This window comes from Scyliorhinus canicula, chromosome 7 (assembly GCF_902713615.1).
Source record: "Scyliorhinus canicula chromosome 7, sScyCan1.1, whole genome shotgun sequence".
Classification (NCBI taxonomy): domain Eukaryota; kingdom Metazoa; phylum Chordata; class Chondrichthyes; order Carcharhiniformes; family Scyliorhinidae; genus Scyliorhinus; species Scyliorhinus canicula.
Window position 1 is genome coordinate 48,057,250 of NC_052152.1, and position 144,179 is coordinate 48,201,428.

At 45.2% G+C, this 144,179-nt stretch overlaps 3 protein-coding genes across 5 annotated transcripts in view; 1 reads left to right on the top strand and 2 right to left on the bottom strand.

Annotated features, from left to right (window-relative positions):
* Positions 1-562: 562 nt before the first annotated feature.
* Positions 563-29,970, bottom strand: mix23 (mitochondrial matrix import factor 23). The gene is made up of 5 exons (XM_038801953.1): positions 29,882-29,970; positions 17,199-17,324; positions 13,287-13,433; positions 5,523-5,582; positions 563-2,512 (listed from the first exon to the last, which is right to left on the bottom strand). Exons 1-5 carry the CDS (start codon positions 29,930-29,932, stop codon positions 2,462-2,464), a joined length of 435 nt encoding a protein of 144 aa, XP_038657881.1. The 5' UTR covers positions 29,933-29,970; the 3' UTR covers positions 563-2,461.
* A 214-nt stretch (positions 29,971-30,184) lies between these two features.
* LOC119968939 (protein FAM162B-like) lies at positions 30,185-58,436 on the top strand. Its single transcript, XM_038801952.1, has 4 exons — positions 30,185-30,374; positions 35,147-35,255; positions 44,073-44,181; positions 57,750-58,436. The coding sequence occupies exons 1-4, from the start codon at positions 30,218-30,220 to the stop codon at positions 57,849-57,851; spliced, it is 477 nt and encodes a 158-aa protein (XP_038657880.1). The 5' UTR covers positions 30,185-30,217; the 3' UTR covers positions 57,852-58,436.
* Positions 58,437-84,208: 25,772 nt separating this feature from the next.
* The window catches only part of LOC119968942 (importin subunit alpha-5), a 68,666-nt gene continuing 8,695 nt past the window's right edge, over positions 84,209-144,179 (bottom strand). Inside the window, exons 2-14 of one of the 3 annotated variants that reach the window (XM_038801956.1) lie at positions 136,371-136,512; positions 129,740-129,793; positions 127,654-127,753; positions 117,864-117,958; positions 111,863-111,994; positions 110,670-110,758; positions 109,276-109,375; positions 106,822-106,985; positions 102,841-102,919; positions 101,968-102,093; positions 98,585-98,712; positions 89,516-89,694; positions 84,209-87,405 (exon numbers count right to left, since the gene is read on the bottom strand). In XM_038801956.1, coding sequence (XP_038657884.1) covers positions 87,215-87,405; positions 89,516-89,694; positions 98,585-98,712; positions 101,968-102,093; positions 102,841-102,919; positions 106,822-106,985; positions 109,276-109,375; positions 110,670-110,758; positions 111,863-111,994; positions 117,864-117,958; positions 127,654-127,753; positions 129,740-129,793; positions 136,371-136,512 — 1,579 coding nt within the window. In that variant the 3' untranslated portion in view covers positions 84,209-87,214. Of the gene's footprint in view, positions 87,406-89,515; positions 89,695-98,584; positions 98,713-101,967; positions 102,094-102,840; positions 102,920-106,821; positions 106,986-109,275; positions 109,376-110,669; positions 110,759-111,862; positions 111,995-117,863; positions 117,959-127,653; positions 127,754-129,685; positions 129,794-136,370; positions 136,514-144,179 lie in introns of those variants that run through there. The other 2 variants (XM_038801955.1, XM_038801957.1) reach the window with 2 other exon arrangements.

The following is a 144,179-nucleotide window of genomic DNA, read 5'->3' on the forward strand; positions in this document are numbered from 1 at the left end:
TCACATGTAGGCCAGACCAGTAAGGACGGCAGATTTTTCCTTCCCTAAAGGACATTAGTGAATCAGATATATTTTTACAACAATTGACAATGGCTTCATGGTCATCATTAGACTTTTAATTTCAGATTTTTATTGAATTCCAACTTCACCATCTGCAGTGGTGGGATTTGAACCCGGGTCCCCAGAGCATAACCCTGTGTTTCTGATTTACTAGTCCAGTGACAATACCACCATGTCACCACCTCCCCAGTGGCAAGGGAACCATGGAATAGATCGGAAGTGGTTAGAACTGAAAAGTATTTGGCATAGCTTTTCAAGGTTGTCTGAATCCATCAGCCATAACTGACATTATTCCTTAACACAGCCATTCACCCATTCATATGCCAAAATGGAACCCATGGAACTTTGTGCTGCTAGATCATGCATTTGCCCCAGTTCAAGTTTTCTCAGCAGCAATTTAAGAGCAACCTTTTCCAAAACCTCCGAGTGACAGCATTTCCATTGGGTGTGAATGAGGGAAAGGGCTCTTTGGAAAATAGATACTTAACACATTGTCTACAACTGGATTAAAAGCACCAGTGGATTTTTATTATGAATGGGACATACTCTCCAACAAGAAAACAAAGCTTTGTTTCAATGTGGTTTCTTCGGAAGTTAAAACTCCAGATTGCACTGAACATGCCCACTATTTAAATACATATGAATAGACAGGAACAGAACAACATTTTCTCTAGATTTAAAAAGTCTGTTGATTCTTGAGTTCTATAAAAATATGGAATTGTTCACACTTGGGTTCCAGTTGAATCCCTGGTTCAGATTAATGCAGTGATACAAGACAGCATCAATATTCCTTTACCCAAAGCGATACAATTCATGATATTGTTTAAAGTATCACCGTTTTGCAGGAAGAATGACACAGAGGGCAGATTTTACTGGAAAGAGCTTCTGAGTGACTTTGGCATAACAAGTGAGAGCAAAAAAAATTAAAACATTACTTCATTAGGCCTTGTTTCCCTTCAATGGAGGAAAAACCTCAACATAACTTAACAATGCTACACGACCCAAAACCAAGCAGACCATAATCGCCCATGTTATGAACTAGAAGTTAAGGTAGTTGGCAGGAATGATTGAAAGAAACCTTTCGATTTTGAACCGGTCATAATACTTTTTTGCATGAAAGAATAATTACTTTAATATGTGCCCGGTCAGGGTCAGAGGGAACGCTTTATGCTACCTGGGAATTTGGTACCAGGTAAGAAAAAAAATTCTGACCCCACCCCCCACAATGCAAACACACCTCCCACTGATCGGTAAAAAAACGAAATTGGTAGTAGATACAGACAATCACATGTGAAGACTAATGCCCCCCCCCCCCTCTTTCCACCCACTACTGCACAGAATAGATGCAATTTATGTGAAGATTAATATATTTTTTTAAATTAACTAGACCAAATTTTGTAACAAGTGGATAATGGAGATGTTTACAGAACATGCATAACCCTTTAACCTGCCCCTATATATCATTTAAAATGTTTTGAAATGACAGCTAGTGAAAGATTTGTAAAAGATTCTAATTCAACATTACTTAGTTGTTAAAATGCCATTTTCAATTAAATTATTGTAAATGTTTAATTGCTTAATTCCTAGTCTGAATGTGTTTCAGGTTCAAATTCCAGAAAGAATGGTCAGTCAAACTGTAATGTGAGAATTAGGAGTTTCTTACGATCTCAGGCTGTTATAAATTGGCAACTTAACCATCGTGATTTATGCTGCACACCACCCGGTTATCAGATTTTAAACTGGCAGATGAGTATTTCCCTTCACTTCAACTCGTCTAAACAGTTCTGAACAACAGTGTAGCAATTCCATTGGGGTTATGAGTGGAGGAGTCAGGCTCAGAAGGGCAGCAGTAATTTTTAAAAATTGAAACCTATAATTGAACAAAAAATGTCTTTTTATTGCAAATTAAAGTTCAGACTGGGCAATTTAAGTGGGATCAAACTTTTAAAAAGAATTGCTGTAATAGCACCAAAATTGTCTAGTAATCCCACATGTGACAAAAGGGAAAAGCTTTCAAATAAATGAAAACACAGAGACCCTTCCAGCTACATTCCTTACTAATAACTACATGATCTGTTCCAATCTGCAATTTAAAAAAAAGTTTAAACCATGCATGAAACTGTTATCTAAGATATTCAACATGGATAATTATGTTTTGAAAAGCTCACAGCAAACGTACATCATAGTTAGATCCATTTTTATGGGCTGTTTTAGGTGATTACTGGAACTGCTAATTTCTCCCATAATAAAAGGTCCATCAAATCAAAAACCCTCACTTTTTATACGTATAAACGGTCCCTATAATGGTCCACTGCACTTTATTCTGAACAGATATCATTCGATTCATTCTTCTTGAGCCATGGGTAGGCAGGGGTTGTCCTGTTGGCACAGTGCCTCAGCATCACTGGCTGTTTGAAGGCTTGTAATGAATTCTGCAGCGATCCTTGAAGACCTTTATATAAAAAAATGTTTACAAAAATTACTTCAAATCTCCACCCATTCTTCTTTACTACTTTCACAAATTATGAGACTGGTGAACGAGTAATGAATTTATGTTTCACTTAGGAAATGCCTTGCTCCATTTTAAGGGGCAGCACGGTAGCATAGTGATTAGCATTGTGGCTTCATAGCGCCAGGGTCCCAGGTTCGATTCCCTGCTGGGTCACTGCCTGTGCAGAGTCTGCTGGTTTTCCCAGTGTGTGCGTGGGTTTCCTCCGGGTGCTCCGGTTTCCACAGTCCAAAGACATGCAGGTTAGGTGGATTGGCCATGTTAAATTGCCCTTAGTATCCAAAAAGGTTTAGGAGGGTTTATTGGGGTAAGGGGATGGGATTGAGGTGAGGGCTTAAGTGGGTCGGTGCAGACTGGATGAGCTGAATGGCCTGCTTCTGCACTGTATGTTCTATACAGAACTGAGTTCTACAGATCATGAAGCTTTGAGGTTCAATTCTTGGCCTGTTATGTGACATGTAATAAAATAAATAAGGTGGTGATAGTGGTGCGGTAAATTGACACCAATGGCGCTGAGTTTAATAGGGTGACATTGGTGGGAGTGTGGATGTTGATCAAGAACAGGAATGGACTGAGCGACAACATCCTCCATGGTCAAACAGCATGCAAACACTGTTCAGATCCATGCAAGAAGTCATAGAATGGGAAATTGGACATGGTAGAGTAGGTTCAGTGTTCCTGCATGAATGGCTGGCTTCATGAAAAAGAGAGAAAAAAGTTAGGGGGGAAAATATACATGCAAGGACTGACTGTCGGAGGAGAGGTGAAAGAGGCCACCCTGAATTTCCAGTCAGCACCCTATACTCCCAAGATCAACTGAAAATTCCCCAGTGACTGTAGCTGTTCATGATACACAGTTAAGCTTGTCAAAAACCAACCACGGCAGCTACAGGATACTGTTACAGGAATTCCTCAAGACTGGAGCCTTGACCAACAATCTTTATCAGAACTGGAGCTGTTCCCTGATGACTCTACTGCATTTGGCTGCATTCACAACTCTTTAGATAATGTAGCAGTCCACGGCAGGAGGCAGACATTTGTGCCACATAAAGGCTAGGCAGTGATCATTTCCAACAAGGAAAGACTTAACTGCCTTCCCATGTCTTGAATTGCACCTTCTCAGAGTTCCTCAAGATCACTGACCTAAAGCAGAATTGGACTAGCCATAGTAACACTGCCTGGACCAAGCATCGCAGAGGCATGGCATTCTGCAATGAGTGGCTCACCTTCTAATCACAAAACACTACTTCATTAGGTTCAAGTCAGGAGGTTGATAGCACACTTACACTCAGCAGGGTAGCTGTAACAGTGTCAAAGCTCACCACCATCTAGGGTAAAGATATATTTGATTGGCACCCTTGCCACTAAACTCAAAACTCAGTCTTGCACTGGAGCACTATAGATGTGTGTACACTGACTACAATGCACTGCAACAAGGTTACTTCAACAGCACCTCTTGTCCTTTTTGTTCGTTACGAGACCAAGAGTAGTAATGTCATCGGAACACTATCACCTACAGGTTCCTCTGTGGCCAAAAGTCAACCTAATTCAGATGTCTACTGCCATTCTTTTATTTTTCCTGGCTCAAAATCCTTCAATTCCGCACATAACCCCATTGTGAAATACCACCACCTAAAGGACTGTAGGAGGACAGGCAAAAATTCCACCATCATCTTCTGAAGACGAGGAATGGGAAATAAAAATCTTAGCAGCATTGCCCGTATTCAGAGAACATGTTTTTTTTTTTCAAACATCCTGTTCAATGTATAACCTAATCTTAAGTAGATACCCTGTCTACTTTGCTACCTCATGAGAAGGTCTAGCTGAGGTGATGAGAGATGAGGACTTACTGAGTACTCAACAGTGCCAAAGCATACTTTCAGAAAATGCGAGGTCTTGTTCAGAACTGCATTATTTGTAAAAGTTAATTATATTATTTATTCTGAGAATTTTATTAGAATTGTTTCTCCAATGAGGGCATCTTGATTTTCTATTCACGCAATGTGAGGAATTCAATTAAATTACGAGTTTGAATTTGTGCTGGAGACAATATGGACTGCAAACACACAGTATGTAATCCAGCCCATTTGCTGCAAAGGCATGGGTCAGATGTGTGCCTGCTGACAGTGTTCCAATGGCAGAAAGATTGCTCACCAGGCAGCGTGCCAGTGTAGACAGGACGGTGAACAACAGAGAGAGAGGCCTCAGAAAAACCCTGAAACACTCAGTAACTGTGCAGCGAGTGGTTAGGCAGTGGAGGGTCAAACCTGAAACTGCACATATTCCCAACAGCACCCATCGAACCTAATCCCATTCCAGGAAGAGCAGAGAAGTTATGAGGCAAAGTATTCAACAGGCACATCGCTGAAGCTATGCAGTTACCTTTCAGCTCCAAAGGAAGATCAGACTTTCTGCATCAGCTGTCGCATTAATCTCCACCATATCAGACCGCATTGAAAATTTCACGCAAGATCTTTAACCTCAGACCTCAGGGCTGGTTTAGCTCAGTGGGCTAGACAGCTGGTTTGTAATGCAAAATAATGCCAGCAGCACGGGTTCAATTCCCATACCAGCTGTGTACCCGAACAGGTGCCGGAATGTTGGTGACTAGGGGCTTTTCACAGTAACTTCATTGCAATCTTAATGTAAGCCTACTTGTGACAATAAAATATTATTATTAACAGGACACTGATGAGCTTTACATTCAGAAATGTAAATGTTGCGAGAAGTATATAGTGCAATTTAGAAGGGGTGGTGGGGAGGATGAAGTTTATGTATTCATCTGGAAAGGGGCTATCAACCAAAATGATTTCAGAACAACTGATCTAGGCAACAAAGAACCTCTTTTAATCAGCCTGCATAATCATTTGGATGATGAGTTTGTTACCATACAATTCCACACCGTTTTTCAATATATAAATACTATAAAGAGAAATACAAGAATAGTCCATACCTTCCAACTTCTGTCATTGACAACTTCTTCAACATTTAATTCGGACTGCATCAATTTAAACTGAAACATAGACAGAGAATATTTATAATGGAAATATAGAATATTCTGTAACACACACAGTGACTTAATATTAAGATAGATACGCTACAGATCTTGTCGAATGCATAACTTATTGGAGTCTTCCAAAAAATGCTGGAGTTGCTGAAGTAATATAATCCTTTTTTTAAAGACTGTGTGGAAAAAGTAGCATTATACACCAGGATGCCCCTCCAGAAACTATTGTGCAAGGGCAAAGTTGAGTAACATGAGTGCAAGCAATACCCTAACTGTCATTCACAAATGTGCAATTTTATAAACATCAACCTAATTAGCTTCTAAATACAAGTTGGTTAAAGAAATATCAGAGGTTTTCAGGTCTGTTTTTATAGAAACAGACATCAACATTTCTGTACACTCAAACATTCTGATCACTGATATTTTAATGTGTTTCATAGCACTGTGGATAGCACAATTGCTTCACAGCTCCAGGGTCCCAGGTTCGATTTCGGCTTGGGTCACTGTCTGTGCGGAGTCTGCATATCCTCCCCGTGTGTGCGTGGGTTTCCTCCGGGTGCTCCGGTTTCCTCTCACAGTCCAAAGATGTGCAGGTTAGGTGGATTGGCCATGATAAATTGCCCTTAGTGTCCAAAATGGCCCTGAGTGTTGGGTGGGGTTACTGGATTATGGGGATAGGGTGGAGGTGTTAATCTTGGGTAGGGTGCTCTTTCCAAGAGCCGGTGCAGACTCGATGGGCCGAATGGCCTCCTTCTGCACTGTAAATTCTATGATAATCTATGATACAGAAACTCCATTATCCTTTCTCCTCCTGCATTACAACAATAAATACACTGCAAAGGTACTTCACTTAATTGAGGACATGCTGAAGTCTTAAAAGGCAAGTAAATACCAGTCTTTCTTTACTCAATGTCCACTCTTAATCAGCCAGCTTGTGAAAAACTTCTTTGCACATTTCTCTCTCCCCCCCCCCTCTCTCTCTCTCTCCCCCCCCCCCTCTCTCTCTCCCACCCCCCACCCTCCCTCTCTCCCACCCCCCACCCTCCCTCTCTCTCTCCCCCCCACCCCCGCAACCCCCACTTCCTTTCAAACTCACAGTGCTAACAGTTGAGCCCTGTTTACAATGTGGAATTCAGATCAGGGTGTGACTGATCACAGGAAGCAGAATGTGCTCGGTTTCCACTAACAAGTCAGGAGAAATACAGATCAACCAGAGTCAATGATAGTCTTCTCATATTAACAATTCAAATGGACACAAAGATGTTCCCATCCAAGCTTTTTTCTCTACACCTGCCCAAAGCAGAAAACTTAAAAAAGAGGAAGGATTTCTTTTGGAGTTCAATGATTAGCACCAGGGTAGTGTTGAAGCTAAGATTAGCACCTAGAGTTGGGGCGGTTAGGGAAATCAGCCAGAGCTTCTTTTTAAATTTAAAGTACCCAATTATTTTTTTCCAATTAAGGGGCAATTTAGTGAGGCCAATCTACCTACCCTGCACATCTTTGGGTTGTAGGGGTGAGACCTACGCAAACATGGGGAGAATGTGCAAACTCCACACAGACAGTGACTCAGGGCCTTGATCGAACCCGGGTCCTCGGCGCTGTGAGGCAGCAGTGCTAACCAATGGGCCACCTACCACCCTAGCCAGAGCTTCTCATCTAATTACTATCCAGTAACCTTTGGTAGAAAGTGCCTGAATATTAGGTAAGGATTGAATTACAGTGAGATGTGATATACACCACAGTCCGATAGCCTGTGAACCCAGACTGTTAACATTAAAATACGGTAAATAAGTACTTGGAAAAAGTCCCAAGGTCACTCAGAATTGATTCAAAGAATTTACAGTACAGGAGGAGGCCATTCGGCCCATCGAGTCTGAACCGGCCTTGGAAAGAGCACCCGACTTAAGCCCTATCCCCGTAACCTGACCTAACCTTTTGGACACTAAGGGGCAATTTAGCGTGGCCAATCCACCTAACCTGCACATCTTTGGACTGAGGGAGAAAACCAGGAAACCCACGCTGACATGGGGAGAAAGCTCAAACACCACACAGTCACCAGAGGCCGGAATTGAACCTGGGACCCTAGAGCTGTGCGTCAGCAGTGCTAACCACTGTGCCACCGAATTGGTGGAACATTATGCCAGCACAAATCAATGCCTTCAGAATGGGTGAAAACTGGAGATAGGGGAAATATATTAATTTCCTTTTTTTGTATTTAATTATAATTGCGATTCATTCTTTCAAAACTGAGCTTAGTCTTCACAAAATTTCAGTGCTCCAACCAGTGCACTGCTAGAGTTGAAATCTCCAGGGCCTGTGGTGACCATGATGGTCCAGGTTCATTCACGGAATTTCAGAGATACCAGATGAAGGTCAGATATTTTGAACTTGGATTTAATCATAAATTGAAACCTCTTTTTTTTTGCAAAGATTTAAAGTATTTAAATGAACATAGAACATACAGTGCAGAAGGAGGCCATTCGGCCCATCGAGTCTACACTGACCCATTTAAGCCCTCACTTCCACCCTATCCCCGTAACCCAATAACCCCTCCTAACCTTTTTGGTCACTAAGGGCAATTTATCATGGCCAATCCACCTAACCTGCACGTCTTTGGACTGTGGGAGGAAACCGGAGCAAACCCACGCAGACACGGGGAGAATGTGCAGACTCCGCACAGACAGTGACCCAGCGGGGAATGAAGGTGGGTAAGGAAATTGGGAAAAAAGATGGTCAACTATTTTGATCAATTCTTGTAAAACATTCAGCAAGTAATATCGTTGAATGTCAAGGGGCAATGATTAGATTCTCTCTTGTTGCAGATGGTCATCGTCTAGCACTTATATGACACAAATATTACTCTTCAGCCCAAGCCTGGATACTGTCCAGGTCTTGTTGCATTTGGACATGGACTGCTTCAGGATCTGAGGAGTCACGAATGGTGCTGAGCATTCCCCCTTCTAACCTTACTATGGAAGGAAGGTCATTGTTGAAGCTGTTAAAAATGTTCGAGTGTAGGACACAACACTGAGGAACTCCTGCACTGATATCCTGGATCTGAGATGATTGACCTCCAACAACCACAACCAACTTCCTTTGTGCCAGGTATGATTCCATACCAGTGGACAGATTTCCTTCTGATTCCAGTTTTATGAGGGCTCCTTGAAGCCACATCTGGTCAAATGCTGCCTTGATGTCAAGAGCAGTCACCCTCACCTCACCTCTGGAGTTCAGTTCTTTTGTCTATTTTTGAACCAAGGTTGTAATGAGGTCAGGAGCTGAGTGGCCCTGGCGGAACCCAAACTGAGCATCAATAAGCAGGTTATTGCTACTGAAGTAGCACTTGGTAGCACCTTTGATGACTCCCTTCCATCACTTTACTAAAGGTCAAGAGTAGACTGATGGGGCAGTAATTGCCCAGATTGGATTTTCTTTCCTATTTTTTGTATACAGGACATAGCAGGACAATTTTCAACATTGGTGTGTAAATGCCAGTGTTGTAGCTGTACTGGAACAGCTTGGCTATGGTGCAGCAGATTCTGGAGCACAGGTTTTCAGTACTATTGTTGGAATATTGTCTGGGCCCCAAACCTCTACACCATCCAGTACCTTATAGTGAATCAAATTGGCTGAAGACCAATATCTTTGATGCTGGGGACCACTGGAGGAGGCCAAGATGGAGCATCTTATGGCTGAAAATTGTTGCTAATGCTTCAGCCTTATCTTTTGTAGTGATGTGCTAGACTCTCTTATCACTTAGGATGGGAAAATTTGTGGAGCCTCCTCCTCCAGTGAATTGTTTAATTGTCCCATCACCATTCACAACTGGGTGTGGCAGAACTGCAGAGCTTAGATCTGATCTGTTCGTTGTGAAATCACTTTGCTCTATCTATCACTTGCTGCTTATGCTGTTTGGCACATAATTAGTCCCGTGTTATAGCATCACGAGGTGCCACCTCATTTTAGGTATGCCTGGTGCTGCTCCTGGCATACTCTCCTACATTTGTCAGTGAACTAAGGTTGATCCCCTGGCTTGGTGGTAATAGTAGAGTGGGGATAAGCTGGATCAAAGTGTTAGAGATTGTAGTTGAGTACAATTCTGTTGCTGTTGATGGCCCACATGCCTCATGGTCGACCAGTCTCGAGTTAAAATCTATCCCGTTTAGCATGGTGGTAGCGCCACACAACATGATGGAGGGTTTTCTCAATGTGAAGTTGGGACTTCGTCTCCACAAGGACCGTGCGGTGATCATAGAAAGGTAGAGAATACTCGAGGAGTTGGCCATACGGCCCTTCAATCCTGTTCCGCCATTCAATACGATCATGGTTGATCATCACACTCAGTAACCTGTTCTCGCTTTCCCCCCATAACTTTTGAACCTTTTTGCTCCAAGAGCTATATCTAACTCCTTCTTGAAAACCTACAACGTTTTGACTTCAACCACATCCTGTGGTAGCAATTTCCACAGGTTCACCACTCTCTGGATGAAGAACTTTCTCCTCATCTCAGTCCTAAAAGGTTTACATGGTCCCTGGTTCTAGATACCCCCACCATCGGAACATCCCTGTCTAAATTTTAAAGGTTTCTAGGAGATTTCCCCGTCATTCTTCTGAACTCCAGCTATTATAATCCTAATCGACTCAATCTCTCCTCATACGTCAGTTCCGCCATCCCAGGAATCAGTCTGATAAACCTTCTCTGCACTTCCTCTAGACCAAGAACAGCCTTCCTCAGATAAGGAGACCAAAACTGCACACAATATTCCAGGTGTGGCTTCACCAAGGCCTGCATAATTGCAGTAAGACATCCCTATTCCTGTACTCTCGCTATGAAGGCCAACATACCATTTGCCTTATTTACAACATGCTGTACCCTCACGCTTACCTTCAGCGACTGGTGTACAAGGACACCCAGGTCTAGTTGCACATTTCACTCTCTTAATTTATAGCTATTCAACCTACCAATACTGTAATTGTTGGTGAGGATGAGGTCAAGTAGATTTTTCCTAGCACTGTGGCCTCACGGCGCTGAGGTCCCAGGTTCGATCCCGGCTCTGGGTCACTGTCCGTGTGGAGTTTATACATTCTTACCGTGTTTGCGTGGGTTTCGCCCCCACAACCCAAAAAGATGTGCAAGCTAGGTGGATTGGCCACACTAAAGTTCCCCATAATTGTAAAAAAAAATGAATTGGGAACTCTAAATTTAAAAAAAAAGTAGATTTTTTTTTCTTCTTGTTGGTCCCCTCACCACCTGCCGCAGACCCTGTCCAGCAGCTACATCCTTTAGGACCCAGTCAGCTTGGTTTGTACTGGTGCTACCAAGTCAGTTTGGTGATGGACATAGAAATCCCTGACCCAGAGTACATTCTGTGCCCTTGCCATCTTCAATGCTTCCTCCAAGTGATGTTCAACATGGAGGAGTACTGATTCATTAGCTAAGAGGGGGGGGCAGTACATGGCAATCAGCAGGATTGACCGGATGCCATGAGACTTCATGGGATCTGGAGCCGATGTTGAGGGTTCCCAGGGCAACTCCCTCCCGACTGCAAACCACCGTGCCGCCATCTCTGACAGGACATACCCAGGGGATGGTGATGTCTGGGACATTATCTATAAGGTATAATTCAATAAGTATGACTATGTTAGGCTGCAGCTTGACTAGTCTGTGAGACAGCTCTCCCAGTTTTTGGCACAAGCCCCCAGAATTTAGTACGGAGGACATTGCAAGGTCGACAGGGTTGTATTTGCCATTGTCGTTTCCGATGCCTAGGTTGATGCCGGGTGGCCCATCCAGTTCATTCCTAACTGAATGGCTTGCTAGGCCATTTCAGAGCCAAACACATTGCAGAGTCATATGTGCAGATTTCCTTCCCTAAAAAGCATTGGTGAACTAGATGGGTTTTTCCGACAAACAACAATAAGTTTAATTCCACATTTTTAACGAATTCAAATTCCCCCATCTGCTGTGGTGGCATTTAAACCCCGGTCTCCAGAGCATTAATAATAAATAAAAACAGAAAATGCCGGATAAACTCAGCAGGTCTGGCTGCATCTGTGGAGAGAGAAATACAGTTAATGCTTTGAGTCCATTTAACGGTGCTGCAGAACTGAAAAGGAATAGAAATGTAATGAATTGTTAACTTAGATAGGGAAGGGTGGGTGGAAATTATTTTAGATTTTCAGAATCTGCAATATTTCACTTTTATCCCCAGAGTACTCGCCTGGATCTCTAGGTTGCTAGTCCAGTGACAATACCACTACCCACACGTCCCCCTGTAGCTGCGTAATATGAAGACTGCTTCCTTCATTAACAACACTGTCATTTCCCAGTGTGATCTTACTATTCAGGAGTTTAACAAAATGCATGCAATTTGTCACTAATCAAAAACATTAAAATAATGCTGGTCAACTTTGATAAAACTAAAAAGAGCACTGAGAGAACTATTTTCTGCAGTATGTTGGTGCGTGACTGAGCGCCCATGGTGACACTTTGAACTGGAACACTTTGTTGAGCACAAGATGCCACCATAGTCAAGGAAATGAAATATACTCCAACAATGGGTTTCAGGATTATTAGGGGCTAATTGTCATTTAAAATGCCTCCTTACACTCATTAAGGGAGTTCACATCATTTTGATGGCTATCATTTGTCTTAAAGCTCTCTTCTGTTTGGGAGTAAGCACAGTTGATGCAGATTTCAAGCCATGCTGAGAGGGATACTTGCCATTTCATGTTCACTTTCTGTCAGAGCAGTGAAGACAACCTCAAACACATTGAGAGACATTTTTGTCACACTTTGCCAAGACTTCACCAGACCTCTATCATCACGTATTCTGCAAATTCTCTTAGAATAAATGTTATGCTAATCCACCATATTGGACTCCTTGTACCAAACCAGGAGAAAGGAAGTGAGAAAGATCACGGTCCCCCTTGGTGTGGGTGAGGAATGGGAGGAGGACATGAGACCAGACAGAGTAGCCCAAGAGAGCTGCAGGAAAGTGGGAGAGGAGAGCAAAGGGATATCCTTCTCCACTACCAGTACAAGCCATTCCCCCCTTCTCTCGACCTCTTGCAGCAGGACCTCTAGTTCCAAGTCTGAGAACCTGTGCATTCTTTCCCTCAGTTTCTGACTCATCCTGCAACATATCACTGTGTGCCAGCCAGAGAACTGGACATATTAGGTAGAAGTGGGTATGAGGGGCAGCATAGTGGCACAGTGGATAGCACTGCTGCCTCATGACGCCGAGGTCCCAGGTTCGATCCCGGTTAAGGGTCACTGTCCGTGTGAAGTTTGAACATTCTCCCCATGTTTGCGTGGGTTTCGCCCCCACAACCCAAAGATGGATAGGCTAGGCGGATTGGCCACGCTAAATTGCCCCTTAATTGGAACAAATGAATTGGGTACTTTAAATTTAAAAAAAGAGAAATGGGTGTGAGGAAACAAAATATACTGCATCTAATCGGCACTCAAACTGCCAAACTTGCAATTTATTCCTGGTAACTAGGTAATGCTGATGGTATAAAAAAGATCAGTAGCATCCCGATGCCAAAATAAAGCTTCAAGTGCGCAATTCTATTTTAAGCTTCTTCCATTAATTATGAAAGAAAACATTTAAGTTTGCCACATCCGTACAGAAAGTATCTTTGTAAACATAGTTTCAAAGGAAGAAAGCTCTGGGAGTGGGTGATATGATTCTATGCATGCCTTACGTTGGTTTGTTCTTTTCGTAGTTGTTTTAGTAGTGTTAAATTGTCCATGTCTTTATTTCTCTCTTCTCGTAGTTTGTTCACCCTACTGGACGATTGGTTTATGCAGCTCTTTATGGCTTTTTCCCTACTAGCGTGTGCCTGCTTTAGCTAAAATGAAAGAAAAGGAAGATAGGTACACAAACTTCACCAGCCTTAAAATTCTTAAAATCCTTCCATTTGGTTTTGCCCAATTAAAAAAATTACCTCGACATGGTCGACATAGATGCCAGAAAATGGACTGAGATATGAGTAAATTTTACCACCCAAAAGTAAACTATAGAGAAACAAGTAGCCAGGAATTCTTATCGAAAAATACAATAAGCAATTTATAGGTTTTCAAAATTGGAAACACGATTGGAAATGGGGTCATTCTTCATATCCTTTGGTGTGACTTTAAAAAAATTATTGGGATTAATTTTTAGCTGAATCTTATAATAATTGTGGTAATGTCTCAGTCAGGTATTGGAACGATTTTGCTTTTCCACACCAGATGCAACAAGCACTCCCAATTTTTTTCTAACTAGTCTGCTGCCAGACAAACTGCACTCGTTTTCGGAGATTTTGTCTGAGTTTGCCAAAAACAGACATTCTAATCTGCATTTGTTCTGTGAAAGAATGTTCCCGAGATAGAAAGATTTATTGGTGAGTTGAAGTGGTACATTATTGATTACAACCATGGAGTGTAAATGAATGACCAGGTATGGCCTGGATCATGACTTCAATCATTTATAAGTTGATTGCAAGGCTGGAATGATTTGCTGCCAGAGTATAGTCCAGGCAGAGTTAGCTTCTTCATGGTGTCCCAACAAAATTCATGACTGCAGGAGAGAATATCCTCTGGCATAGATATTGCATTTCCATTTTGAATGCAGTAAATCCTTTTGCCTCCGAGTAACTCTGTCAGATTGTGATCGGTGTAGATGTTGTGCCAGGAAATGATTTTAAACCACCCAAAATCATTTTGGCTAGGTCTATTTAGCCAAATAAGCTTTTGTTTCATCAGGATTTAACTAAATGTAGGGCAGCACAGTGGTTAGCATTGCTGCCTCAAGGCACCGAAGACCCGGGTTCAATCCCAGCCCTGGGTCACTGTCGGTGTAGAGTTTTGCACATTCTCCCCATGTCTGCATGGGTCTCACCTCTACAACTCAAAAGATGTGCAGGGTAGGTGGATTGGTCATGCTAAATTGCCCACACTGAATTCAATGAGCTATCCTGGAGTGTCATTTGAAAGTGGAAAATGTAAGAGCTTTGATAATAATAATAATAATAATAGCTTATTGTCACTCGTAGGCTTCAATGAAGTCACTGTGAAAAACCATAGACGCCACATTCCGGTGCTTGTTCAGGGAGGATGGTATGGGAATTGAACCTGCGCTGCTGGCCTTATTCTGCATTACAAGCCAGCTGTTTAGCCCACTGTGCTAAACCAGCCCCTATAGACACATAGTTTATAAGGTTGCCATATTTTGGGGCTGTCTCTTTAAAATGAAATGTGATGTGAGCTGCTCTGAATTCTGCCCAACAAAAAGCCTGCATTCTTTTTGCTAAGGGGACAAGTTGAGGCAAGTCAAGAGACTTTCTGAGGAGGTACAAGATGTTCACACCTGCAGACAACGGACAGAGCATGTGTGCTAACTGTTAGTCCCCAAGCCTCAGAGGGAGGTGTTAGGAAATGTCAGGTTTTATAAAAAAATAAAACTTTGAAATGTATATTTAATTCCAAACTTGAGTGGAGCAGAGGGACCAGATGACAGTTAATTAGCTGGATACAAGGCCCATGAAATTTGTATTGCCATGGAGATGGGCTTTGGGATTGGAAGAGTCCATAGCAAGCCATTGTAGTATCATGTTACAGGGTTTCCTAAGACATCACTGAACCTGACAGACCAATGTCAGTCATCTGAGTGGCAGAGAACAGGGGATAGAGTCAGCGAGTCTTGTACTTGAAGCAGAGAAAATGCTAATCCTATTGTTCACCACGCAGTATGCAGGTGCTCAAAAGCTGAGTAAACACAATTCCTGAGCACTTCATGAAGATTAGAAGGTTCACCTCAAATGGCTAGAAGGAAGGAATCTCCAGTATAACCCTTACAGTGAAAGTCAGTTTTGGGATGAGAATTTATCCAGCTGGGAAAGAACAAAGGAAGCAGACTATTGGGAGTAAAGGATAGCTCTGTACTGGCTCTGGGAGAATAGAACATTCACTTAATGACAGTGTAAAGCATAACCATGGCAGGGGATTTTTGATTGTTTTAAAAGTTAAATGTGGAAAACTCTGTGCAGTTTTGAGTAAAAGTTTACCTGCAACAAAATAGTGTTTAGTCACTGTTGCTCAGTTTGTTTATTACAGCAACAGTCTTAAAACTTGACATCTTGTGTGATTGTTTCAGCCGGTCATTGGAATTCAATTTTTTTTTAAGGTATTGATCTCTGAGGAGATCACAAGAGCTGCATTTCATAAGTTTTAATTGAGATCTCAAGAGTGCTCCAAACTCTTCTCCCTCCTCAGCTCACACACCTCTCCAATTGGTTGGCTATTGCTCGTACCAATTGATTAAATAATTAAATGTAGGTAATGCAGTCTATTGGCTGTTCAAGCAATATATGTTCATGGCCTCACGGTAGCATGGTGGTTAGCATCAATGCTTCACAGCTCCAGGGTCCCAGGTTCGAATCCCGGCTGGGTCACTGTCTGTGTGGAGTCTGCACGTCCTCCCCGTGTGTGCGTGGGTTTCCTCCGGGTGCTCCGGTTTCCTCCCACAGTCCAAAGATGTGCGGGTTAGGTGGATTGGCCATACTAAATTGCCCGTAGTGTAAAGTTAATGGGGGGATTGTTGGGTTACGGGTATACGGGTTACGTGGGTTTAAGTAGGGTGATCATTGCTCGGCACAACATCGAGGGCCGAAGGGCCTGTTCTGTGCTGTACTGTTCTATGTCTATGTTCTATAATCAGAACTTGGATTTCTCATCTGGAGAGGAGATGAAATTGAGAGAGTGAATGGGACTTCCTAGGGTGTAATGTGAGTTCCCAGATTGCAGAAGTTCACAAGATTTGCAGATTCCTGTAATTGATAACTAACTGACATTTTATTGTTGTATACTAATAATAATACAAATAAAAAGCATTTCTGAAATAGGAGTACCGTTTTCTTCTTAGCTGCTGACATTCTTTTGCACAAGTTGGAATGAGATCCAGTGGAGTATGATAATAATAATCTTTATTAGTGTCATAAGTAGGCTTACATTAACACTGCAATGAAGTTACTGAGAAAATCCCCTAGTCGCCACATTCCGGCGCCTGTTCGGGTACACTAAGGGAGAATTCAGAATGTCCAATTCACCTAAGAAACATGTCTTTTGGGACGTGGGAGGAAACCGGAGCAGCCGGAGTAAACCCAAGCAGAGATGGGGAGAACTTGCAGACTCCGCACAGACAGTGACCCAAGCCAGGAATCAACCCCAGTCCCTGATGCTGTGAAGCATGTCAATACTTGCAGGCAGTCCAAACTCGTAAAAGTTCAAAAATACTACCTGATACCACTCTTGTGCACTTCTTACCAACTGGTTAGAAAGAGATCAAAAACTATAAATAGATAATTGTATGGCGGGCTGGTAGCTTGGTCTGTTTCATGAGTTATTAGCCATGTCTCGGGAGAAGGGTACGAATATACATTCACTATTCTGGTTTACACAGCTTTGAAGTGATTCTGTACAGAGAAGAAATTTGTCACATTATCAGTCAAAACAAACCTGGGACAGCACAATGCAAGTTAGGCTTTACAATCGGATTTCATCACTACTTCCTGTTTCTAAAATAGCACTGGTTATAAAGTTAAAAATATGTTTTGGAAAAGCAGGACTTTACTTACAGATTCATAAAGCTGTTTGCACGTTTGATTTGCATCAATCTTCCCAGCGAAGGATGCTGTCGGGATAACGGTATTTAATTCATGGACTATCCTATCATCAATCTGCCGCATCACCCGCAGTACATCCTATTGATAAGCACAAATAAGTGGGTCTGGCATTAATAATACTGGTTAAATTGAGCTTGGTGCACTTGTTGTACAGGGTGTTGGTGAGACCCCTTTTTAAAAATGAATTCAGTCGCGTCGCTGCCTAGGCCAACATTTATTGCCAATCCCGAATTGCCCTCGAGTTGATGATGAGCTGCCTTCTTGAACCATTGCACTCCATGAGATGTAGATACACCAGAGTTCCCGGGATTTAACCCCATGTGGAACAAGGTGTACAGTTTTGGTCTCCTTGCTGAAGGATATAATTGCATTAGCAGTTCAGAAAAGATTCCCTCAACTGATTCAGGAGATGAAGGAGTTATCTTACGAGGAAAGGTTGGAACAGGTACTATTGGAGTTTAGAAGAATGAGAGGTGACCTTATTGAAATGTGTAAGATCTTGAGGGGACTTGACAAGGTGGATGTTAGATGATGTTTCCCCTTATGAGAGAGACTGGAATTAGGGGACACTGTTTAAAAACGGAGATAAGGAGAACTTGTTTTCCCTCAGTAGATCATTAGTCTGTGGAATTTTCTTCCCCACAGGGCAGTGCAGGCAGGTTCATTGATTACCAAGTGATTAAAAGGGTATGGGGTAGTGTAGCCACCTAAGATGGACACTGGGCTACAAAATGGAGAACTGCTAAGGCTGCAGGGAGAAAACAGTCTTAGCAAGGACAAGCAGTTTGCAGAAGGATAATTAGCATTCTGCACGTACAGAAACCAGTTTGTGGCCAGGTGCAGAATCGCAGCCAAAGGTGTAAATGGCAACAACGATTTACATAGTAATGAGGTGATCCAGATCCAGGCCCACACAATAGAAACATTTAGGTACGAATGGATACTTTTGAGTAGACGCCCAGACGAAACGGCACCATAAGTATCCATCACAAAGCACCATAGAGACCGCCCCACCCATCGAGAAGCGACCCTCAGATTGGGGGGGTTTGGAAAATATCGATTGGGAGAAGGCCCAATCGATATACAGCAGGTAGAGACCGCCCCGAAGAGGCACGGACTTTGGGGGACCTATAAAAGTAGACACCGCACATGGTCCGGTCTGTTGTTTTTGGCTCCGGCTCTCTGCTGTTTTCATCGCTTTGCTGATACATCGCATCCTGACTCCAGTTTCATCACCAGCCGTTGAGCCACCAGCCATCGAACTGTAAGTGTCACCACAACGATCGCTACGTGATCCAGACTTTACTAGACCCTGACGATTATAAGACCCTGAGAGTTGCAGACCAAGAACGGGACGAAGGCCTCGCTCCCTGACCTTGCCTGTTCCTGTCTAGATAAGTATTTTAGTCGTTTAGTTTAGAAGTAACTTAGTCTCTTTAGCGTATGCATGTGTATTTATTATATTGGTTATAATAAACACAATCGTTTGAACTTACTAATCGGTGTACAGATTTATTACTTTGAACCTGACCTTGATGTACTTGTGAGGTGTCTAAATACGGCACCTGGCGACTCCTGAGCAGAATTACACACACAGAGCCGTAGTAGTGTTAAGCACACGGCCTTTAAACGGAGGCGTGTTAATACACTCCAATAAAACACGTAACACTCAAGTAAAACGTGCAACATTTAGTGGCGACTCTGGTGGGACGCGGTTACAAGTGGCACCCCCACTCCGTCGAGGACCCAGAAATTTGAATTAGAGATCTGAGTAAAGAAAAAGAAAAAAGAATCACAAGTAATCAAGGTGTTCAAACGAGGGGGCTTCCGGTTGCGGCTATGACCAGCTAAGTCGCACGTTTGGCTGCTCCTGCTACAAAGGTGTTTTCGGGCCGATTGGAGGGCCCCAACGGCGCTGTAAGGACAAATCCCGGTGGGGGAAGGCTCCCTGAAGAGAACCAGACCAACTTTATGGTCGGTACCCGGAGTGGGGTGGTAAAGAAAGCAACAGCAGCTCCCAAAAAAAAGCGGGGGAAGAAGACCAAAATGGCGGCCGGTGGCGCACCCGAGGAATGGAGGAAATGGGCGGAGGAGCAGCAGGCCGCTCTCCTGCGCTTCTTTACGGAGCTGAAAATGGAGCTCTTGGAGTCAATGAATGCGACGACCACCAGGCTGATGGGAGCCCAGGCGACCCAAGAGGCGTCGATTCGGGAGCTGCAACAGGAGATGACTGTGAGGGAGGAGGAGGCCACGGTCCTCGTGGGAAAGGTAGAGGTGCACGAGGCACTCCACCTGAAATGGCAGAGCCGTTTTGAGGAGCTGGATACCCGAATGAGGCGGAAGAACCTGAGGATCTTGGGCCTGGCAGAAGGCCTGGAGGGGTCAGACCTCCCAGGATATGTAGCAGAAATGCTGAGCTCCCTGATGGGGGCAGGGGCCGTCCCTTCGCCCCTGGAGCTGGAAGAGGCCTACAGGGTCATGGCTAGGAGGCCAAGAGCAAATGAGCCCCCGAGGGCGGTGCTGGTGCGGTTCCAGCGACTCAGCGATCGTGAGAGAGTGCTGGAGTGGGCCAAGAGGGAAAGGAGCAGCAAGTGGGAGAATTCGACGGTGAGGGTCTACCAGGACTGGAGTGCGGAGGTGGCAAAGCGGCGGGCCCGGTACAACCGGACGAAGGCGGTGCTACATGCAAAACGGATCAGGTTCGGAATGCTGCAGCCAGCGCGCTTGTGGGTCACCTACAGGAACCAACACCACTATTTTGAGTCCCCAGAGGAGGCGTGGGCCTTTGTACAGGAAGAGAAACTGGACTCAAATTAGACCCAGGGGATACTTGGCGGCCGTAGCCGCTCGGGTACTTTCAGCTGAATTCTTTGTTTGGATTTTGAACTCTTGCTGTGGTTTTTCTTCTGATGTTTTTTTCCCCCTTTGCCAACTTCCCTTAGTTATTGTTATTGTGGTTATTCATGGTTATTTATGGTTATTTATGCTGTTTGGTAGAGGGCGACTGTTAAGTACATTGTTATTTGTTATTTATCTGTTATTTATAATGTTAAGTTGGGGAGGTGGGACGGGGGGGAGAGCAGATCGGGGATATGGGCTCCTAGGGGGGGTTCTTTTACAGGCATGGACGGGGACGGGGGTGGAACTGAAGATGGTGGGGTGGGGTGTGGCAGGGCGAAAGCGCGGGCTTTCCTCTGTTTCCCCGCGCGCGGGGCAGAGGAGGGGGGAGGGAAGGAGTGCGGGGCATGGCTAGCAATGGCGACCTTTCCCGCGCTGGAGCGGGGCCAGGGAGGAGTGGCAAGGGGGGGGGAGGCCCCCCCCCCCCCCCCCCCGAGCCGGGGGGAGTCGGAGTGTGGCAGGAGCAGCCGGGTCAGCGTGAACCAGCTGACTTACGGGAGTACGATGGAGGGTACATCGCGGCTAGGAGGGGTCCTAGCCTGGGGGGGGGGGGAGGGGGGTTAGGGAGGGACACCGGGTTGCTGCTGAAAAGACCAGAAACGGGAAGTGGAGGACTGGAGAGGTGGGGGGAGGGGGACATCGTCATGGGGAGCGGGTCAGAAGGGGAGGGTCGACCCGGGGCGAGCAGGGAACAGGACATGGCTAATCGGCAGGGGAGGGGGGCGGGTCGTCCCGCGACCCGGCTGATCACTTGGAACGTGAGGGGGTTGAATGGGCCGGTCAAGAGATCAAGGGTATTCTCACACCTGAAGGGACTGAAGGCTGATGTAGCAATGTTACAGGAGACCCATTTGAAGGTAGTGGACCAGGTTCGCCTGAGAAGGGGGTGGGTGGGACAGGTGTTCCACTCTGGATTGGACGCAAAGAACCGGGGGGTGGCGATTCTGGTGGGAAAGAGGGTGTCGTTTGTGGCGGAGGAGGTGGTGGCGGATAAGGAGGGTAGGTATGTGATGGTGAAGGGTAAGCTGCAGGGGGAGAAAGTGGTGATGGTCAACGTATATGCCCCGAACTGGGATGACGCGGGTTTTATGAGGCGCCTATTGGGCCTCATTCCGGGACTGGAGGCAGGGGGCTTGATCATGGGGGGGGACTTTAACACAGTGCTGGACCCCGGGCTAGACAGATCGAGCTCAAGGACCAATAGGAGGCCGGCAGCGGCAGAAGTGCTGAGGGAGTACATGGAGCAGATGGGAGGAGTAGACCCATGGAGGTTTGGTAGGCCGAGGGCGAGGGAGTATTCCTTTTTCTCCCACGTCCATAGAGTGTACTCCAGAATCGATTTCTTCGTGTTGAGCAGGGGGCTGATCCCGAGGGTGCGGGAAGCTGAGTACTCGGCCATTGCGATCTCTGATCATGCACCACATTGGGTGGATGTGGAAATGGGGGAGGCGCGGGACCAGCGCCCGCTGTGGCGGCTGGATGTGGGGCTGTTAGCGGACGACGAGGTGTGTAAAAGGGTCCGGAAGAGCATTGAGAGCTATCTGGACTTGAATGACACGGGTGAGGTGCAGGTGGGGATGGTCTGGGAGGCCCTGAAGGCAGTGATCAGGGGAGAGCTGATCTCCATAAGGGCGCACAGAGAAAGAAAGGAGAGGCAGGAGAGGGAGAGGCTGGTGGGGGAGCTATTGGAAGTGGATAGGAGATATGCGGAGGCACCAGAGGAGGGGCTGCTGGGAGAACGGCGCAGCCTGCAGGTCAAGTTCGACCTGCTGACCACCAGGAAGGCAGAGACGCAGTGGAGAAGGGCACAGGGCGCGGTCTATGAGTATGGGGAAAAGGCGAGCAGGATGCTGGCACACCAGCTTCGCAAACGAGATGCGGCTAGGGAGATTGGGGGAGTGAAGGAGAGGGGCGGGAAGGTAGTGCAGAAGGGGCAAGAAGTGAACGGGGTCTTCAGGGATTTTTACAAGGAGTTGTATCGGTCTGAGCCGCCGACGAGGAGAGGGGGAATGGAGGACTTCCTAAACAAATTGAGGTTCCCAAGGGTCCAGGAGGGGCTGGTAGAAGGGCTGGGGGCGCCAATAGGGCTAGAGGAGCTAGTCAAGGGAATAGGTCAGATGCAAGCGGGGAAGGCGCCGGGGCCAGATGGGTTCCCGGTGGAATTCTATAAGAAAAATGTGGACTTGGTGGGACCGGTACTGGTACGAGCCTTTAATGAGGCGCGAGAGGGGGGGGTTCTGCCCCCGACAATGTCGCAGGCTCTGATCTCCCTGATATTGAAGCGGGATAAAGACCCCGTGCAGTGCGGGTCCTACAGGCCTATCTCGCTTCTGAACGTGGATGCCAAGTTGCTGGCAAAGATCCTGGCAGCTAGAATAGAGGATTGTGTGCCAGGGGTAATCCATGAGGACCAGACGGGGTTCGTGAAGGGGCGGCAGCTCAACACGAACGTGCGGAGATTGCTGAATGTAATTATGATGCCGGCAGTGGAGGGGGAGGCTGAGATAGTGGTAGCGCTGGACGCGGAGAAGGCATTCGATAGGGTGGAGTGGGAGTACCTGTGGGAGACGTTGGAACGGTTTGGGTTTGGGGAAGGGTTTATTAAGTGGGTGAAGTTGCTCTACTCGGCCCCGACGGCGAGTGTAGTGACAAACGGGAGGAGGTCGGAGTATTTCGGGCTCCACCGAGGGACCAGGCAGGGATGTCCCCTATCCCCCCTACTTTTCGCACTGGCGATTGAACCGTTGGCGATGGCACTGAGGGGTTCAGGGGGGTGGAGAGGACTGACTAGGGGAGGGGAGGAACATCGAGTATCGCTGTATGCGGATGATCTACTGCTGTACGTGGCAGACCCAGAAGGGGGAATGCCGGAGATAATGGAACTATTAGCAGAGTTTGGGGACTTTTCGGGGTACAAACTAAATTTGGGCAAAAGCGAGGTTTTTGTGATACACCCGGGGGACCAGGGAGAGGGTATTGGGAGACTCCCCTTCAAGCGAGCAGGAAAGAGCTTTAGGTACTTAGGGGTGCAGGTGGCAAGGAACTGGGGGACCCTCCACAAGTTGAATTTTTCCAGGCTGGTGGAACAGATGGAGGAGGAATTTAAGAGGTGGGACATGGTACCGTTGTCGCTGGCGGGGAGGGTGCAGTCAATCAAAATGACGGTCCTCCCAAGGTTCTTGTTTTTATTTCAGTGCTTGCCCATCTTCCTCCCTAGGGCCTTCTTCAAAAAGGTGACGAGTAGCATCATGAGCTACGTGTGGGCGCATGGCACCCCAAGGGTGAGGAGGGTCTTTTTGGAGCGGAGTAGGGATAGTGGAGGGCTGGCACTGCCCAATCTCTCGGGGTACTACTGGGCGGCAAATGTGTCAATGGTGCGCAAGTGGATGATGGAAGGGGAGGGGGCAGCTTGGAAACGAATGGAGAGGGCGTCCTGTGGTAACACAAGCCTGGGGGCCCTAGTAACGGCACCATGGCCGCTCCCCCCCACGAGGTACACCACGAGCCCGGTGGTGGCGGCCACCCTCAAGATATGGGGGCAGTGGAGGCGACATAGGGGGGAAATGGGAGGTCTGTTGGCGGCGCCAATAAGAGGGAACCATAGATTCATCCCGGGGAACATCGACGGGGGATTTCAGAGCTGGTACAGGGTGGGCATACGGCAGCTGAAGGACCTGTTTATAGAGGGGAGGTTTGCGAGCCTGGGAGGGCTGGAGGAGAAGTTTGAGCTCCCCCCGGGAAACATGTTCAGATATTTACAAGTGAAGGCATTTGCTAGGCGGCAGGTGGAGGGGTTTCCCCTGCTCCCCAGTAAGGGGGCGAGTGATAGGGTGCTCTCGGGGGTCTGGGTCGGAGGGGGGAAGATATCAGACATCTACAAGATAATGCAGGAGGCGGAAGCAACATCAGGGGAGGAGCTGAAAGCCAAGTGGGAAGGGGAGCTGGGAGAGCAGATAGAAGACGGGACGTGGGCGGATGCACTGGAGAAGGTCAACTCTTCCTCCTCGTGTGCGAGACTGAGCCTCATTCAATTTAAGGTGCTGCATAGAGCTCACATGACGGGGACAAGGATGAGCCGGTTCTTTGGGGGTGAGGACAGGTGTGTCAGATGTCTGGGAAGCCCAGCGAACCATGTGCATATGTTCTGGGCATGTCCGGTGCTGGAAGGGTTCTGGAAGGGGGTGGCAAGGACGGTGTCGAAGGTGGTGGGGTCCAGGGTCAAACCAGGATGGGGGCTTGCGATCTTTGGGGTCGGGGTAGAACCGGGGGTACAGGAGGCTAGGGAGGCCGGAATACTGGCCTTTGCGTCCCTAGTGGCTCGGCGAAGGATATTAATTCAATGGAAGGACGCGAGGCCTCCAAGTGTTGACACTTGGATTAACGATATGGCTAGCTATATTCAGCTAGAAAGGATCAAATTTGCCCTGAGAGGGTCGGTACAGGGATTCGCCAGGCGGTGGCAACCTTTCCTTGACTTTTTAGATCAGAGATAGACGTTCGGGGTCGTGGCAGCAGCAACCCGGGGGGGGGGGGGGGGGGGGGGGGGGGGGGGGGGGGGGGAGGAGGGAGGGGGGGGAGGGAGGGAGGGGGGGGGGGAGGGGAGGGGGGGGCAGCAAGGGTCGTGGGGGGACATGCACGACTGTAACGCGGGCAAGTCTGCTCGCTGCTCATGTCTGAAACTGTAGGCTGCCTTGTTTGTTAAGGTTGCCTGGGGGGGGGGGGGGGGGGGGGGGGGGGGGGGGGGGGGGGGGGGGGGGGGGGAGAGGACTGGTGCGCGCGAGAGGGCGGGCGAGGGAGGGACATTTGCCTAGAGGGATTGTGTTGTAAATAATTTAAAAATTAGTAGGGGTAAATGTTTGTATGGAAAACTCTTTCAATAAAAATTATTTAAAAAAAAAAAAAGGTGTTCAAACGAATAAACGTAATTCGGAAGTGTGTTTTGTGCATGCGTACTAACAGGGTTGTAAGGAAAACCTGAAAGCATTTTTGTTGCGACAAACTTTCGGGAGTTTTGTGAACGGAACATAGCGTAAGCCTTACCCGTTTCGTGAAACATAACCTCAACACCCCCTGTTCCAAATTAAAGTGAGTCAGAGAAAATGGCCATGCAGGCAATGGAACGCCTCATGAATCCAGAACAGTTTGTGGTCGCAGCGACCAGCAGTAGCCGAGTAGGTCAGTGTCCCGTGTGGGAGCTGGAACTCCGCAAGTATCTGCAAGGAAAGGGATGGCCCCTTTGGAAAGAGTTCTGTATGAATGAGGAGACAGGTCCCGGAAGTATAGGACATACTTGGTGGGAGAACCTCTCTCAAATTCATAAGAAAAACCTTAGTAAATCACGCAAGCCGATGGCAATTGTGTCCTGCTTGGCACAATTGCGAGGCACAGAGGAGGTCGTTCAGACGCTCCGGGCAGAATTAGAAGAGAGAAATCGGATGAGCAAAGTGGATGTCAGGGACATCGAGAAAGAGAATATGGAACTTAGAGGGAAGTTGGCAGAGAAAGGTAGAGAGGTGGATGATGCCAAGAGGGCACATCAGTCTTGTCTAGCCCATCTCAGCAGTTCCCAGACCCAGTACGAAAAGGCCCATCAGGACGTGCAACGTACCGTCCTGATAAGAGAGGAATTAGAGAAGCAGGTAGAGGCTTTGCAGAGGCAATGCTCTGACCTAAAGGCAGCTTTAAGAGCACTCCATGCTGCCACCACAGAACAAAGACAGAGTACAGTGGATCATGCGAAGTGTAGAAAGCAGATTGCGGAACTGCAATCTCTGCTTTCAGTGCAGAATGGGTTTCAAAGTACTTTTGGAACAAAGCTAGATGAGGAGAATGCCCCAGACTGGCAGGAATTAAGTGAGACAGCGCAGCGTTATGTTCAAGGAACATGTGCGCCAGCAGCGCAGCAGAAAAGACAAGCAACCCAACCCCCCACAGATCAGATAGTTACCGCACCAATGAATCCAGTCACCACTCAAAGGAAAGCGACCACAGAAGGCGCACCCAATATTACTTACACCACCCCCTTAACTGTAACCCAACTCAGGGACGCGTGTGAGAAGATCACTCCGTTTCTCCCCACCGCAGACCCCCACCAATTTTTCACGAAAGTGAAACAGCAGGCAACCATGTACGGCCTGGACGAGAGAGAGCAGGTTAAGCTCACGGTTCTGAGCTTAGACCAATCGGTAGTAGCAGCCCTCCCCGACCCACAGAACGTTGGCGGAGGCACCCTAGAGGAAATGCACACCTCCATTTTAGATGCCATAGGGTATAACCGAGGTGACCCAGTCGAAGGACTTAACAAGTGCCGACAAAAGAAAACAGAGCACCCCACAGCATTTGCAGGAAGGCTGTGGATCCATTTTAACGCAGTTTTCGGCGATTTAAATAGAGCCTATTTGAACCGTGAAAATATGGTTAAATGGACGCGCACCATAATTTCCCTTGCAACAGATGCAGGGGAAAATGAGGGGAGTCACAGGGTGTGACTTGGCCAGTCATTTTAATGGGTCAATTGGAATGAGAGGACAGATACACTAACAAGTACAGATATTAAACTGTGTATTGACAGATACTGTGCTTGATCCCATAGCTTTCGAAGGACGAAAGAGGGTTCACAGCAAGGATCGGCCATACAGGAGGAAGAGAAAGAGAACGAAAAGAAGACCATGATGGAAGCCTACCTATTACTGTTAAATGTTGTATTTGCATATGTGGAAGCAAGTCACGTTTCCCCCACAACCCCCGCCGTCAATGTTTCCCTCACACCAACTTCCCCGTGCTCAGCTCTGATCAGCGAAGTTCAGACCTGGTGCACAAAATTTATGACATGGTACTCAATGTCATACGTGATTGAATCACTGCTAGTGATTGCAATCCTCTGCATAATTGTACAGACCCTCAGGTTGAGGAAATGGAGAAGGAGAGCCTCCCGTTCCTGCCCCTCAACCATCTACGGAGTTCGATCCCCTATTTTCGGTTTCCACCAATCCCCCCAGCCCCTCAATGAATAAAGCACTATGTTAATAAAGGATACCCATGTATTATATTGTTCTGAACTCGACTGCCGAGTCAGAAAGTGATATGTAATGTGGTGTGAATGGTTTTTAGACTGTAATAAAATGTTTAAAGTAAGATAAGGACAGTAGTTGTGATAGGTAGAGGTTCCCGGTTTTGGTAATGCATGTCCCCTTTGACATAGCGCCAAGTAGAAATGTCAGATAAAAAATTTTTCTTCCCATAGTTAAAGACAGAGTAGACGCCCAGGAACTTGCTGAGGTCAGGGAACACAAAGAGGGCACCCAGAAGCACTCGAAGCAACGTGCATAGGTGATCCTACACAATTTTATTGTGAGGATCACAAGGAGGGAATGTAGCCACCTAAGATGGACACTGGGCTACAAAATGGAGAACTGCTAAGGCTGCAGGGAGAAAACAGTCTTAGCAAGGACAAGCAGTTTGCAGAAGGATAATTAGCATTCTGCACGTACAGAAACCAGTTTGTACAATTAACCAGTAGACATGAAAATAGAGTTGAGGTCACAATCTGATCAGCCACAATCTTATCAAATGGTTGAGCAGGCTCAATGGCATTCTTATACAATTTCATATATATGTTTATAACATACTTTTTAAGAGATATTTAATCATCCTTGGGATGTGGATGTTGATGGTATGGCCAACATTTATAGCCTAAGAGATGGTGGTGTAGCCCTGCCTTCTTAAACTGCTGCAGTATGTATGGTTGTTATTCCCAAGGTGTCGTAAGGTAGGAGCATGTAGGATACCGACCCAGTAACAATGAAGGGACAGTGTTGTGTTTTTAGGTCCAGGTGGTGTGTGATTTGAAGGTGGTGGTGTTTCTATGCAGCTGCCACCCTTGTCCTCTAGCTGGCAGAGGTCACAAGTTTAGGAGTTGCTACAATGCATGTTGCACATGGTACACATGGTGTGCAGGTAGGGGAGGGAATGAACATTTAAACTAGTGGTTGTGGCATCGATCAAGTACATTGCTTCTCTCCAAGTGATGTTCACTCTTAAGTGTTACTGGAGCTGCACTCATCCATTGAAGTGGAGAGCATTCAATTAAACTCCTGACTTATTCTTTGTAGCTGTTTGGAATGGCTTTGTAGAGTCAAGAGATGAGTCAATTTCTACAAAGTACTCAAACTATGACCTGCTCTTAGTTATAGAATTTGCAGTGCCGAACAGTGTCTTATAGCACAGTATTTATATAAATGGCGCAGTTAAGTTTCTGATTAATGGTGATTCCCCCAGGAAGTCACCAGAATGGTCTTTGCCTGATACAACTGTGGCATGAATTTTACTGGTCACTTATCAATCCAAGCTTGAATGTTGTCCAGGTCTTGCTGCATGTAGGCACAGATTGCTCATTTTCTAAGGATTGGAAACAGGAATGAACACTGCAATTATCTGAAAACAGGACAGGTAGATAAGGTGGTTAAGAAGGCCTAAGGGATTCTTGCCTTTATTAACCAACAGGTTTATTTGGTATCATGAGTTTTCGGAGCGCAGCTCCTTCATTAGGTGAGTCCATCAGTTGGACTTTAACCTAGTGTTGTAAGACTTCTTACTGCGCTAAACCCAGTCCAATGCCAGCATCTCCACATCATCTTTATTCACCGAGGCATTGAATACAAGAGCTTGCTCTTATAACCTTTATTCACCAAGGTTATACTAGAGCTTTATAAAACACCAGCTGGAGTACTGTGTACAGTTCTGGTGACTACACTATAGAAAGGAAGTGATTACACTGGAGAGGGCGCAGAGGAGATTCACTGGGATGTTGCCTGGGTTGGCTCGGGTTGTTTGGGGTTAGGCTGGATAGGCTGGGGTTGTTTTCCCTGGGGTATAGTAGGCAGAGGGGGGACCTATTTGAAATGTACAAAATTCTTAGTGGAGGGGTCAATAACCAGGGGGCATAGATTTAAGTTAATGGGCAGGAGATGTGAAGAAAAACGTTTTCACCCAGAGGGTGGTGGGAATCTGGAACTCATTGCCTGAAAGGGTGGTAGAGGCAGGATCCCTGACAACTTAATAAGTATTTTAGATGAACACTTGCAATGGGACCAAGTGCTGGAAAAGGAGTTTAGAATAGTTTTTGTTTGATGATCCCGCACGTACGCGATATACTGAAGGGCCTCTCTCCGCGCTGTAAAACTCTCTGACCACCTTAAACAGGGAACTTTGGATTTGGATTTTGTTTATTGACACGTATACCAAGGAACAGTGAAAAGTATTCATGCTGGTTTGAGGTTTGCATCAGGCATTCTGAAGGTCTGCTGGACACTTGGAAACTTTCAAACTTAGCACCGAGTAATTATTTTGCATGATGACCCTATGTAAGATTTATGTCAAAAAGTAAACTGTGGCGTTGAGCAATGCAGTCTCGGCCATTCACCCAGCTCGCCCAGAGGGGTAAAGTCCAAAGTACTCCGCTGGAATCTCGATCAGACGGCGGGCCTTGAAAATAGGAGCGGCCACTGAATCTCCCTCCTCACCCGGCTCATCGCCGGTCAGTGCCTCGGCTCTGCTGTGCTCGCCCCAACCCGGGGCTCCTGAAGGACGAACCCCCTCCCCCCGCCCGGGGTCCCCACACATGGCGCGCGTCCAACCGCCGTCAGGTGAGACGGGAACCCGCCAGCGCGCGATCAGCCGGTGTCGGTCCGCGGCTCGGGGCTCGCGACCCGCTCCCTCCTCCCTTCATCCCCGCGCACCTGGAACTCGGAGAAATCCTGACAATTCAGCTCCTCGCTGGGCGCCGCCATCTTGCCGCCGCCTCTCAGGACCCCGGGCCTGTCTCCGCGAAACGCCTGCACCGCCCGACAGAGGCGAAAATATAAAACAGAAGCTGGCGTTTTACTGTGGAGGAACTTTCCGGCCAAGTGACAATCACTGGCTTAAACCCTGTCGCATGTCCTTCCCCCACCCACACAATTGGCGACCGGCGTCGTCTGCGACTCCAAAGGACCGATTGTAATCGCCTCGATTTAAGTGTTAGGCCCCCCCTCCCCCACGGGGACTCGGCTGACCAGCCAGTGGGCAGAGCAGTGATGTGGAGACACTGGGGAGTGGCGGCAGTTGGAGGCCTCCGCCTGGCGCTCAGGGCAAACCGGGGGCGGCCGCGCCGGTGGTTTGGCAGCAAACCCGAGGAGGGCAAGTGTCCGGCGGGAAGCGGCTCGGCGACGCCGGCCAAAGCTGGGGCCGGAGGTAAGCACGAAGCTTCAGCTGGGGAAGTACTGGCTTGGTCCTTAACATGAGCAACCTCACCCCAACCCAGAGCCCTCACATTGCGCCAGGGCCACCCCGCTCCTGACCTTCCCACAACCTTGACTCAAAAGGGGCACAATTAGGTGAGGTGAGAGTGATCGCCCCTGACATCAAAACAGCAGTTGACCCAGTGTGACATCAAGGAGTCCGACCACAATTGAAGTTAATGGGAATGGGGGGACTCTCAACAAACTGGAGTCATACATAACATACAGGAAGGTGGTTGGTAGGCGTCAATCATCTCCCTGTTAGGTCATCACTACAGGAGTTCCTCACAGTAGTGCCCCAGGTTCAACCACCTTCAGCTACTTCATCCCTTTCCTCCTTGATAAATTCAGAAAAGTAGATGTTCACTGATTATTGTCCAGAGCCATTTGTGACTCCTCAGATACTGGAGCAGTCCATGTCTCTATGCTGAAAGACCAGACCTGGATGACATTCAGGCTCGGGTTGGCGAGTAACAGTTGTGCTATGCAAGTGCTGGTAAATGAACATCTCTGACAAGATATAATCAAGCCTTTCCATTCACCTGAAGAAGGAGCCGTGCTCCGAAAGCTCGTGTTTGAAACAAACCTGTTGGACTTTAACCTGGTGTTGTAAGACTTCTTACTGTGCTCACCCCAGTCCAACGCCGGCATCTCCACATCAAAGATATAATCTAATCACTCTTGTTAACATTCAGTGACATTACCATCACTGAATCTTTCATAATTAACATCATGAGGGAGGGGTTACCATTGACCACAAACTGAACTGGGCCAGCCATATAAGTACTGTGACTGCGAGTGAAGGTTGGGAAATTTGCAATGAAGAACTCCCCTCCTGACTTCCAAAAGCCTGTTTACCAGTACAATTCACAAGTCAGGAGTGTGAAGGAATACACTCGAGCTCAACATCCAGGTCAAAACAGCCTGCATGATCAGCACCCCTTCTACCACCTCTTGCATTTCTGGCTGTTTAATCTCTAATTTTGTGAGTCTTCACTCACTTGATTAATTTGTCCCTTTGAGACTTTTACTATTCCAGCAATAACAGTCCAGTGACATAATTCAGAAGACATTTATTAAGTACAAAAGGTAATACTTGAAGTTGAATAATGACTTTACTGGCTTCATGCAGGTCTTGCCTGCTGGTTCAGGTATTCATACAGTCTCTTCTCAGCAATACCTTTCATTTTTCATCTTCCTTCTCAATGTGCCTGGATGTTGGTGCTTATTAATCTTTTCAAATCAAATTCTGATTAGTTTGGGTGGGGCAAGTTCAGTCTCTGGTTTTTAATGTGATCATCATCTACAGATGTCACTTCGTGTTATCTCCTGACTGGTTCCCTAAAGTGGAAGTTACCTGTGGAACAGTTCTGTTCCTTCATTAAATTTCATAACTTTCTACTAAGGTAATTGTTGTTCCATGGTGGTTCCCCAAGGTGGCAGCAATCTGTGGAACAGTTCTGTTCCTTCATTTAATTTTACAGCTTTCTACTAAGATGATTGTAGTTCTATGATTTGCTTATTTGAGATAAGAGAGTGTGTAATGTCAAGTGCTGATTTAGGCTCACATTCCTAAATGCGTAATCAATGTATGTGTATCAATATTGCACATCCTATAGAATTCTTATGAAGACTGGCACCTCTGGGTTTTGGTTGAGAGATCTGCTTCGCTGGTGTGTATTTCTATAGTAACAATTGGTGGTTGCCACAAATTAATTAAAAATAGGAAAAAAATATGAAGTGGCTCACAGCCTTAAAACTAATAGAAATTACCAAGTTGCTTCATACATAAAACCAACACAAAGCATGGAGAGAATCAGTGTTTAAAGATAATCTGTGTGCTAAAGCTGGTAACAAGATACATTTAGGATACATTCAATTGATACATGTTCAGAAGTAATAAGTGCAAAAGAAGAACATAGCTACAAGAATGTAATTTTTTAATTTACCGAGCCAAAGCAATATATTGGCTTAAATAATTTAAAATCAGCTGCCTGCTTTTAAGGCATTACAATTTAAAATATTACATTTAGGACATGGGCTGAAGGTTTGAAACCTCACAGCAGTTCTTATCACACAATAGCTTGTTTTATCTCCTCCCGAGTCTTGGATAATGAGCACAAACTGATGTGTTCATTGCTAGGGAGTGGAATGGTTTTAGCATTGGATCCATTCTTCACACCAATAGCTTGCAGCTAAATTACACAAATGTAGCTTTGCACAGACCAAGGGCTGAGTGATATATTTAATTTGTCAAGTAAGGATGCAGTTGCTCTTTCACAGAAAGAGGATAGTCAAATGGAATCGGTGATATTGGTTACAATTAAGTAGGATATAATTAGGTTAATTCATTAATATGCTTCAATTACTTCAGTACATATAACAAAACTGTTAAACAGGAACTTTCCTACACGCTGACAGTGTGTAATGTAACCAAGGCTCCTTCTGACATACCTATGACACATACCAGTAGATGCATAGGAACGGCAGCACCTGCAAGTTCCCCTCCAAGCCAGATGGACTGCAGCAGTTCAAGAAGGTGGGCAATTAGGGATGGTTAACAAATACTGATCTTGTCAGCAATGTTCACATCCCATGAAAATAATTTGGGGAAAAATCCTCCTCCTCCTTCACACTCTCTTCACTGATCACCCCCCCCCCCCCCCCCCCCCCCCCCCCCCTCGCATTCCCTCCTCCACCCCTCTTCCTTGGTAGGAATAACTCTAGGCTTTCTGCACACAGCTACAACATAAGATTGAAACACATGTTCAAGGTCAGTTATTAAAGTTTTATGAGTGCGACAGAAAAGTGAAGGACGATTTGGAACAGGCCCAGATTGAGCTGTTCTGATAAGGATAATGAACAAGTGTTACTTGAACAATAACCTGGACAACATGTGCACTTCAGACCACCAGACCTGTTGTTTTCAGTAACATCTCCCTGTCTGCTCTTCCTCAGAGCCATACTGGCCCTATTCCCTAGTTCTCCCTCAATGCTTTCACCTTCTGACATATTGCTCCGGTACCCACCCCCCGCCATACTAGTTTAAACCCTCCCATGTGACACTAGCAAACCTCGCGGCCAGAATATTTATGCCTCTCCAGTTTAAATGCAACCCGTCCTCCTTCTTATACAGGTCACACCTGCTCCGGAAGAGCACCCAGTGGTCCAGATAACGGAAACCCTCCCTCCTACACCAGCTGTTTAGCCACGTGTTTAGCTGCTCTATCTTCCTATTTCTAGCCTCACTGGCACATAGCACAGGGAGTAATCCTGAGATTACAACCCTAGAGGTCCTGTCTTTTAACTTTCTGCCTCGCTCCCTGAACTCCTTCTGCAGGACCTCATGCCCCTTCCTGCCTATGTCATTAGTATCAATATGTACAGCAACCTCTGCCTGTTTGCCCTCCCCCTCAGGATGCCCACTACCCGAAGCGCCTATCTGTGCCCCTGACTATAAGAGTCCCTTATGACTATTGCTCTTCTGCGCTTTGACCCTCCCTGCTGAACATCGCTGCGGTGCCACTGCTCTGGCTGCTGCTGTTTTCCCTGATAGGCTATTTCCCCCCCCCCCCCCCGACAGTATCCAAAGGGGTATACCTGTTCAAGAGGGGGACAACCACAGGGGATTCCTGCACTGACTGCCTGCCCCTTCTGGTGGTCACCACAATTTATACTGTGCCTTTCATTTAAAAAAAATTAGAGTACCTACCCAATTCATTTTTCCCAATTACAGGGCAATTTAGCATGGTCAATCCACCTATCCTGCACATCTTTTTGGGTTTGGGAGGCACGGTAGCATTGTGGATAGCAAAATTGCTTCACAGCTCCAGGGTCCCAGGTTCGATTCCGGCTTGGGTAACTGTCTGTGCAGAGTCTGCACGTCCTCCCCGTGTGTGCGTGGGTTTCCTCCGGGTGCTCTGGTTTCCTCCCACAGTCCAAAGATGTGCAGGTTAGGTGGATTGGCCATGATAAATTGCCCTTAGTGTCCAAAATTGCCCTTAGTGTTGGGTGGGGTTACTGGGTTATCGGGATAGGGTGGAGGTGTTGACCTTGGATAGGGTGCTCTTTCAAAGAGCCGGTGCAGACTCGATGGGCCGAATGGCCTCCTTCTGCACTGTAAATTCTATGATAATCTATGAAACATGGAGAGAATGTGAAAACTCCACACGAGAGTGACCCAGAGCCGGGATCAAACCTAGGACCTCGGCGTCGTGAGGCAGCAATGCTAACCACTGTGCTGCCCCTTATTGTGCCTTTTATGATCTCCATATATCCCAAAGCACTGGACAACCAATTAAGTACTTTTGATCTGTTGTTACTGTTGTAATGTAGGACACATGGCAGCAAATTTGCACATAGCAAGGTCCCACAAATAGAGCTAATGTAATGAACAATAAATACTGGCTCCTGGAATAGTGTCATGGGGGCTTTTAAATTCATCTGAGAGGGCATGCTGCGCCTGAGTTTAACATCTTATCCAAAGGTGGCCCTTCTGATACTATCGCACTCCCTCAGTACTGAAGACCAGCCTAGATTTTGTATGCTGAAATCTCTGGAATGGGATTTTAACCGCAACCTTCTGATTTGGAGTGGAGTGTGCCCACTGAGCCAAGGCTAACTTATACTTTTGACATTTTATGTTCTGCAGTGTTGTGTAACACAAGCTAATTATTGGGTAACTGTGGTCTATGAAAATAACTTGTGTTCTTTTGTTTCTTTCAGGACACTCAGCTTTCAAATTACCAGGTTACAAGCCTTCCACTTTTGATAAAAAGATGTTAATGTGGACTGGTCGTTTCAAACGAGTAGAGGATATACCCCCTGTGGTTTCGTAAGTGGTGAAACGGGTATGGGATTTTACTGGTTGGTGGCTTTTTAAATTGTGGTGTGGTGCTACCTTCCTTGGGAAACAATTTGTATTTTTATTCCGTCATTAACATCACTGCAAACAGCAATAACCTGTTGAAGATAAAGTGACACAAATATATAGTGACACAATAAAGTGAGAATAAATCTGAGATTTCTATGTAATGCCATGGTAATCTGGTTTGGGCAATGATGAGTACTGTAAGTGTAATTACCATTCGTTACTAAAAGCAATAGGATTTTTTGTCAGCTGTGTATCATAGAATCCCTACAGTGCAGCAGGCCATTTGGCCCATCGAGTCTGCACAGCCCTTTGAAAGAGCACCCTACTTAATCCCACGCCTCCACCCTATCCCCGTAACCCTATCTAACCTTTGGGGTAATGTAGCATGGCCAATCTACCTAATCTGCACATCTTTGTGCTCTAATTTTCAAGCTTGTCTCTGCCTGCATCCCCAACCACAGGGGTTGGGGGAGAAAGTAGCCACAAAGTAGTTGCTTGAACTTGGGCACTTAACCTAAGGAGCAGGTCGATTTTTCCCCATCCTACCAAGCTGGTAGGCTCCTGGAACCTCTCTGGGATCTTCTTCACAGTCTTCAATGTCTCGGTGGGAATCCTTGGAGAACTTTCTTACTTCTTGACCTATGTGGCAACTTTCAACCTGGATCACTTGTTTACTGTGCACATCCATGGCAAATGGGGTTTTGTTGGTGGAATTCTGGTGGCTTTGAAGCAGACCATGGAAGACACGGTGATAAAGGTGCCAACGGTGCAAATGAAAGATGTCCCAATGATGGTGCTAGCTATTATTGGTGACCCGTGGTTCACTATACTTCTCAATAAACTCTCTACTAAAAATGAAATGAAAATCGCTTATTGTCACGAGTAGGCTTCAATGAAGTTACTGTGAAAAGCCCCTAGTCGCCACATTCCGGCGCCTGTCCGGGGAGGCTGGTACGGGAATCGAACCGTGCTGCTGGCCTGCTTGGTCTGCTTTAAAAGCCAGCGATTTAGCCCAGTGAGCTAAACCAGCCCCTATGAAATGAAAATCGCTTATTGTCACGAGTAGGCTTCAATGAAGTTACTGTGAAAAGCCCCTAGTCTCCACATTACGGCGCCTGTCCGTGGAGGCTGGTACGGGAATCGAACCATGCTGTTGGTCTGCTTTCAAAGCCAGCGATTTAGCTGAGTGAGCTAAACCAGCCCCATTACTGGCATCTTATGGGTATGCACTCCTGTCCAGTTCGGTTTTTCTTTGTTTCTACCATAAATTAGCCATAGCCGAGGAGCCATGTCTGAACACTTTTTATTTTCGCCCTTCTTTCCTGAGATTCTGCAGCCACTTGTCTCCATCGTGGCCAATGTGATCGACAGTATGTAGAAAATAAAAATATGTAAACAGGCAGTCAGGCGACATAATGTTGCAGCACCACCATCCATTACAATAAGCCTACCTGGCACTGACGTATAGGATGCAGAACGGAGACTACAATTGGCATTGAAAACTTTGAATGAACGGCTGAACCTTGTTGAATATCAAGTAGCTCGGCCCAGTATGAATGAAGATGACAGAAAGAAGATTTGTCTGATATGCCTTTACTTCCCAAGAGCAGCAAGAGGGCTGGAGATGATTCGCGAACACATTGCATTCCAAGGTCTTTCATAAGAATCTTAAGAGGCCATCAATTGATAAATTGTCCAATTGAGTGCGAGTGAAAGTGGCGTTACCTGCTGCACAGATGCTACCAATCGCATGAATGGCCTTGTATGTTAGTTTCTGTTTTGTGGCTGTCACATGCCATTGTGATTCAATCTTGTTCTGCCTTCCTGTCGCAGGTACAATGGATAGTAAGTACAGATATCCAGTATGCATTTTTATTTGGCTTTCCAGTTGTTCTGGGATCTTGGGAGGTTTTATTATGTTAAAGATGCTGCCTAAGTACAAGTTGTGGGTGTTGCTGTGACTAACACTATTTCTACATACAGCATTACTGACCCTAATTGGGGCAGCACGGTAGCATTGTGGATAGCACAATTTCTTCACAGCTCCAGGGTCCCAGGTTTGATTCTCGGCTTGGGTCATTGTCTGTGCGGAGTCTGCACGTTCTCCCCGTGTGTGCATGGGTTTCCTCCGGGTGCTCCGGTTTCCTCCCACAGTCCAAAGATGTGCTGGTTAGGTGGATTGGCCATGCTAAATTGCCCTTTGTGTCCAAAATTGCCCTGAGTGTTGGGTGGGGTTACTGGGATAGGGTGGAGGTGTGGATCTTGGGTAGGGTGCTCTTTCCAAGAGCTGGTGCAGACTCGATGGGCTGAATGGCCTCCTTCTGCACTGTAAATTTTATGAAAAGTCTATGATAATTACTACCGACATTCATAATTGCACTCGGAACTCCCAGCTTGTCTTGGACTTTGATTCTATCACTTCTATCCTGAATTTTGCCCTCCCTGACTGTGCTGCAGTAATGCAGATCACAGACCATTCCTTACTTATGACAATTCGCTGACTGCATCCTCTACTTCCTCACTAGGCATCGCAGGTCTTTCATCAGTTCCTGGAAATATCACCAGCTGCATCCTTTCTTACCAATTAATGTAACTATTAACTTTAACATGAGACTGCCGAGGGCACACGCAGAAGAGTTTTGAGCTTCTTTCATGATACAAATGATCAAATTGGCTGTTCCCGTACCAGCCTCCCCGAACAGGCGCCAGAATGTGGCGACTAGGGGCTTTTCACAGTAACTTCATTTGAAGCCTACTTGTGACAATAAGCGATTTTCATTTAATTTCAAATTCTGTCGGGGGCGATGATGATAGTGCGGGATAGGAGAGTCTGTTCCTTTAGGGAATTGTGTCTTTTGAGTGTGAATGCCTCATTTATGCGAACTTTTTATGTTTGAAGATATTTTCTGTGCATCAGTACTCAAATATTTCTCTCAAACCTTTTCCTAAGTCTCTTTAATGGATATGTGCAAAGTGACCCACACTACTGCAGAGTTACTTTTCAACTTGGTGAAAGTACATTTTCTATTTTCCCATGGCATGTGAGAGCTGCTGGCAGGGCCAGCTTTATTGCCCAATCTTTTACCAGTGAGAAGGTGGAGGCTAACCACCTGCAGTCCCTGTGGTGTAGGAAGAGCCACAGTGCTGTTAAGGAGGGACCCAGAATTTTGAGCCAGTGATGGTGAAAGAATGATGATATAGTTTCAAGTCGGCATGTGTGTGGCTTGGAGATGAGCTTGCAATTGCATCTGCTGCCTATGCTGTTCTAGATCAGAGTTTTTCAAAGTGTGGGTCGCGGGCAGGTGTCAGAAGGGTCGCAGGGGCCACGGCCGCTAACAATTTTGTATTTCATAAGGAGAAGCCGTTCCCCTGTAAGAACAAGACTTTAACAAGCTATTAACTCAATACGAAGCTCAGAGGTAATGTACCTCGGCCGCCAGCACTCCAGTGCACGTGCTTTTAAAGCTACCCGACAAGCTCGAAACGTTCCTCTCAGCGACTGCCCAGCTCCAGATGTAGCTGCCACATGAATGCTGCGTTAAAAGTCCGTTCTCTTCTGAACAGCTGAACCATCCACCAGTTAGCATAGCAACAATCCCTAGGTGTTAGCATTTTTGCTGCAAGCACAAAGGAATCTTTGACTGGCAGCCAAGTAGGAAGATCTTTCATTTACTTGTCCTTACAACTGCAACAGATTTTGGACCAAATATCAAATTCAACGGACAGTCAGCGGATCCACTTGATTTTTCTCTCCATCACTGGCCACGGGTTTGCCTGTCAGTGAACAACTTATTCCGTCATTGGCAGTTTTTTTTAACATGCTTCGTCTGCAACAGATTGGAGTTAAATAACATTTTCACAGCATGTTTCCTTTTCGGTGCTTTGTTCTATTCTATATAATTGGAAAGTCTTCTGAAAAGCAATTCCGCCGGGCAATATACCCTGGTCATGCTGTGAGGGGATGGCGCAAACTCTGAACAAGTCCTCCGAGTATTGATGGTTCATGTTGGACATAATGTTTTCGACAAGCAGGAGTGTGGAGCAGATATTGAGCTGCTTTGTGAAAATTGGAACATTGCAAAACCTAGACTGGTACGGTGAAAGGAATATCGGTGTAGCTTGCTGTTGACCTGATTTTGAAGTGAATGTTTTCATGCTCTAGTTTGAGTCCCAGGGAGGAGGGGGTGCTGAGGGGCTTGGGGGTTGATGGGACATGCCACGGTTGTTGCCGCGGAGTTGGAGGCGTTGGGCAAGGTGGCCATATCCTCAATGAAGAAAATAACCAGCAAGAAGCTGTGGCTGCTCCTCTGCTTCGTGAGAATTGTTGTTTGTTTCTTTTTACAAGAGACAATGTAAGTACTTGGTGCCCAAGACGAGAGAGCACCCGGTGAAAATAGGCCATTCATTGATCATATGCAAAATGTCCTTCCATCAAGGATTAATGATTCATTAAGGTGGAATACCTCCTACATCTCATGTGTGGCCCTGGATGTGAATTTTAATAGATTGGAGGATATCAATCACGGCTGTGCATGCCTCACCCTGTCCTCGCTCAATCCTGGCATAAATTCAATGCACCAGGAGCTACTGCATAGTGGGTACAAATTGGAAAACTAGATGATTTTCCTTCCCTACCTTGCCTGGGGCAAGAAAACGTCAGTGTCCTAAACATTGCCTTGACTCAGTGTGGACTGGAAAGCAAATGTGGCGTGGGTCCCGAAGGTTGGCCAGTTGTCAAATATGGGTTCTGGGAAAAAGTTTGAAAAATACTGTTCTAGATGGTACAAGTTTTAAGCTTGGAAGGTGCTGTCAAAGGAACCTTGGCAAATTGCTATGGTGCTTCTTATAGATGGTGCATTGTGTTGGAGAGAGTGATTGTTTATGGTGGTAGATGGGGTGGCGATCATGTCCTGGATCGTGTCAAGTTTATTCAGAGTGTTTTTGGAGCTGTACTCATTTAGTCGAGAGTATTTCATCACACTCCCACTTGTGCCTTGCAGATGGTGGAGAAGATTTGGGGAGTCAGGCGGTGTATTACTTAACACCAATTTCCCAGCCTCTGACTTGCTCCTGTAACCACAGTATTTATACTTCTGATTCAGTTATGTTTCTGGTCTCTGGTAACCCTTGCATCGTTTATTGGGGATTCAGAATGTCATTGAATATCAAGCTGTAATGGTTAGATTCTCTCTTGTTGGCAAGAACTGGCACTTTTGTGAATGTTGCATGCCATTTAACAATCCAAGCCGCAATATTGTCTAAATCTTGCATGCAGTCAAAAGTGGTAGAGAACACTGTGCAATGATCTGGAGCAATTCCCACCCTAATCTCATGATTAAGGGAAGGTCATTAATGAAGCAGATGAAGATAATTGGACTTAATAATAATAATAATAATAATAATCTTTCTTGTCACATGTAGGCTTAAATTAACACTGCAATGAAGTTACTGTGAAAAGCCCCCAGTCACCAAATTCCGGCGCCTGTTCAGGTACACGGAGAATTCAGAATGTCCAAATTACAAAACAGCACGTCTTTCGGAACTTGTGTGAGGAAACCGGAGCACCCGGAGGAAACCCATGCACACACGGGGAGAACGTGCAGACTACGCACAGACAGTGACCCAAGCCGGGAATCGAACCTGGGACCCTGGAGCGGTGAATCAACAGTACTAATCACTGCTACCATGCTGCCCATTGGACATTGCTCTGGGGATTTCTCTCAGGAAAACATTGGGGCTGAGATGATTGGCCTCCAACAACCATCTTCTATTGGGTATGATGCCAATCAATGGAACGATTCCCCTCGATTCCCATTGATTTCAGTTTTGCTAGGGCTCTTTGATGCCATGCTCAGGAAATAATGCCTTGATTTAAGAGGCAATCACTCTTGCCTCACCACTGGAATTCAGCTCTTTTGTCTGTTTAAGTCAAGACTAGAATAAGATCTGAGTTGCCCTGGCAGAACCCAAAATGAGGATCTGTGAGCAAGCTCTTGTGGAATAGGTGCCACTTGGATGCACTGTCAATGACATATTTCCATCAGATTGCTGATAATTTGAGAGTGGACTGATGGGTTGGTAACTGACTGGGCTGGATTTGCCCTGCCCTTTGTGGACCGGACCATACTTGGACAACTTTCTACATTGTGGAGTATGTACCAATGTTGTAGCTGTACTGAAACAATTTGGCTTGCTGCCTCAGCAAGTTCTGAAGCATAATCTTTCAGTATTGCAGCCAGAATATTATCAGGGTTCATAGACTTTGCTGTATCCACTGTGTTTAGCCATTTCTTCATATCACAGAGTCAATCAAATTGACTGGGGCATGTCAAAAAGGGGGCTGAGATGGATCATCCACTTGGAACATTTGGCTGAAGATGGTTGCAAGTGCTTCAGTCTTTTGTTTCTTTGCACTAACGTGCTTGGGATCCCCCATCATCTGAAGGTTGGGATGATTGTCAAACTTTCCTCTTATTAGTTATTTAATTGTCCACCACCTTTCATGACTGGATGTGGCAGGACTCGCAGAGCTTTGATCTGATCCACTGATTATGGGATCGCTTAATTCTGTGCATGCAGTTTCTATTCTAGATCTAGAACAGTACAGCACAGAACAGGCCCTTCGGCCCTCTATGTTGTGCCGAGCAATGATCACCCTACTCAAAGCCACGTATCCACCCTATATCCGTATCCCAACAACCCCTCCCCCTCCCCGCCCTTAACCTTACTTTTAAGGACACTACGGGCAATTTAGCATGGCCAATCCACCTAACCCGCACATCTTTGGATTGTGGGAGGAAACCGGAGCACCCGGAGGAAACCCACGCACACACAGGGAGGACGTGCATTGTTCAGCACTTATGTAATCCTCTGCTTTGTCTTCAGCAGGTTGGCAACTGTGTTAGGAATGCCTGATGGTGCTCTTGGATGCTCTCCTACACTCATTAAACTAAGATTGGTTCTCTCGCTTGATAGTAATGGTAAAGTATGGGTTATAGTGAGTCATGAGGTGAAAGATTGTGGTTGAATACAATGCTGCTGCTGATGGCGAATAGTGCCTCATGGATGCCCAATTTTGAGCTGCCTTGTCTATTCTGGATCTCTCATTTCAGCACATAGTAGTGCCATACAACTGGACTGCCTGCTGTGATAGTGGAGTCAGACACTTTAGGAACTTTCAAGCGGTTATCGGATAGACACATGGAGCACACCAGAATGACAGGGAGTGGGATAACTTGATCTTGGTTTTGGACAATGCTCGGCACAACATCGAGGGCCAAAGGGCCTGTTCTGTGTTCTACGATGGAACACATCCTTAGTGTGAGGACAGGATGTGGTCTCCACAATGACTGTGCAGTGGTCACTCCTACTAATTCTGTCGTAGACAGATGTATTTTCAACAAGTAGATTAGTGTGAGGGTGAAGTCATGTAGATTGTTCCCTCTTGTTGGTTCTCTTAACATCTACCACAGGCCCAGTCTGGCAGATATGTCATTCAGGATTCAGCCTGTTCATTCAGTAACACCATTACTGAGCCACTTTTGGTGATGGCCATTGAATTCCCCATCCAGAGTCACGTTCAATGCCCTTGCTACCCTCGGTATTTCTTCAAGTCATACTGATTCATCAGTTGAGGCAAGGCAGTAGCGGTCCAATCAGTGGGAGGTTTCCTTGCCCACGTTGATCTGATGTCACAAGGGCTGTTTTTATGACAATCCAGTAGTTTCATGATCATCATTACTCAGTTGCTTTTTATTCCGCACTTGCCTCACTTTTTAAAAATTAAGTTATTTGAGTGCAGTGGCTGGACATGGAGTGATTTTGATCTTTGGTCAGTTGGCAGAGCAAAGCGAATGAAGGACTGGAAACTGAAAACAACTCCTCACAATTACTCTCATTACTCCTGTCCTCTCAGGCAATAGTTAATGGAATTTTTTAAAAAACCCATAAATAACAGAAGTAGAGTATCACACTGTTACTTTTTCAGAGTTCTGTTTTAGATTGCACAAAACTTTACACAAGGTTAATCCTATAATCCAACACTATTAGTGCTCCAATGTTGAAATGAAATTGTGTGCAATATAAAATATTTTCATGTTTGTGGTCTTGGATGTGGTATTGATGTCACCACACTTATCAATTTGCACTTGCAGCAGTTGCAGTGCAAAAATACAGATGAAGTTTTTAAAAATCCAAATTCAGTGCTTTCTGTGACATGGATAATTCCAACAATTTCTGGACTTTTATTTGCCACTGGATAAGTGTGGATGCTTTTGAAAATTGACATGGCATTTCAACTTCTGGGATTCCAGTTAAATGGAAGCTTAAAGAATGGACCTAGGTCATTCAGCTTCTTGTGTCTTGACAAAATGCGTGCCCATCTGTGTTCTGATATTAAACTCTTAATTTACTCCTCTTAAAAGATGCAGTTATCTTCAGCTACTTGACACCTAACTTCTTTCCTTCCATTATAGAATCTTCAGATAAACTGATACAAAAACAGAAAATGCTGTACAATCTCAAATCTGATTTTGTTTTAGATTCCAGTATCTGCAGTAATTTGCGATTAACATAGAACCCCTACAGTGCAGAAGGAGGCCATTCTGCCTGTTGCGTCTGCACCGACTCTCTGAAAGAGTACCCCACCTAGCCCGCCCTATCCCATAACCCCCAGTGGTTAGCACTGAGGCAGAAGTGCTAACCCCTATGCCACCCTTCTCTTAAAAATTAACTGATACTTGACACTTTTAAAAATTAATGTTGTTTTATTTGTTTCAGGTTTGAGATGATTAATACTGCAAGGAACAAAATGAGGGTTAAAGTCAGTTATGGTATGGTCATCATAACAATTCTCTCCTGTTTTGCAACAATCATTTCAGGAAAGAAGGTAAGGAGGAAATCTTACTAGCTGGTTCAAAAATTGATTGAATATTATTTTTTTAAAATAATTTTTATTCAAGTTTTTTAATAACAATAACAAATTTTCTCCCCGCAATTTAAAACAAACAAGGCATGTTACCACGCCAAAACAAAACAGGAAAAGAACTCTTTCCCCCCAAAATAAATAATAACAAATAGCAATACAAGAAAGAAGAAAATAACATAACACACCCCTCAACCATCACCAAACCCCCCCCCCCCCCCCCCCAGGTTGCTGCAGAGATCGACCACTCTCTACCCCTTCACCAGGAAATGGAGAAAGGGCTGCCACCGCCGAAAGAACCCCTGTACCGACCCCCTCAGGGCAAATTTCATCCTCTCCAACTTGATGAACCCAGCCATGTCGTTGACCCAGGTCTCCGGACTCGGGGGCCGCGTATCCCTCCACTGTAACAGAGTCCTGCGCCGGGCTACTAGAGACGCAAAGGCCAGAATACCGGCCTCTCTCGCCTCCTGCACGCCCGGCCTGACCCTAGACCCAACCACTTCCGACAAAATCCCCGCCACCCCCTTCCAAAACCCCTCCAGAGCCGGACATGCCCAAAACATATGGGTGTGGTTTGCCGGGCCACCCGAACACCTCCCACACCTGTCTTTCCCTCCGAAAAACCGGCTCATCCTTGCCCCCGTCATGTGAGCCGCCCTGTGCAGCACCTTCAGCTGAATTAGGCTGAGCTGTGCGCAAGAGGAAGAATTCACCCTCTCCAGGGTGTCCGACCACGTCCCATCCTCAATCTCTTCCCCGAGCTCTTCCTCCCATTTCGCTTTGAGCTCATCTACTGAGGCCTCCTCCTCCTCCTCCTGCATCAGTTGGTAGATAGCCGAGATCTTCCCTTCCCCGACCCACGTCCCCGAAAGCACCCTGTCCTGCACCCCCCTTGGCGGCAGCCACGGAAACGCCTCCACCTGCCTCTTAACAAAGTCCCTGACCTGCATATACCTAAAAGCGTTCCCAGGGGGGAGGTTCCACTTCCCCACCAGCTCCTCCAGAGTCGCGAACTTCCCATCCAAGAAGAGGTCCCCAAACTGTCTGATGCCTGCCCTGTGCCAACTACCAAATCCCCCACCCGTTCTCCCTGGTGCAAAACAGTGATTGCTCTGTATCGGGGTACAAACTGAGGCCTTCACTTCCCCCCTATGCCGCCTCCACTGTCCCCAGATTTTGAGGGACGCAACCACCACCGGACTCGTGGAGTACTTCGCCGGGGGTGGTGGAAGTGGGGCCGTCACCAAGGCCTCCAGACTCGTACCCGCACAGGATGCCACCTCCAGCCTCTTCCGTGCGTGACCCTCCCCTTCTGTCACCCACCTGCGAATCATCGCCACGTTCGCCGCCCAATAATATCCACACAGGTTGGACAGTGCCAGGCTCCCTACCTCCCTTCTTCGCTCCAAAAATACCCTCCTTACTCTCGGGGCCTTCCGCGCCCACACACCCTCGACTTATTCACCCTTCTAAAAAAAGCCTTCGGGATCAACATGGGGAGGCACTGGAAAAGAAACAAAAACCTCGGGAGCACCGTCATTTTAACCGACTGGACCCTGCCCACCAACGAGAGCGGAAGCGCATCCCACCTCCTGAACACCTCCTGCATCTGCCCTACCAGCCTCAAAGTTAAGCCTATGCATAGCCCCCCAGGTCCTAGCCACGTGAACCCCAAGATACCAAAGCTCCCCGCAGCCCTCCTCAACGGGAGTTCCCCTATCTCCCTCTCCTGACCCCCCGGGTGCAGGACAAACAGCTCGCTTTTCCCCACATTTAGCTTATATCCCGAAAAGTCCCCAAACTCAAGTATCCTCAGCACCTCTGGCATCCCCTCCGCCGGGTCCGCGACATACAGCAGCAGATCATCTGCATACAGCGACAACCGGTGCTCCCCCCTCGCACAATCCCTCTCCAACTCTTCGAGTCCCTCAGCGCCATGGCCAGGGGCTCAATTGCTAACGCGAAGAGCAGGGGAGACGAGGGGCACCCCTGCCTCGTCCCTCTGGAAAGCCGAATGTCCTCTGACCTCCTCCCATTCGTCACCACACTCGCCACCGGGGAGCTATACAGCAACCTCACCCAGCTAATGAACCCCTCATCAAACCCAAACCTCCGCAACACCTCCCACAGGTAACTCCATTCCACCCTATCAAAAGCTTTCTCCGCATCCACTATTTCTGACTCCCCAATCACCGGCGCCATCATCATAACATTCAGGAGCCTCTGCACGTTGGCATTCAATTGTCTCCCCTTTACAAACCCCGTTTGGTCCTCATGAATCACCGTCGGGACCACATCCTCCACCCTCCTGGACAACACCTTTGCCAACAACTTGACATCTACGTTAAGGAGCGAAATTGGCCTATAAGACCCACGCTGAAGGGGGTCCTTGTCCCGCTTCAGGAGCAAAGAGATAATTGCCCTGGACATTGTCGGGTGCAAAGCCCCCCGCCTCCCTGGCCTCATTCAGGGTCCTCACCAGCAGCAGGCCCAGCAAATCTGAAAATTTCTTAAAGTTCCACCGGGAACCCGTCAGGCCTCGGCGCTTTCCCTGTCTGCATGCTTCCCAGCGCCTCCACCAACTCCTCCAGCTCAATTGAGGCCCCCAAACCCTCCACCCGCTCGTCCCCTACTCTTGGGAACTCCAGCTTATCCAAAAAGCAGTCCATCCCGCCTGCTTCCCCGGGGGGTACCGCCCGATATAGCCCCTCATAAAAGGATCTGAACACCCCTTTGATGTCCTTTCCACCCCGCACTAAGTTCTCACCCGCATCCGTGGCTCCCCCAATTTCTCTAGCTGCCTCCCGCTTCCGGAGCTGGTGAGCCAACATCCAGCTTGCCTTCTCCCCGTACTTATACACCGCCCCCTGTGCCCTCCTCCACTGCACCTCCGCCTTACAGGTGGTTAAAATGTCAAACTCCGCTTGGAGATGGCGCCACTCCCTCAGAAGCCCCTCCTCTGGGGTGTCTGCATATCTCCTATCCACCCTGACCATCTCCTCCACCAGCCTCTCCCTCTCGACCCTCTCCCCCCTCTCTCTGTGCGCCCGAATAGAGATCAGCTCCCCTCTAACTACTGCCTTTAGCGCTTCCCAAACCATCCCAACCTGCACCTCCCCATTGTCATTGGTTTCCCAGATACCCCTCAATACCCCTACGGATCCGACCGCACACTTCCTGCTCTGCCAAAAGCCCCACATCCAACCTCCACAGCGGGCGTTGATCCTTCCAATTCCCCAGCTCCAGGTCCACCAAATGTGGAGCATGATCAGAAAAGGTTATCGCCGATTACTCCGCCCCCACCACTCTTGGGATCAGCGCCCTGCTAAGCACAAAAAAGTCAATCCGGGAGTACGCCTTATGAACATGGGAGAAAAAGGAGAACTCCCTGCCCCCCAGCTTCAAAAACCTCCAAGGGTCCACCCCTCCCATCTGATCCATGAACCCCCTCAGCACAGAGGCCGCTGCCGGCCTCCTGCCCGTCCTAGACTTCGAGCGGTCCAGAGCCGGATCCAGCACCATGTTAAAGTTCCCACCCAGAATCAGTCTCCCTGTCTCCAGGTCCGGGATCAGGCCCATCATTCGCCGCATGAAGCCCGCATCATCCCAGTTGGGGGCATAAACATTAACCAAGACCACCCACTCCCCCTGAAGTCTCCCACTCACCATCACATATCGACCTGCACTATCCGCCACCACTTTGGACGCGATGAACGACATGCTCTTACCCACCAAAACTGCCATCCCACGGTTCTTTGCATCAAGCCCCGAGTGAAACACCTGTCCCACCCAACTCTTTCTTAGCCTCACCTGATCCGTAACCCTGAGGTGCGTCTCCTGGAGCACAGCCACATCCGCTCCCAGCCCCCTCAAATGAGCCAAGACCCGGGATCGCTTCACCGGACCATTCAGCCCCCTCACGTTCCATGTGACCAACCGAACCCGAGGGGCCGTTCCCTTCCCTCTACGCCGTCCCCTTCCCTCTATCAGCCATAGCCCTTCCTCGACCCACCACGTGCCCGGGGAACCCCCCAAGCCTGCTCCCCACGGTGACAAACCCCCCCCCCCCCTTCACCATCCAGTCCCTGCAGCAACAACCCAGCACCCCCCCTCTCCCCCTGCCCCCCCCACCCCCCCCCCCACCCCCCCAAGCTAGCTGCGTTACCCCCAACATTATACTTTCGTGAGCCAGCTGACTTCTGCTGACCCCGGCTACTCCCGCCATAACCACGACCCCCCCACCCGATGCAACACAGCCGCCAATCCCTCCCTCCCAGCGCTGGCCCCGCCCCCAATTCCTCTGGCACGGGAAGAAAGCCCGCGCTTCCAACCCGAGCCCCGCCCCTCGACCCAACACGCAGGAAAAAGATGGACACATGACCCACTGGGACCCCAGACTACTCCCCAACCCACCAGTGGAAAAAACCACAATAAATAACCAACAGCCCCGAAAGAACCCAAATAATCATAACTCAAATAGCAAAAACAAACAGGAAACAACCATCAGCAAACACAGCCACTATGGGCGAAAGGATACCCAAGAGGACAAAGCCTCCAAGCAAAGTACATTTCCCCCCCAGTCCTCAGTCCGAATCCAAGTTCTCAGCCTGGACAAAAGCCCAGGCCTCCTCTGGAGAGTCAAAGTAGAGCTGGCGGTCCTTGTACGTGACCCAGAGGCGAGCCGGCTGTAGAAGGCCAAACTTCACCCCCTTCCTGTGGAGCACTCCCTTCGTTCGATTGAAGCCAGCCCTTCTCCTCGCCACCTCCGTGCTCCAGTCCTTAAAAATCCGAACGTCCGTATTCTCCCACCTGCTGCTCCTCTCCTTCTTCGCCCACCTCAACACGCACTCCCAGTCAACCAAGTGGTGAAAACTGACCAGCACCACCCTGGGCGGTTCGTTCGGCCTGGGCTTCCACTGCAGCACTCGATGGGCGCCTTCCAGCTCCAGGGGACCATGAAACAACCCTGCACCCATCAGCAAGTTTAACATTAGGACCACAGGCCGCCAAATCCGAACCTTCCAGCCCCTCCGAGAGGCCCAAAATCCGTAGATTCTTCCGGCAGGAGTGGTTCTCCATCTCCTCCATCCTCGCCTGCCATTTCTTGTGCAGTGCCTCGTGCGACTCCACTTTCACTGCCAGGCCCAAAAGCTCATCTTCATTCTCAGAGGCCTTGTGCCGCAGCTCCCGAATCTCCCCGGCCTGAGCCGTCTGCGTCGCCACCAGTTTGTCCAGTGAGGCCTTAAACGGCTCCAGAATCTCGGCTTTGAGCTCCATGAAGGAGCGCTGAAGCAGCTCCTGCTGCTCCCGCGCCCGCCGCCATCTTGCCTTTTCTGCCTCTCGCCGTTCTCGGAGGTAAAACCGATTTTTGGACCGCTCCGCTGCGAGTCCAGTCCATCCACCGGCTGCTGGGCACACTGTCTGTGTTTCCCCCGGAGGAAAAGTCTAAACAGCGCCGTTGCAGGCTCTTAAAAGAGCCCAAAAATCCCAAAAAAGCGGGAGCTGCCGAACGTGCGGCTTAGCTCCGCATTGCCGCCCCCGAAAGTCCCTTGATTGAATATTACAACCCAAGCTCAGCTTTCTCTGCCTGAAGATCCAGCCCTTCTGTAAGCCATGTGGACAATAAGTGTACTTGTTTGGATCATAAAATGGTGGCTTGGCTTATGTCAGAAATGTTAAAATACTGGGGTGACATCTGCGGTGAACAAGCGATCGTCGAGTTTATTCAATGAAGAGTAAATGGATGCAAATAAATTGAAAGTACTTCAAGTAGTCCCAAGCTTCATACATGGTCATAGGACACAAATAATCTATATTATTGTCACAAATAGGCTTACATTAACACTACAATGAAGTTACTGTGAAAATCCCCCCCCCCCCCCCCCCCCCCGGCGCCTGTTCGGGTACACTAAGGGAGAATTCGGAAAATCCAATTCACCTAATAGCACGTCTTTCGGGACTTGTGGGAAATGAAACTAGCAAACTAAACTTATATTAGTGTATTCTGGCCAAAGGCACAAATTGTAATTTTATACTCAGCAAAGTATGCTTCCCAGGTCATAATCCAAATACTGGTTTTGAATTTCATACCTCCTACCATACAGGGAGAGCAACATATGCCTGTACTTGCATCGTATCTTCCCCATTCACAACATTTTCATCTGTCACAGAAAGACAAATCACAAGTTAACATACCCACCATTTGAAGCTCTTTGAGGATACAGTTAATGCATGTAAAATTGCACTGTCAATGTTAATTTATGGTTTGTAGTTGGCTATAAGAGTTAGAAGTTCACAGTTTTCAATATGCCATTCTGACAAAACAGTCATTTGAACTCCAACTGGAGCATTTACCTAAAATAATTTCCCAATTTATTTGGACCAAGAAATTGTCCATTTTATCAATTGCCACACTCGTCAAAAAAGGAAATGCCTTCTGTATTGTCAATGCTTAGACAGAATTTAATGGTCTCAGCAGTTCCCTTGCAAAAGGACCCATAGCAAACTGGTAACTAAGATATTTGATGATGTGAAACAATCCTTGCAACTGGATTGATAATTGCCATTCAGTGGAACCACAGAACACATGCCTGTTTCAAAAGTATTTGTCCAAAAATATGGTAACCACTGCGAAGATAGTTTCTTCTGCACAGTGACGATCTTTCCATTGCATGTTCTGATGTTACTGCTATGCTAAGTGAATAGATGAAGGGCCAATTGATTAGTTCCATTACTGGACATTTGTGAGGTGCTGTGGGCCACCAGTAGCAGCTTTATAATCTGTAATCTCGTGGCCCAGCACATACCTCATTGCTTGATCATCATCTAGCTGATCAAAATATAGTTGTAAAAAGGGGGAGTCGGATCAGCTTACAGAGGCGGCACGAACACAGCAGGCTGAATGGCTACAGCACAGAAGGAACTAATTCAGAGTCTGAGTGGCATAAAGAAGGGGAAGAGTGTGCTGGACAGAGCAAAAGCAGGGGATTTCAGCTATTTTGCTGAAAAAGTTAGCTACTTCCTAAGCCAAGTCAATCGGTACAATTATGATTCTGGCATTTATCTTACAATATAGAACAGTGCATAGATGCATGCTAAACACACAAAATGTGACAAATCTATGAAGTCAGTTACTGCCCTTTTTTTTAATAAACAATTTTATTGAGGTAGTTTTTGGCTTTGTAAACAGTTACTGACATCAACAGAAAGAAAGCAAAAAAGGCAAAAATGTGCAAACATCCACGTACACTCAATACTTCAGTTGTAACCTACTGCACAAGCCCGCTCCTCTCCAACCGGTACTACCTGCCAATTTATCCCCCCTACTCTACTCTACACTACACCCCCCCCTCCCCCTCCTCCCCCTGCTGACGCTCGCTCTCCCGCAAATAAGTCAATAAATGGTTGCCACCTTCGGGCGAACCCCTGTACAGATCCCCTCAAGGCGAACTTAATTTTTTCCATACCCAGGAAACTCGACATGTCCGCAAGCCACAACTCAGTCTTTGGGGGCTTTGAGTCCCTCCATGCCAATAGTATTTGTCGCTGGGCTATCAGGGAAGCAAAGGCCAAAACATCGGCCTCTTTCTTACCCTGGACTCCCGGGTCTTCCGAAACCCCAAAAATTGTCACCCCTGGACCCATCGCCACCCTTGTTTTTAGCACCCGGGACATGACGCCTGTAAATCCCTTCCAGTACCCCCTAAGCTTAGGGCATGCCCAAAACATGTGAACATGGTTCGCTGGTCCTCCCGTGCACCTAGCGCATTTGTCCTCTATCCCAAATAATTTGCTCATCCGAGCCACCGTCATGTGGGCCCGGTGAACGACCTTAAATTGAATCAGGCCGAGCCTGGGACATGTTGCGGTCGAATTTATCCTACTCGGGGCCTCTGCCCACAGCCCGTCCTCCATTTCCCCGCCTAGCTCCTCCTCCCATTTGAGTTTTAGTTCCTTCGTCTGGGACCCTTCCTCCCTCATGAGCACCTTATAAATATCAGAGACTCTACCCTCCCCTTCTTCCCCCCTAGAGACTATTCTGTCTTGGATCCCCCATTGGTGGGAGGCGTGGGAAGGATGGGACTTGTCTACGGACAAAGTCCTGCAACTGTAGGTACCTAAAATAATTTCCCCTTACCAGACCAAATTTCTCCTCCAAGCTCCTCAAACTCGCAAAACTCCCTTCCAGGAACATATCCCCCGCCCGTTGCCATGCTCGAAACCCCCATTCATACTCCCGGGGGCAAACCGATGATTGTCGCAGATTGGCGCCCAAACCGATGCCCCCATCTCCCCTACATGCCTCCTCCACTGGCCCCATATCCACAGGATCGCCACCACCACCGGGCTGGTGGAGTACCTGGCCGGCGGTAGAGGAGCCGTGACCAGGGCTGCCAGGCTGGAGCCCCTGCACGAAGTCGCCTCCACCCGCTCCCAGATAGACCCCGTACCCACCATCCACTTCCTTATAGCGATGTTGGCCGCCACTTAATCAAACTCGGCAAAGCCAGCCCTCCCTTGCTGCGGTTCCTCTCCAGCATCGCCGCCTTCACCCGCGGGGATTTTCCAACCCAGACAAAGCTCATGATCATCCTGTTAACTCTTTTGAAGAAGGACTGTGGGACAAAGATCGGGAGGCACTGAAAAACAAACAGAAATCTAGGGAGGATTGTCATCTTTACAGTCGGCACCCTCCCTGCCAGCGACAGCGGGAGTGCATCCCATCTCCGAAACTCTCCCTTCATTTGCTCCACCACCCTGGCCAAATTTAACAGCCTGCCCCAGTCTTGCGTCACCTGGATTCCGAAGTACTGGAAATTTTCCTCAACCAGCCTAAATGGTAGCCCTCTCAATCTGTTTTCCTGGCCTGTACCACAAACATTTCACTCTTGGCCATATTTAATTTGTATCCTGAAAACTGGCCGAACTTCCTCAACATTCCCAGTATCCTTCCCATCCCGGCCACTGGGTCCGACACGTACAGGAGCAGGTCGTCCACATAAAGAGAGACCCTATGTTCTACCCCGCCACTCACCATCCCCTTCCATCCCTCTGCGGCTCTCAGCGCAATTGCCAGCGGCTCTATGGCCAACGCAAACAGCAGCGGGGAGAGCGGGCAGCCCTGTCTGGTCCCTCGGTACAGCCTAAAGTACTCCGACACTTCTCTGTTAGTCCTGACGCTGGCCTTTGGGGCCTGATATAATAATTTGATCCAATTCACCAGTCCCTCCCCGAACCCAAACCGTCTGAGCACCTCCCATAGAAAGTCCCACTCCACCTGGTCAAAGGCCTTCTCTGCGTCCATCGCCACCACTACCTCCACCTCCCTGCCCGCCGGGGGCATCATTATCACATTAAGTAATCTTCTCAGGTTGGCTGCCAGCTACCTACCTTTCACGAACCCAGTTTGGTCCTCCCCAATCACCTCCGGTACGCAGTCCTCAAATCTAACCGCCAGTACCTTTGCCAGGAGCTTGGTGTCCAGATTAATCAGGGAGATTGGCCTGTAGGACCCGCACGCCTGCGGGTCTTTACCCCGCTTCAATATCAGTGATATAGTAGCTTGCGACATTGTTGGCGGCAGGGTCCCTCTGTCCCTAGCCTCATTGAAAACCCTCGCCAAGACCGGGCCCACCAGCTCAGAGAACTTCCTATAGAACTCTACTGGGTATCCATCCGGCCCCGGGGCTTTCCCCGATTGCATGGCCTTTAGGCCCCCCAATACCTCCTCCACTCCAATCGGGACCCCCAGCTCATCCACTCTCCCCCCCACCTACGGTTGGGAATGTTAACCCGTCCAGAAACCTTTTCATCTCCTCCGGTTCTTCCGGCGGCTCCGAAGTATACAGCTTGCGATAGAAGTCCCGGAATACCTTATTCAATCCTGCCGGGTCCTCCACTTTGCGCCCCTCCCCATCCATCACTCTACTTATTTCCCTGGCCGCCTCCCTCGTCCTGAGTTGCTGCGCTAAGTCTGCTAGCCTTTTTCCCATGCTCATACACCACGCCCCGCGCCTTCCTAAGCTGTTCCACGGCCCTACTCGTGGATAGTGCCTCCAGTTCCGCCTGTAGTCTCTGCCTCTCCCCGAGTAAAACCTCCCCCGGGGACTCCGCGTGTTCTTCATCTATCCAACCCATTTCCCTGACCAATGTATCCATCTCTGCCCTGTCTGCCTTGGCTCTGTGGGCCCCAATTGAGATCAGCTCCCCCCACACTACTGCCTTTAGCGCCTCCCACAGGGTCGCCGCTGAGACCTCCCCCGTGTCATTCACCTGCAAGTAATTTTGCATACACCTCCGATGCCTCTCACAGATCCCCTCCTCCGACAGCAGTTCCACGTCTAGCCTCCATTGCGGGCGTTGGTAGTTCTCCCCCCCCCCCCGCCCGATCTGCAGGTCTACCCAGTGCGGGGCATGGTCTGAGATAGTAATTGCCGAATATTCCGTGTTCTTTACCTCCCCTATACAATCCCTGTTTAGTACAAAGAAATCTATCCGAGAATATACTTTATGGACGTGCGAGTAAAACGAGTAGCCCCTTCCTGTCGGCTGTCTGGCTCTCCAGGGGTCCACTGCCCCCATTTGCTCCATAAACCCTTTCAGCTCCCTTGCCATTGCTGGGAGTCTACCCGTTCTGGGACACGACCGATCCAAAGCCGGGTCAAGGACCATGTTAAAGTCCCCCCCCATTATTAGCCTGCGAGAGTCCAGGTCTGGGATCTTCCCCAGCCTTCTTTTAATGAAGTCCACGTCATCCCAGTTTGGGGCATATATATTCACCAGCACCACTCTTCTCCCCCTCCAGTCTGCCCCGTACCATCAGGTATCTGCCCCCCCCCCTATCTGCGGCTATGCCCTCCGCCTCAAATTGCACCCGCTTGTTGATCATGATTGCCACCCACCTGGACTTCAAGTCTGAGTCAGAGTGGAAGACCTGGCTAATCCAGCCCTTCCTTAGCCTGGTCTGGTCAGACACTTTTTCAGATGTGTCTCCTGCAACATAATTACGCCCACCCTCAGAGCCCGCAAGTGCGCGAACACCCGTGCCCTCTTAACCGGCCCATTCAGTCCCCTGACATTCCAGGTGATCAGCCTGGTTGGGGGGCACAACCCCCCCACGCTGGTCAGCCATAGCCTTTCTTGGGCCGGCCCGTGCGTCGCGCCATTCCTGGCCCGCCTCTTGGCTGCCTCCACCCTCTACCTCCTTTCCAGTGCCTCTTTCAAGTCCCTCCCACGTCAGCAGAACACCCCCACCCCCCGCCCTCAACAACATCCCCCGATAGCCCCACCCCTGCCATCCACTGGCTGTGATCTTCTCTCCCCCCCCACCCCTCAACAACATCCCCCGATACCCCTGCCATCCTCTGGCTGTGATCTCCCCCCACCCCCCACCTGACTCCCTTGACTAGCCAATCTGCTAGCCCGGTGACTCATCACTCCGGCGCCCTCCTGTCTCATTCCCATTGTTTCCCTATCCCCATCTCCAACCCACTGGAGCAAACTCACTGGCACAAGAAGGCATGGACATCAACAAAACAAAAACCCCCCCAACCCACGTCCTTGGCCCCCCTTGTTGACCGGCACCCCTTAGTTACCGTGTTGCTCCAGTGTCCTCCGCAAGCCCCACAAAAAGTAAAAATACGCCCGATAAGGAAAAGACAGAAAAAAGAGAAAAAAACAAACCAGTTTCCATGAACAAAGGAAAGAGTCCCAAATGTTCCGTTTGGCACCTTTGACCCAGCAAACCGTTGAACAGCAGTCCAGGCCCATTTGGCGTACCTTCATACGGTAGTCCTCGGGCCCTAATTCGCGCCCGTGGGGCCTCTTTTCGGGACCAGCCCCATATCCCTCGCAAAGTCCATCGCTTCTTCAGGCTCGGAGAAGTAGTGGTGTTGACCCTGGTGCGTGACCCATAGACGAGCCGGGAACAGCAGACCAAACTTCACATGCTTCTTGAACAGCACCTCCATGACTTGTTTAAAGGCTGCTCGCCGCCGAGCCACCTCCTGGCTTAGGTCCTGGTAAATGCGGAGGACACTGTTGTTTCACATGTGGCGTGGTCCTTGTCCACGAACCTGTGGCACCTAATCACCATCGGGTGGGGGGGCGGGTCCGCCTGGCCGCCCCTGCCTCGCCTGCACTCTGTGCCCCCTCCAGCTCCGGCGGTCGCGGAAAGGCTTCGGCCCCCATCAGCTGCATCAATAGGTCTGCTACAAACGCTGCGGCATCAGCTCCCTCAGCCCCCACGGGGAGGCCGACCATCCTCGGGTTGTTCCTGCGGGCTCTATTCTCCAGTTCCTCCACTCTGTCCAGCAGTCTTCTTTTCCGCTCCTTCAGCCCGTCAACTTCTAGCGCAGCAACCGTCTGTGCATCCGCCTGCTCCTCCACCGCCTTTTCCAGCTCCTTAACCTTTAACATCTTGCGCATCCAGCCTCTGGTTCAGCTGATCCACTGCCTTCTGGAGTGGGTCCAAGCTGTCCCGCTTCAGCGCTTCAAAACTGAATTTCATTACCTGGAGCATGTTATCCAGCGCCTGCTGGATTGCTGAGTCCGGGGTCCGTGTGTCTGCCATCTTAGGTTCCAGGTAAGTTTCTTCAGCTCCTTGTCTTTGTCCCTTTTTTTCCTTCTTCTTCTGCCTCCTGGACTCCCGCTGTTCCATGTGCCGCAGCCCGCTCCTCAGCACTTTCACTGCCGCCTTCCTTCAGCTCCGTGGTCCCGCTATCGCGGGGAATCAGCCCCTAAACGCCCGCCGGAGTGAGAGCCCGCCGAATGTGCGGCTCACTTGGACATAGCCGCCACCGGAAGTCCCCCAGTTACTGCCCTTTTGCTGCTTTCTGCTCTTGGCTGTGTGATGGATGATGTCCTTAATAGTGCTGTAAAAAAATACATGTTTATCAATCACCTGTTTTCTTGGCACACATCAGACCATGGATGTGTTTGTAACTTTTTGATATTAGGATAATGTCTTAGACCATTGTAAGTTTGGTGTATCTTGTCTGAAATGCACTTGCTGGCTGAATTTAAGATAAGATTCCATAGAACTGAGCACATTTTGATCAGAAGGAAAAATATTGAACCAACATAATCATAGGAATGAAATGTTAAATGTTCTTTTCAAAGACCCTCACTACATCACTAAAATGCATGCTTCCAATTTAGATCTTCTGCCAGAAGATTCTGGTTTAGCTCACTCTGGTTTAGCTTGGGCTGGTTTAGCTCACTTAGCTAAATAGCTGGCTTAAAGCAGGCCAGCAGCACGGTTCAATTCCCGTACCAGCCTCCCCGGACAGGCGCCGGAATGTGGAGACTAGGGGCTTTTCACAGTAACTTCATTGAAGCCTACTTGTGACAATAAGCGATTTTCATTTTTCATTTTCAAGATTCATGATAAGTTTTGGTTCCTCACAGCAGTGAACACAATACTGTGTCACACTTTTGTAGAATCCAATAAAACATTTGGAATGTTTCAAAGTCTGAATAGATTTGGTACCTAAAAATGATAGCATACCATCTTTATTTTCCATGTACAGGCTGCGGATAGACATGAATCATTGTCTGCCATTAACATGGCGAAGAAAGCCAGGTGGAAAAAGGAAAGACAACAGGAAGCAGACGTTGCTAAAAAGGAATGATTAAATGTGGACTGAAACAGAGGATGGGTTCCAATCTTGAAAACCTGAATCTCCACATTTTTGCCATGTTGACACCAGCCTCATCAGTAGAATGTCAAAATACTTTACCTCTTTTGAAGAAGCTCCAGAATTCCCCAATGTGATTAGTTCATTAAAAAATAAACACTTTTTATACTAATTTAATTCAGATTAACAGGATTAGTATACAATTGCTGTAGCTGCAAACTTTATATGGAATTTCTGACATTGAAAAGTCAGCTGCAATACAATTAAGCAGCATCACAAGAATGATCAAGTTGTGGACTAAATGATCAAGTTGTAGACTATGTTCTGCATTTGATCACACTTATTAAAAGGGAAGTAATCCTAGTAAAGTACTCTCAGTATTTCCTAGCTGTATTTAAACCTTTCTATTTCATCAAACCTAGTTGAACTATTTTCCCTGGGTTCTACAAAGTAGAAGTCAAGTCTTGCTGTAATAACAGCCACTCCTAGCAAGCATGCCTATTTATTTCTGCTTTAATTTAATGTTTTTCTGGATCAGAAATTAAAATAATCCAAATAAATTACCACTTGTTAATTTTATTCAATGTATTGCCAATATATTGAACAATAATTTACTATTACTTACAAACTTGGAGTATTCTAGATGCTGAATCCTCACTTATGGATGAGAGGGAATGGTCCTCGCACAGCACCATGTGAAGGGTGCAGGTAATCTTAAGAGTTGCTGAGTTCTGTCATGGAGGGACTAGCCTATGGTTCTCTTCGCTCGCTCTCATTTTTCATCCAACAGGTAAAAGACCATTACATTATGCCTCATCCGTGCCCTTCATTTGCTAAGACTGACTTACATGACTTCAGCGTTCTACAGAGTGGGTCTCTTTTTTTAAAAAAAAAGCTGTCCTCTGGTACAATAAAGATAAAGAAAACGCAATAGTATCAATATATCTACTAGGTTAGAACTATAGAAGTCGTCTTGTATGATTACAGTTTGCGTGGCCTTGTAAATTATTATTCTCTTCATATTTTCTCCCAAATTTACATCCGCAATACATCCAACAATAAATAATAAGCAGTAACAAATACAATGTCAATCCCCATATCATCAACAATCCCATCCTCCCATCAAACCCCCAGACAGCAGCCCGCATGTTAACATAAACAAACAACAAAAAGGAATCAGGAATCATCCATAGTCACCATTAACACATACAGTCCCGTGTCCCCCCCCGGTCCCCCCCGCAATGTTCGATGTTATCCAATTCTTCAAAGTGCATAATGAATAACGCCCATGAATTATAGAACCCTTCTATCCTTCCCCTCAGTTCAAACTTAACCTTCTCAAGAGTTAAGAATTCCAACAGGTCCCCCCGCCACACCAACAAGATCCGCCTTCAGGCGATCAGTGAGGCGAAGGCTACATCTGCCTCAGCACCCGTTTCCAACCCCGGCTGGTCCGACACCCCGAATATGTCCTCCCGAGGGCCCAGGTCCAGTTTTACATGCACCACTTTAGAGATTACCCTAAAAACCTCCTTGCAGTAATCCTCCAAAACATATGAACATGTGAACGTGGTTCGCAGGTCTCCCCTCCCACCTCCCGCAACATTCTCACACCTTCTACCCCACTCAAAAAGCCAGCTCATCCTCGCCCTTGTGAGGTGTACTCCATATATCACCTTCAGCCGTATCAGCCTAACCTCATGCACGAGGTGGAGGTATTCACTCTCTGGAGCATCTCACACCAAGAACCCCTCCCACTTTGCTTAGATCCCTTCCAGTGATGTCTTCTCCTCTTCCAAAATAGCCCATAAACCGCCGACACTACCCCCTTCTCCAGTCCTCCTGTCGTCAGCACGTCCTCCAGCAATGTGGAAGCCAGCTCCATTGGGAAGCTCTGTATCTCCTTCCTGGCAAAATCTCGAACCTGCATGTATCTAAACATTTCCCCCTGCTCCAGCCCATACTTTGGTACCAGCTCCTTCAATCCTGCAAACCGACCCCCAAGAAACAAATCTTTTAGTGTCTTACTCCCCTTCTCCCAATTTTGAAAATTTCCATCCCACTTCCCTGGCTCAAATCTGTGGTTCCCCCGAATCAGCATTTCCCTTGACCCTGCCCCCCCCCCCCCCCCCCCCCCCCAACGCGAAGTGTTGGCAAAACTGCCTCCAAATTGTCAATGAAGCTATTGATACCGGACTCCCTAAGTATTTCCCCAGGGCCATCAGGAGCGGCACTGTTGCTGGTGCCATCAACCCCGACCCCCTACACAAACTCTCCTCCATTCTGACCCACAGGGAATCAACCCCTCTGACCCAGCTTCGCACCTTCTCCACATTCGCCACCCAGTAATAATACATCAGGTTCGGAAGACCCAAACCCCTGCCTTCCACTCTGTAGCAGCACCTTTCCAACTCATGATTCTAGCTTTTTAATGACTTACTGCAGATCATTGCCTTTTAAAACAGATTCTACAAAAAGTAGTTTGGTAGTACAGAAATTGACTATTACTGAAAAATTACATTTTGCCAAAGCTTTTTGTCTTGCACTCATAGGGCAATTTCAAAAATACTAATCTTTGCAGCAAAGAACATATAGACACATTGGATAAAAGCAAATTACTGCGGATACTGGAATCTGAAACGAGAGAGAAAATGCTGGAAAATCTCAGCAGGTCTGGCAGCATCTGTAGGGATGGATTGGGCTGGATTCTCCAATTCCCGACGATGTGGAGAATCCCTGATGACGCAGAAATCAGAGACTATGTCGATTTGTGATGCTCTGCCTCCTGAAAAGCAGTGTACTCTAGGAGTACGCCGCATGCTGTATCAGCGGCCTCAGGCCATTGCCTGAGGCCTGCCCTGCGATGCTCCGTCCCCGAGCGGCCGAGTTCCGGACAGCATGGGATTCTATGGTCTCATCTATCAGGAACCACAGTGGCCGATCCGCGGGCAGGGGGGGCATTATTCGGGGCTGGGCACACTGTGGGGGGTGGTCCGGGGCACACGAACCAGCCGAAGGGGACTATTTTTGCGGGCCGGGTCTGCGGACTGAGTCGCCTTGAAGCATGACGCATGCGTGGCCACGGACCCGGCAATGCTCCGGCCGTAACGGCAGCTGGAGCTGGGAGCTCTATACTGCTTGGCTGCTAGACCCCCCGAAGCAGGGAATCGGTGGCCGTTTTGCGCCAGTTTTCACACCGGCATGGGGACTTAGTCTCCCAAACAGAGAATCCAGCCCATTGTGCCTGTTTCAGCTAAATGATGGCCATTTACTGATTCATTCCACAGGCAATGCCTTAACCAAAGTCAGGTGGTGTGGTTTGAATGTCATACAGTGCATGGCAGTTAACTGTCAGTCGCCATCAACTGGTCCATTCTCCATGGCAACAACTCTGCCAAGTGACAAAATGTCTTTTTTCAGTAATCTACAAAAACAGTTAACTACATTTGGAAATTGAAATCCAAAAATAGATTTGATTCTTTAATACCTTTGCTTGTATCCCTGACAATAACTGAATAGAAATGCTGCCGAACAAACTCACTCATCCTTTCCTTTTCCATACTCTATTTATGTTCAATCATCTTTAGCAGCATTGTGATTCACTTGGCTTGACTTTTCAGTTAGAGATGTGAAGTTATGCACTTTGGTAGGAAGAATAAAGGAGCTGAATATTATTTAAATGGAGAACGACTGCAGAAAGCTCACCAAGGGGGTTTTGGGGTCCTCATGCATAAATGACAAAAGGCTTGCATGCAGGTTCAACAAGTAATAGAGAAGGTAACTGGAATGCTGGTCTTTATATCAAAGGGAATGGAATATAAAAATAGGGACATCTTTCTAAAACTATACAAGGGACTAGTTAGACCATGTCTGGAATACTGTGAACAGTGTGGTCCCCTTATCTAAAAGATATACTGGTTTTGGAGGCAGTCCAGAGAAGGTTTACTAGTTTATTGATAATGCAGGCTTAAATCTGTAGCAAAACCATATACAAATTGTGAGCTAAAGCTAAAAATGTATTCAACTATTCGTCTGAATATGTAATCCATTATTTAGTTTTAAATGGGAGCCAGTCAAACGTTGACTTGTTTTGTAACCCGAGACTTGATTGACCAGAGGATTATTTCAAGTCAATCTATCACTTTTAAATCACTGGTGGAATCGGAGTTCAAAAAGGTGTGAAATGTACAACTTTTCCTACAATTGAGATTCTACCCAAGCCATGAAATTAAAGAGCCATTTTTTAAAATACAGAAATTCCTACCACTGAAGCAAAGGAAGCCAAGGAAATTGTTCTGTTCATTTGTAACTAAACAATAGACATCAATCTATTTTAAGCACTTGCTGGATTTTATGCATTCATATCAAAAGTATGAATTTCCTTGGCATTATAAAGACATTTAAAGAAACACTGCAGCAACATTGGTGTAGTCACCATTTCTGAAATACCTAATTCAATAGCAATGTGCAATTAATTGGTTTAGATTTTGAATCTCATAGATTAGTGTGTCCATATTACAGAAAAGACTAACAAAGGGGTTCTCAAATTTTTGAGTCATAGTCCCATAGAATCATTGAATTTACAGTGCAGAAGGAGGCCATTCGGCCCATCGAGTCTGCACTGGCTCTTGGAAAGAGCACCCCCACCCTATCCCCATAACCCAGTAATTCCACCCAACACTAAGGTCCCATTTTAATGCTAAAAATGCAGAAGATCACTAATGCTTTCTGTATAAAATTTAGTTATACAATTGAACATATTTAAATCTTGCACTCATAAGGACAGAATGCCTGGACAAATTTAAATCTATTTTGCATGAGAAGAGTTCCGATTGGTTGGCATGTCATGGTATTGCGATGGGGAATGCAGGGAACTACTGTCCCCCACACTTCTTTAATTCAAAAAGCACACAATGCCTGGACATATTCCTTTTGCCTGCAGAGAACACGTCCCTGCATATGAATATATCGAGCTTCTAAGAAAGCATAAGTGAGCCACATTGTGAGCCCAACTGATAATCTTAAATTGGTTGTAATTCTTGCTGAGCAATCCTGGCTGCACTAAGTGCTGTTTAATTGCAGAATCACATCTAACATTTGATGTTATGTTCTGAATTTTGCAAACATGGGTTGGTTAAGTACGATCAATACTCTGCCGAGTGTGAACAGCTGAAGGGACCTGCTGTTTGCTACAATCTGCCAATCATTGGGAAGTCTTCCCCAGGTACTGAAATTCATATATCACATTACATCTCCCTGTGATAAGAAGGATGCATTTTTGACTTGACAGCAGCATTCTGTTAGTGGAAAATGCCACTCAGTGTATTAGGCCCAATGTTCATTTTGAAGCAAATTGGTAATGCTAAAGTGAGACAGTCCCATGCGCAAGTGAAGATAAAACTGAACAGATTGTAGCCATAATAATCTGGGAAAGTGAAAGAATACCTTGAAAAATTCCTCTCAGACCATCAAAAGCAATCCAGGAGAGCACTGGACTAAACTTTATCTGTAAATTAGAAACATAGAAAATAGGAGCAGGCCATTCGGCCCTTTGAGCCTGCTCTGCCATTCAATATGATCATGGCTGATCCGCTTATCTCAACGCAATACTCTAGCGCTCCCCCTATATCCCTTGATACCTTTAGATTCTAGAAATCTATCTTTTGCTTTCTTAAATATATTCAGTGATTTGTCCTCCAGTCTTCTGTGGTTGAGAATGCCACAGGTTCCATCACCTTCTGAGTGAAGAGATTTCTCATATCAGTCCCAAATGGTTTATCCCATGTCCTGAGACTGTGACCCCCTTTTGTAGACACCCAGCCAGAGGAAACAACATCCTTGCATGCAGTCTGTCCTGCCAGAATGAAATGTGCTTCAATTAGATCCCTTCTCATTATTCTAAATTCCAATGCATACAGGCTCAGCCCACCAAATCTCTCCTCAAAAGGCAATCCTATCATCCCAGGAATCAGTCTGGTGAACCTTCACTGCACTCACACTGTGACAAGTCTATCTTTTCTTAGATAAGGAAACAAAAACTGCACACAGTAGTCTAGGGGGTGGTCTCACAAAGGCCATGCAGTAAGCTGGAGCTTGTGTGCTCAAGTCCTTTTTCAATGAAGGCCAACATACCGTTTGCCTCAACTGCTTGTTTTCAGTGACTGGTGTACAGACATCCATATCCCTTTATGTCAATATTTCCCAATTTATCACCATTTAAATGACACTCCACCATTCTGTTTCTCAGACCAAAGGGATACCTTTGTTATATTGCATCTGCCGTTTATTTTCCCACTCACTCAACTTGTCTAAATCATCTTTAAGCCTCTAACATCCACCTCACCAAAGACATTCCCATCAAGCTTCATGTTCTCAGCAGACTTGGAATGATCATTTTTGGTTGCCTTATCCAAATCATTGATGTATAATGTGAATAGTTGGGGTCCATGCACTGATTCCACTAGTCACTGCCTGCCACTTCAGACCCATTTATTCTGACTCTCTGCTAACCAATACTCACTCCTGAGTATACTCAAACCCCCAATCCCATGCACTTTAATTTTGCACACTGACCTCTTTATCAAAGGCTTTCTGAAAATCGAAATACACATCCACTGGTTCACTTTCATCTATTCTATTAGTTACGTCCTCAAAAACCTCCAGTAGGCTTGTCACACATGATTTCCCTTTCACAAATCCACACTGATGTTTAATCCGTTGATTTTTTTTTTTTTTAAGTGTCCTGTTATCACAATCTTTATAATAGACTAGCATTTTACCTACTACTGAAGTTCGGTTAACTGGTCTGTAATTCTGCGTTTTCTCCTCCTCACTATATATTTTTTATTCGAGTTACAACACAGTATAAATGCTTCTAGATACAAGAATACAGAAAAAGACAGGAGAACACCAACACAATTTGTTCAGCTTAATTATTACATTTGGTATCCCCCAACTACACAATAATAGGGGAGAAGAGGATAAGGCCATGTAACCATGGCAATATGGTGTACACCTTCATGTATACGAGTTCAGGATTGCTATATAACTTCTGGAAACCCTTGGAGGAGCAAGTCAGACATAGTGGAGCCTATAAATTTGAGATAGGTGTCCCATACCTTTTGGAATGCATCCAATTTAGAGTTGAGTATGCAAGTTACGAACGCCATAGGGATACAGTCTATGATAATTTTATGCCAATTCTGAATTGAAGGATAATTATCGCTAATCCATGAGCAAAGGATGTTCTTCTGTGCCACAAAAGTTAGGATGTTTACAGCCTTTCTTTCCTTAGCATAAATGATTCTCTGATCTGGGTACCTCAGAATTAGGAAAAAAAGGATCAAATTCTAAGCCGTACTGAATATCTTCTCCAGTTCTTTAAGTATACCAATAATTTGGAGCAGTTCCCATCTAATTTATGCAAGGGAGGTTTGCCCCATAAAATGTGAAGGGGGGGGGGGAGGCGGCAACAGCAGCACAGTGGTTAGCACTGTTGCTCCACAGAGCCAGGGACCCGGGTTTGATATCCGGCTTGGGTCACTGTGCGGAGTCTGCACGTTCTCCCCATGACTTTGTGGGGTTTTGTAGCCTGAGAAAAGGCTAAATCTATCCACCACATCAATAATAGCAGGAACAGAAAATACAACTTAGATACAAATAGCAACATACCAGCTGCATAAAGCATGATGTTATGCTTCCTACGTAGTCCAAAAACCAAAGGATCCTGTCTAGTTGCCTCTTCCAGGACAGGGCTAATGGCACCCATGTCAAAACCCTCACTGGAGACAGAAATTCTCAGACCTATAACCACCCATAAGCACTGTCGCCAGAGGCCTTTTACCTGTATCCACTTAACATACACCCCTCCTAACCCGAACGTCTGCAGCCTATAAAATAAATAATTCCTCTCTACCTGGTCAAAAGCTTTCTCTGCATCTTAAGGAGATTACTAATCCATCTAACACATTTTTGAAACACAAATTCAATAATCTAACATTGTTACACAAAGTCTGGCCCTTTGAACCCAATCCCATTGCCCTTGATGATCAAAGTGAGAATTTACTCCAGGTGAGAACAATTTCAAATCTACATGAGCAAAATTGGCCTATGGCATGGCCTATAAGATGTACACTCTTCAGGATTCTTGCCTGCCTTCAGAATTAAGCAAATATTTACTTCTCGGAGTGTCTACAGTAGCAGAACTGCTTCATATGAGCGACTGTACATGCCAATCAGCGGATCGATTAGCAAGTCTTTAAATTCCTTGTAAAATTCACATCAGGCTCTGGGGCCATACCATATTGAAGCTCCTTCAAGGCCAGAGCCATCTACCCTTCGGAAATATGAGCATTCAGGACCAATCTTTGGTCCTCGGAGATTACTGGGAGCTTAAAGCTTAAGACAAGAAGCACTCCTTAAGTATTATTACACCCCAGACTGGTTTGGATTGTATACATCGGTATAAAAACCATTAAATGCTTTGTTGATATCCTCTACTTTAATCAGTCTATTACCTTTGGAATCTAGCAGAGAGGGAATTGCCTTAGAATCAGCCTACTTCCTAGTGAAAAAGGCCAGTTATCGTCACAGTTTGTTCCCAAATTTATATAACTTTAGCTTGGCAAACTTAAAACTCAAGGGGTCCAACACAACACGAGTTGCACAAATTTCTTTCAACAAGTGGCTAGGAATCCTGCCTTACTCCTTTGCTGCTTTGGACAACTTTACTTCCAACCGATTCTGCCACTCCGGCAGTTTATGCCTTTTGTTGGCCGTATATGAAATGACTAGTCAACACGAGTCTTACAAGCTTCCCACAGGAGAGAGGGGCTTGCAGCAGAGAGGGAATTGAGCAGAAGAGGTCAAATTCCTTTTAAGTATCGCTGAGCAGTCATGTCAAATCTTCATAAGCGAGATCGGGGGAGGGGGTTCCCCTCAAATACAAACTCTCGAAGAAACAGGAGCATGTTCGGAGATCACTACATACTGCCTATGAAGCAGGAGGCCAACAAGTACAAGATTGCTCTTGGCATGAAGAAACAGTCAATTCTAGAATGGCATTGATGAGTAGAAGAAAAGTGAATTATTTATCCTGAGAAGCAGAATCTCCAGATCCAAGTACCCCACCCTCCTCACAAACCAATGCTAGTTTCCTTTAACCTTTATCTGTATTATTGTCACAAGTAGGCTGACATTAACATTGCAATGCAGTTACTGTAAAAATCCCTTAGTCGCCACACTCCGGCACCTGTTCGGGAACACTGAGGAATAATTCAAAATTTTCAAATCCCCTAACAAGCACATCTCTCGGGACTTGTGGGAGGAAACCCACGCAGACACGGGAAGAAAGTACAGACTTGCCTGTTTTGTGGGGGTTTTGTGTTTACTGGAAGCTTATCCATCAAGGGGTTAATTGACAATTGCAGTCCCCCTCACCCCAATAAAAAAAATTAGCCACCAAAGTCTAGGAAGACGTAACAAATTTAGGGGACCAATTTGGTGGACCGTACACATTCATTATCGAGACAAATTCCCCATATAAAAGTCCCTTGACAATCACATATCTACCTCCCTTGTGCTTCATACAGTTCTCTATTTTGATAGGCACCTTTCTGTTGACTAATACCACTATTCCCCGACTAATAATCGAGAACAGGGGAAAAGAAACCCCCTTTAAAGTGCTGCCTCAACTTTAAGTGTTCCTTGTTATCTGAATGAGTTTCCAGCAACAAAGCTCTATTAACTTCCTCTTTTGAAGGAATGACAAAATATTTTCTCTCTTAATAGGATGCTATATTGCCCGATTAGCACTGCTGCATCACGGCACTAAGGTCCTTGGTTCGAAACTGTCCATGTGGATTTGCACATTCTCCCCGTGTCTGCATGGGTTTCACCCCAACTCAAAAGGTGTGCAGGTTAGGTGGATTGGGAGGACTTCCGGTCGGCAAGCGGAGCGGTCGCACGGAGAGGGGCTCCCGCAGGGTAACAAAGTCGGGGCCTTTCTCTCCGCAGCGGCAAAGTGCAGGGAAGGGAAGACCCCCCCCCCCCCGCCCCCAACCCCAACCCGAACAAACCTGTCGGCGGAGGATCCTCGGCAGCGGCAGTAGGAGCGGTTCGGCGGCAGCAGCGGCAGGTCCACCCCCCCCCCCCCCCACCACCACGCAGGGCTAGGAGCAGTAGCAGCCAGGACCGAAGCGGGGCACAGCCGGCGGCAGCGACCAGCGACCTAACCACCCCCACCGAGAGGATGCGGGGTGCGAAGTGCAGGAGCCCGAACGGAGCAGCGGGGACCGAGCCGACCCAAACCCCCCCCCCCCCCCCCCCCCCCCCAACCAGCAGCGACCACCACGAGGCAAGGCCAAAGAGACTGCACAAAAGCCTCACTCTCTCTCTCTCCTGGGTGAGTGGGGAAAGGAAGAAAAAAAAAGGACTTTTATAAAAAAAACAAAAGAAAACTGTTAAAGAGAGAGGGGGGAGGGGTATATATACTATTTTCTCTCTTTTTACACTCTCTCCCATCCAAAGTAAGCCCACCCTAGAGGAGTTGCATAAAGGGGGGGGGGAATAAATAAATAAAATAAAGTGGTAAAGGAAAGAAGGGAAGAGAGGGGGGGGTAAAAAAAAAGGAAGAGACAAAAAAATAAATAAATAAAAATAGGGTGCGGAAAAGGGGGGAAAAGAAAAACAAGGGGAGAAGAAAAGATGAAAGGGAAGGGGGATTAAAAAAACGGCAGAAGGGAGCCAAGGGAGAGGGGGCACCAGAAGCAGACGGGACAAGGGGCAAGCCAGCTCAGGCGAGCGAATCAGCACACGAAGCAGCGGAACGGATCGCCGCATCAAAAAGAGCTGGACAGACAGGTGCCCTCTCCCCCGGGGCTAGAGGGGGGCTGGAATTGGAAGGCAGCCTTTACCGAGGTGCTGAGGGAGCAGCTGCAGGCAATCAAGGCAGAGGTGAAAGCAGACGCAGAGGCCGCAGTACAGGCAGCAGTGGCCAGGGCCATGTCAGGGGTGCAACAGGCTCTGACCAGATTGGAGGTGAAAGTGGATGCCCAAGGGGAGAAACTGGAAGCCCAGGAGGCGACCATTAAGGAGCTGGAGAAAGCAGCGACCGACATGAGCGACCGGGTCACGGCCCTGGAGAGGGAAGTGGCGAGACTCGGCGCAACACAGGGGAGTCTGAAGGGCAGGGTAGATGACCAGGAAAACTACTCGAGAAGGCAAAATGTAAGGATAGTGGACCTGCCAGAGGGGATCGAGGGCAGAAACCCCACAGCACACGTGGCTGCGATGCTGGGCAACTTAGTGGGGAGGAACACTTTCCCCATCCCACTGGAAATGGACAGAGCACATCGGTCGCTGCGCCCGAAGCCCAAGGCAGAGGAACAACCGAGAGAAGTCATAGCCAAACTGCACCGGTACCGGGATAGGGAGACAATCCTGCGCTGGGCCAAGGAAAATAGAGCTTGCAATTGGAAGGGCACGCCGTCCGAATCTATGAGAATCTTGGAGCAGACATAACTAAGACGGGCTGAGTTCAACAAAGCGAAAGCAGCTCTCCACAGGAGCAGATTGCGTTTTGGTATGCTGTACCCAGCGAAACTCTGGGTCACATACCAAAACAGGGAATATTTCTTTACAGACCCCGCTGAGGCGAATAGGTTCGTCGAGGAGCACGGGCTGGAAAGCAACCAGCGGGGGTAGGGACGAGGGGCCCCTGGTAAGGGGCAACGACACGCCGACGGGGGGGGGCGAGGCAATGCCAGCCCCACCCCCCACCCCCCCCACGGCAAGAACACCCAGAGCAAAAAACAACCCACTCCCCAAGGGACCGCTCCAGGTGGGAGGACAGGCCCCAGCACGAGGGAACGAGAGTATTGGAGAAGGGAGAGCAGGCGAGAGGGGTGCAGGGTAGGATGGGGGAAGAGCGGGCAGAAAACCGTAGAGGCCAGGCAGGGGAGAAGCGAGACAACAACCCCCGAGAGGGGAGTCACAGTACTAGCGGGAAAGCTAGCGCTGGGGGCACGCAACAAAGCAGGGCTGCAGCGCACCCCCAACAGGGGGGAAGGCGCCAGGCAGGGGAGGGGGGGGAACACCCGTCAAAGTCGGGAGAGCAAACGGGGACAGGAATAGGGGATAGAGGGGCAAAGGAGGGGTATACGGGGGTGGAGGGAAAAGGGAGAGACCGGGGGGGGGGGGGGGGGGGGGGGGGCACTCAGGGAGCGAGAGACCGGGGAGGGGAAATGCAGGGACGAAGGGACTAAAGAGGCCAGAAAAGGAACAGGGCTACAAAGTGCCACAACCAAGGGCTCGAAACAACGAACCGCTGCAAGCACCCACCCAGTACGGTCTGTGGGCGAAGGGGGCCCCCCGGAGTGCAGGGGACTACCCACGTGGTGGACACACAGTGGACGGCCATGGCGGGTGACCCCGGGACAAGGGGAAACCCCGGAGCGCAGAGACCCGACCGCATGGGGAGAGCAGTGATAACGGCCATCCTGGACGGCCCCCTAACAAAGGAAAACCCCGGAGGGCAGGGGCGCGTCCACCAGATAAATATGGTTAATCCCACAGGAATGAGGGGGCAGAAGCCCCCACCAGGATAATCACCTGGAACGTAAGGGGACTTAACGGCCCAGTGAAGAGATCTAGAGTCCTCACCCACCTCAGAAACATGAGGGCCGACGTAGTCTTCCTCCAAGAGACGCACCTGAGGGAGCAGGACCAACTGTGGGTAAGAAAGGGCTGGGTGGGACAAACCTACCATTCCTGCTATGGGACAAGGGACAGGGGGGTGGCGATCCTGATTGGCAAGAGGACAATGTTTAGGGCGACAAAGACGGTCACAGACCCAGGGGGCGGTATGTCATGGTCAGCGGGGCCCTGGATGGGGCACCGGTAGTTCTAGTCAACGTGTACGTGCCCAACTGGGATGACACGAGTTTCATCAAAAAGACCATGGCAGAAATCCCGGACATAGCAACGCATCAACTAATCATGGGGGGGGGGACTTCAACTGTGTACAGGATCCAAAGACGGACAGATCAAACCCCAAAACGGGGAAAACCTCAAGCATGGCAAGGGAACTCAGTCACTTTATGGAGCAGATGGGAGCAGTGGACCCCTGGAGGTTCGCCCACCCGGGGGAGAAAGAATTCTCCTCCTTCTCCCCAGTACACAACGTGTTCACCAGAATTGACTTCTTTGTGGTGGGGAAAACGGTGCTTCCATGGATAGACAAAGTGGAATACTCCGCAATTGTGATATCAGACCACGCTCCACACTACATGGACGTGCGGCTAGAGACGGGAAGGGCCCAGCGCCCCACATGGAGGTTGGACGGTGCCTTACTAGCTGACAAGGCCTTCAGCGAAAGGATAGCGCGGGCCATAGCAGAGTACACGGAGAACAACCAAAACGGGGAGGTCTCACCCTCCACGTTCTGGGAAGCGCTTAAGGCCGTACTAAGAGGGGAAATCATTGCCTTCAAAGCGCGAAGAGATAGGGAGGAAAGGGTGGCTAGGAAGAAGCTGGTCGACTCCATACTGGAGGTAGACCGTAAATACTCCGAGGCCCCGACCGTAGAGCTCCTGGCGGAGAGGAAAGAACTACAAAGGAACTTTGACCTGCTCTCCACCAGGAAAGCAGTGCACCAACTCCGCCAGGCGCGCGGGACCCTGTACGAACACGGAGACAAAGCCAGCCGCCAGTTGGCACACCAGCTGAGAAAGCAGGCAGCCACCAGAGAAATTGCGCAAATCAGGGGTACCGGAGGCACGTTGGAAACAGAACCAGAGAGGATTAACAAAACCTTCAAGGCCTTCTACCAAGAGCTGTACACCTCAGAGCCCCCAACGGGGAAGGCTAGGATGAACTGGTTCCTTGATGGACTGGACATACCAGTCGTGGGAGAGGGCAGAAAACGGGACCTGGAAGCACCACTAGCACTGGGAGAGATCATGGACAGCATTAGCTCCATGCAGGCGGGGAAGGCGCCGGGACCGGACGGATTCCCGGCGGACTTCTACAAACAATTTGCAACAGCGCTGGCCCCGCACCTGCGGGAGATGTTCACAGACTCACTAGCTAGGGGCACACTGCCACCCACGTTAGCACAGGCCTCAATCTCGCTGATACCTAAGAAAGACAAAGACCCAACGCAGACGCCAAAATACTGGCCAAAAGGCTAGAAGACTGTGTACCTGAGGTGGTCACAGAGGACCAGACGGGCTTCGTCAAAGGTAGACAGCTTACCTCGAACATCAGGCGCCTGCTGAATGTGATAATTACCCCCTCTGGGGAGAGAACACAAGAGGTGATCATCTCCCTGGGCGCAGAAAAGGCCTTCAACAGAGTCGAATGGAAATACCTCAGAGGTACTGGAGCAGTTTGGGCTTTGAACAGGGTTCACCGCTTGGGTAAAGCTCCTATACAACGCTCCCATGGCGAGCGTTCGGACCAACAATACCAACTCCCAATACTTCCAGCTGCACAGGGGCACCAGACAAGGATGCCCACTGTCCCCGCTGCTGTTCGCACTAGCAATCGAACCGCTAGCAATCGCGCTCAGGGCAGCAAAAAATTGGAGGGGGATCAGAAGGGGAGGCAGAGAGCACAGAGTCTCACTCCATGCAGATGATCTGCTCCTCTACATCTCGGACCCACAAAGCAGCATGGACGGAATCATCGCGCTCCTGAAAGAATTTGGAGCCTTCTCGGGCTACAAACTCAACATGAGCAAAAGCGAGATCTTCCCAGTACACCCGCAAGGGGGGCAGCACTAAAGGGGCTGCCGTTCAAACAAGCCCAACACAAATTCCACTACCTGGGGATCCAAATAGCCCATGACTGGAAAGGGATCCACAAATGGAACCTCACCAGCCTGACGGAGGAAGTAAAAAAGGACCTGCAAAGATGGAACACACTCCCGCTCTCCCTCGCGGGGAGAGTCCAGACGATCAAAATGAAAGCACTGCCCAGGTTCCTCTTCCTGTTTAGATCCATTCCGATCTACATCCCCAAGGCCTTTTTCAAAGCGCTGGACAAACTTATCATGGCGTTCGTATGGGGGGGGTAAAAATGCTAGGATCCCAAAGAAGGTCCTACAAAAAACAAAATCCAGGGGGGGGGCTAGCCCTCCCGAATCTACCACTGGGCGGCAACAGCCGAGCGAGTAAGGGGATGGATCCAGGAGCCAGAAGCCGAGTGGGTGCGTGCGGAGGAGGCCTCCTGCATGAGGACCTCCCTCCAGGCCCTCGCCACGGCAGCACTCCCATCCCCACCCAAAAAACACTCCAGCAGCCCAGTGGTGACAGCCACCCTCCAATCCTGGAACCAACTGCGGCAGCAATTTGGCCTGACCAAAATGTCGGACAAGGCTCCCATCTGCAACAACCATAGGTTCACACCAGCACTGACTGACACCACCTTCAAAAGGTGGAGGCAGGACGGGGGGACACTGACAGTTAGGGACCTATACACGGACGACAGGATCGCAACACTGGACGAACTGACAGAGAAATTTCGACTAGCTATGGTACCTGCAGCTCAAAAACTTCTTATGAAAGGAGACAAGGACGTACCCACAACCGCCACGACAGACACTACTGGAAGACCTACTGGACGCAAGTATCCTAGAGAAAGGGAACTGTAGCGACATGTATGACCGATTGTAGAAAGGGACGACACCGTACTGGACGCAACAAGAATGAAATGGGAGGATGACCTGGTGATTTAGATAGGGTGGGTACTCTGGAGCGAAGCACTGCATAGGGTCAACTCCACCTCCACGTGCGCAAGGCTCAGCCTGACACAACTAGAAATTATACATAGAGCCCACTTAACAAGAAGCCGTATGAGTAGGTTCTTCCCGGAGGTGGAGGAGAGATGTGAACGGTGCCAAAGAGGCCCGGCCAACCACGCCCACATGTTCTGGTCTTGCCCCAGACTTGTGGAGTACTGGACAGCCTTCTTCGAGGCTATGTCCAAAATGGTGGGGGCGAGGGTGAAGCCATGCCCGATAGTGGCGGTCTTCGGGGTTTCAGACCAGCCAGATCTATTCCTTGGGAGGAGGGTGGATGCCCTTGCCTTTGCCTCCTTGATCGCCCGCCGTAGAATCCTGTTTGGCTGGCGGTCAGCAGCACCGCCCAGAGCTGCAGACTGGCTGTCCGACCTCTCGGAATCTTTCCAAATGGAGAAAATCAAATTCGCCATCCGAGGGTCAGACGACGGCTTCCACAGAACGTGGGAGCCATTCATGCAATTGTTCCGGGACCTGTTTGTGGCCAACGAACAAGAGGAAGAATAGTCGTGTGGCCAAGAATCAGGGGAAAATGGATGGGAATCGGGGGAAGTTGCCGGGGGGGGGGGGGGGGGGGAGGGGGGCTACGGGTTCATTATGGGGGTTTGTTCGCATGGTTTTACACTTATTTATTTTTCTTGGTAATTTATTGTTTTTGTATTGGAGGGGAGGGGTAACTGTTTTTATCTGTTGTGATAAAAATTTGTTGTTGAAAACTTGAATAAAGATTATTCCAAAAAAAAAATCTCAGCAGCAACTGGGGGGGGGTTTGGGGTCTGTAAAGGGGGTTTGTTTTTGCGACTGTTTGTTTGCTACTTTCTTTTTTGTATTGTTATTAATTTATTGCTTTGTATTGGTGGGGGGGGGGGGGGGGGGGTCCTTCTTTCTGTTTATTTCTATACCTTGTTTATTTTATTGTTGGGAGAAAATTTGTTGTTGAAAAATTTGAATAAAAATTATTTTAAAAAAAGGTTAGGTGGATTGGCCACGCTAAATTGCCCCTTAATTGGAAAAAAATTGGATATTCTATATTTTTTTAAAAAAGGATTGTATATTCCCCATACATTCTGGGAGTAAAGTTTTAATGAGGCTATCACCATTGCTCAATCAGCCTTCGAAAATATAGCACAAGATTTTAATGCCACGTTTGGGAATGCACCAAAACATACCTACCCCTATCTCCAGTCGTACCAGGGGCACTACAGATACAACACAACATCTTTTTTGTCAGATTAGGGACCTTCCTGCACCATTGCAGGATCCAGTTAACAATTCTTTAACCCCAAAATGGGGGGGAAAACAAAAAAAATCATGAAATACTAATTCCAAGGGAGCATTCCTCAACGAAAGGGTCTGAAGGGCAAACCCTGATGTGTTAGGCAGGTTGGTTCGATGTGGACTGCACTCGATGCAGGGAAGTTAAAAACAGACATCTAACACTGGAGAAGATCCAACACTGTTTTATTCAACTATAGAACGGATATACATATTCAGCTGTGGGTCGACACCACACTGATCTGACTGGTGACCTTGTAGTAGCCTGACCAGACTTACTAGCTACCGCATGGTGTTTGCACTTGCTAGCTCGTGTCAATGACTATATTTGTCATTGTTCGCAGTCATCATCCACAATGCCTTCAAGAGAGCCAGGCCAACAGCCTGCTCAACTATCAGGGCTCCATATTGAGCAGTCAGCTCTACCCCAGTTGCAACTGACTGCTGCTTTTTGTCAATAATTTTCTTAAGATTCCTTGCCATTTTGTCACTAACACTAAGCCAGAAATCTTCTAGGGGAATACTATGGAGTATTCACTCACGGTTAGGCCATTATGTGAAGTGCAAACAGGATAAATGAGAGGATTAAATGATGAGTAGTGCCCAATGAAACACGCTATTCCGCACCTGCATCACGTGGTCCGCTCCCTCCCTTTTAAAATAGTGAGGTTACATTTTCCTCCCCCTCCAATCTGCCAACACTGTTCCAGAATCTGGGAAGATGGCAACCAATGCATCCACTATATCCATGTCTATCTCCTTTAGTACCCTGGGATGTAGATCTTCAGGCCCTGGGGATTTATTGGCTTTCAGCTCCATTAATTTCTCCAATAATATTTTTCTAGTAATACTAATTACCTTCAATTCCTCCTTCTCACGAGGCGCTTAGTTCCCTGGCATTTCGGGAAAGTTATTTGCATCTTCCTCAATGAAGACAGAACTAAAGTAGTTTTAATTGCTCTAGTTCCTGGTTTTCTTGAGAAGTTCTCCTGTTACAAACTGTAAAGAGGCCTACATTTGCCTTTGCTAATCTTTTTCTATACTTATCGAAGAAGCTTTTACACTTTTATGTTATTTGCAAGTTTAATCTCGTAATCCAATTTCACCACTTTAATCACATAGTCCTCCTTTGCTGATGACTGAACTCCTTCCAATCCTCAGGCTTGCTACTTTTTTTAAGCAACTTTATACTGTTATGTTCTGTGTTATAACCTATTACAGATACACACAGAACATCTAGTTCTTGGACGAGCAAGATGATTTATTAATATTAACACGTGAAAAGATAACTAACAAATTGGGATAGATAGTAACGAATAAATGAATTCCCCTGGACTATCTGCATGTGTGTCTTACTACCAACTGGCAGATATCTCAAGTCACCTGATAGATCGCTATCGCTACCAACTGGTTGGAGGTCGCATCGCTAACTACATACAGAACTGTGCATAGGCATATCACCATATCCCCCTTCTGGAACTGTTAACATTTCCATCCAGATGGAACGTGTCTTACAAAACATGATCTAAATCATAACGTTACACACATCATATGTACGAATGCAACAATGCTTTACACAACATGATATGATATGCCTGATAATTTTAAACGTGTCCCTTGTGCACAGCTTATTGGCTAGTCAAACAACATTGTCCCATTGGTCTCCTGAACTTTGATCGGCTGCTCTATGTTGTTTAACTTTCGGAAGTCCTGTTTTCTAGCTGGTCTTTTTTGTATGACCAACTTGCATTTTGACCCAATGAGTTTGAACACCAGTTTTCTTGCTGGTCTTCTCAGCGTTACCAACTTATTCATTTTTCTAATACGATTATTTTCTTTTCTTGTGAGCTTTCTTGCCTGTCGGCCACATTGCCGATGCCTTATTCTTCAGTGTCGCGGGTGCTAACTGGTCGACCCACTGTATCGTCAACTCTCCTTTTCTTCCTCTTCCTTCTTGTGGGGAGGATCCTCTGACTGCGTCTTTTCTTTTAGTGGCATGCTTCTTGCTGGTGGACTCTGCCATGGGACTAGTTGTTTGTAATAATAATAGTAATAATCTTAATTATTGTCACAAGTAGGCTGACATTAACACTGCAACGAAGTTACTGTGAAATCCCCTAGTTGCCACACTCGTCGCCAGAGAATTAAGAATGTCCACTTCACCTAATAAGCACGTTTTTTGTGACTTGTGGGAGGAAACCGGAGCACACGGAAGAAACCCACGCAGACACGGGAAGAATGTGCAGACTCCGCACAGATAGTGACCCAAGCCAGAATTGAACCTGGGACCCTGGCGCTGTGAAACAGTGTGAACCACTGAGCCACTTTTGCTTTTGTCATGGGCTTTGTCATGGTAACTGCTTTTGGATCGCCTTTTTTACAGGCCGACTCTGGTTCTTTTGCCACAATAGCTGATTTCGGAGCTCTATCCTAATGGAGGAGCTTTGGTTGATCCATGGTTGTGTCCGCATGCTGAGTTGCATGCCCATTACCTGGTGAACGTCCAGTGTCGGCATACTTCTGGATGATTTTGCAGTTGCAGCAAAGTCTGTGACTTCAGGGACAATCTGCAAACTGTTGCACTGCGGTGTATTGGCTGGTGCAATGTCCCCAGCTTTCGGCTTTGCTGCTTCATTTTGTGTTTGAGCCGCAATTGGTGGCTCATCCTCACTTGATATGACGATATACGGTTCACCTTTTGCTGGAGAACCAATTAGTGGCTATCCTCATCCGACATGACGACATCTGCTTCGTCCTTAGTTGTCGAACTGCATGCAGATACATCCATCCGCTCTTCTAGCACATCTTGAGGTGGAGTGGCCTCGAGTGTTAGGGAGGCCGTTTCAGGAACCATTTTGTTGGCTTGAGATGATTCACCATACGCCTCTGGAGCCAGTTTCTCCAGGATGGGGTTTATTTCTTCAGTTATCAGCCTGTTCAGTTGCTCTCATCTGGCATACTGTGCAGCCCGTGATTGCAAATACCCATCAGGCTGCGGCTCCATTAGGTATGTTTTTGAGAGTACCTGGTTTGTGAAGTACTCATTTGGCTCAAACTTAATCTCCAGAGTAAAGCTCATTGGCTGTCCCAGATCTGAGAATTTTACAGCTGCATCTTGTCGATGCTTTAGGATGGGCTCAGCACGACCCTTTATCATGTCACTGAGCAAATCCTCTTTTTGAAGACCATTAACTAGAACTCTGTAGTTTGCTTTGGATCCTCCATCTCTGCCTCTGGTTGATCTTCCTCCACTTTAACTTTCGCTTGTATCTCATCGGATAACTGCGGCATTGTATCTAATTACGAGTCGCAATGATCTTCTGTCGGCTCGCCGCTTAACTAGGTTCAGGGCCCCACACGTGTCCGCTCCTATGATGGACCCGCGGGTCCTTGTCCACAATGGGAAATGGTATGGTGTGGCGTCTGTTGTGTATCCATGCTTTGTGTTCACATGCTCCCAGCATTGCAATTTCATGCCCATTGTAGTCTTTCAGTAGTCTTGTTTGAGGACTTTTTGTTGAACTCGCCTGTTCAAATTGGACACCCCAAGGAGGTTGGCCCTCGCTCCCATGTCGAGCTTGTATTTGATCATTGTGGTATTCAGCATCACTGGAATCGTCCATCTGTCTTCGATGGTATCAGCATCACCAACACTATTGCCATAACTGGTCAATAGGACGTTAATGTGTATATTCAGAGTCATTGTGTCCTTCAACAAAATAAGGTCAATGAAAATTAGGTCTTCAATGGACATCTCATCAATTGTGTTGACTGTTCCTGCTTGGTTCACTGCAGGACCCGAAAAATATTGCTTCACAAAATTATTTGTTCGGCCACACTTGGAACACACCTTCCCAAATGCTGAACATTGTCGTGGCTCATATCAATTGCCACATCGCTGGCATAAGATGGCGGATCCGGTCAGCTGCTTAAAATGTCCACCCATATTTCTAATTTGACTTTCACAGTGCCGATGGTACTGGCATCTTTTTCCACATTGTCACCGAAATGTTGTATGTTGAGCGTACTGATCTGCTGTGCAGCTAGCTCACTTGCATAGCATATCTTGAAAGAGTTTCCAAGTTGCAGTTCTTCCCTTAATAACTGCTTTCATACCTTGTCATTCAATATCCCGAACACTATCTGATTGCGGATCGATGATTTTAAAGTAATAAAGTTGCATGGCTGCACCTTCAACCGCAAATCAGTTAAACAACCATCAAAAGATTCACCAGCTTTTTGGGTACGGGTACAAAGTATATAACGTCCAAATGTTTCATTTTTCTTCGGAGAGAAGTGCTGATCAAAGTACTTTATTACTTCGTTGAACCTCTTGCTGTCCTCTTTGGTGTCGACGCAAAGGTATTGTAAATCTCTATTGCTTGAGGACCAGCTGTCATTGAGCAACTTAATGCATCTCTTGCCTGCAGGCCAAGAGCGGCAATATGAGTTTAAATTGCTCCTTAAAAACACGCAATTTTCATTTAAATTACCAGTGACTTGAAGCTGGTGGGATGCCTTCAAACCTTTCATCTCGAACTTTGGTCTTCCCTTGCGTCAAGTTTCAGTTGCCCATAGTTTACCAGGTAGGCAGAATAATTTTCTATTTTCCTTCTTCAGCCTGTTTCGTCCCATCTTCTCTGTTGTTATCTTTAATTGTTCAATACTCTTGCTGCCATGTTATATCCTGTGTTATGACCGTAGTACAGATGCACACAGATCATCTAGTTCTTTGACTAGCAAGATGATGATTAACAATATTTATGATGTGGAGATGCCGGCGTTGGACTGGGGTCACCTGAAGAAGGAGCCGTGCTCCGAAAGCTCGTGTTTGAAACAAACCTGTTGGACTTTAACCTGGTGTTGTAAGACTTCTTACTGTAACAATATTTACACACAGAAAGATAACTAACGAATTGTGATACAAACAGTAACGAATGAATGAATTCAGTGAATTCTCCTGGAGCTACTTATAGTGTGACTATCCTCATGTATGTCTTACTATCAACTTGCGGGTATCTCAAGTCACCTGATAGATCTCTATCACCACCAGCTAGTTGGAGGTCACATTGTTAACTATATACAGAACTGTGCATATCACCATATATAGGACTCCTCTTTGGATCTAATACTATCCTTAAATTAATTTGTTTGGGCCAATTTATGGTTGATAACTGTTGCATACATTAATTCCTTAAATATTAGCCATCTAATGCCTTCATTTTCTTCCTAAAGTCAGACCAGAAATGGACACAATACTCTAGTTAACAGAGAGCAAACTAGGGTTTAATGCAGATTTATAACACCCTTGTTTTTGTTTTTTTATGTGTAATTATAAAACCCAAGATCCCATTATTTATGCTCTATTATCTTTCTCAATCTGCCCCATCACCTTCACATCACATATAACCCCCAGGTCCCTCTGTTCCTGCACTCACTTTGGAATTGTACCCTTTATTTTATATTGCCTCTCCTTGTTCTTCCTACCAAAATGTATCACTTCACACTGGGTTTATAGTTCACTGGCTGCTTGTCTGTCTATTCTTCCAGCCTCCCCAAGTCCTCTTGAAGATTACTTGGGATATACAGAACAGATTATCAGAATGAAATTCACAGGACCTCAATAATTCACACCATTAAATTTCAAATATCACCTGGAAATAATATTTTTATTAAATTTTCATTGCTTGCAATATGGCAAAATGTATGTTTTGTGTAATCAGAGTAAACGGACTAAACTGATTGACATTTGGCGCTAACATTTTTAAGAGCCATCAAATTTGGCAAGGTGAAAGCCCAAGTGGCAAAAAAAACAAGTCCACATTTATGTAAACAAAATGAAGTTGTATATTTAGTACAAGAAAATATTTTCAATGATGCTACTGAAACTTAATGTCAAGGTGGATCCTTTAGCTAACACTTTTCAAGCAGGATAACTAATTTGTCCCTTATTAAAATAATGCTCAAAATGTAAAAGACTAAAAAAAAGCCTTGCATGTGTGTAGCGCCTTTCATGACCCACTAGACATCTCAAAGTGTCTTTATAGAAGTTTTTTTTGAAGTATAGTTCCTTGCAACGTAGGAATACAACAGCCAATTTGCCTACAGCCAGTTTCCAGCCAGCATGTCATAATGACCAGCTAACCCGTTTTGAGATTTTCACTGAAGGATAAATATTGGCCAAGACACCAGGGACAACCCCTGTTCTTATTCCAAGTAGTGCTTTGGGATATTTTATGTCCATTGGAAAGGGCAGACATGCCCTCAAGTTTCAAGTTTGATCTGAAAGTCATCCACCTCTGGCAGTGTAGCACTCCCTTAGTACAACATTGGAGCGTCAGCCTTTTTTTGCTCAAGCCCTGGAATACAACTTGAACACAGAACCCTGTAACTCAGAGGCAAGACTGCTATCAGTAAACCATGGCTGACTTAGAATTTGCACCGTTTCAATTTTTTTTTGTAACTTCAACAGCATTGTTTGAAGACCAGCTGAATTTCAATTTGCTACATCTATGGACATATTAACAATTTAAACCAATGATCATTGTCATCTTAATACAGGACATGCAACTCTTCAGAATAAAGTTATTACTAACTTAAGGGTACCTCTGAACTCCCCGTTTCATTGTCAAACATTTCACATTATAAAAATGAAAAAATCAGAACTATTATATGGACAAAACATATCAGTTTCCTCCCCCTTTCCTTAAATCATCCTCACTTATCTGTTAATCACAAGAAATTATACAACAGTTCAAGACTGGTCCCACAGCCTGCCTGGGAAATCTATGATCCCAAAGAATGTAACATTAAAAAAATAAGGATGAGATAGATTTCAAAACAAAGATTTACAAAATAAACTCTTTAAATATATATATTTTAGAATACAAATTTAGTGTCCAAAATTTTCTCTAAAACCATGAAGTGCAAAAATGCTGGACGGGATTCTCTAATCCCACGGCAGAGTGTCCACGCCGTCGTAAATGCTATCGCGTTTTACGATGGCGTGAATGGGCTGACCCGGCGACTAATTCTGGCTCGCATAAGGGCCAGCACGGCCCTGGAGCGGTTCACGCCACTCCAGCTGCTGATCCCGGTGCAAATTGGGCACCGCGGGATCCGTGCATGCACAGTGGATTCCTTCAATGCGCCGGAGCGACGCAACATGGCATAGGGCTAAAGGGGCCGGCGTGAAAGAAACGAGGGCCCCCGCCAGAGGCCGGCCTGCAGATCGGTGGGCCCCGATTGCAGGCCAGGCCACATTGGAGGCCCCCCCGGGGGTCGGCCAAACCTCTCCCCCGCACAGGCCGCCCCCCCGACCCTTCAACGCCGCGGCCCCGCCGGCTGAGAGCAGATGACGACGGCACCAGCGGGTCTCTGCATTTTCTCGACGCCCACTCGGCTCATCCAGTGCAGAGAATCAGCGGGCCGCGCCAGCCACGCCAATGGCGGGGCGGCATGGCGCAATTCGCACCGGTCGCGGTGATTCTCCGGCCGCGCCCGGGCTGAGAGAATCCCACCCGCTATTTGGCCACATTGATGAACCTTGGCAAAGTCTAATTAAAAAGCATTTCCTGGTGATATTTCTCTCCCCCCCCCCCCCCCCCCCCCCCCCCCCCCAAAAATCCTATTGGTAACTCAGCTTTTAAGATACTACTAAAACTGGACTATACTGAGAACAGAATTTCAAAGATGAAGAACAAAAACTGAAACCGAATAAGATGTGCAATGTTTGTCCTGGGCTGAATTGCTGCAATTTTCTTTCAACTCAAGTGGCAAAATACAGTAATTCCTCATTTAACATTGATTTGGCCATTATGGTTTTGTTAAAGTGTCATATACAAAAGGGATTACGCTGTTAACTTTGTGTCACTAGACAGAGGCGGATGTAGGGGCTGACTAGTTGTATCAAGAAGTATCATTGCTACCAGCTTCCCTCAGAATTAATCATGCTAAACCACTTTGATGCCATATGAAGTGTGTGATCAGTAATTTTTATCGTCATTTAGTGATTCAATCCCTTAGAAATGAGTCAAAATGCTGACTAACTGATGGTAGTAAGTAAAAAGGATTAATTCAGAAATTAAGTTTGAGGTTTTAAAGCATTTTGAGGCCGGAGGATAAGCAGCTGATATCGGGAGTGCGCTTGGGTTATCTGACAATGATAAGAACAATTCACAGTAATTCCAACAAAAATCAATGGGCATAAAGAGCACCTTTAAGTGTTACCAAGATGTACTAGAAGCAACATCATGGAAAATATGTAAAGACTCTCAGCCGTCTGGATAGAAGACAAAAACCAACACAATGTGTCTAGTATAATGGTCATTCGAACAAAAGTTAAAAGCTTGCATGGTGATTTAAAAGAATCAACATAGTGAGAGTTCAGTCGGAAAGTTTTAGTGCTTGTGGTGGTTTGGTTCAAACATTTTAGGAAGCATTGCAGTTTGCATGACAAAGTGGCTAGTGGAACAGCTAGTTCCAACACTGATGTGGTTGAAAAGTTCGATTTGAAGAAAGTTATCAAAGGTGGCTGTTATTGGAAATGTATGCCACAAAGAACATATATTTCCCAAGAGGAAAAGCCAGCACCAGGATTTAAACCCTACCAAAGATTGCTCAACTCTTTTGCTTGGTGGGAACGCTGCAAGAGTGCAAGTTTCAGCCCTTAGTGGTGTACCATTCAGAGATACCAAGCATTTTGAAGCGCTATTTGGAAGAACATGTTATTTGGTGATCAAATATGAAAGGCTGGACAACCATCTTCCAAGAATGGTTTTCACCCTATGCCATCGCTGCTTGCCAGGAATATTATGCCAAAGAAAATATTGACTTGAAGATATTATTCGTCTCGTCTCAGGTCATCCCATCAGCTTTGATGACTTATTGGCAAATGTTACAGTTGTTTTCCTACCACCCAACACAACTTAATTGCTATAGCCCATTGATCAGGGACTATAGTAACTTCCAAGGCTTATTTACATCATACCTTCTTCCAGCTCATTGAGGAAACAATTATTGAAAATAAGTCAATCAGGGAACTTTGGTGTGACTATAATATTCTCAAGGGTAGCAACAATATTGCTAATTCATGCAATGACAATACAACGGTGTGCATGAATGGTGTATGGTGAAAAAGATAGCCCAAATGTATCAACAAATTCAAAGACTTTCATTATCCCATAAGTTCAATTCAAAATCATTAACTTAGCCATGGAAGTTGGTTTTGAAGTGAAGGAGGCAGACGTGGTGCAATTACTTGAGTCCCACGGAGAAGAATTGTTGAATGAGGATTTAATGCAACTAGAAATACAATGAACTGAAGCAAACTGTTGAAACATCAGCCCCTTGAATGTCAACAACAAAATGATTGTCAAACTTTGAACTTATCGACAAAGCCATGGAAATCTTTACCAAAGCAATCCGAACAGAGAACACAGTTCCAAAGTGAATAAGGCAATCAATGATATTCACTGTTACAAGGAGCTTTACCAACAAAAGAAAAAAAAAACTGTCCAACAGCCTTTGGATAAACATTCAGCTCGTTGATGATCCTACCTCTCCAGCCCATTACTCCACAACTCGCTCCTTCACCCTACCCACCCTTTACAACCACCACTAGCGTAGTATCTTATTTAAATCTGCATTTCTTTTTATTTTAACAATTTAATTTAGGAATGTACTGTACAGGTACAGTATTTCAATTTTTTTGACAAAATGTCCAAAATAACCTGATTCCAAGGTTTACATTAATTGTGATGGGAAAATTCAGATTTAACATGGTTAAAGTTAAGGTTACACTCTGCAAAATTGGCAATGTATACTGAGTATTTTGCAAAGGAGTTGTTGCACTCACTGCAATATTGCTCGCAGTAGAATCATTAATATCTACTGAAATTCTGCCATTAATAGTAATCTGTAAAATCCTTAATTTTTGGATATTCGGGAATTTACTACCCCAATCTCTGCTCTCATTTTACAGAGGAAATCAAAGTCAACTTTAGCTGTGTATAGCTGGTCACCTCCACCCTCATCCAATTCACCAGGTAGCACGTGGCAGATGCAAAAAAAAAAAAGGGTCCGTATGGTAGATGCCAATTTAGTAACTTGGAAAACATAACAGAAGAAGAGAGGCCAGTTAGATTAGATTGTAGATAAAACCCATGCTAAAACTGTGCATAGCAGAGAATCCAGTGAACTGTCAGATGAAAGGTACGGATGATAATTCACTTTGCCTGCTTTGATCAGCTGCTGATTCCAACTCTGTCCTGTAAAAATATGCTGGCACTTGACCTGCTCCCGAATCTTAGTCCAAAAGAGGGAGTGAAACCACACTTTTGTGCCTCCTAGAGCAGCTGACTGGCAAAGGCCTGGATAAGAAGTTGCCAATTTATCTTCAGTTACAGAAGAATATGCAACACAGCAACATCGAGGGGGAAGTAAATTAATTTGTTTCATCTAATCAATAAAGAGAAAGAATGGCATATTAAATTTATACTTTAGAAAGAGTGCAGCCACTTCTTTATACAACTTGATCTTGACCTGTGCAACCACTAGAAATGGTAGCAAGTACCAATGAAGTACAAGAAATATACATTAGTCATAGTATCAAGATTGTGTTCACAAAACTGTACTAACTGCATACCCACCATGAAACCGGAACAAATTAACTAAAAAGACCATGACTGTTAATATTCATGCAATCTCTTTGCAGAGCCAGGCATGACAGACATCAAAACAGAATTCCAGCTTTTGGGTCTCAAGCCTAAACCAGCATCTTTTTTTTCTTACATATCAGGAATTTGAATATTATCTAAATGATGAACATTGAGAGGTGGCTCGAAAAAGTGACAGAATAAGTTGAACAGGATGATTGCCATTGATTTGCATCAATTAAAGATTTGTAAAGTGACAGTCTTCAAAAGTACACTCGGACAGTAAATTTTGGATACACTCCTTGATCAGATTCTGCTGTGATTGTTCTTCATGACTTTTCAGTGCGAGCCATTTCTTCCATCACACTTCTCTCCAGTTCGCACTCACTAAACCACTGGGGCTGCATTGCAAGATAATACCAGAGGTAAGGAAAGCTAGGTTGGGCTTCTTATTTTAACCTTGTTCTGAAAAGAATGGCAGTTACATTGCCCAGAACACCGCTCCTAAGTGGCAAGAGGATTTTAATTAAATGTGAACTAACAAGCAAATGATTTCCCGTTCTAAATGTACAAAGTGCACGAAACACATTTTAAATGCATACAGATATCAGAATGGGTTCTAGAATAAACCTCTACTCCATGACTCTCCAGTGCATTTACTGTATACTATTTTGGGTGTTGCCAGTGTAGTTCCAATATTTCCTACTGCTGAATTGCTGATTTTCTTATGGATGCAATATAATTCACTCCCAATCACAGACCCTTATTGTGCATTAACTTAAATTTCTCTGCTTCACAATTCCATCAGAAATCTTGTCTAATTTTCACAAATCTTGTCTAATTTTCACAAGAACATTTTAAAATATGCAGCTACAAAAAATTATTTTACATTATGTTTAGAGTTACCACAAAGTAAAGGTTAAGTAGTTCAGTAGATCTTGTCTCACTGGTACGATCTGCCAGATTAATAAAACTGAGCAGGAGGAAGTAATGTTCATAACACCAAACCAGCCATCTCTCAATTAACCCAGAGTAAGGAATAATCACAATTCTCTTTCTAACAGATTTGTCATTAACTATACAAAATGCAAGTGAAAAGTTATTAGATGCAGGGCATTACTGGGTAGACAGTCCATCAGTTTACCTACATTGATATTGCACCAGTTTGATTTTTTTTAAAAATCAGCAATATTAAACATCACAACAGAAAAAACAGCCACAGCAAAGGATACAAGTATTTAAGATGGAAGAGTCAGGTGGTGCAAATTTGCTGAGTTTTCCCTAACCCCTATTTGAATGTTTATATACATATATTATTATACACACAAGAATACAACCTTCATATATAGCATACTTTTTGTGTGGTTCCCAAATGTAGCTATGTAGAGTGTGCTGTATGTAAATACGTGCTTTTCTATACACCTACATTCAACTTTTTGTTAATAAGAACCATTCAGCTATTGAGCAGGTTCTTACTAGCATCGTTCATCTGTATAGGTGTATAATTATCATTGTGTCCAGGTGCAGTTCCTTTTTATTCCCCTCCCACAAACTTGTCGGTCCCAACAGCACTGGGAAAAATGTGTGTGTGTCTCAAGTGGATTCAGTAGTCCGCTTTGTGATTGTGCTTACAGCTGGAAGCCCTCCATCTGAGGTTCATGTGGCTGAAAGATGTATTGCTGCTGATCAAGATCGACTTGTGGGACAATGTTGGCATCTTCCTCCTCTTCTGTACCAAAATAATGCTCTATTAGATCAAATGCTTTTTGATAAACATCCTGGTTTTCATGGCTTTGCAGAAATTCAATCTTATCCAAACCTGCAGAAGTTTAAAAAAGTAAAGATTTCTATTTTAGACTCTTTGGGATAGAGTTTCCATTTTGGGTGCAACTTGTAAACTTGGCACAAATTGCGCTTCAAGTTGCAGTTTTTGAAAAGTGAAGTTACAGTTCAGACTTCCACTTTGCATAAATAACGTTGCATAATTACAAACGTAAAATCTTTCATGAACCACCATTACTGGGCCAGTGTAATAGAACACAACTGTTTAAATATCCATTGCTGTATTTAGGTGTGATAGCTTGCAATTTTATCAAATGTAACTGACAATTATTATATCACAGAAATAAGCATTTTTAGGAATCTCTAGTTCTCCACCTACAAGTAACTACAATTTAAAATCACTGAAATTCACCGTTTAAAACCTGTACAGAGCCATTACTAGTTTCATTGCTGTACTTAATCCTTAACTCAATTTCTTCGTATGTAAAAAATCAAAACTAGTGCCTATACAGATTTTTAAAAAGCTCAATTTGAAAAGTCTCCTCAAATGGCTGCAATCAGCCAAAATTCACCAGTTTCATTATTCCGATCAGGCAAGACGACAGTTTTGGGTAACTTGGTAGTTTAAAATTACATGAGATGAAAGGTATCCTAAATGAAAATAAAAGCAATAGAAAAGGTAAACTAAAGGAGACCAAGGGGCCAGGATCTGGGGGGGATACATTTGAGGATTACAAGGGAAATGGGGGAAATAGCAAAAACCCGAGAAATTAAAGTTCTGGATTTAAGTGAAAGTGTGCCAGAGGAATGTAAAGTAGCCAGTCTAATACCCATTTTCACAAAATGAAAAGCAGTCAGTCTGGGAAATAACAAAGCCAGTTAATCAACATCTCTGGTAGCAAAAAGTTTGGGAACCTACAGTTTAAACATTTAGATGGAATGAGGAACAGCCAACACGAATTTCAGAAAGGACAAATGAAAGGTGCTTACATGTTCTTTGAGGCGGATACAGATTATACAGTAGATGGGAAAAATACAGTGGGATGTGGCATACACAGACTTTTAAAACATCTTTGACACAAGACTATTGGAGCAGATTAAGGGTATGGAATTAGGAATAGCAAATTAGATTCAAAAGTGGTTAGGAAAGAAACTGTAGAAAGTAAGGTCAATTTCTCAGGTTGGTTCTACATTGGTTTTGTATGGCCTCCCCCTGTGCTGTAACCTATGATTCCAATTCTATAGCCCAGACTTTGCTGGACTTGGGCATACTGCAGCTGTCCTGTTAGCTACACTTGTGCACGTGTGTTTATGTTTGAAACTTTTTGTTTACCAAAATGCTGGATTTGAGAGCAGTTAACAAGATTGAGAGCAGCAGAGGATCTGCAACCTTGGCGAACCGGGCATCCAACTGTATCTCCAGAATTAATGAGATTAAAGAATTGTAAAAACAATGACGGAGAAGGAGGGTGAATTTGAATGAATGAATTCAATGTTAAAACATGCACCGAAAGAGGAATAAAGAAACAACATTGGATAGAGAGAGGAAAAAAGACTGAAAGGAAAAAAACATCACACTTAACATTTTTTACATTTAACAGAGTTAATATTTCCAACAACTCAATTCAAGAATGAGACTCCACACTTGAACTGTTCACTTTTTGGGCTAAAGCGGTTGATCGGCAGTTATTAATAATTGTCACGTTGTTAAACAGCACAATGCCAATTACTAGATGTTCTGTGGTGTTTTTAATGGGTAATGGCAAATGCAGCAACCTCATGGAGAGGTCAAGGATGAGATGCAGTTTTTGTAAAGCTAATGCAGAGCAGCATAGCCAGTGACTTACTGTGATTCATAATTCACATTCTCTTCTTCACCAAAGCTACTGGTTAATTTTCAGATTAAGAGCAGTATGCTTTGTTTTCACACTTTTTTCAAATATTTAGAAATATTTCTTAGCAGCCTAAAACACACACAGATATAGTTTCTTTGCTATATTTAAAGAACATTACCAATTATTTCAAAAGTATAATTTTCGAATTTACTTTCTGTAATTGCACAAAGGAAGAAACTTAAGCCTCTATGCAACTTATTTTTCTGTTAATTGTACATAAAAGAACATTAATAATTTTCAACATCAACTCACCATAGGCTTCCTCTATTAATGCACAGTAAGGATTTATTCCGGTTCCATTTTGCTTCGCTTCCTGCTCACCCAATCTAAGGATATTCTCCAAACCATTCAGTGACACCTGAACGATCTTTGCATCCATAACAGTCAGCAAGTCACACAATGGTTTAATGCATCCCAAATCCACTATATATCTGAGGAAGATTATAGAAGGGCCACAATCAAATCTCAAACCCAGACTGGCGCAAAGAAAACACTGTTAGAAATTCAGTATTGGTTAATGATTTCCTGGTCCAGGGCTAGGGTGCACAATTCAGAGGGCTGTGGTCAGTAAAGCATTTCATTTATAAACATGTTTTGTTTATTAAATGCCCACAAAACCCTGCTCTTTCATACTTAGAATGCATGCCATTAGAATACCTTGAGACTCCGAGAAACAAGATTTCTCTTCCATTCACTAGTCACCATCCTGATCACCCCATCAGATGCATCCATGTAAACCATGAATTCCCACTTACAATCTAGCCTCAATAAAGAAGCAACTGAGCACAGACTCTACTTCAACCTAATAAAAAAAAGTGCTTCTAAACAGGGTCCAGACTATCAAGTTTTGAAGGCATTCATTTTTAAAAAATTTTTTTTAATAAATGTTTTTTATTCAGTTTTCATGTTTTATATTGAACAAATTACAAATTGTTAGAGAGAGAAAAAAAAAACACGCAAAAATTAACATATATATTTACAGGTGAGCATCTTCGTAGTAATAACTGTGGCCTCCCCCTCTTCGCCGGCATACATATTTTACATTCCCCAACATGTTTATTGGCATTTATTTAGTTTGGTTTTGGGCCTTAGCTAGCCATCAAACCTCCGTAACGAGCCCGTAGCCCCCCCCCCTCCCCGCCGGCTACCTTGCCCCGACTATTCTTCCTCTTGTACGTTGGCCACAAACAGGTCCCGGAACAATTGCATGAATGGCTCCCACGTTCTGTGGAAGCCGTCGTCCGACCCTCGGATGGCGAATTTGATTTTCTCCATTTGGAGAGAATCCGAGAGGTCGGACAGCCAGTCTGCAGCTCTGGGCGGTGCTGTTGACCGCCAGCCAAACAGGATTCTACGGCGGGCGATCAGGGAGGTAAAGGCAAGGGCGTCCGCCCTCCTCCCCAGGAATAGATCTGGCTGGTCTGAAACCCCGAAGACCGCCACTATCGGGCATGGCTCCACCCTCACCCCCACCACTTTGGACATAGCCTCGAAGAAGGCTGTCCAGTACTCCACAAGTCTGGGGCAAGACCAGAACATGTGGGCGTGGTTGGCCGGGCCTCTTTGGCACCGCTCACATCTGTCCTCCACCTCCGGGAAGAACCTACTCATACGGTTTCTCGTTAAGTGGGCTCTATGTACCACTTTTAGTTGCGTCAGGCTGAGCCTTGCGCACGTGGAGGTGGAGTTGACCCTATGCAGTGCTTCGCTCCAGAGTCCCCACCCTATCTCCATCCCCAGGTCGTCCTCCCATTTCCTTCTTGTTGCGTCCAGTACGGTGTCGTCCCTATCTACCAGTCGGCCATACATGTCACTACAGTTCCCTTTCTCTAGGATACTTGCGTCCAGTAGGTCTTCCAGTAGTGTCTGTCGTGGCGGTTGTGGGTACGTCCTTGTCTCCTTTCGTAGGAAGTTTTTGAGCTGCAGGTACCGTAGCTCGTTCCCCCCAGCTAGCTGAAATTTCTCTGTCAGTTCGTCCAGTGTTGCGATCCTGTCGTCCATGTATAGGTCCCTGACTGTCAGTGTCCCCCCGTCCTGTCTCCACCTTTTGAAGGTGGCGTCAGTCAGTGCTGGTTTGAACCTATGGTTGTTGCAGATGGGAGCCTTGTCCGACATTTTGTTCAGGCCAAATTGCTGCCGCAGTTGGTTCCAGGATTGGAGGGTGGCTGTCACCACTGGGCTGTTTGAAGGCATTCATGGAGGAGATCCATGACGGTACCATAAACTGTCTACATATTTCTTACAAGGCTTAAGGTATATAATCCTAGTACTGGAAAAGTGTAATATTAACAGAGATGTTATTGTTCACATTACATTAACAAGGTAAATATTAAAGATTCACAGTCAGGGATTAATATTCTTCCTTTAACCAATATCATAAACAGATTAACTGGTCATGCATGTTACTTTTGGTATCTTGCTGGGTGCAAAATGGCTGGAGTGGATGCCTCTAGAGCAATAGTGACTGCACTTATACATTTATTGGTATGCAAGTTTAGAATGTTATTCATTCATGGTATGAGCGCATCACTGGTATGGATAGAATTTCTTACCCATCTCAAATTGCCTTAATGGTGGTGGTGGTGGAGTCACCATCTTGAACTGCTGCAGTCCTTTTGGTGTAGGTACACCTACTGTGTTGTTAGGGAGGGAGTTTCAAGGCTTTGACCCAGCGTAGGGAGGAAGTTTCAAGATTTTGACTCAGCGACATTAAAGGAACTGCTGTTAATGGATAGCATGTCACTTGGAGGGAAAAATCTACAAGTGCCGATGTTCCCATGCATCTACTGCCTTTGTCCTAGGTGGTACAAGTCACTGGTTTTGATGGTATTGTTGCAGGAAGCTAGGTGAGTTGCTGCTCTGCATCTCATAGATGGTACACACTACTGCCTTTGCGCAAGGGTGGTGGAGGCAGTGAATGGAGTGTCAATTTAGTGGGCGGCTTTGTCCTGGATGCTGTCGAGCTTCGAGTGCTGTTGGAGATGCAACCCCCCCCCCCCGCCCCCCGCCCCCAACAAGAAAATGGAGAGAATTACATCACATTCCTGCCTTGTGCTTGTAGATGGTTGATAGGCTTAGCGAGTTAGGAGGCAAGCTCCACATTACAGAATCTCCAGCCATTGACCTGCTCTTTTAGTCACAGTATTTATCTGGTTGGCTCAGTTCCCTTTTTGATAAAAGGTAACCTCAGGATATTGGTGGAGGATTCCGTAATGATTTTAAAAATCAATTGAAGTACCCAATTCTTTTTTTTTCCAATTAAGGGGAAATTTAGCATGGCCAACCCACCCACCCTGCACATCTTTGGGTTGTGGGGATGAGACCCACGCAGACACGGGGAAAATGTGCAAATTCCACATGGTCAGTGACCCGGAGCCTCGATGCTGTGATGCAGCAGTGCTAACCACTGTGCCGCCCGAGCACTTTCATATTCCCCACTTCTCACCTTATAATGGAGAGAAGGTAATTGAAAAAGCAGCTGAAGATAGTTGGGTCCAGGACACTATACTGAAAAACTCCTACAGTGATGTCTGGGGCTGAGGCTGTTGGCCCCCAACAACCACAACCTTTTTCCTTTGTGCCAGGCATGACTCTTAACCAATGGGAAGTACCCATCCACTTCATTTTACTAGAATTCCTGACAACAAACTCAATCACCACCTTTTTGTCAAGGACAGTCACTCATCTCACTTCTGGAATTCAGCTCTTTTGTCCATGTTTGGACCAAAACTGTAATGAGGTCTGGAGTTGAGTGTTCCTGGCAGAGCCCAAATTGAGGAGGATATTGCAGACTCAAGTACTGCTTTACAGCATTGTTGAATGGCACCTTCCATCACTGATGATTGAGAGTGAACTGATCGGGTGGTAATTGACCGGATTGGATTTTTTCTGTTTTTATGGACAGGACATATCTGGGCAATTGTCCACATTTTTGGGTAGACGCCAGCGTTGTGGCTATACTACAATAACTTGTCTAGGGACAAGGCTGGTTCTGAAGGTTCAGTACTACAGCCAGGAATGTTATTGGAGCCCAATTATTTTGTTGTATCTCGTGCCTTCAGCTGTTTCTTGATGTCACATGAAATGAATCGAATGGTTGAAGTGAACAATCTGTAAATGCTGGGACCTCAAAATGAGGCCAAGGCGGATCATCCACCTGGCACTTCTGGTATTCAAGGTGAATCAATATGCTGTTGCATTTAATGAAATTACAAATTATATATATCAATGTCCTTATTTTTATTCTCAAGTCTTCATTAATTATTTTAATACAAGTCAAATATACCTAAAGTTTCTCTCTTCCTTTGTCACACACCATTTTCTTTGGTTATAGAACATAGAACATAGAACATAGAACGATACAGCGCAGTACAGGCCCTTCAGCCCTCGATGTTGCACCGACATGGAGAAAAAAAAACTAAAGGCCATCTAACCTACACTATGCCCTTATCATCCATATGCTTGTCCAATAAATTTTTAAATGCCCTCAATGTTGGCGAGTTCACTACTGTTGCAGGTAGGGCATTCCACGGCCTCACCACTCTTTGCGTAAAAAACCCACCTCTGACCTCTGTCCTATATCTATTACCCCTCAATTTAAGGCTATGTCCCCTCGTGCTAGCCACCTCCATCCGCGGGAGAAGGCTCTCGCTGTCCACCCTATCTAACCCTCTGATCATTTTGTATGCCTCTATTAAGTCACCTCTTAACCTTCTTCTCTCTAACGAAAACAACCTCAAGTCCATCAGCCTTTCCTCATAAGATTTTCCCTCCATACCAGGCAACATCCTGGTAAATCTCCTCTGCACCCGTTCCAAAGCTTCCACGTCCTTCCTATAATGAGGCGACCAGAACTGTACGCAATACTCCAAATGCGGCCGTACCAGAGTTTGGTACAGCTGCATCATGACCTCATGGCTCCGGAACTCAATCCCTCTACCAATAAAGGCCAACACACCATAGGCCTTCTTCACAACCCTATCAACCTGGGTGGCAACTTTCAGGGATCTATGTACATGGACACCGAGATCCCTCTGCTCATCCACACTACCAAGAATTTTACCATTAGCCAAATATTCCGCATTCCTGTTATTCTTTCCAAAGTGAATCACCTCACACTTCTCCACATTAAACTCCATTTGCCACCTCTCAGCCCAGCTCTGCAGCTTATCTATGTCCCTCTGTAACCTGCAACATCCTTCCGCACTGTCTACAACTCCACCGACTTTAGTGTCGTCTGCAAATTTACTCACCCATCCTTCTGCGCCCTCCTCTAGGTCATTTATAAAAATGACAAACAGCAACGGCCCCAGAACAGATCCTTGTGGTACGCCACTCGTAACTGCACTCCATTCTGAACATTTCCCATCAACTACCACTCTCTGTCTTCTTTCAACTAGCCAATTTCTGATCCACATCTCTAAATCACCCTCAATCCCCAGCCTCCGTATTTTCTGCAATAGCCGACCGTGGGGAACCTTATCAAACGCTTTACTGAAATCCATATACACCACATCAACTGCTCTACCCTCGTCTACCTGTTCAGTCACCTTCTCAAAGAACTCGATAAGGTTTGTGAGGCATGATCTACCCTTCATAAAACCATGCTGACTATCCCTAATCATATTATTCCTATCTAGATGATTATAAATCGTATCTTTTATAATCCTCTCCAAGACTTTACCCACCACAGACGTTAGGCTCACCGGCCTATAGTTACCGGGGTTATCTCTACTCCCCTTCTTGAACAAAGGGACCACATTTGCTATCCTCCAGTCCTCTGGCACTATTCCTGTAGCCAATGATGACCTAAAAATCAAAGCCAAAGGCTCAGCAATCTCTTCCCTGGCTTCCCAGAGAATCCTAGGATAAATCCCATCCGGCCCCGGGGACTTATCTATTTTCACCTTGTCCAGAATTGCCAACACTTCTTCCCTACGCACCTCAATGCCATCTATTCTAATAGCCTGGGTCTCAGCATTCTCCTCCACAATATTATCTTTTTCTTGAGTGAATACTGACGAAAAGTATTCATTTAGTATCTCGCTTATCTCCTCCGCCTCCACACACAACTTCCCACCACTGTCCTTGACTGGCCCTACTCTTACCCTAGTCATTCTTTTATTCCTGACATACCTATAGAAAGCTTTTGGGTTTTCCTTGATCCTACCTGCCAAAGACTTCTCATGTCCCCTCCTTGCTCGTCTCAGCTCTCTCTTTAGATCTTTCCTCGCTTCCTTGTAACTATCAAGCGCCCCAACTGAAACTTCACGCCTCATCTTCACATAGGCCTCCTTCTTCCTCTTAACAAGAGATTCCACTTCTTTGGTAAACCACGGTTCCCTCGCTCGACCCCTTCCTCCCTGCCTGACTGGTACGTACTTATCAAGAACATGCAATAGCTGTTCCTTGAACAAGCTCCACATATCCAGTGTGCCCAACCCTTGCAGCCTACTTCTCCAACCAACACATCCTAAGTCATGTCTAATGGCATCATAATTGCCCTTCCCCCAGCTATAACTCTTGCTCTGCGGGGTATACTTATCCCTTTCCATCACTAACGTAAAGGTCACCGAATTGTGGTCACTGTCTCCAAAGTGTTCACCTACCTCCAGATCTAACACCTGGCCTGGTTCATTACCCAAAACCAAATCCAAAGTGGCCTCACCTCTTGTTGGCCTGTCAACATATTGTGTCAGAAAACCCTCCTGCACACATTGTACAAAGAACGACCCATCCAATGTACTCGAACTATATCTTTTCCAGTCAATATTAGGAAAGTTAAAGTCTCCCATAACAACTACCCTGTTACTTTCGCTCTTTTCCAGAATCATCTTCGCCATCCTTTCCTCTACATCTCTAGAACTATTAGGTGGCCTATAGAAAACTCCCAACAGGGTGACCTCTCCAATCCTGTTTCTAACCTCAGCCCATACTACCTCGGAAGAAGAGTCCCCATCTTGCATCCTTTCTACCACCGTAATACTGTCCTTGACTAGCAGCGCCACACCTCCCCCTCTTTTGCCCCCTTCTCTGACCTTACTAAAGCACCTAAACCCCGGAACCTGCAACAACCATTCCTGTCCCTGCTCTATCCATGTCTCTGAAATGGCCACAACATCGAAGTCCCAGGTACCAACCCATGCTGCCAGTTCCCCTACCTTATTTCGTATACTCCTGGCATTGAAATAGACACACTTCAAACCACAGACCTGAACACTGCCGCCCTCCTGCGAAGTCAAAACTGTGCTCCTGACCTCTCTACTCTCAATCTCTCGCACCCCAAAACTACAATCCAGGTTCCCATGCCCCTGCTGAATTAGTTTAAACCCCCCCAAAGAGTACTAACAAATCTCCCCCCCAGGATATTGGTGCCCCTCAGGTTCAGATGTAGACCATCCTGTCTATAGAGGTCCCACCTTCCCCAGGAAGAGCCCCAGTTATCCAGAAATCTGAATCCCTCCCGCCTGCACCATCCCTGTAGCCACGTGTTTAATTGCTCTCTCTCCCTATTCCTCATCTCACTATCACGTGGCACGGGCAACAACCCAGAGATAACAACTCTGTTTGTTCTCGCTCTGAGCTTCCATCCTAGCTCCCTAAAGGCCTGCCTGACATCCTTGTCCCCTTTCCTACCTATGTCGTTAGTGCCAATGTGGACTACGACTTGGGGCTGCTCCCCCTCCCCCTTAAGGACCCGGAAAACACGATCCGAGACATCACGTACCCTTGCACCTGGGAGGCAACATACCAAACGTGAGTCTCTCTCGCTCCCACAAAATCTCCTATCTGTGCCCCTGACTATTGAGTCCCCAATTACTAATGTTCTACTCCTTTCCCCCCTTCCCTTCTGAGCAACAGGGACAGACTCCGTGCCAGAGGCCCGTACCCCATGGCTTACCCCTGGTAAGTCGTCCCCCCCACAAGTATCCAAAACGGTATACTTGTTACTCAGGGGAACGACCGCAGGGGGTCCCTGCACTGACTGCTTCTTCCCAGTCCCTCTTACAGTTACCCATCTATCTCCAGTCTTTGGTGTAACTACTTCCCTGAAGCTCCTATCTATGACCCCCTCTGCCTCCCGAATGATCCGAAGTTCATCCAGCTCAAGCTCCAGGTCCCTAACACGGTTTTTGAGGAGCTGGAGTTGGGTGCACTTCCCACAGATGAAATCAGCAGGGACACTGACGGCGTCCCTCACCTCAAACATTCTGCAGGAGGAGCATTGTACTGCCTTCCCTGACATCCCCTCTAGATTAAAAAAAAACAAGAAAAAGAAAAATAAAGGAAAAGCTTACCTGATATTACCTCAAACCCTGATCCCGCTGAAAGGTAAGCAAATTTAAAGGCACTCACTCACCTTCACGACAGGCCCCTGCTCCCGCTTCCCAACCACCGTGGGGTGGGGGGGTTGGTTAGAGGAGGAGGTAGGGTGGGAAACACTCACAAAGTGTTTCAGGTTTAACTGTCACTTGCCAACAGCCCCTCCACAAACCACCTTCAACTTAGGCTGACCGCACTGCACGTATGCAAATTTCCCCAGAACAGCTGATCAGTAGCTCTGCTCTGCTGCCCTCTGCTGGTTGCTTGCCTTTACTCAAACTCCTTGGGTCTTCTTCGCAGGTTCACCTTCAACTTAGGCTGACCGCACTGCACGTATGCAAATTTCCCCAGAACAGCTGATCAGTAGCTCTGCTCTGCTGCCCTCTGCTGGTCTATTTAGTCTTTCATTTTCAGATGTTTGAACTACTTCATTAACTGTGTCTGTCCCTCCCTCCGATATAAATCTATAGTCATGTTTAGGCCAGGCACTGAAAAATATTAGAATTGAACCAGGTTACCCAGTGACAAATTTTGCCCTGGAGTCCCACTTATAGTGGAGCCCTAAAAGCACAAAGGCTTCCTGAGCAGCTGAGCTGAAAGGGAAGATTGCACCTGAGGAAAATAAGCTTTCCACACAGTAACAGGGGAACAAACCGGCAATTGGCAGGTGATGTGGGTGGCACAGTGGTTCGCACTGCGGTCTCAGCGCCAGGGACCCGGGTTCAATCCCAGCTTGGGAAGAAGAGTGGTAAAGTGCTGATTTGAAAGGTCAGTGCAGACTCAATGGTCCAATTGGCCTCCTTCAGCTCTGTAGGGATTCTATGATATGGAGGGAAAGGTATATGGAAGTAAGCAGAAGGTGCCACTAGAGAGTGGCCCATGTAAAAACTAGGCAAGTAGTCTGAAGAATCAATAGAAAATAATTAAGGAGTAGCTGCATGTTTAACTGTGCCTTTTCATCAACAAAACAAAAGATTCCATGCAGAAAAAAAGTCATACTTGATCTGTTCAGGAGTTCCACCAGATGTTGCATTGGTAATGGCCCAAGCAGCTTCTTTCCTTGTCCGGAATTCTGCCATTTGTAGAATAGTTATTAGGACAGGAAAGATGTCGGCATCTATCACGGCCTGCAAACATTACGCACAATGTTGAGATTTTTTTTATTTTTAAAAACTACCATTCAACTAGAAATCAATAAAATTATAAACTTTGCTCTATGGAAATCCACCACTTTAAGCTCCAGAGAATCCACCATTTGTACATTTACATAGAATTTACAGTGCAGGAGGTGGCAATTCGGCCTATCGAGCCTGCACCGGCTCTTGGAAAGAGCACCCTACCCAAGGTCAACACCTCCACCCTATCCCCATAACACAGTAACCCCACCCAACACTAAGGGCAATTTTAGACACTAAGGGGAATTTATCATGGCCAATCCACCTAACCCGCACATCTTTGGACTGTGGGAGGAAACCGGAGCACCCGGAGGAAACCCACGCACACACGGGGAGGATGTGCAGACTCCGCACAGACAGTGACCCAAGCCGGAATCGAACCTGGGACCCTGGAGCTGTGAAGCGATTGTGCTATCCACAATGCTACCGTGCTGCCCCGACTGTGGCATGACTGTGGTATGCAGTTCATAAGAACATAAGAACTAGGAGCAGGAGTAGGCCATCTGGCCCCTCGAGCCTGCTCCGCCATTCAATTAGGTCATGGCTGATCTTTTGTGGACTCAGCTCCACTTTCCGGCCCGAACACCATAACCCTTAATCCCTTTATCCTTCAAAAAACTATCTATCTTTACCTTAAAAACATGTAATGAAGGAGCCTCAACTGCTTCACTGGGCAAGGAATTCCATAGATTCACAACCCTTTGGGTGAAGAAGTTCCTCCTAAACTCAGTCCTAAATCTACTTCCCCTTATTTTGAGGCTATGCCCCCTAGTTCTGCTGTCACCCGCCAGTGGAAACAACCTGCCCGCGTCTATCCTATCCATTCCCTTCATAATTTTAAATGTTTCTATAAGATCCCCCCTCATCCTTCTAAATTCCAACGAGTACAGTCCCAGTCTACTCAACCTCTCCTCATAATCCAACCCCTTCAGCTCTGGGATTAACCTAGTGAATCTCCTCTGCACACCCTCCAGCGCCAGTACGTCCTTTCTCAAGTAAGGAGACCAAAACTGAACACAATACTCCAGGTGTGGCCGCACTAACACCTTATACAATTGCAACATAACCTCCCTAGTCTTAAACTCCATCCCTCTAGCATTGAAGGACAAAATTCCATTTGCCTTCTTAATCACCTGTTGCACTTGTAAACCAACCTTCTGTGACTCATGCACTAGCACACCCAAGTCTCTCTGAACAGCGGCATGCTTTAATATTTTATCGTTTAAATAATAATCCCGTTTGCTGTTATTCCTACCAAAATGGATAACCTCACATTTGTCAACATTGTATTCCATCTGCCAGACCCGAGCCCATTCACTTAACCTATCCAAATCCCTCTGCAGACTTCCAGTATCCTCTGCACTTTTCGCTTTACCACTCATCTTAGTGTCATCTGCAAACTTGGACACATTGCCCTTGGTCCCCAACTCCAAATCATCAATGTAAATTGTGAACAATTGTGGGCCCAACACGGATCCCTGAGGGACACCACTAGCTACTGATTGCCAACCAGAGAAACACCCATTTATCCCAACTCTTTGCTTTCTATTAATTAACCAATCCTCTATCCATGCTACTACTTTACCCTTAATGCCATGCATCTTTATCTTATGCAGCAACCTTTTGTGTGGCACCTTGTCAAAGGCTTTCTGGAAATCCAGATATACCACATCCATCGGCTCCCCGTTATCTACTGCACTGGTAATGTCCTCAAAAAATTCCACTAAATTAGTTAGGCATGACCTGCCTTTTACGAACCCATGCTGCGTCTGCCCAATGGGACAATTTCTATCCAGATGCCTCGCAATTTCTTCCTTGATGATAGATTCCAGCATCTTCCCTATTACCGAAGTTAAACTCACTGGCCTATAATTTCCTGCTTTCTGCCTACCTCCTTTTTTAAACAGTGGCGTCACGTTTGCTAATTTCCAATCCACCGGGACCACCCCAGAGTCTAGTGAATTTCGGTAAATTATCACTAGTGCATCTGCAATTTCCCTAGCCATCTCTTTTAGCACTCTGGGATGCATTCCATCAGGGCCAGGAGACTTGTCTACCTTTAGCCCCATTAGCTTGCCCATCACTCCCTCCTTAGTGATAACAATCCTCTCAAGGTCCTCACCTGTCATAGCCTCATTTCTATCAGTCGCTGGCATGTTATTTGTGTCTTCCACTGTGAAGACCGACCCAAAAAACCTGTTCAGTTCCTCAGCCATTTCCTCATTTCCCATTATTAAAACTCCCTTCTCATCCTCTAAAGGACCAATATTTACCTTAGCCACTCTTTTTTGTCTTATATATTTGTAAAAACTTTTACTGTCTGTTTTTATATTCCGAGCAAGTTTACTCTCATACTCTATCTTACTCTTCTTTATAGCTTTTTTAGTAGCTTTCTGTTGCCCCCTAAAGATTTCCCAGTCCTCTAATCTCCCAGCAATCTTTGCCACTTTATATGCTTTTTCCTTCAATTTGATACTCTCCCTTATTTCCTTAGATATCCACGGTCGATTTTCCCTCTTTCTTCCGTCCTTCCTTTTTGTTGGTATAAACCTTTGCTGAGCACTGTGAAAAATCGCTTGGAAGGTTCTCCACTGTTCCTCAACTGTTCCACCATAAAGTCTTAGCTCCCAGTCTACCTTAGCTAGTTCTTCTCTCATCCCCTTGTAATCTCCTTTGTTTAAACACAAAACACTAGTATTTGATTTTACTTTCTCACCCTCCATTTGTATTTTAAATTCCACCATATTGTGATCGCTCCTTCCGAGAGGATCCCTAACTATGAGATCATGAATCAATCCTGTCTCATTACACAGGACAAGATCTAGGACCGCTTGTTCCCTCGTAGGTTCCATTACATACTGTTCTAGGAAACTATCGCGGATACATTCTATAAACCCCTCCTCACGGTTGCCTTGACTGACCTGGTTAAACCAATCGACATGTAGATTAAAATCCCCCATGATAACTGCTGTACCATTTCTACATGCATCAGTTATTTCTTTGTTTATTGCCTGCCCCACCATCTCGTTACTATTTGGTGGCCGATAGACTACTCCTATCAGTGACTTTTTTGCCTTACTATTCCTGATTTCCACCCAAATGGATTCAACATTTCACACCAGGATATAAACCAAAGTACAACAGTGTCAACAAGTACTGCCCGAGGGAAAAGCCTAACTTATACATCTGCTGCAGATTGAAGCATACCTGTATCTGTGCTCTATTGCCTGCTGTAATATTTGAGATGGTCCAACATGCTTCCTTTTTGATCGACTCTTTTGGGCTGCTTAATAAGTGCAATAAACTCTGCAAAGCAGAGCAATTTAAAATTACCTAGGGGACAGAGGGAAAAAAAGAGACAGAACAATTAAGTATACATTTACCAAGACAGTTGAGTCATTAAAAGTGATTTTAGGTGTGCATGCACATTAACAAGAAATAATACATTTTTGAATTGTATACTAATCTTAATCCAAAGCATGCCAATTTCGCTCAGTTGGCTGGTCCGTGATGCTTAGGCCAATGTGAGCGAGGCCAACAATGCAGGTTCAATTCCTGAACTGGCTGAGGTTGTTCATGAAGGCCCTGCCTTCTCAACCTTGCCCCTCGCCCGAGGAGTGGTGATCAGGTTAAGTCACTACCACTCAGCTCTCCCGCTCAAAGGAGAAAGCAGCCTATGGTCATCTGAGGCTATAGCAACTTTTATTTTAATAACTAGGAATGTTGTAGTCCATCTTAAACTCTTATTAAAACTCGACATCCCATCATATTGGTGCCACTTGAATCCTGATTGATTAATTGATTGCTCAGTGATAAACTTTGAAGTTACTGGAGAGTTAAAGGATTCAGAAAACTACAAATCATTACACCCATCATGTCTATACACCTTGTGAAGTACAGAGGTACAATGAGTACTAAAAATATGTTAACATTTTATCAATTAGGGAAAAAATTATATCATTATTTTCACTGATATGATTGTAAGCTTGCTCGTGCTGTTTTGTAACCTTTCCTTTTTACACATCTGAACTACTCCTATGATATGCTTCTTAAAAAGTTTGCTAATTTTCCTCCACTTACCTGAGTCTGTATATCATCGCCTGTTACAATGTTTCCTACTGCACGTAAAGCTGGTGAGATTACTTTATAGTCACAGTGCCTGTCAAAAAAAAAAACCACATGGAGGAAAATTACTAACCAAAAAAAACCCTTTAGATCCAAAGTTTTACTTACATAGTTAGACACTGACTGGATGTAAAATTGTCGCCTGAGCACTTTATTTGAACTATGTCTGTAGAAAATTGCTATTGGCTTTTCTGAGGGGTACACTACTGGGGACAAGTAGTTTAGTAAAATATTGGAATGCAAATGGTATGAGGCATGTAAGTAGGGTATTGGAAATGGACATAAGTGCAATATTGGAACATCTTCGATATAACAGTAGAGTGGTTCAGGAGAAATTTAGAATTCTATAAAAGATAAAGGTGGGTTAGGTGGATTGGCCATGCTAAATTGCTCCTTAGTGTCCAAAGATATGGGGTTATGGCGGGGGGGGGTAGGATTTGTGCAGACTCAATGGGTCAAATGGTCTCCTTCTGCACTGTAGGAATTCTATGGTGCAATAAATGATAAGAAAACAGAACTATATAATGATTATTTTTCTAGTCACTAAGGAGGAACATGCTGACTCACTGTTCAAATACTGAGATTTACTTGTTTATCTTGCCTGCTCAAGTAAAGAATGCAGGGAATCACATCAGTTGGGAGCGCAGTTTTCTGGGTAGGTGGAGCTGCTTCAAAGAGAGAGCAGTCAAACAGAATGGCAAGGTCCTTGAAATATTCCATAAACATCGCAAGGCAGACTATTGAAAATACAAACATGACTAGGGCGACAATGTCCCATATTCTATGTCATGTAATTAGTTAAAAACAGAATGTCTTCATCACAGGGGTGGCAAAAGGTGGTGTAAAGTTGGGGGACTTTTGTTAAATCTGACTGACAAAGTAAATATATTTTTTTTTAAATGGGGCTACCTTGCTTGACCAAATTTCAAAAATAGAGACTGGGATCCAGTAGTCCAAGAGACAGGCAAGGCTGTTTTGGCCAATGATTGTCAAGATATAGAGGGTTTGTTCCATGTGCTCATGCATCAACAGGTCAATAAATAGATGACATAAAGACAACTATTTATCATGCTACAGAACAATATACTCCAGTGCGTCATTGTGGCCTCAATTGATTCCCAGCTGTATCCAAGAGGATTTTTGACTGAAGCTCACTAATTCAGTTCTAAATTGACATCTTGGCTGACAAACTACATGTCCATAAATCATTACTGCTTCATTCAAAACCTTGTTGCATAATGCATTACATAAAGTGCTTTCTAATAAAAAGCTGTTTAAACCCTTGTGAAGCTTTAAGTTGAGATATTTTAATGTTTTAAGTATCGTACTTCTAATTTCTTTATTTTCCTGGTGTGTTATCTTACATGACACAGTTCTTACATTTTATATGGTTCGAATAATGTGGTGTCTAACGATTCCAGAGAAGACAGAAGAACATGGTGGGTATATTGTATGATTTTGAGTATTAATTAATGGCATGACTTTTTTTCAAAATCAAGGGATGTGGGCATCGCAGGCTCGGCCAACATTTATTGCCAGGCCAGCTTTTATTGTCCATCTTTAATTACCCTTGAGGAGGTGGTGGTGGCAGGCTATCTTCTTTAATTGCAGCAGTCCATGTGACGTAGGTATAACCATAGTGCTGTTAGGGAGGGAATTCGACCCAGCGGCAGTGAAGGAACGTCCAATCCAAGTCAGGATGGTGAGTGGCTTGGAGGGGGACTTCCAGGTGATGTTCCCATGTATCTGCCGCTTGTCCTTCGAGATAGTAGCAGGTCATGGGTTTGGAAGGTGCTAAGGAGCCTTGGTGAGTTCCTACAGTGCACCTTGTAGATGGCACACACTGCTGCTACTGAGCTTCAGTGGTGGAGGGAATTAATGTATGTGGATGTGGTGTAAGTCAATCGGCTGTTTTGTCCCGGATGGTGTCGAGCTTCTCGAGTGTTGAAGGAGTTGCACTCATCCAGGCAAGTGGAGAGTATTCGCTCACACTTGTGCCTTGTGGACAGGCTTTGGGGAATTGGGGAATCAAGTGCTAAGTTACCAGTCACAGGATTCCTTGCCTTTGACCTGCTCTTGCAGCCACAATATATATATGGCTATTCCCGTTCAGTTTCTGGTCAATGGTAATCCCCAGGCTGTTGATAGTGGGGGATTCATCAATGGTAATGTCATTGACTGTCAAGGAAAGATGATTGGACTCTCTCTCAATGGAGATGGTCATTGCCTGGCACTTGTGTGGCACAAGTATTACTTCCCACTTGTCACTCAAGCCTGGACAGCGTCCAGGTCTTGTTGCATTTGGCTATGAACTGCTTCAGCATCTGAGTCGTCAAATTGGTACTGAAAAGTTTCAATTACTCCACTTTTGCTAGGTTTCCTTGATGCCTCAATCGTCAAATACTGCCTTGATGTCAAAGGCAGTCAACTCTCACTTCACCTCTGGAGTTTAGCTCTTTTTCCATGATTGAGCCAAGGATGTAATGAGGCCATGAGCCAAGGCTGTAATGAGGCCAGGAACCAAGTGACCTTGACAGAACCCAAATGGCGCATCAGTGAGCAGGTTATTCATAGAATTCCTACAATGCAGAAGGAGGCCTTTCGGCCCACTGAGTCTGCACCAAACCTCTGAAAGATCCCTCTACCTATGCCCATGACCCCACCTGCTCTTTGGACACTAAGGGGCAATTTAAAATGTCCAATCCACCTAACCTGCACATCTTTGGGCTGTGGGAGGAAACTAGAGCACCCAGAGGAAACCCATGCAGACACGTTGAGAATATGCAAACTCCACACAGTCATCCAAGGCCTTGGCGCTGTGAGGCAGCAGTGCGAGCTACTGTGCAACTGTGCCATCCCTTATTGCTGAGTAAGTGCCACTTGATAGCACTGTAGGTGACCCCTCCCACACTTCACTTATGATTGAGAGTAAAGTGATGGGGTGGTAATTGGCCAGGTTGGATTTGACCTACTTTCTGCGTACAGGACACACCTGGGCAATTTTCCACATTGCCCTGTAGATGCAAGTGTTATTGCTGTACTTGAACAGCTTGACCAGAGGCGCAGCAAGTTTTGGAACACAAGTCTTCAGAACCATTGCCAAAATATTGTCAGGGCCCAAAGCCTTTTTGGTATCCAATAAAGTGCATGTTTTAGTTCAAAGAAAACTGTTCCTGGAAACTATTCTGCTGTGAATACCAGTTACAAGTTGTTTTTTTTTGGGGGGGTGGGGAAGAAAAATCACAAATCCAATATAGCCTAACCCTGCAATCTAGGCAGAAGACTTAGGGGCCTCAACTGAAATATGAAATTGTACAAGGTAAAGTCAGAAATTTACTTGGAAGACAAGTTATGCCAACAGGATGTGATTAAATTAAGTTTCATTCATTTTAAAAAGTGGGTATTAAACAGAAAAAGCAAATATACAAAAAGGGTAGTGGACATTTGGAATAATGTCACGAGCATTCAAAATGCAGCTGGATGCTGGGCTGAACTGAAATGGTACCAGAGTTGTTAGGTTTGGCCCAATGCTAGAACTAGAAATTATTTACCGTTAAAAAGATAAAGCACCTTATGATTGAGGCCTAGCTACTCTTATTTTAAGTCATTTGAACAACCCAAGTGCAGAACTTTTATTTGATTCACATTAAGCCCTGTGGCCAAACAGTTTGCCAAACATCACCATGCTGGCATGAAAAGCAGTTATTATGAGAAGGCAACTAGATGCGGCAGAATTGTAATGCAGCAAAGCCACAACCTTCATAAAAAGTAAAGGGAGGTAAAGAAATAGGTTTCTACAACAAAATATAACTGTTTCCCATGAGAACTGAAGTATTTTTTTTATCTCCTTAGGAGTTCAAAATGCCCACAAAAGTAAATGACCGTCATTGTGTAATTCACCAAAGTTTAAATTTAAATATTTAGAAAGTAACTTGCATCAATAGTTCCACTAATCTTCTGCAAACTCCCGAGTCTATTACTGCTTGGATTTTATCATTGGTTCCATCTGATAAATATGACAAAGCCCAGCAGGCATCAGCCAGAACATCTATATCATTCAGGAACAGCAGCCAGGACACAACACTGAGGCAGGGAGATACCTGGAAAATAAACAATAGGATACAGCAATTTATGGCGTATTTGTACATTCTTGGATAAAACAGAGTTGCCTGCGCTGACAATCTAATTTCAGAGACCCAACAGGAGTATACAAACTGCTCTTGAAAAATTAAAGTAGGTCTATATTAATGTGCTATATAAAACTGTTTGAGATAGTATGCAATGTGCATACACACACAAATCTATCTCTGCTTCCTAGTTACATTTCAAGTAGTTTAGCTGCTCGTGTTTCCTTTGTATTTTCTGATATAACTGGGTTTTGATGATTGCTAAACCAATTCCATAACTGCCTCACCATATATTGATTTCTTACCCGAAAATGTCTTAACTTTGAAGATCATTTGCTTCCTTTAGTTGCCTACCCAAGTCCCACCTTGATTCCCATTAATTTTGAGCAGTAATCAGATTCCCAAGTCTCTGCTGGTGTCACTAATTGACTAGTTATTAAGGAGTGGAGCATCCAACTGCTTTACTTTCCCTTCCTCACTGGGAAAGAATAGCTTTCATCCAGCAACCACTACAGCTGAAATCATGGTATTAGTGGATGTGGGGAAAGAGGCAGGATCAACTGTCTTCATATCCAATGAGACATCATCGATCTGAAACATTATTTTCTCTCTCCACAGGTGCTGCCAGACGTGCTGAGTATTTCCAACATTTTCTGTTTGCATTTCAGATTTCCGGCATAGACAGGTTTCACTTTTTGATAATGTAGGATTAATTCAGTGTTGACACTCCATGATTGTCTACTGTAGCTCAGCGTCGCCAAGCTTTCAAAATCTACATGCTATTAAATCATTTCAAATTCTAATTTCCCACCATTTTGCATCATAAAAGTGCGTGCAGACAATCAATGGCTATCAGCAAACACTGATCTGATTCAGACGTTTTACTCAATTTCCTTTGCTCCCTTTAGAAAATCTAATCCCATAAGATTCAGCATTTAATCATGTGATGAGTGAGGCTATGACAGCCATAAGACATGGGAGCAGAAGCAGATCATTCAGCCCATCGAGTGTGCTCCACCATTCAATCAGATCATGATTAATCTGATAATCCTCAACTCCACTTTCCCATTACCTCCTTATCCCCATGGCCCTCGATTCCCTTACCTCCTTATCCCCATGGCCCTCGATTCCCTTACCTCCTTATCCCCATGGCCCTTGATTCCCTTACCTCCTTATCCCCATGACCCTCGATTCCCTTACCTCCTTATCCCCATGACCCTCGATTCCCTTACCTCCTTATCCCCATGGCCCTTGATTCCCTTACCTCCTTATCCCCATGGCCCTCGATTCCCTTACCTTCTTATCCCCATGGCCCTCTATTCCCTTACCTCCTTATCCCCATGGCCCTTGATTCCCTTACCTCCTTATCCCCATGGCCCTTGATTCCCTTACCTCCTTATCCCCATGGCCCTTGATTCCCTTACCTCCTTATCCCCATGGCCCTCGATTCCCTTACCACCTTATCCCCATGGCCCTTGATTCCCTTACCTCCTTATCCCCATGGCCCTCAATTCCCTTACCTCCTTATCCCCATGGCCCTCGATTCCCTTACCTCCTTATCCCCATGGCCCTTGATTCCCTTACCTCCTTATCCCCATGGCCCTCAATTCCCTTACCTCCTTATCCCCATGGCCCTCGATTCCCTTACCACCTTATCCCCATGACCCTCAAGTCCCTTACTGATTAAATATCTGTTTACCTCAGCCCTGAACACATTTATCGACCCAGCCCTCTATACTAAAGAATTCCACAGATTCATTATTCTCAGAAGAAATCTTTCCTCATCTTTGTCTTAAATGGCCGATCCCTTACTCAGAGTTAATGCCCTCTGGTCCTAGGCTCTCAGTATTTAAATTACCATGTTAATCCCCCTGAGAATCCTATATGTCTCAATAAGATTGCCTCTCATTCTTCTAAACTCCAATGAGTACAGGTCCAATCTACTTGACCTCGGTATATGGTCTTGTTTAGTAACGGGTGTTTACACAAACAATTTGTGCCAATGATCTGCTTCATATTTCATTTTTTTTTTTAAATAAAAGAGTGCTCCTGTAGTCATATCTTCCACATTTGGAGAATTATTCCGTAAAACATTAAAAGATCTCTAATGGGTAGAATTTAACAAGCAGATAACAGATTTGAACAATTTACATACTGCTTTTGTAGTTTATGAAATTGAAACATTGTTTTCTATTGCATATTTTTACTCCTAAAAAGCCAGGAACATATTGAATAAGCTATAGGCCCACAGGATAGATATTACCTTTGAAAATTCTGGAGCAGGATTCTTCCCTCTACACAGGTTTGACAGTGCCCAAACAGCATTCCTTGTCATTGTCAATCGGTTAGGTTTTGATAGCAGCCTGAGCATTTAAAATATAGCTAAGTCAGGTTAACAACATTGCACAGAAATACTTATCAGAAAGTCTGACTTCTCTGGATCTTTAAAATCAAAACACACATGGGGACCATTATGTATTTAAATGCTTCTAGAAAGGCTGCCCTTCACCAATTTACCAAAGCCAACTGATTAAGCATTAATAAGAGGTACAAGAGACAAAGATCAAAATCCGAATCTGACCAGTTCTCAGAAAGCTGCAATTTAAAACACTAAATTTGTAATAATCTTTATTGTCACAAGTAGGGTTACATTAACACTGCAATTAAGTTACTGTGAAAAGCCCCAAGTCGCCACATTCCTTGCCTGTTCGGATACACAGAGGGAGAATTCAGCATGTCCAAATTACGTAACAGCACATCTTTTGGGAGTTGAGGGAGGAAAACGGAGCACCCAGAGGAAAGCCACGCAGGCACAGGGAGAATGTGCAGACTCCACACAGACAGTGACCCAAGCCGGGAATCGAACCTGGGACCTTGGAGCTGTGAAGCAATAGTGCTATCATGCTGCCGACTACACTACAGAGGAAACTTGGCAATACACTTACATGGAGCCTCATTATCCAAAAGCATGGACTGGACATTGATCATAACATCACATGGCTAATTCTGTGACACGCACTTCCATTCAGGGAGGCTTCACACTTTTAATCGAGTCCATTCCAGCAAAATTGCTTGTTATAAACCTTATTAGAAACTCTATGTAGATCACCTAACTGATTAATGGATGAATACCCTACCCATTTCCTATAAATGACCTCATCTTCATTGGGTTGGTATTTGAGAAAAATGGACTGGGATTTCTTCTCCTTTGACCCCAGCTGCAAAACGTGCACTTTGACTATGCAGGAGGACAAAATTAGTTAGCGTCAGTCGCAACACACTATGTTGTCAGATAGCTTGCTGACATTCTCTGGCTGGGCATATACAGAAAATTAGTGAAATAGAAATTAGTCAATGGTATACCAGAAGACCATTGATACCTGTGAAATTGAACTCAAACAGCACATTAATGCCTTTAAGAGATAAACGGACAAAAACTGCAACGAAAAAAAAAGTAGCGTGAAGATCGCATAGGTAACTTCCAACCAGATGCCACTTAAGCTTTATGAAAATTGATAGGGGTGACAAAATCTAAAAGGAAATGGTTTATAGTATTTTGTAATCCCAAGGTGTTTGCAAAGGGTATGATCGCCTTTTTGAGTATACTGTACTTTAAATGCAGCTTTGAAAATTTATTTTGAAATGTAAATTACTTACTGAATGAGAGGAGGCAGTATATTACAGTCTAACACGTAATCCCTACACATGGTGCTGTCCCCTGCAATGTTGCCAAGAGCCCAGATTGCCTGCAATTAAAAAAGAATATGAGCGACAAGAAATCCTAGGTTATTTGATTTGAGTCTTTTAGACAGCAGGTACAACTTTTTTGAGTTAACACTTGACTAAAACTATCAATTGTTCATAGATTCAACGGGCGAATGCATACACAAGTGTCCTCGCAAGAGCAATGACAACTAGTCCGTGATACAAGAGGATAATGTTGTTGGGGACTAGGTCATTAATATCGATGTGGTTACTTGCACCTCTGAACATATCATCGAATTAACAGAGCTGTATCTAGGTACGCCAATATTGCACAATCATTCAACTATTTAACTTAACGCTGCACTAAGACACCACAAATGATGTACAACTGCCCGAGGATTTGCACAAAACTGCTTTGTGAACCCTCCTTCCTGACATTAGGAGATACTCAGAACCAAAGAAACAAACCTCTAGAATAGCAGCTGCCTTTTAAAAATGTCTATTTTAGGTGTAAACATCGAGCAATGCACCTAATTAATGAAAAGATTTCTTGAACACTTCCCAGTTTTTGTCCCAATGATTCTCAGTACATTTTCTAAAAGTTAAAATTTAGTGTGAAGACATCAAACTGCTGCATATTTTCAGACCAGCATTGGTATGTAATTGAATAAGTCTGTCCGGAATACCTAACAAAGCTTGTGATAATGCAGCAATGGTGTGTCACACAAGATTCTCAAAACATCAAATGAACACTTTACTGGGAGAAATAAAGAATCTGTTTTGTATTAACTTTCTTTCCGTTTGTAATTCACATTTATCCTGTAAAATACAGAAATCCTCTAAATATTTTCTGCATTAAAAGTTCACATGCTGTACCTGTACAAAGGATAGTCAGCAATCAATATTAACATAAAGGCAAAGCAAACAGGTGTTTAAATGTATTACTTTCCACTGTACTACAGAAATATCTCTATTTCCATAAATGTTAAAACTATTACAACTTAATAGCCCGTATTTTTAAATGAACAATTATCCATAGGACTCAAACCCAATTGAGCTCCTCTGATTTTTAAACTGATAATTTTTTGTTAATTTTGAAAAATGTGCAAATCCATTATAAAATGAGGAGAAGGCAGAAGAATTACCTGCTCTTGTACATCTTCAAAATCTGATGTTAACAGTTCAATAAAGACAGGCACAGCACCAGCCTTGATTACCTCACGGGTCTGTAATGAGCTTCCTGATGCAATATTTGTTAGTACCCATGCTGCTTCAAACTAATTGAACAAAAAAAGAAACATTTCAATGAAGAGAGGATTTACACTGGTGTCAATATTTGTGATATCAAGTTCAAATGATAAAAACTAATTGTGAAAACAGGGAATCATTTTGGGGTTAGAACTTTTGAGACATGAAGTAATAAAATTTGAAATCAGTGGATTCTTATGTAGAACACAAATTGTACAAAAATGCATCATTTTCCCTTTTAAAGCTCTACAGGAATCATAGAGAAAACACAGAGATTATCAAGCAGCTTTTGCCATTCACAAAGATCCTAGAAGCCACACTAACAAAGAAAAAAACTTTAGGAAAAGGACAAGCAGGAGTTAAAAATGTGTGGGCCTTTTATGAAATAATTATTCTTCTAAAATTAAACTACAAGTTTAAAATTATTTTTTGATGATACTGTGATATCAAAATTTTAGATGCATATTGTATTATATGTATTTGGTGCAGTCAAGGTTAGTGTGTGTATGACTGCTGCAGTAATGTTTTTAAAAAACAGAATCATGGTTTATAAAACAAGCAGACATTTTGGCTACAAGGGATGAATTAAAGCATGGTAAAAAGTAGGACCAATGGAATTTTGTTTATATGAAGATGGTTTCCTGGGGAATAGATGATAAGAGATATTGGGCAAAATTCTCCACCGTTGGTAGTGGGGTTCCCAATGCGGCAGAGAATCGGGTGTCGGGAAGAAAATGGGACCGGTGCCCTTTCCAATGATCCAGCTGCCCTTTCCAATGATCCAGCCCCTGCTGGCGACGGGATTGAAGTTCTTAGTGGTCACTTAGCGGACCGGACACCATACTCTCCGGGTGTGCATGATTCTCTGGTCCTATGGGCCAAGAATCACATGGGCGAGAATTAGTACAAGTATTTGCCAACTTGGCCCTGATGTGGCAGACGTCACCGTGGGCCAAGGAGTTTTGCCCAAAGTTCATTAGAGGGCTATCCTCGACCCGTCCCCCCCTCCCAAATGCAAGACCTGCCCACCCCCACCAGAGATTCCCTAAATATGGAGCCCCCCCACACCCAGAGAGTTGAGCTGGCAATTTTCAGCTGACACTTCAAAAATCACTCAAGACTGAAGGGGGGGGGGGGGGGGGGGGCAATTGGAATGCACTTAAGTCTCCTTGAAGTGGTTGATTTTGTAAACATTGTGGTTAGAGCACTTCACGAGTTGCTCAACCATGAAGATGAATGAAGCAGCACTGACAGTGGTGTGTGTGTGTGTGTGTGTATGTGGGTGGAAGATATCAATCGCCACCCAGGTGAGGGAAATGAATGAATGGCTTGAAGCACAAGTATCTCAGATTTAAACACAGGTTACTGCTTTCTCTTTCCAAGAATTAACATGTAGTGCTTCCTGTGTCTGAGCCAGCAGTGTATGCCCAGGTGAGTGCTACAACAGTGATTTTTTTCACTGACTCTATCCGGACTGCTCCCTAACTTCCAGACTAGAGGACTTCATGAGAGGTTTCTCTTTTCTTCGGAGCTTCCTGACACGGATCTCTTTTTTTTGGGGGGGGGGGGGGGGGGGGCTCCCTATTTAGGGGGTCTCTTTTCAGGCGTCGAGTCAGGTCACCCCGTACTTAGGGGAAGGAGGAGGGGGCGCAGCCACGGGACCTTACTATCAGGCCACCTGCTCAAAATGGCAGCCCGATAGCAGGAGTCCCTCGGGAATCCCTCAATCCTCGCCATGCATAAACCTGTTCTCAGCTGGAGCACAAATCAGTTACAATTCACCTACGGTGAGGTAACATAGTCTCCCAAACGGAGAACCATGCCCCTTGTGTTAAGCTTTCGTAAGTTGATATAGGTAATGGGAGGAGCCAAGGGCGGTTGAATGTCAATGTTCAGTTCAGTTAAAGATTTGTCTGCTGACTGACCAGCAGCTTTTCAAAGCAGTTTAGTTAAAAAGATTTTGCCTGCGAACAGAACAGCAGTTTCTGAAAAGGCTGGCAGGTTAACAGTAGTTTGACACAGGCAAGAATCTGCAAGTTGGTTCCCGAGGATCGCTTTCTCAAAGCAGTGTATCCTAGAATCTCTTTACAGCAAGTATTCCTGGTTTGTCCAACTGTATTTCAAGGTGGATTTTGACCAGAGATGGGCTTTGCTGGAGTGGAGATAAAAGATAGTTATGATTTAGTGTTTCATTGTCACTGCTCAGCAATGTTTAACTATTAATTGCAAGCTATTTTCTATTTAAAAGTGGATTTTGACCAGAGATGGGTTTTGCTGGAGTGGAGATAAAAGATAGTTATGATTTAGTGTTTCATTGTCACTGCTCAGCATTGTTTAACTATTAATTGCAAGCTATCTTCTTTAGGGTGTTAGGCAGCATGGTGGCACAGTGGTTATCAATGGTGCCTCACATAGCCCGGGATGAAGGTTCAATTCTGACTTTGGATGACTGTCTGTGTGGAGTTTGCACTTTCTCCACGTGTGTTTGCTCCGGTTTCCTCCCACAGTCCAAAGATGTGCAGGTTAGGTAGGGTTATGGGGATTAAGCAGGAGAGTGGGCCTAGCTTGGGTTCTCTTTCAGAGGTTCAGTGCAGACTCAATGGGCCAAACGGCCTCCTTCTGCACTGTAGTAATTCTATGGTTCTTTGAGTAGTGTTGATAAAAGCTAGTTTTAATATACCACTCCCTATTTGTGCATGGAGCAAAGAATCCTTTCCTCACAGACTTACAGATTAAATATAATGTTGGGGTTTCTATCCAGTGTCCTAGCAGCTGTTGGGGTCTGGTCCTCGATCGTAGTAACACCAAGCTATTGACACAAATTATAGACTGAGTTTTCATGTGATGTAAATTACGTAACAGGTGTATGTTTTAGGGGAATGGGACAGTTCAGCGCCGCCGTTTCAGCGCCGCCGTTTCAGCGCCAGGACGTTTCAGCGCCAAATATTTCAGCGCCAGGACGTTTCAGCGCTCATTCATTCAGAAATCATTCTTGAGTATGGTCACAGGTATGACACAGGTATACCAGCTTTTACACTTAGTTATTTGGTCGTTTCATCGTTCTAACTGTCTTTAGATTTTGTTGGGAGTTTTATTATGATTACTGTTTAGATAATGTTAGAGTTTTGTTAACAAGTTTTTATACTTACTTAGTTATTTGGTAAATTTCTTTTGGTAAATTTGGTAAGTTCCATATCTTTAAACCCATGGCTGAATCAGTGAAAAGCAAGCGAGGCAGAGAGAAGTTCTGTCATGAAGGTTTTATATATCGTTTCGACAAAGAAAGCAAGAAACAAAAGCAAGTTAAGTTTTGGCGATGCCATGAGGATGGTAGGTGCAAGGCCCGTATTCACACGTTAGAAAGAGAGGTGATCAAAAAGATCAACGAACATACTCATCCCCCATCTGCAGTTGCTATTGAAGTGGAAAAGGTCATAACTGATGCGAGAGACCGGGCTGAAAAGACTTGCGAGCCTCCAAGTACGATTATCAACAAGTGCATTGAAAAAATGCCCGTGGTAGGTATGGCACAGTTACCAAACAGGCAGGCAATGCGAAAAATTATTTGTAGAAAACGAGACGAAGTTAATCAGGTCCCCGATAATCCAAGATCGATTCAAGAGCTTCAGTTACCTCATGAATACATGATGTATAAACCCACCCCAGAAACCGAGGAAAATTTCTGTTTAAAGGATAGTGGTACGAACAACGAACGGATTATTATATTTGGGAGAGAGAGTTGGTTAGAACACATGGCAACTTCCACGACTTGGTATGCTGACGGAACATTTGCAGTAGCACCACACCTATTTTATCAAGTTTATATCATCATGGTTAGGAAAAATAACAGAGTTCACCCTGTATCGTACGCGCTTTTACAAAAAAAAAAACAGTATGCGACCTATATGATGTTGTTTGCGATGGTAAAAGAGATGATTACAAACGCAGGACCTGCCATTATCAATTGTGATTTTGAACGCGCTGCTTTTACCGCCATGAAAGACTCCTTCCCCAATATAGAAGTAAGAGGCTGCCTTTTTCATCTGTCTCAAAATATACTTAGGCAGATAAGTGGTTTTGGTCTCATGCGTTTATATAAGAGCAATCCCGATTTTGCATTACATTCGAAAATGATAACTGCCCTATGTTTTGTGCCAGTTGACGACCTTGACTGTCACGTGGATTCTTTAGCAGGTAATTTAACGGAGGAGTTAATTCCGGTTTTAAACTATTTCGGAGACAATTATATCGGACGTCCTAATCGCCGAGGAACAGGCAGACGAAGTCCTTTATTTCCTACCGAGATGTGGAATATGTATCAAAGAACATTAGATGGGGATGACAGAACAAATAACTATGCTGAGGCGGCCAACAGGAGATTGAAAAGTGAACTGTTAATGTCACACCCAACTATCTGGAAGTTCATTGATGTCCTTAAGCATGTTCAAAAGGGAAGAGACGAGCACTTCGAGAAACTTTTAGCTGGCAATGAACCTCAATTAAAATTACTTAAATATAGAAAAGCTGATGAGAGGATATTGAAAATTGTTTCCGAATATGGCAGCAGGAATGAAATTGACTACCTTCGTTCAATAGGGCACAATTTAACAAACTAAATGCGTTTTTTCCAATGAATATCCAATGAACTTTCTTTTTAATGATTGATTTTATGAACTTACAGATTTGTAAATTGTTTTAATGTACTGTTTTTGGATCTTTATAAGTGGATCTTTTACAATAAAAACATTTTGTTAACACTTGAGTTTTATTTCATTTTATGAACTTACAGATTTGTAAATTGCTTAGTGCCAAAAAAAATTCTGTCATAACTATATGACAAAATTGGAGAATTTTTTTTTTCTGGCGCTGAAATGTCCTGGCGCTGAAACGGCAGCGCTGAAACGGCGGCGCTGAAAGGTACCGCACCCATGTTTTAGTTTAGATGGGCAGCATGGTCGGCGCAGGCTTGGAGGGCCGAAGGGCCTGTTCCTGTGGTGTACTTTTCTTTGTTCTTTGTCTGAGGTAGATCTAAAAGGTTCACTGGCAAGTTGTGTTAGGTCTCACTTGTGGAATAAGTTCAACTTCCGGATTGGGCATTTGCGTAAAGGGATACTTGCTCAATGCTGGAAATTTTATTCTACCTAAAATAGCAAATCAATTGTACCATGTTTATGAATAATCGGATGGCTTGTTAAAGAGTAGTTTAGTAAATTGTCCACTGTAAACAAAATGAAATGCTGTGTTGTGAACATCAGTATTCCCGGAAATAAAACTTATGCTGCATTTAAGAATTAACTATAATATAAAGAACTTGGGCAATAAACACTGGCCTTGCTACATACTACAACGAACAAAAGCAAAGTCCAGAGAAATCTCAGAGGTGCTTAACACAGGCCCGCAATTCAACTTGATGCTTTGCTTCATATTTGCAAGGTTTTTTTCACCTGACCATTAGATTCCAATGAATTGATTGCACAAGGTGAAATTACATGTGATAATGTCGGTCAACAGTACAATCGCGGCTTCTGAAGTCACTGAAGAATTATTTTTTCATTTTTTCACACCACAATGAGTTGTTTATAGTGATATGGAATTTCAGAAAGAGGAGAAAGTTGAAAATAGGATGTTTTACATTCTCGTAGTTAAAATGTCATAAATTGTGAAAAAATATTGAACAGCGGTTTGTTTTTAAAGTTTGTTTGACAGGATAGTGACTGAATTATTATTTCACGTCTGTTGCACATAAATAGGCCACGAGTGCAGTGTAGAAATGTAGAACATACTCGGGAAGAAAAATGTAATGCAGAAATAATTATGGTTACAGCGTGCATATACTATCCTGGTACAAAAATACGAAATGTTGATTATATTAAGGACTTCATGGTTTGCTGAAATTACCTGCAAAGTACAATTTTCCCTCCTTTTGAGGAACTCCACAAATCTTTCTACTACTCCTTGTGTGTTGATCACTTCATCAATTGGAGGATTTGGTTCTGTTCAAAAATATAAATGCTGGGATTAATGGAGTTTGTCTTTTGATCAAAATTTACAACTTTGTCTATTCAACATGAAAAGTAAACAGCTTTGCGCTGTGGACCTCCCTTCAATGAGAACTGCATTAAGATGGATCAAAATCATTTTAACTTAGAAAAATTATTTTTCCCTTCCGACAACTAAAAATCACTATCAAAAGGTAAAAAAGTTAATGCTCTCAAACAAATATAGGTCCACCCAGATCATTAATGCACTTATGCACTTCAGTCTAGGAATTGTTTTTAAACTTGTGTCATTGGACCCAATCAATATAATTAATAATCTTTCATGTCCCAAGTAGGCTTATATTAACACTGCAATGAAGTTACTGTGAAAATCCCCATATCGCCACATTCCAGCACTTGTTCAGGTATGCAGAGGGAGAATTCAGAATGTCCAATTCACCTAACAGCATGTCTTTCGGGACTTACATAGAATTTATGAAATGAAAATGAAAATCGCTTATTGTCACGAGTAGGCTTCAATTAAGTTACTGTGAAAAGCCCCTAGTCGCCACATTCCGGCGCCAGTCCGGGGAGGCTGGTACGGGAATCGAACCATGCTGCTGGCCTGCTTGGTCTGCTTTAAAAACCAGCGATTTAGCCCAGTGAGCTAAACCAGCGCAGAAGGAGGCCATTCGGCCCATCGAGTCTGCACCGGCTCTTGGAAAGAGCACCCTACCCAAGATCAACACCTCCACCCTATCCCCATAACTCAGTAACCCCACCCAACACTAAGGGCAATTTTGGACACTAAGGGCAATTTATCATGGCCAATCCACCTAACCCGCACATCTTAGGACTATGGGAGGAAACCGGAGCACCCGGAGGAAACCCACGCACACATGGGGAGGATGTGCAGAATCCGCACAGACAGTGACCCAAGCCGGAATCGAACCTGGGACCCTGGAGCTGTGAAGCGATTGTGCTATCCACAATGCTACCGTGCTGCCCTACTTGTGGGAGGAAACCGGAGCACCCGAAGGAAACCCACTCGGACACGGGGAGAACATGCATCCTTTTCCCAATGGAATTATACAACATACAAACAGAATTACATTCAGCTCATCAGGCCTGCCCCAATGCCAGTTCTTCAATTGGATCTATTTCCTTGTCTTTGCCTCATTCTTCTTTTTCATTTCAGCATCACTGGAAACACCAGCATTTATTGTCCATCCCTAATTGCCGTGGAGAAAGTATGCCACTTCTTGAACTACAGCAGTGTGTGTGGCCTAAATGCACCCATACTGCTGTTAGGTCAGGTGCTTCAAGATTTTCAGCCAACAATGATGAAGGGGGAGAGATATATTTCCAAGTTTAACCAATGTGGGAAAATCATCTAAACATAATTCCAATTATCCCCCCCTGTTCTTCTGGTGATAACCTTCAGCCTATGCCACTTCATTATCGATTTGCCAAGCAATTGAAATAATCACTAAAATAAATGCAAAATACTACAGATGATGGAAATCTGAAATAAAGCAGAAAACGATGGAAAAACTCAGCATGTCTGGCAGCATCTGTGGAGAGAGAAACAGAGTTAATTTGGTCTATATCTGTAATACCCGTCTTCAGAGTTAGAGAAGGTGAAATAGGATGGTCTTTATACTGTTTAAGAGGGGATGAAGCAAAAGGGCAGTGGTTGAAGTGAGCAAGGAGAAATTGTACAATGTTTAGGGCACAAGACAAAGGAAGTCTTAATGGCAGTGTCAAGGATGATAAAAGGTGTGGATAGTGGCATGTGTGTTAACAGGAGATCCAAAGTTCAGTGCTTATTTTTCACCCCACCAGCTTCCACATTCAAAAGATCGTAGTCTGCCATTTCCACCAATTCCAGCATGATGCCACCAACGAAACAACTTCCTCTCACCTCCCCGTCGCATTCCGCAGGGACTGCTCCCTCCATGTCACTCTGTTCCACTCTTACATCACCCTCAACCCTCATCCCTTTCCCATTCAATTGCAGAAGGTGCAACAACTGCCTCTTTGCCACCTCACTTCTTATCTAAATAGAATAGAATTTAGGCTTACTGGGATAAGATGGAGAAATGGGCATAAGTAGGGTGCACTTTCCAAGGGCCAGTGCAGACTCAATGGGCTGAATGGCCTCCTTCTGCATTGTATGACTATGATTCTATGACTCCAAACTTCAAGTGAAGCATCATTTCACTTTTTCAATTTGGTCTATGGTCCCAATGCGGTCTCCTCTACATTGGGGAGACCAAACGCAGAATGGGTGCACCACTTTCCAGAACACCCATGCTCAGTCCACAAGCATGATCCCAACCTTCCTGTTGCTTGCCATTTCAACTCACCATCTTGCTCTCATGCCCACATGAGCATCCTTGGCCTGCTGCAATGTTCCAGTGAAGCCCAGCACAAACTGGGATAATATAGGTTTCTAAGAGTTTCCCCCTAATTCTTCTGAATGTCAGTAAATATAACCTAACCGACTCATCTCTCCTCTTAGGTCAGTCCCGACATCCCAGGAATCAGTCTGATAAACATTCTCTGTACAGCCGCTTTGGAATTACATCCTTCCTCAGGTAAGGAGACCAGAGCTGCACACATTATTCCAGGTGTTGTCTCCCCAAGGCTCTGTATAATTGCAGCAGGACATCAATGCTCCTGTACTCGAATCCTCTCGCTGTGAAGGCCAGTTTTCCTTCTTTACAACTGCTGCACCTGCATGCTTACCTTCAGTGACTGGTGTACGAGGACACCCCGGTCTCATTGTACATTCCCCTCTGAATTTATAGAATTCATATCATAGTCTGCCTTCCTGTTTTTTGCTACTCAGTGGAAACCTCACATTATACTGCATTTTGTCCACTCACTCAGCTTGCCCAAATCACAATGAAGCATCTCTGCATCCTCCTCACAGCTCACCCTCCCAACCAGTTCTGTCTCATTTGTAAATTTGGAGATATTACATTTAGTTCTCATCCACATCATTACAATAATTGTGGATAGTTGGGGTCCTAACACCGCTCCTTATGGTACCCCACTAGTCACTGCCAGTCGTTTGGGGGAAAAAAACATTTATTCCTACTATTTGATTCCTGTCTGCCAACCAGTTTTCTATCCATCTCAATACACTATGCCCAATCACATGCACTTTAATTTTACACGCTAATCTCTTATATGGGACTTTGTTAACAACCTTCTGAAAGTCCAAATAAACACTTCCACTGGCTCCACCTCATCAACTCTACTAGTTACATCCTAAAATAATTCCAGTAGATTTGTCAAGCACAATTTCCCATTCATAAATCCATGCCGGCTCTGTCAGATTCTAACACAATCTTTTCCAAGTGCTCTGCCATAAAATCTGATACTCTAGAATTTTCCCCACTACCGAGTTTTCTCTCCAACTCCCTTTTTAAATGGTGGGGTTACGTTAGCTACCTTTCAATCTGTAGGAATCTTGGAAGATGCCCACCAATGCATTCATTATTTCTAGGGCCACTTCCTTACGTACTCAAGTGTAGATCATCACGCCCTGGGGATTTATTGGCCTTCAATCCCAATTTCCCCAACACCATTTCTCTACCAATACCGATTTCCTTCAGTTCCTCTCTCAACAGTTCCAATATGTTATTTGTGTCCTCCTTTGTAAGACAGAACCAAAGAATGCATTTAGTTGGTCAGCCATTTTTGTTCCCCATTATAAATTCCCCAATAGAAACATTTAGTCAGTTTTTATGTACCCTGCAAGCTTGCTCTTGTACTTTGCCCATTCTAAAAATCAATCCTTTGGTCCTCTTTTACGGAATTCTAAACTGCTCCCAATCCTCAGGCCTGTTGTTTTACCTGGACAACTTGTACGCCTTTTCCCTGGTTATAATACTATCTCGAATTTCCCTGGTCAGCCATGGTTTGGCCACCTTTCCCATTTTACTTTTGCACCAGACAAGAATAAACAATTATTGCAGTTCACCAAAGCATCTTTGAATGTTTGCCATTGCCTATCCACTGTCTTCCGTAGCATTTCCCAACCCATCATAGCCAATTCGCGCCTCATACCAAAAGATTCAGAACCCTAGTCTCAGAATCAACAATATCACTCTCCCTCTTGATGAAAAATTCTATGACTTCTGGTGATAACATGTAAAAGCAGGTACACAAAGGCGGCTTCTGCTAAGGTCCCGGTATTTTGATCATTTCTGTCCATTTTGGTTGAAGAATTTTGGCTTCTAACCCAGTGATTCAATGTGGAGGTTGGATAAGATGGCTAGGGGATGTTGAAAGTTACGTCAAAGAAGACCGCAGGAAAGAAATCCCAGGATAGGAGCCAGACAAAGAAATCTGGGAGAGATAAGATGGCAGAAGAGACGATCACACGGCCAGCACGGTGGCAATCTTGGCGGGGGTGTTGGCTCAAGAGTTGGAGACGTTTGGAAGGCAGATGGATGGCCAATCTGAGTGGTAAGGCATAAATGAAAAGAATCGTTTAAAGCCACTGTTGAGGAGGCGCCGTGCCTGCTATGGGAGCAGCTTGCAAAACCGCCAAGGCTGTGAGGGAGCAGGGCAAGACACTGAAGTGTGTGGAGGAGACTTTATCGAATCACGAGGACGGGCTGGTCTTGTTGGAGGCTGAAATGCTGCTTATACCAGATATGCATGATGTGGAGATGTTGCCGTCGGACTGGGGTAGGCACAGTAAGAAGTCTTACAACACCAGGTGAGATGATAGGTCCAAATGTGGGGGGGGGGGGGGGGGGGGGGATGAGGATAGAACGTGGGGGTTTTGGACGTGATAATTGGAGTGAAGGAGAAACATGGGGCGGGATGCTCTGGGAAACGTGATTGGGTGGAGAATCGGTTCAGATACCAAATTGCAGTGGGCGCCAATTTCATGCCAAATTGCAATTCTCTGTTGCCTCAACAGCAGCACCAATGCGTTCCAGAATGCATGTATAGTAAACAGTTGGTATGTCATTAGCAGACCCGACCCAGAATTCTCTGGGGCATCCGCAATTCTCTGCCTCCAATGGGCCGAACTCCCGGTGAGGTTCATTTGTGCTTTTAAAAATCAGATGCCATGGCTGCTGAGGGAGAGAGAGGGGGATATGGAAAGTGTCCCACATCGCCATAGTTTGCTGACAGTTGTGCAGCAGGCCGAGGGGCTTCTGCCAGTGCCGTGGGGAGTCAGGCGGCGTGGCCACAGGATGGGTTGTGGGGTCAGGGTGGACTGGCAAAGAACACCATTGCCACAACCTGCAAGGCAGCCATGCAGCTGTGCACACCACTGACTGCCCACTGTGGACTTAGGGCTACAGGTCCCCAAAAGAGCGAGGCTTTTTGCCCATCGTAAGAGTCTGGGAGCCAACATGGTGTTTTTACAAGAGATTCACATGCGGGACAAGATTAAGTTAGCCTCTTGAAGGCCTGGCTGAGCCAGGTGTTCCACTTGAGTTTTGACAGTAGGGCCTGAGGGGTGTTGATCCTTATTAATAAGAGCATTTGGTTTCATGTAGAGGGTGATGGTAGATCGGTTTTGGGAGGGGGGAAGAATACTTGATAGTGGTAAGGGTGTAAGAGGGGAAACAAGTGACGATTTGTCGTTCACAAAACAATTGGTGGCAGCAGTGCCATACCTGGACACTCACCAACTTATTATGGGAGTGATATTAACCAAGTGCTGGACCAGCTGGTGGATTGATCCAGACAGACTACTGGCCCCAGATGGGACGGCGAGAGTATTTTTTGCTATCATAAAGGAGGTGGGTGGAGTTGGAGGTTCGCGAACCTGGGGGAAAGGGAGTTTTCACTTTTCTCCGTGGTACAGTGTACTCGCACATGAATTACTTTCTTATGAGCTGGACCTGTCTAGCTGCGGTGAGGGAAGCTGAATATTCAGCGGTGTCTCTGATCATGCCCCGCGTTGGGTGGATCTGGCATTGGGGATAGGTCAAGAGCGCCATAGGGGGTGGCGGCTGGACGCAGGGTTGTTATCGGACTTGGGGTTGTGTGTGAAGGCTTCAAGGGCCATACAGGAGTACATTACAAACAATGATAATGCGGAGGTCTCACCCTCAATGCGGAGGTCTCACCCTCAATTCAGAGGCCTCACCCTCAATTCAGAGGCCTCACCCTCAATTCAGAGACCTCACCCTCAATTCAGAGGCCTCACCCTCAATTCAGAGACCTCACCCTCAATTCAGAGGCCTCACCCTCAATTCAGAGGTCTCACCCCCAAATCCATGGGAGGCATTGAAAGTGGTGATCAGGGGAGAGATCCTGGCAGTTAAGGCACATACGGACACAGAAGCTTGGGAGGAGCGACAGAAATTGGTGAATGAGATTTTAAGTGTGGATCGCAAGTATGCAAGTGATCCGACCCCAGAACTATTTAGCGTGCAATAAGAATTGCAAATACAGTTCGATTTGGATGTCCACGGACAAGGCGGTGCGGCAATTCAGGCAGGCAAAAGAAGCAGTATATGAATATGGGGAGAAGGCGAGTCGGTTCTAGGCTCATCAGCTAAGATGGCGGGAGGCGGACAGGGTGATTGTTCAGTTGAGGGACTGGGAGAGTCGGCTAGACTCCGCCCTGGAGGAGGTGAATGGAGTGTTCAAGGCCTCCTATGAGAAGTTGTCAGTCAGAGGTGCCGGGGGTTGGATGAGGAATGGCAAAGATTTTGGGGGATCTGGAGTTTTCCACGGTGGGGGAAGAGTTGCGAGGCCCTGCTGTTTCGAGAAGGTCCAGGGAGTGTTGAAACAGATGCAGTCAGAGAAGGCACCGGGGCCAGATGGGTTCCCAGTGCAGTTTTATACATTTCATGGATCAGCTGGGTCCACTGTTGTTGGGTCCACTGTTGTTGGGTATGTTCAGGGACTTCTTTGAGCGGGCACTCTCGCTGAGACATTGGGAAAGGTGTCCATCTCCCTACTTTTGAAGAAGAACAAAAGTCACATGGAGTGTAGGTTGCACTGTCCAATCTTCCTGCTGAGCGTATATGCCAAATTACCGCCCAAGGTGTTGGCTTTCAGACTAGAGTCGTGCCTCCCGTAGGTAGTAGGGGAAGATCAGACCGGGTTCATGAAGGAATGGAGATTGTCAGCGAATGTGCGCCAGGTGCTTAATGCAGTGCTTACTCCTGTGGCCGGTCCAGTGATGGAGGTCATTGTACAGCTGGATGCGAAGAAGTCATATGACCAAGTGGAGTGGAGGTACCTCGTTATGGTATTGGAAACATTTAGGCTGGGCCCAGGGCTTGGTATCCTGTGTGCAGCTGCTTCTTGTGGCACCATTTGCTAGTGTCTGTACTAACAATATGAGCGCTGGGGCCTTTCAGCTGCATTGGGGTACAAGGCAGGGTTGCCCAATGTCTCCCTTGTTGCTTACGATGGCAATTGAGTCATTGGCCATGGCACTGAAGGCCTTGAAGCAATGGAATGGGATTGTGAGAGATGGGGTGGAACACAGGGTTTGCCAACGATGTGTTATTATACATTAAGGACCTGGAGGCATCTGCTGGGAGGATTATGGGGATTTTGCGGCAATTTGGGGCTCTCTCTGGCTACAAGCTGAATATAGAGAAGAATGAATAATTTGAGACTAATCAGTTAGGTGGACAGCCTGGTAGCATTGGTGACAGTGCCAATGGTAACAGTGGTGGTGGCCACATTAAAAATCTGGAGGCAGCTCCGCCAACGTTTCAGGTTGGGTGCAGCCTCATGATTGGCTCCCATATGTGCCCATCACCTATTTGAGCTGACAAAGTTGGTGCATGGAGGGAGAGAGGGTTCGAGAAGGTGGAGGATTTATTTTTGGAGGGCCTGTTTGCCAATTTGGATGAGTTAAAGCAGAAATATGGGTTAGTCGATGCAGACGGGTTTAGGCACCTCCAGGTGCGGAGCTGGGTTAAGGAGTTATTTCTGGCTTTCCCAATGGTACAGCCATCTACTTTGTTGGGAGTGGATTCTATTATCCTGCTCAGGGTCACTGAGGGGAGTATGTCTGTTATGTACGAGCAAATAGCGGGGAGGGGGTGAAGGAGAAATGGGTGGAGGAGTTGGGGCTAATACTGGAGGAAGAGGTATAGAGTGAGGAGGGTGAACATAGCATTGTCTTGTGCAAGATTGAGCCTCATTCAATTGAAAGTAGTATTTTAAGGACACCTCACTAAAGTGAGGATGAGACGTTTTTTTGAAGGGACGGAGGACAGTTGCGAGCACTGCTCGAGGGGGGATACGCAAGCACGCATCCACCCCTCCATACACACACTTTTTGGGGTCACTTGTGTGCTGGAACTGCGGACAGGGGCAAGGTTGTATGTACTGGCCTTCCCTTCGTTGGTGGCACGGAGGCAGATCCTGTTGGACTAGGGGTTGGCGACACCGAGTGCTTTGGCATGGCTCGGGGTCTTAGTTTTTGAATATCGAGAAGGTGAAATACACCATGAGAGGGTAAATTGAGGGGTTCTATCGAAGATGGCGACCGTTTATATTGCACTTTAAAGAATTGGTATAAAGTTAGCTGTTGAGGGGGGGGGCATTTTGTAAAAAGTGCTCATGTCTTTTCTAACTTCTGTATAAAATGTCAAAAACTTTAAGTCTTTTCCAAAAAAAAAGGAATCATATTACTATTGTTCTCAATTATTATTTCAAATCCGTATGAATGTAGATGCATGTGTTTTATTTTAAATTACTATCTCTTAATTCTAGAAAGCTTGGTAAAATTGGCTCCCTCTTAAACATAACAATTGGCTCTGGAAAAGGTATCCAAGGGAATAAGAGCCTTGTTAGATTAAGCCTTTGTTGCTACCAGCAGAGGGTGGTTTGAATAAAGACAGAGCCAGTCATCCCTCCTCACCCGGGTTTAGAACAATTTTGGGGGTATCTCAGCCGGATGGTGACAAATCGAGGTGTCTCGCTTGCATCAACAACTTTTGAGGAAACTCACCCAGGGCTGGTTGTAACATTAGTTTAGAACAATGTAAAATGCCTACTTACCCAGTCTTAATCCTTCAAAAATTTAAACAGATCACCCCAATTAATGGTTTTATTACTTTTTCTTAACGAGATGCCAAAAGTGCAAACATTTGCTGTGGCCACTGACATTTTGTATCAATTCATCATTATTTATTTTTATCTATTATGAAACCTAAATTTGTTGGCCAGTTTTATTGTTAAATTTATTTGTACTCAGACATTTGAATCCCAAAATCTCCGTTCATCACAATGCCCAGCACATTTCTATCCACTTACTCTCTGCATCCAAGTCCAATCATTTATATGTAACAAGTGAGCACAGAACGAACCTCTGGGTGACACCACTCTCAAATCGTTCTCCGGATTGAGAACCACCCAAAGTTCAGTTAAACTCCATTTACAATTATGTTAAAATGCTCAGGATTATAACTAATGATGAAATCTGCAATAAATCTAATCTGCCCTTACTTACACAAGTAACTTTGAATTAATGTTTGACAGATCACTAAATATTAATAAAAAGGCAACGTGTTACATCATGACTACACCCATGCCTGTTGAGTTCCCAAATCTTAACACACAGTTGGGCAGTATTAGCAGAAGCAAGTGTGGAGATTGCCATTTTACCACCTCAGATCAAGTGAGAGCATTGTTAATACCATTAAGCACACAGACAAAATTAGGATATGACAATATTGATTGCTGTATGTTTTCACCTTTGGAAAGGAGTTTCCGAAATTTCTGGGTAGCAGCCAGCTGCTGTTCAGAATTATTAGAGAAAATCATCTGTATCATATCCGAGGTGATTACTCCAGTCTGTATATACACAAGGGAGAAGACAGTGAATCAGAATTGCTTCTAACAAAAAGTACTCGGCATTGACAGAGCTCTTCCCTTATGTGAGCTATATCTAAACTAATCTTAAATTCTATTTCTGGTACCAGAGTTATCCTGAAAAAATCTGATATTTTAATTTACTTCTATTGAAAGATTTGATTTCAACAGGATTTCAGACCATAAAAGAAAGAATACTTGCCTTTCTATAGAACCTCAATGTCAAACTAACTGCATTTGACCAAACTGATTGCTTTTGAAGTGCAGCTAATTGCTTTATAATTCCTACTGTAGAGACTTGTGGTAGAAATTTCCATCAAGTCCACAAAAACAAGTGAGGTAAACAACCAGTTAATCTTGTTCCGGTGGTATTCGTTCAGGGAACTTCTGATAATCTCAAATAATGCAATTAGATTTTTCATATCTGTTTCTTTTAGGTGGGTGGAGTCTCAGTTATATATCACACCCAAAAGGTTGACATCTCCAGCATTCCAATCCCCTTACTAACACACTGATGCGTCAGTTTAGAGAGAAACCTGAACCCAAAATCTTTCAGCTTAGAGGCAGCAATATTATTAACTGAACCATGATGAGGTGCGGAATCGTCACAGAAAGTTCACCACAGTGACATAGTAATTCAAAGTATTGGAGCACTGTAGCAAAAAAAGAGGGTATATTTCCCAGGCTGCGGAATTCTGAATATCACTTCACAAGATGAAGTGAACAACAATTAATTCAAATAGTGTTGAAAACTGCAGTCAAAGCATTTCAATCTGCTTGTCTGCCTTTTCAGCAGAGTGAGATATCAAAGACATTCATACCTTAAGAAAATGACTAAGTCTTAATTTTCTACTTGGGCCCAATACTTTGGTGAGCCTCCTCTGGTGCTGGGAATGAAGCAGACCTGCAGAGAATTTGGATCACAGTTTACTATTCCACATCACTGTCACTGGAGCTGGGTTTAGGATTCGCAGGGCTCTACAATAACAAGGGTGAAGTCTGTCACCCCTATGTCGTGTGAATTCCAGGAAGAAAAATAGCATTCAAAATATCAGAAAACTCAATCCTATTGCACTTCTATTCTTATGCTTGTTTCTCTAGTATGAATTTCATGGGTCTGCAGGTCCACTTTTGCCTCACTTGTGGGAAAAGTATAAGCTAAATCATTAACAGGCCAAGATGCACGCGATTCATGGCAACATGAAACAGGAACTTAAATTCCATGAATACACCGAAATTCAAGGAAAAAAGCCTCAACATGCCCACATTATAAAATAAGAGATGGAACAGATCATTTGGCCCATCATCTCTGCTAAACCATACAATTATATACAGGTAAATCCTTTACATTAATTTATAGTGCGCTCACAAGGAAAGGCCGGCAGAAAATTGATGTGTACAGATAAATTTTGCGTTGATAAATTAAAAGATCAGTACATAAATTCCAGTGACACAACAGCACCTAGATACTTAGCTTCCAAGATAGGTGTTTCAAATATTTAAAAAAAAGATTTCTTTTGAAAAGCATACATTGTTTAAGCAAAATCAAGGACAATTTTATTTTAAATGTTCAAAAGAACAGTATCCAAGTCCTCAGATAGTCTTTTTCAATAAATACAGTATTTATAATCTAATGGAACAGCAAGCTTAGCCAAATTATTTTTGTTCAAAGTGTGGTCGGAGTAGTGGTTTCAATTATTTACTGAGCCAACTTCATATGTTCCTCAGTATGTTTCAATACCTACTTTGCTAACTTACTTCAGCGGCAAAGTTGATGGAGGAAGATGTGACACTGCCTTTTCTTTATGCTAATCATGATTAACTGAGGGAGCAGTGCAGAAATTTGCAAGCTGTATCAACTTGCCTTATTGGATGGACGGTTCATGTTGCAGCAGTACATGATATATTGCTTACCAAAGCCATATCCATGTTTACTTGTGACTCATGGAATCCACTGTCACTCATTACCTCTTCCTCCTCCTCTTCTTGTTCTGTATTTGCAACATTTCTACGTTTGAATAGCTGGCGAAACAAAGAAAACATCAAAATACACTACTGGATAGGAGGAAGTAAGGAAGAGAACAAATTAATTTAAGATATCATCTAATATTTCAGTACTTGAGAAAATGCAAAAATCAGTAAATGGTAATCAGATAAATAAAAGTACAAAAGAGCAAATCTTTAGAACTATAAATAACAATTCAGCTAAATTAGGAGAGTTAGAATTTTACCTTTCAGGAAACAATGCATGGACTATTTGCAATAAAAATAAAGAAATAGGAGTAGGCCATTTGGCCTTTCAGCCTGCTCAGAATTTAATACGATGACAGATCTACATTGCCCTGCACTATTCCCCATACCCTTTACCCACAGATCTTTGAAGGTGGCAACACAAGTGGACAAGGTAGTCAAGAAAGCACACGGAATGCTTGCCTTCATTGGACGGGGCATAGAGTATAAAAAATGGCAAGTCATGTTACGGTTGTATAGAACCTTGGTAGGGCCGCACTTGGAATATTTTGCACAATTCTGGTCGCCACGCTACCAGCAGAATGTGGAGGCTTTGGAGAGAGTGTAGAGGAGGTTTACCAGGACGTTGCCTGGTCTGGAGGGTTAGCTATGTGGAGAGGCTGAATAGACTTGGACTGTTTTCATTAGAAAGACAGAGGTTGAGGGGTGACCTGATAGAGGTCTACAAGATTATGAGGGGCATGGGTAGAGTGGATGGGCAGGCACTCTTTCCCAGGGTGGAGGAGTCGGTCACCAGGGAGCATAAGTTTAAGGTCTGCGGGGCAAGGTTTAGAAGAGATGTGCGAGGCAGGTTTTTTTACGCAGAGTGTGGTGAGTGCCTGGACGGGCTGTCAGGCGGAGATTGCGGAAGCAGATACATTAACGGTGTTCAGAAGGCATCTTGACAAACACATGGATAAGATGGGTATAGAGGAAGTGCTGAGGGTTTTTTGTTTTTAAATTTAGAGTACCCAATTTATTTTTTCCAATAAAGGGGCAATTTAGCTTAGCCAATCCACCTAGCCTGCACATCTTGGGGTTGTGGGGGCGAAACCCAAGAAAACACGGGGAGAATGTGCAAACTACATACGGACAGTGACCCAGAGCCGGGATCGAACCTGGGACCTCGGCGTCGTGTGGAAGCAGGGCTAACTCACTGCGTCACCGTGCTGCCCTATGCTGAGGGTTTTGGTAAAGGTTGGTAGCATGACCGGTACAGGCTTGGAGGGCCGAAGGGCCTGTTCCTGCGCTGTATTGTTCTTTAATCTCTCCTCGTAGGACATTTCTTATCCAAAAATCTATCCAGACCCTTAACTGCACTCCATCCAAGGGAAGAAGGGGTGTGGGCTTCGCTGGTTAGGCCAGCATTTGTTGCCATTCCCTAATTGCCCCCGAAAAGATGGTGGTGAGCTGCCTTCGTGAATGGCTGCAGTCCACAACTAGTCCACGGGTGGTAATAGTTGGGGACTTCAACTTTCCCCAACATTAACGGGGACAGCCATAGCACTATGGGTTTGGATAGAAACACATTTGTCGAGTGTATTCAGGAAGAATTCCTCATTCAGTGTGTGGATGGCCCAACTAGAGAGGGGCAAAGCTTGACCTCCTCTTGGGGAATACAGAAGGACTGGTGAGGGAAGTGTTAGTGAGGGGTCTGTTTGAAACCAGTGACCATAATTCCATTAGTTTTAAGGTAGCTATGGAGAATGTTAGCTCTGGCCCAAAAGTTAAAATTCTAAATTGGGGCAAGGCCACTCTCGAGGATATTAGGCGGGAACTTTCAAAAGTGGATTGGAGGTGCCTATTTGTAGGCAAGGGGACAGTTGGGAGTCTTTCAAAAAGGTGTTAACTAGGGTTCAGGGTGAGCACATTCCTCTTTCAAGTGAAGGATAAGGCTGGTAGAAGGAGGGAATCCTGGATGATGGGATATTGAGGCCATGGTCAAAAGGAAGGAGGCGGCATATGAAATGCATAGACAGCTGGGATCAAATGGATCCCTTGAAGAGTACAGGGTTTGTCGGAGTAGAGTTGAGAGAGAAATCAGGAGGGCAAAAAGGGGACATGAGATTGACTTGACAGATAAGGCAAAGGAAAATCCAAAGAGCTTTTACAGATTCATAAAGGGTAAGAGAGTGACTAGGGACAGGGTGGGGTCTCTTAAGGATAAACAAGGTCATCTATATGCAGATCCACAAGGGATGGGAGATGCCCTAAATGAATATTTATCGTCAGTATGTACTGTTGAGAAAGGCACAAATGTTAGGGAAATAAAAAGTGATGTCTTGAGGAGTGTACATATTCCAGAGGAGGTGTTGGAGGTATTAAAGCACATCAAGATAGATAAATCCTTGGGACCTGATGAAATGTATCCCAGGACTTTGTGGGAGGCTAGGGAGGAAATTGCCCACCTCCTAGCTGAGATATTTCAATCATCAACAATGACAGGAGAGGTGCCTGAAGATTGGAGGGGAGAAAATGTTGTGCCCTTGTTTAAGAAGGGCTATAGGGATTAGCCTGGGAACAACAGACCGGTTAGCCTTACTTCTATAGTGGGTAAATTGTTAGAAGGTATTCGGAGGGACAGGATCTACAGGCATTTAGACAGGCAAGGGCTAATTAGGAAAAGTCAGCATGGCTTTGTAAGGGAAAAGTTATGTCTCACGAATTTGATTGAATTTTTTGAAGGGGTAACCAAGGTAGATAGATGAGGGCAATGTAGTCGATGTTGTCTACATGGACTTTAGCAAGGCCTTGACAAGGTACCGCATGGTAGGTTATTGCAAAAGGTTAAATCTCACGGAATTCAGGGTGAGGTAGCCAATTGGATACAAAATTGGCTTGGCAACCGATGCCAAAGTGTGGTTGTGGAGGGTTGTTTTTCAAACTGGAGGCCGGTGACCAGCGGTGTGCCTCAGGGATCAGTGCTGCGTCCAGTATTATTTGTTATATATATTAATGATTTGGATGAGAATATAGGAGGCATGGTTAGTAAATTTGCAGATGACACCAAGATTGGTGGCAAAGTGGATAGTGAAGAAAGTTATATCAACAGGATCAATTGGGCCAGTGGACGATGAATGGCAGATGGAGTTTAATTTGGATAAATGGGAGGTGATGCATTTTGGTAGATTAAATCAGGGCAAGAGCTACTCAGTTAATGGTAGGGAGTTGGGGAGAGTTACAGAACAAAGATCTAGAGGTACAAGTTCATTGCTCCTTGAAGATGGAGTCGCAGGTGGATAGGGTGGTGAAGGCGGCATTCAGCATGCTAGGTTTTATTGGTCAGAATATTGAATATAGCAGTTGGGACGTCTTGCTGAAGTTCTACAAGACATTGGTAAGACCACACATGGAATACTGTGTTCAGTTCTGGTCCCCCTATTATAGGAAGAATATTGTTAAACTAGAAAGAGTGCAGAAGAGATTTACGAGGATGCTACCAGGACTTGATGGTCTGAGTTATAAGGAGAGGCTGGGACTTTTTTCCCCTGGAGTGTAGGAGGCTTAGGGGTGCTCTTATAGAGGTCTATAAAATAATGAGGAGCATAGATAAGGTAGATAGTCAACATATTTTCCCAAAGGTAGAGGAATCTAGAACTTGAGGGCATAAGGTGAGAGGGGAGAGATACAAGAGAGACCAGAGGGGAAATGTTTTCACAGAGAGTGGTGAGGATCTGGAACGAGCTGCCAGAGGCAGTGGTAGAGGCGGGTATATTTTTTTCCTTTAAACAAGTTAGACAGTTACATGGGCAGGGTGGGTATAGAGGGATATGGGCCAAATGCAGGCAAGTGGGACTAGCTTAGTGATAGAAACTGGGCGGGATGGACAAGATGGGCCGAAGGGCCTGTTTCCATGCTGTAAACATCTATGACTCTATTATACATGGTAAAGGCACACCCAAACAGTGCTATTCGGGATTACCTGGATTTTTACCCAGCGATGTTGATGCAGCGAAAGTGAAGGAACGGTGATATATTTCCAAGTCAGGATAGTGAGTGACTTGGAGGGGAATCTCTAGGTGGTGCTGTTCCATGAATATGCTGCCATTGTCATTCTAGATGGTAGTGGGTTTGGAAGGTGCTGCCTATGGAATTTTGGTAAGTTCCTGCAGTGCATCTTGTAGATGGTGGAAGTAAGCAGACATTAACGTATAGGAGATTGGACAAGGAGCTCAATATGGGGTCAAACAGTTGATCACGTTTGTGCAACAGTCTGGTTTTGCCAGATTCGATAGTTGAGAGGAAGAGTTGGACATATCCTCAACACGAACACATGAGTTTGTGGCAAGGAATAAAAAAAACAAATGTGGTCTTTCAAACGCTTAAAACTGGCGGAAACTGGCTTATCTGATACCACACCAGGGCAGTGAAGGAGTTCAGAGGTTCATGAAGAGGAGTCATATGGACTTGAAATGTTAACTAGGTTTCTCTCTCCATGGATGCTGCCAGACCTGCTGAGTTTATCCAGCATTTTCTGTTTATTTTTCAGATTTCCAGCACCCGCAGTATTTTACTTTTATTTGTTACATTTTTAATACGTATTCACAGGATGTGGACATCACTGACTAGGTCAGCCTTTATTGCCAATTCTGAATTGCCCTTCAGAATATGGTGGCGAGCTGCTATCTTGAACCGCTGCAGTCCATGTGCTGTAGGTGCAACCACAATGCTGTTAGGATCAAGGATTTTGTCCCAGCAACAGTGAAGGAACAGCGATATATTTCCAAGTCAGATGATGAGTGGCTTAGACGGGAACTTCAAATGGTAATGTTCCCATGTATCCGCTGTCCTTATACTTCTAGATGGTAGCGGTCATGGGTTTGGAAGGTGCTAAGGAGCCTTGATGAGTTCCTGCAGTGCATGCTGTAGATGGTACACATGGCTGCTGTGCGTCAGAAGTGGAGGGACTGAATGTTTCATGGAATCACAGATTCCTACAGTGCAGGAGACCACTATGCGGCCCATCGAGTCTGCACCGGCCCTCTTTATACTTTATAGAGCACCCTACCCAAGAGCCGTAACCCTACCCAACCTGCGATCTGGACACTAAGGAAGAATTGTGCATGGCCAATACACCTACCCTGTACTTCTTTGAACTGGGGAGGAAACCGGAGCACCCAGAGGAAACCCATGCAGGGGTGGAAGCGCAAATTATTTTTTAAAAATAGATTTAGAGTTCCCAATTCTTTTTTGCCAATTAAGGGGCAATTTAAGGCAGAGCTAGATAGATTCTTGACTAGCATGTCCAATTCTCCTAGCCTGCACATACTGTGGGTTGTGGGAGTGAAGACCCATGCAGACACGGGGGGAAAGTGCAAACTCCACACAGACAGACGCCCAAGGCCGAAATTGAATCCGGGTCCCTGGCACTCTTAGGCAGTAGTGCTAACATGCTGCCCTTTGTGAAAGGGATGCCATTAAGTGGGTTATTTTGTCCTGGACGGTGTCAAGCTTTGAGTGTTGTTGGAGCTGCACTCATCCAGGTAAGGGGAGTGTATTACGTCAAACTCCTGACCTGTGCCTTGTAGATGGTGGACAGGTTTTGGTGAGTCTGGAGGCGGGTTACTCGCCGCAGAATTCATAGCCTCTGATCAGTTCTTATATCACAATATTTATATAATAATAATAACAATCTTTTATTGCCACAACTAGGCTTACATTAACGCTGCAATGAAGTTACTGTGAAAAGCCCCTAGTCGCCACATCCCAGCACCTGTTCGGGTAATGAGCCGGTACAGGAATTGAACCCGTGCTGCTGGCTTTGTTCTGCATTACAAACCAGCTGTCAAGCTCACTGATGGCCAGTCCAGTTCAGTTTCTGGTCAAATGTTAACCCCCATGATGTTGATAGTAGAGGATTCAGGGGGCAATGGCAATATTCTCTTTTATTGAGAGATGATCATCACCTGGCACTTGTGGGTGTGAATGTTACTTGCTATCTGTCAGCCCAAGCCTAGATATATTGTCCAAACCTTTCTGTATTTGGACATGGACTGCTTCAGTATGTGAGTGTTGCGAACGGTGCTGAACAAATCATCAGTGATATCATCAGTGAACATCCCCACCTCTGACCTTATGATGGAAGGAAGGTCATCGAGCAGCTGAAGATGGTTGGGCCCAAGACACTACTCTGAGGAACGCATGCAGTGATGTCCTGGAACCGAGATGATTGACCTCTAACAACCACAATCATCTTCCTTTTTGCTAGGAATGACTCCAACCAGCGGAGAGTTTTCTCCCTGATTCCAAAATTGGATGATAAGGAATTTAATGGTAATCAGATCAGGTAGCAAAAGGTGGGACTCTCACTTGATAAGCTCAGAAAAGGCCTGGTTGGTTATGACAAACTACTGAGTCACCGTGGCCCCACATTTCCTACCAAGTTTCCAATGTCAAAGGTTCAACAACACATCATATATGTAGTATCAGTATGAATAGAAACAAAATGGTTTCTTGCTAAAGTGGTGCATGCTGGTACAGCAGAAATTAATCTGCAACTGGATGCATAGCAAATAAAGTGAAAAAAGCAAGTTCATCCCTCCTACCCCAAAATCTAGCCGATGACAGCAAAAAAGAGCTTAAAGTCTACCTGTTCCTCACGTTTCTGTTTCCGTAGTTGTAGTCCCTCCTCTTCCCGTCGTCTTCTCATCTCATCAGGATTGAGGGAGTTGTTCTTGTAGCTCTTCAGCCGAAAATTTTCCTTTCCTGCACTCAACATGGCTTTGGGAAAACTGTAAAAAGATAATTTTAGGAGTTAAATTCAACAAAATTATATTCATGTATGGCCCCTTCGCTTACCAAGATAACATATTCAGCGCCACCAAATAAAACAGAACATAGGAGCATGCCATTCGGCCTTTCGAGCCTGTATTGCCATTCAATATGATCATGGCTGACCTCTATGTAAACACCATGCTCCTACACTTTTCCCACACCCGTTGACACCTTTGGAGTACAGAAACCTGTCTATTTCCATCTTAAATATATTCAGTGATTTGGCCTCCACGGCCTTCTGTGGTAGTCATAGGTTCACCACCCTGAGTGAAGAAATTTCTCCTCATCTCTGTCCTTAATGGCCTACCCCGTATCCCGAGACTGTGACCCTTTGTTCTAGAACCCTCCAGCCACAGGAAACAACATTCTGCATCCGGTCTGCCCAGCCTGTCTGAATGTTCCGTTTTTAGCAAACGCTTCGGAGGAGCTGATCCTTGAAGGCTAAAACTACAGCAGTTGAAAAACAGAAAAATTATGTAACACCAATTAAGAAAAATCCAAGCTCATCTAAACGCTAAAAAACTGAAATGCGAAAGCAATCAGCTGTATAAAATAGCAATGGAAACTGTTCTGGTAAATATTGCTACTTGTGAACAAAATTATTGCTACATTTGTTGACACAAATTACTGTACACCAAAATATTGTACAGAATACGTCAAGGAGTCAAATACATGCGGGAGGCTAAATAAACGCTTCCCTCTAATGGCTCTCAGACCTCGTGTGAGGATTTAATAACTCCATGACACTACGTAAAGAATTTCTATATGTGTAGAACTTAAGTTCGATACTGGCAGCATTTGAACAGTTACGCAAAATATTTCAGGAATCTCCAAATGTGACACGCATCTTTCTTTGGTCTTTTTCAGGCAAACTATCCACAAAGAGGAAAGCTTCAACTCCATAATCTCTATTCTGTCCTTTGCTTCACAGTTCAATTGAGGCTGTGCTGAGATAAGGGAAAGCAAGTTGAGTAGAAAAGAAAGGAATAGGAGGTTTTGCTAATAATCAGATGGAAAGGATAGGAGGAGGCTCATCCAAACATAACATTTATTATGGACCAACTGAGTTGAATAGTTTGTTTTATTCGTGCTAAATAAATCAGTGGAAGGCAAGGTACCAGAAAACAGAATTAGTGTTAGAGGAATTTTTGTTAGCAGGTAGCTTTTCTGCAGCTTCTTGCAGTTGCCAGTAGGTTCAACCACAAATTTTAGCTTCATTCTGAGAATCGGCTACCTGCCAGTTTTTTCAGACTTTTACATTTGAAGTTTTAACTTCCAATTTTCCAGGTGACTGAGTAGATTCTATGTTCGTGCAGTTTCTTGTCAAATTCTCTCAGATCATATTAAAAACATCCAGAGACACATCCTTATCCAACACTGAATGACCTCAGAAAAAAACTTCAACTAGATTAGTCAGGCATGGCCTCTCTTTCACAAATTCGTGCTGACTCTGATCAGTTAATACTTGTCCAAGTGCTCAGCCATTCTGTCTCTGATGTTTCTAGGAAACGTAAAGTATCTTTAGCCCCAGATGACCATAGGCTGCTTTCCCCTTTGAGGGGGATTTAACATGAGGGTCACTACACCTCAGGCGAAGGTCAAGAAGGCGGGACCTTCATTAATTGGCGGCACGGTGGTGCAGTGGTTTGCACTGCTGCCTCACGGCACCAAGAACCCAGGGCGAGGATTCCCCTATGAAGTTTGCGCATTCTCCCCGTTTCTGTGTGGGTCTCACCCGCAAAATCCAAAGATGTGCCGGCTAGGTGGATTGACCACGCTAAATTGCCCTTTAGTTGTGAGAATAGGGCAAAGATAGGGGCATAGGTCAGGGGAGTGGCCCTAACTAGAGTGTTCTTTCAGAGGGTCAGTGCAGACTTGATGGGCCGAATGGCCTCTTTAGGAATTCTATGGTTCTATTCTAACAACCTCTGCCGGTACGGGAATTAAACTCACACACCACAATCCAGTTGTCCAGCCAACCGGCCCCAATGTTTATATTCTAGTACCTTCTACACAAGTGACAATATACTGACAAGTCTGTAGTTCCTTGGCTTCTCTCTTTTTAAAATTATGGAGTAACATTTGAAATTTGCCACATTATTTTATTAACCTGGTCAAAGCCAGCCAAGATTTCAATCTTACAGTCTTTTAGTGAAGGTCGCAAGACGTGTAGGAATATGCAAAAGACAAGTTGGACATGTAGCTTCGAGGAAATCTGCTTTGGCATTGCATTTACTTCTCTTGCCTACTTCGTCATGCACGAGGCCGAATCTATTTCAAACAAGAGGGCACTCAATAAAGTGCATATCTCTGCCATGCTGTGTTAACTCAACATTACAATTACTCAACTCTTTCTTGAGGCTTTATCCTGCCTGGTTGATGCTTTGCAACTTTAAGAGACAATATTTTATTATGAGTTTTCATTTCACCGAAGTAGCTTCTTGCTAATCCGCGCCCAAAAGCATGCACTGAAAACTCTGCTCACATTTTGATAGTGACAAATTTCACCACAGGAACCAAGACAATACACAACACTCTAAATAAAACGAGCTACAACACTTAAAAATCTATTCACCTTATTTCCCAATGTTAACAGGCCCTTAAAGAATTTCCACGATCTGGATTCAGATGCTCGCAAAAAACTAATTCCTTTTCCTTAGGCCATACCCAATCTACCATGTTTCACTGAAATCTATCCATTGTTTTTTCAGATAAATCGTTTACAAACAGAAACAGGGTAAAAAAACATTACATCCTCCCACTTTGTGGCAGAGGAAACAAATCCATTTACTCCAATGCTGGACCAAGCTACGTCATACTGCCATCAGTGCGACTGCTTTCACATTCATTATTTACACATGACAGGAACAAAATGCATCTACAAACCAGAACTGGCCTATTTCACTACAAAAATCAGAAGCAAAATATGTTCTTTTTAAAAAATAATCTTTAGTCACAAGTAGGCCTGCGAAAAGGATAATGCGAATAAGATTGATTAAACAAAAAACATTTTCACACATTCCTCTATCTTTTCAACCAACATACTATCATTTTTGGCAGGTACTAAGGCATTAGAAAAGATTTCCATAGCAGGAAAATATTTCACAAATTGTTGACAGAGCCAATATCTGGAAAGAAAGGCAATCCAGCAAACCCCATATTACAAGTTCATTCATAACATGTCCTTCTACTCTTATGCTGGAGAAAATTTTCTGTTTGCTCGGTGTTCAGCCTGAACCTCTCAGTTTTGCATACCACTAGTTGGCAAGGTATTCCCCAATGTAATCTGCTCCACAAGAGTCTACTCTTTCTTTCAGTCAGATTCAAGGGCTAGGAAATAGGAACAAGGAGGCCATTCATCCCTACAAACCTGTTCCACCATTCAATTAGATCACAGCAATGGTCTGTATCACAACTCCATCTGTCTGTCTTGGTTCTGTAATCCATACTACTAAAATATATCAAGCACAGTTTTGAAATGTTTAACTGACTGGCCTCAACAGCTTTCTGGGGAGTGATTCAGATTTCCGCTGCCCTTTATGTAAAGAAGTACTGTACTTTCTGATGTCACCCTAACTGCCGAGGTAATTGTTGCTCTGAGCTCTCCAGCCAGAGGAAAGCAAAAATGTATTTACTCTATGAAATTCTTTAATCATCTTACACACAGCAATTAGATCAACCCTCAACTCTTCCATACTCAAGGGAATACAGGCCAATTGTTTACCACCTGTCCTCAAATATAAAATTTCTAGCCTTGATATAATTCTGGTGAATTTGTGCTGCAACATCTACAAGGTCTATATTTTCTTCCAGAGTCCCAGTGCCCATAGCTAGAGTCTAACTCAAGCTCTGCATAGCTGTAACATAGATGTGTTTCTGAACCAAAATACATGAGAAAGAGAAGGTGTGTGTTTATGGAAGCCAGTAGCAGTTCTCAGTTCAAATTCAGGTGAGGAAAAACGGATAAACTGACTTTTAAATCAGAGGATAAATGAAATAAACCAAAGTAAATGAGCTGGAGAAATCAATTAAAGGGGCAGTAAGAGAGAAATATACAATAATAAATGTAACACGCATGCAGTGGAGGAGGATTTAAAGTGACAAAGCTCTTAAAGCTATAAGCTTGAACGAAGATCACAAAACGAACTGACATCATACCATTGTAATGATTTTGAATTTAACTCAAATGAATAACGTTATTCCAGTAATGTTAGGACTTGGACAAGTCAATGGTAAAATACTGTTTAAAAAGACCAACTAATAGGTAACTTCCAAGACAAATGCAAATTATTTGCCTGTGAAGTGTTATATATAATTAAATAAACTGTGTTCATCTCAGTCTGAACTGTACATGGTTTGTTGGCTAATTACCGCCCTCAGAAAATCTGAAACTACTCAGGTTAGGCTGCACATGCATAGGAAAAAAAAGAGTCAATGTTTCAGATCAAAGATCCTCCTCAGGATCCTTGGATGAGATGACTCCTTTGCTGCTGCTATATTTCATTACTTAACTAGCTTTTCCAATCCCTACCATAAGTGCACATGAAGACATTTGAGGACACTAAAATCACTTCAGTAAAGACAAGCACAAACTCAATTTTGTTTAACCATACTCCACACAGGATTGCAATGACAGAAATGGCTGCTTTTAGTAATATGGGATATTTCTGGAGAATACAAAGTATTCAAGGAATAAAAGACCATAACTTCCAATCTCCAGAGGAGTCTATGTGGGGGGTTCCCCCAAAGATGCACTGGGCAACCCTCCCACTCCACCCCACCTCTCCCAATCCTCAGGAGGTTTCCAGGTAAGGACAGTATGGCAATTGCTTAGAAAGTTCAAACTTCCTTTAATACCTGGATGCATGAGAAGGTTAGACAAGCTAGGCATTCGTCCACTAGCATTTATAACAGTAAGAGGTGACTTGATTTAAACATAAAAGATCCTGAGTGCATGTGGAATGTTTCCTCTTCTGAAAGGATCTAGAACTAGGGGTTGTTAAAAAATATGGGGTTACCCATTTAAAACAGACAAAGAGAATTTCTCTAAGAAGATTGCATGTCTTTGGAACTCTTCCTCATAAGATGGGGAAGCAGAGTCTATGAATATTTTTAAGGCAGAGGTAGATCGATTCTCGATAGGCATGGGGGTGAAAGGTTATCGGGGTGGCGGGAATGTGGAGTTGAGATTACAATCAGATCAGCCATGAACGTACTGAATGGATGAGCAGACCAGAAAGTCTAGTTCGTATCTCCTTTGGAGAATGGCTCTAAACTGGGACAGAGCTTAATGTAGTTTAAATCACAAACCTCGGATGGTTCCAACTGCCACACAGCAATAGTTACCCAGAAAAGGTAAGGAGAATTAAAACCACTTCCAGCTTCTGAGTAACTAATACATGACCTCCCCCAACCACCCACAGGACTCTCCCTCCACTCGACCTCCGAGCCTCCCCACAGGACTACTCCCTGACCACTCTATTACCAAACCTTGACTAGGGAAGTGGCTTACTTACCTTTGATTGAGCTGCCCTTGATCGTAAGCCATGGGAACCCACTGCACTCCATAGATCTCACCCAGCCCGAGTCAGAAGATTGAGCAAGATAGGAGCAGCTAGGCAGAGGTAAGTAATTGCAAGCAAAGTGGCAATCTGACTCAATTGCCACTCCACCAGAATTTAGAGGTCAATGGAAACTGAAACCTTCCTTTTCTTTCAGTAATGTGATGATAGTTGCTCTCCTTCTACATTGCCCCTACTTTAGCTTAGTCTTTCCCTTCATCAACCCGAGACTTTTACTCTGTTTGCATATCTCAAGAAGTTCTCATCCATGCTACTTTAGGAACAGGGGACCAGTGCAGGCCATTTGGCCCTTGATGCCTGCTCCATCATTCAATAAGATCATGACTGATCTGGTTGTCGTCAATTTCCTCTTTGACCCCCCCATAACCCTTTACTCCCTTGTCTATCAAAAATCTGCAACTCTGTCTTGAATAAATTCAATGACCAAGCCTCCATTGCTCGCTAGGAAGATACTTATTAACAACCATCAGTAAAAAACATTCTCCTCATCCGCCTCAAAAAAGGAGAATGTTATTCTTTGAACAGTGCATACAGGTACCTGAAAGGAATTGTCTGAAAAATAATTCACACATTTGTCCAATGGCCAAGATTGCACAACATATCAATTGTTTTCCCAATCCATCATTCTACCTTCCCGAAGATGGTAGTGATACACTGGACTATGTTATCACAAACCACCGATCAGTCCATCATGTGAAATTAAGAAATGCACAGCAAACCATCAAAATCATAAACAGCTTGAATGTTTCCTTTCATAAACGGGTGAAATGCTGTGTATGATTGAGAAAACTATGATTGCTGTTACATTTTGCGAGTGGCACCAGCTCCAGATGCATAGATGTCGTGCAGCCAGCTGTAACCGAGAAGTAAATATGGGGAATTTAGTAAGGGGCTGGTTTAGCTCACTCAGCTAAATCGCTGGCTTTTAAAGCAGACCAAGCAGGCCAACAGCACGGTTCGATTCCCGTACCAGCCTCCCCGGACAGGCGCCGGAATGTGGCGACTAGGGGCTTTTCACAGTAACTTCATTGAAGCCTACTCGTGACAATAAGCGATTTTCATTTTTCATTTTCAAGATTGGCAAAACAGAAGAATATCTGTTGAATTACAAATATTGGAATTGATTTATTGTCACGTGTACCGAGGTACAGTGAAAAGTACTGTTCTGTGTACTCCAGAAAGATTGTTCCATACATGAAAAAACATAGGACATACATAAATAAACGATATAAATACATAGACATCGGATGAAGCATACGGAGTGTAGTGCTACACAGTAGAGAAGTTGCGTGGAAAGATCAGTTAAGCCCATAAGAGGGTCATTCAGGAGTCTGGTAACAGCAGGGAAGAAGCCATTTTTGAAACAGTTAGTGCGTGTCGTCAGACTTTTGTATCTCCTGCCCAATAGAAGAGGTTGGAAAAGATAATAACCTGGGTGGGAGGGGTCTTTGATTATGCTGCCCACTTGGATGGGCGGCAGTTTCACATGATGGACTGGGCTTTGTTCACGACTCTCTTTAGTTTCTTCCGGTCTTGGGCTGAGCATTTGACATACCAAGCTGTGATGCAGCCAGATAGGAAGATTTCTATGGTGCATTTGTAAAAACTGGTCAGAGGCAATGTGGACATGCCGAATTTCCAAGGAGGTATAGGCGCTGTTGTGCTTTCTTGGTCATAACGTCGACGTGGGTCGATCAGGACAGATGGTTGGTGATGTGCACGCCTAGGAATTTGAAGCTGTCAACTATCTCCACCTTGGCACCATTACTGCAGACAGAGGTGTGCATGATATTTTGCTTCTGGAAGTCAATGACCAGCTCCTTAGTTTTGCTGACGTTGAGGGAGAGATTGTTGTCGTTACACCACGCCACTACATTCCCTATCTCCCTCCTGTACTCTGAGTCATTACAATATGTAATGGAACCTACGAGGGAACAAGCGGTCCTAGATCTTGTCCTGTGTAATGAGACAGGATTGATTCATGATCTCATAGTTAGGGATCCTCTCGGCAGGAGCGATCACAATATGGTGGAATTTAAAAT

Coding starts and splice junctions, on each gene's coding strand:
- mix23 (XM_038801953.1), bottom strand. CDS start 29,932: ATGGCGGCGCCCAGCGAGGAGCTGAATTGTCAGGATTTCTCCGAGTTC. Junction 13,434..17,198: donor GCAAACAGCTTTATGAATCT/GTAAGTAAAGTC, acceptor CTTTCATTTTAG/CTAAAGCAGGCACACGCTAG. Junction 5,583..13,286: donor TACGAAAAGAACAAACCAAC/GTAAGGCATGCA, acceptor TCTATGTTTCAG/TTTAAATTGATGCAGTCCGA.
- LOC119968939 (XM_038801952.1), top strand. CDS start 30,218: ATGTGGAGACACTGGGGAGTGGCGGCAGTTGGAGGCCTCCGCCTGGCG. Junction 30,375..35,146: donor GGCCAAAGCTGGGGCCGGAG/GTAAGCACGAAG, acceptor TGTTTCTTTCAG/GACACTCAGCTTTCAAATTA. Junction 44,182..57,749: donor CAATCATTTCAGGAAAGAAG/GTAAGGAGGAAA, acceptor TTCCATGTACAG/GCTGCGGATAGACATGAATC.